The 139672-nt window shown below is 42.4% G+C and overlaps 1 protein-coding gene and 2 pseudogenes across 1 annotated transcript; 1 reads left to right on the top strand and 2 right to left on the bottom strand.

The window, feature by feature from the left end:
- Positions 1-11084: 11084 nt before the first annotated feature.
- Positions 11085-12323, bottom strand: LOC118640732 (annotated as a pseudogene).
- A 9987-nt stretch (positions 12324-22310) lies between these two features.
- LOC118640721 lies at positions 22311-24360 on the bottom strand (annotated as a pseudogene).
- Positions 24361-77690: 53330 nt separating this feature from the next.
- Positions 77691-133576, top strand: ERO1B (endoplasmic reticulum oxidoreductase 1 beta). The gene is made up of 16 exons (XM_036277461.1): positions 77691-77938; positions 89838-89957; positions 98241-98324; positions 106692-106733; positions 109076-109158; positions 110759-110832; positions 115950-116070; positions 116202-116248; positions 119357-119368; positions 121164-121190; positions 123979-124071; positions 124195-124441; positions 125589-125658; positions 128147-128233; positions 129158-129291; positions 133307-133576. Exons 1-16 carry the CDS (start codon positions 77786-77788, stop codon positions 133365-133367), a joined length of 1455 nt encoding a protein of 484 aa, XP_036133354.1. The 5' UTR covers positions 77691-77785; the 3' UTR covers positions 133368-133576.
- Positions 133577-139672: the final 6096 nt, after the last annotated feature.

The raw sequence follows: 139672 nt of genomic DNA, 5'->3' as shown, positions 1-139672 counted from the left end.
AAGTTTTAATTTAAAGGGATTTTATACTGATTACTTACGTGAACACAGACTAGGAACGTTTACTAAGAATATACAGGTTGTGGCAAAAGTAGGTTTACAGTTGTGAGTACCTGAAATAGAGTTCATTCTTGTATTATTTATTATATTCTCTTCCGTATGAACAACTGTAAACCTACTTTTGCCCCACGTGTATTTAAGATTGTTATACTTTAACTAAACCTATCATCAATCTCAAATCTATTATACAAAGGTGATGGACAACTTAAATTTAAAAGAAATCTCTTAAGGGTTTTAAAATAATCTACCTCTGCCTTCAATGCATAAAAATAGAAAGATAGGAATTGGTCTGAAAGAAATAAGTAATAGCTCTTAGTGCATATTTTTAGCAATTCATCAAAAAGGAGCAGCCTCTAGCTAACAACTCAGCTCAAAAATGCAAGAAAGCAGCAAATATCTACATACCCTCTTGGTGACCACGGCCTTGCTGTGTGCCTCTTGCCACTTGTTTGGTGGTCCTGAGGCCCATGGCACTCTCCAGATTGGCTTTATTCTCTGACATGTGCCATGAAAGCAGGACACTCAGAGCAGAGTTCCACTGAGTGTCTAAGGAGAGAAATGCTTTCTGGACGAAGCCTTCCCTGGGAAATTTGTGGGTGGCAGGATAAACCTCCCCTTGGTCTGCCCTCTGATAAGAACGGAAATTTTTTTAAGGGTATTTTTCTCTTAGAATTCATTTTGAGGTCAGGTTTGTGGTTCTTTCTGTATTTCTCTTGAAGATGGAATTATTGCAGAGGTTGGTTATCAGAAATGACCTATCAAGTTGGGTTATCTGGTTAGCAACACGCCCTAAGCAACCTGAGCATTGCTCTAAAGCTGGTTTGCTTTTCAAAGCCCTGAACTATATATTTCTTCTTCCTATCACTCCATTCTTTATTATATCAAATAGAAGATGAGTGACAGAAATGCATCTTAAAGTTAATTTTTTAAAAGGAAGATTGGAGACATATATACTGTTTTTATTCCCTTTCATTCCATTTCGTTGTACCTCTTTTCTTATGAATTATAACCATACCCTAATTACCTTTATTTTTACCATGGGCTGTGTGAACTATAAAGCATAATGCAAATGGAAGATATTGTGGCAACTGACCAAAAGAAAAGTAATTTAACAACAATTCTTATACACTGGAATTCCCAAAGGGTTCTGATACAGTCTACTTGCTGTCACATTATGCCTCTTGCTTTTGCTCCTATTGCTGCCTGGAGTATTTTAAACCACTCTTTAAAATGCACATTTTCAACATTTCCTAATCGTACCTAAATATGAATAAATCTTGGAACCATGTGTTAAATTTCATGCTGCTGTTGCTGCACTGCTCTCTGAGTGACTTCCAGTTTTCCTTTTTCCAAACATGGGAATTGCAGATTTGGTAGTTACAGTGGAAGACATACTGGATTTCACTCATGGTCCTGTTGCCATGAGTTTGTGCTACTTTAGAAAGTACCCAAAATTCCAAATAAGAATTTGCAGGATTGTGAAAATTCAATGAAATATTGTACATATCAAAATATCTAAGCCAGTGCCTGTGACATAGTAGGTACAAATAAACTAGTTACCTTCCTGTGTTCGTTCTTTCATTTGGAATTTAGTCTATTGAGAGAGGCTCCTATCACCTCTGTTACAAGAAACAAACCAGTATTTATTATAGTGTTTGTACATAGAGCATGGATCAGTGGATTGACTGGTAGCATCCATTAACACAGTTTTTAACTCCACCCTGCCCCCCAAGCACCAAACAAAATGTCAAGCCATGGGAAAACCAAAGTGAGAAGTCCTGACTCCCGGGAGTTTATGGCCAAGAGAAATTTGCAAATATTGTTTCACTGTAGCCTAGAGTAATGAAAGTTTAAACCAGGAAGGGTGTGTGTGTGGAAGAAAGGTTGTATGGAAGATGAGTGGCTCAGACTGACTGTTGCCATGGAAGCTCTTAGGTAAACACTGAGAACCTTCATTCATGACAATTTGGCCACAGCCTTGAGTGGGAAGAACTTGTTGGTCTTGTATCTTTCACAAATAGATCATGGCAATTATCAGGAACGTTGTTATCTTCAAATGGAAAAAAACGGCAACTCAAAATATATTTTATTTGATTCATCATGGAATATGTTGTTTTTGTTCATTTTTACACCATTCTGGGTATACTTCAATTTATGTAACTTGAAATAAAGTTACATTATTGAACCGCATACTCCATTAATTTCAAAAGGCACGTACACTGTGCACAAATGAACTCAGCACGTTGGGCTCCCCAGCAGGGTTTGATTTGCAGAGAAGTGGCTAGAGCTACCATGGTCATGGACTACAGGAGGCTCCTTATGAGCTGGAATGGGACAGCACCTCAGGTGAATTTGCTGGATACACCCAGTGGAAGTGTGTAGTGGGGAAGAGGCCCAAGTGAGAGTTAAGCGGTTCACTTGTCTCTTCATCTTTGGCATAGGAGACATATTTTGTTAAATTTTGTCCAGAGTTTGTGAAGGCAATTGTAGTGGATCTCTGTTTTGCCATCTAACATTTTTTTTTTTTTAATCCTCATCCGAGGACATTTTCCCATTTTTCATTCAGATAGAGTGGGAGGAAGAGAGAGAGAAACATCGATGTGAAAGGGACACATCAAGTGGTTGCAACCATGGAGGTATACGTGCCCTTAGCGGGAACTGAACCCTGGTCTCTCTGGACTGCAGGCCGACACTCTAACTGCTGAGCCAAACCGGCCAGGGCGCCATCTAACTTTTCCTAATAACGCCCCAGATTGTTTCTGGAAAACCACCCTTCCCGCACTCAGTCCTTGAGATTCAGTGGTGGCAATATCACCCCTGGCTCCTGACTCCAGGGGTTGGCATGTGACCCAGTACTGGCCTTTCAGGGCATGACTGAATGAGCAAGGAGCCCACGGAGGTGCATGGGACCTTTACCAGGACAGTTAGAAGGTGGGTCTTTAAATAATTAGCCCAAGATCACACAGCTGGTATTTGGTGGAAAAAATGAGCAAGACTGAAACGTTCAGGAGGGTCCACATCATAGAGAGCCTTGACATCCAGACAAAAGCACTGGAAATGATTCTTCAGGCAACAGGAAGCCAGGAAGCTAGGTTTTGAGAAGTGCCATATGAAAATTGATGTTTTTGGAGGATTAGTCTGGCAGCTGTGTGTAGGATAGAACAGAGCAAGGGGAGGACGGAGGCTGAGAGACCATTTAATCTTTACAATACACTGTAATTTATTACAGAGTTCAATTTACATCCTTGTGAGGGAAACACATATTTAAACATGTAAAATGTTCTTTTGTTGCTTTTTTAAGCATTCATTGTTTCCCATGAATGTTTGCTCTGTTGATTTGCATATACATATAACAAGGATATATTCCAAAATGTTAACAGAAAGACTAAAAAAATTAAATAAGTAAAATATTATCACTTTTGTTGCTTTGAATCTTGTTTTGTTTGATGGGGCACAACTTTCTGGTGCATACATTTAGTATGAATCATTCTGGAAGGTTCCTCTACTTCTCACTTATGCAGTCAGTGCCCTTCTAGTGCAGGGGATAAAACCTCTCTTGCCCATTCCTACCAGCTTAGTTTTAATTATTTACCCATTAAGAAGACACTTGGGCTAGCGCTGGACAGGTGGCTCCGTTGGTTAGAACATCATCCTGATATCCTAAGGTTACAGGCTTGATACCCAGTCAGGGCACATACAAGAATCAACCAATGCATGAATAAATAAGTGGAACAACAAATCTCTCTCTCTCTCTCTCTCTCTCAATAAATAAATAAATAAATAAAGACAAGTGGGCTAGAAACCACAGTTTGGGTGCTGTGTTTGGTATCCCACAAAGAGAACAGCATAATATGGACGATTCTCAGGATGATTCTCAGTTGGTGGTGTATTGCTAAAAACACTTAGATGCCATGGGTGGGGAGTGGGAGATGTGGAGGGCAGGAGAGACAGGGAGAAGAGTTGCACTGTGCAGGGAGCACTTTTATTCCAGAAATGGTCCTGAGCCCAGGATCTGCACAGGCAGGTCCTGGTGCCTGACCTCAGCACCATTTCCAGCTGCTTTCTTAGTGAACACCTTCATAGGTAACAATTTATATGTGCTCCAGATTTTGAGAGAAAATCAACTCAAAGAGATGAACTTCATATATTAAAATCTGAAACCCAAGTCACTAAAGTCTTTCTTTTGCTTTTGCTGTTAAAATAAAAGGGCAAATGAGAAGGAGGCCTGGTGTTAGCAGTGACCAAGTAAAAACTGCACAGTCAGCACCAAGAGCTGTTTCCTGTGCTTTGAACCCCCAGGATGTAGAACACAGGCTCAGGCTCATGACTCAGAAGTCTAGAAGATCATCAACCATTAAAAAACAATTCTTATAATATCACTTAAAGATATACTGTGATATATTAAAGATGTATGCAATAAACTAAAACAACCATCAAAATAACACAATATAACACTTATAAAGGTTATACCTAATAAGCCAATAAAGGAGATAAAATGAGGTCAGAAAGGATAGAGCCTGACAATTTCTTAAAAAACTAAGTGTACAAATACTAGATGATCCAGCCATTCCACCCTTAGTTATTCACCCAAGAGCAGTGAAAGCATATTTAAAAGACTTGTATGTGAATGTAGAACCTAAAACTATACAACATACAGAAGAAAACATAGGAGAAATTTTTGTGACTTTGGGTTATGCAAAAATATGTTAGGTTCAACACCAAAATTACAATACCTATAAAAAAATTAAAAATTAGACTTCATACAATTTTAAAACTTTTGCTTTTCTAGAGAAAATATTTGCAAATACTTTTATCTAAAATATAAGAAGAGCTCTCAACCTTAATTATAAGAAAATAAACAAACCAATTAAAATGGATAAAATAGTCAAAGAAAATTACACCAAAGAAGATGGCAAGTAAGCACATGAATACCTGCTCACATCACTAGTCTCTGGGGAAATACTAATTAAAACCATTATGAGATACAACTCAACCCCTGTTAGAATTATTAGCAGCAGTGAAATGGCACCAGGTGTTAGGTGGGTGGAGTCAGACTGGACCTCGGTTCAGCAACCTGGTATTTGAGTTCTGGCTGAGAAAGAATTCAGAACCAAGACTCAAACTGTAAGAGAAAGTTTATTTAGAAAGTCGCAGAGATAGAAGTGAGCCATAGAAGACATGGGCTCAGGAAGCAAGTTACAGAGGCAAAAGAAAGGCCCTTAGAGTGAAGGAGAAAGAGAAAGAGAAAGGCAAGGAACATTGCCTGAGGAAAGCAGGTGGGGAAAGACAGGGTGTGCTCCCTAGAGAGAGTCAAAATGGGTCCTCCATCTTGAGGTCTCAAGGGAAGAACCCAGTAAACTGTTCATCAGCTTTCCAGGTGTGTCCTTTCAGGGTCATGATCTCTACTGAGTGGTTGGCACCAGGGCAGGGGGTCATTAGTCATCACAGCTGGTCCTGATGTCACTTGTCTAGTTTTGTTGTTTTACTGGCCCTGGAGCTGAAACACTGCGGAGGCCTGGAAGTATTTGATGCAGGTCCTGGGGGCTTAATGCTTAAGAGCTGTTCTCCATCTCCCTTGTTGGTTCCCTCTCTAAGAGGGCCTAATCCCCATGACTAGCAACATGCCAGGGGAGGAATGGTCAGGGGAGGGTCCAAACAACATGACAAGCAGTATGAAAGGTCAGGGGCTCTAAACTGCATGAATAGCTATCTGGAATGTCAGGGTGTTATCAGTGGGGAGAGCTCCTCATCCCCACCTGTTGCTGGGGGATGTGGGATTGTTGGGGTGCAAGTGGAACAAGAATTTCTGGAGGCCCCACATGAGGATGAGATACTGTAGAAAGCTTTATCTCTGTGGAATTACATCCCTGAATTTCCAAGATCCCATTTCCCTTGATCCCACCAAGGAAGATGCCCCATTTTGCTTTTAGCAGAGCTAGGATCAAAACCCGTGCCCAGAGTTTCCACTCAACACCTGTTAGAATTATTAGCAGCAGTGAAATGGCACCAGGTGTTAGACGGGTGGAGTCAGACTGGACCTCGGTTCAGCAACCTGGTATTTGAGTTCTGGCTGAGAAAGAATTCAGAACCAAGACTCAAACTGTAAGAGAAAGTTTATTTAGAAAGTCACAGAGACTTTGGAACACAGGTCCAGTCCAGCATCAGGCTAGCTTAGTTTGTGTTCCCAGTTGCAGTGCATCAGTCCATTGTACGTGTGTCTGCAGGGCCACATAGCTATGGAGGGAACACAGGCAGGAACAAAGCCAAAGGAACCAGAGAACCAAGAGCACTGAGAGAGAAAGAGAGAATTCCTTTGTCTAGGGGATTATGTATTCCCACATTTTCACAGGTTTGTAGTGGCACCACCTACTCTGGCCAATGTTTCTAGGATTGACTGGCAGTAAGCACCTTCCTGATGTTACCCTGACTCACTGTGCATGCACCCATCTCCCCTTTTGTCCAGTCCTTCCCCCACTAATCTGCAGAGAATAGGACAGTGGTTGCCTGGGGAGTGTGAAATTGCATCTTCCTGGTGAAGCTGCCCAAATAACATGCCAATAATGTCTGGCCTGCCTTTTCTCCTTTTCTATCATTAATAACTAGCTAATTACAATGGTATCAAGGGGGTCTAAACTGCATGACCAACAATATGCTAGGGAAGGAATGGTAAACCTTGGGATAAGGTCCTTGTTTTCCTAGTTTTGCACATTGCTAGGCATGGGGAAGGGGGCATTCTTTCTGCCCTGGTGACCTTCTGTACCTGGCCTATTGTCCTTGCTCTGTCATGTCTGTCTAACTGCCTACCATAGAATGGCTAAAATTTAAAAGACCATAGCAAGTGTAGCAAGGATGTAAAGGAACTGAAACTCTCTTACCCTGGTTGCAATGTTAAAGGGTATAACCTCTTTGGAAAACCATTTGGCAGTTTCTTAAAAATTCAAATCTACACTTACCACATGATCTTGCTATTCCAAGATATGTCTTTAAAAATGTGTTTTTAAAAAGCACATGTTATACAAAGACTCATATACAAATGTTCACTGCAACTTTATTTGTGATAGTTCCAAACTGGAAACAACCCAAATATCCATCAGAAGGTGAATGGGTAAAAGGTTTCAGTATACCTTTATAATGGAATATGACTCAGCAATAAGAGGAAGGAGCTATTGATCTACATACCAATATGCACAAATCTCAAAATAGTTTTGCTGAGTGAGAGAGGCCAGAAAAAAAGAGAGTACATACTGTATAACTCCATTTAGCTAAACCTATTGAAATGCAAACTAATCTATAGCGACAGACCAATGGGTGCTGAGCTGATGGGGAAAGAAGAATGAGAGCAAAGGGAAGAGTAAACTTGGGGAGATGAGGGATGTGTTCACCACACAGAGCTTGTGGTGTTGATTTCATAGGTGTATACATATGTCAGAACTTAAATAGTACACTTAAATATATGCAGTTGGTTGTATGACAATTATACCTTAGTAAGGCAGTTTTTTAAAGGAATGGATACATGCTAAACTCATAGCAATGTCTGACAATGGCTATCTCTGGACAATGAGGGAAGGGCCAGGGCTGGGAGAAGGTAATGCTTAAAGAGACGTTAGCTGTGTCTTTAATGCTCTAATTTTACTTATGAACGGTTACTTATTTATAGCTTATTTATGATTTTCACAAAAGTGCCTCCCTCATAAAATGTCTTGACCTGCCTGTCGCCCAAAACATTGTTTCAAACTATCATGTTTGCAAAGATTTCCAGACTATACAATGCTCAAATATGAAAGTAATAATTTTTCCCATTTTACGGAATTGTAGTGTACTTAAAATTGATTTGAGACTTTTTTCTATATGATCTACACCATTAGCATTTCACTCCTTTATGTCACACTATTTTGAGCCATTTTAAAATTCAAATAATCTTATACTATTATCAATTATTTCCATCAACCAGGTTTTCATTGGGGAAGGTGGAAGGAACTTTGTGAAGGGAGAAAATAATGAGCAAGGAGAGGGAAGGAACTCAAGAGGGAGGTAGGGGGCGCCAAAGGCACACAAGAGTGAGCAGGGCCTGTGCTGAACAACTTGAAACCAACATGGTAACAGCAGTGATAGAAGAAGAAACTGTACATTTTTGTAAGTTCCACTTGGCACCATTAGCATGGAGAGAAGTTTAATTCCGGTGAAACAAGGGGAAGTTTAAATTTCACATTGCAGAATATAATTTCTCATAGAACAGAAGATAATTGACCTTTCTTTTGTGATCATTAAGAAGTGAATTTTAGCCTGGCTGGTGTAAGCTCAGTGGTTGAGCATCGGACACATGCACCAAGAGGTTGCTGATTTGATTCCGGGTCAGGGCACATGCCCAGGTTGTGGGCCAAATCCCCGTGGGGGGCATGCAGGAGGTAGCCAATTGATATTCTGTCTCATCGATGATTCTATCTCTCCCTCTCCCTTCCTGTCTCTCTAAAATCAATAAAGAAAAAAATTAAAAAAAAACCAAAACCTTGAATTTTAGAAATGCCTACAACTTGTATTTCAACAAACGCTCTCTCAGTGTCAGGGCTAATTATTTCTTTTGTAGAGAAAGAACATTGTGACTAGTTGTCTCAATAGGCAGCTTCCTATGATATTCAGGAAACTCTCATTTCATTAGTTGGAAAGAGGACTAATCCCATCTCTCTTCTCTCCAACCCTCCCTCTCTCCACCAAAGGATTCAATCATTTATGAACACTATAGTCACTTATTTTTTTTTATTAATTAATTAATTTTAAAATCCTCAGCCGAGGATATTTTTCCATTTATCTTCAGATAGAGTCCGAGGGCAGGAGGAGAAGGGGGGGGGGGAGAGAGAGAGAGAGAGATGTGAGAGACACATATCAACGGGTTGCCTTCTACACGACCCTGACCAGGGCCAGGGACCAAGCTGCAACCAAGGTACGTGCCCCTGACTGAAATCGAAGCCGCGACTCTAACCACTGAGCAAAACAGGCCTGGGCCACTTTTTTTTTTTTAATGGAGTTTGGAATTGAGGATTATGGAAGTGAATTTTGGATATAAGAAGAAAATAACCCCAAAGAAGAATTTGTTTAAGTGCATAATGAATAATTTTAAGTAATAAAGTATAAATAAGAAATAAGGAAAAGTGGCAGCACCTAGTGGTTCCATGACAGTAGACAGCTGAAATGCAGTACACTAATGATGATCCTAAAATGACAGCAATACAACAACAAAATAGTTATTTTGCTTTCAAACATGAAAAACTTTATCCTAGCAAGCATGGAAGAATTGGAGTCATCACTCCTTCCTGACAGGTGCTCAGCCAACCGAAAAGTCAACAGCTCTTCTTGGAGCCACCAGAGAAGTACGTCATAGGGCAAACTGCTGCCCTCAAAATTAGAGAGACCAGCAGGTGGATACAGAGAATCACAACTTCCCAGAACAGACACCTCTGTGGGAACCAGTACCAGGGCCGGGAAACCTGAGCTGTAACTGACAAACTGAGGGCTCAGTGTGGACAAGGCTGAGAGAACTCTCCACCCTTCTGAGGTTTACCTCTAGGAGTTTGACCAGGTTCTCACAGGGACTATCAGCAGGGGGAGAGGAAAGGAACGATTTTGAAAGACCCAGAGTGCTGTGTTTTTCTTAACAAGCCCTGCCCTCCAGAGAAACTATTTTACCAGAGCCTAAACTATTGCGGTTTTATCAGAGTCTACCCAACTTGTAGGAAGGAAATGCCCAACTCCAGCTGGCTCTAGCAATCCTGTCCTACCTAAGGCAGAGAGGGGACTGAGAAGCGTTTGTGAGGCTCAGTCCAGAGGCTCTGGCTCACTGAAACAGGAAGACAAAAATCACAGACGTGTAGAAGGCGTCCTCCCCGACACCAGCACTACATCACTGCAGGGGTCTTGCCTGCAGTTCATTTACCCAGGACATCATATTCCACTATCAAGAAGAATTTACAAGGCATAGCAAAAGGTAAATACCACAATTGGTAGAGACAGAACAAGTATCAAAACCAGATATGGCAGGGATGTTGGAATTATGAGACAGGGAATTTATAACAACTATTGATTAATACCCTAAGCGCACTAATGGATACATGGGCAATGTAAATAGAGAGGTGGAAACTCTCAGAAAGAATAACAAAGAAATGCTAGAGATCAAAAACACTGTAACAGAAATGAAGAATGCCTTTGATGGGCTTGTGAGTAGACTAGACACAGCTGAAGAAAGAATCTCTGAGCTGGAGTATGTCATCAGCAACTTCCAAAATGAAAAAGCAAAGACAAAGAAAATGGGTGGGTAGGGGGGCAAACTACCCAAGAACTGTGAGATAACTATGAAAGGTTTAACATATGTGTAAGGGAATATTAGAAGGAGAAGAAATACTGGAAGTGATGGCTGAACCGTGTAAGCCTCAATCACTGGTGCCATCCTGAGTTCATTTCACTGTGGAATTTCCATGACTTAACATCTTCTGTCAGTTTAATTTTCAAGACCCCCAACTGGAAACCCTAGTTGGGTGAAGGAAAGGTTTCTTTGCCCCATAAGTCTGATTAAAGTCAATTACTTATTGGTATGATACAAGAGAAACTTCTGTGCTCCCTCCCACCCCCCAGCCTAACAGCAGCTTTATTAGTGATGCTGGAGTGTTTATAGACCTTACAGTGTATGTGGAATATTCCCCAGGGCTCCAGGGAATGCCTCTGGGTGTCAGGGACCACAGTGTGTAGCATTTACACTGGAATGATACAAATAAAGCGCTGGTGTACAGGTTTTTAGGAAGACAGCTTAACACAGAGACAAATACTGCACACAACACTAGTTCTCAGTGTGAACTGGGTTTTTGACCAAGGAGTAACTTCTAATATTTTTACTTTTTCTTTTTTGATCGTAGAGATGAAGGGAGGGAGGTGGGGGAAGGGGAGAGAGAGAGAGAGAGAGAGAGAGAGAGAGAGAGAGAGGAGAAACATTGATCAGTTGCCTGTGGCACACAGCAACCTGGGATGTGCCCTACAAGGAATCAAACCCTGTGCAGGAGAACACTCCGACTGAGCCACACCAGCCAGGGCAAGGGGGTAACTTCTAAGTGATTAGGTGCTGGGGCTGCTTTGGGTCTAGGGGCAGGAGAAGGAGGTGTCCAGGGCTGAGGCTCTGCCTGGCCCTGTAGTTTGGCCTTCAGCTGCAGGTACCGCCCTTTGCCTTCCTCAAGGTGCTTCTTCTCCACCTGTGTCCTGGGCACTAGCTGGGGCACAGGCAGTGACTTGCCCTCCTGGCTCGGGGACACGAAGGTGAAGAAGGCACTAGCGCCGGTAGGGCTTCACTGAGTTATCATAGGGTTGGTGTCCACCAGGACTTCATGTCCATGGAGGAAATTATTGCTCGTGAAGGTCAGGGCCCAGAGATGGTGATGACACACCCTTTTCTGATCTTGTGGTGAAAGTTAATGGCGTCCACAGATGCTGTGACCACAGGAGTCTTGCCGTGATGTGTGGCCACGATCCCGGTCACCTCCTCCATGAGCTTCATGGTGATACCTCCATACACAAAGCCCTGCAGCGCACAGTCCACCGCACAGGTGGATCAAGGTGGACTGGCTGTAGCCAACCGTGTTCGGCTCTGGGTTCAGGACGGGCTGGACAATGTCCCCATTCCTCCACTTGGTCTCCATGCGCTCCAGTTTCTGGGCCTCCTACCACCTGCGGCCCTCCTCCTCCTGTTCCCGCCCGGAGTACACAACTGGAGGCAGCTCCAGGACCTTGTCTATGTTCTTCAGGACAGCGGCACGTACCACAGGGTGGCCTTACTGATCAGCTTTTTGGTACCTGTGAGGATGTTTTCAGACATCACACTGACCTGGACTTCCACTGAGGGCTTAGAGGTGTAGGTGATCTCTGCGCTGACGTGCGCCACCTGTTCATGGGCGACAAGAAGTCGGTGCGTTCCCCCCCCTCCCCCCCAACCTGGGCGGCTACGCAGCGGTCCCCGTTCTGGCTGTTACAGTGCCAGGTGCTGATGACGGCCCCACCTCCTCAGTCACCTTCAAGATGGTTCTTCCGTGGACGTTGCCCCCCACATTAGCCTCAGCTGGCTGCATGATCCTTCCAAAGACAGAGGGTCCAGACTTGGTTCCAATGGCCCGAACGGAAGTCCAGCATCTCTGCGGTGGTCCCGCGGCTGTCCTGGGCTCCAGACACTCCCGGGCAGCTGCTTGCCCACCTGCCAGCCCACGGAGGCGGAGAGCCCAGGCTAGTAGCTTCATCCGGCTGGGAGGGGCCAGGTGGTTTCTGAGGTCTTTTTTATTCTCCCACCAGAATCAGCAGACAGCTGCAGGCAGTCAGCTGGGATTAGAATGGTAGGATCTAAACTTGAAATGGGTGCGTCGGGGTGGAGGCCTGGAGAGGGCGCACTTGCGCGGGGTCCTGGGCAGCAGGTGAGCAGGGTGCCATGCAGGTAGGGTTGCTGTTTGCACGTGTGGGCCGCGCGGGTGTCGCACTCCTGAGCGCACCCTCTTACTTGGGTCCAAGTAGAATCGGGTGTAATTTGTAAGAACCTGTCGGTGAGCGGCCACAGAAAGACGAAGGCGGCAGAGCCCTGTCCCCTGGAAGTCCGCCCAAATCCGGGCCTCAGGAGCGCTGTGTTTAGGGCCTGTGATCCGAGACGTGGGAGGCGGGGGAGCGACGCCCCCCCCCAATCCCTGCCCGCGCCTCCTGTGTTTTGAGGCTCACGTGGTCCCGTCTCATTGGCTGCGATGGGGGGTGGAGCAGCCTCCGCAGCTGCTGGTCCGGGTTCGCTCCGCCGCGGCCCCGCCTTCCGCGCGGGACCACAATTTCCCCAAGGCCCGGCTTGGGGGCGGGGCCTCGATGTCCGGGCGGACCTGGGGGGCGGGGCGGACCTGGGGGCGGGGCGGACCTGGGGGCGGGGCGGGGCGGGGCCGTGATACAAAGACCTGTGGGCGCTCCGCTTGGCGGCCTCGGGACAGGGCGTCCAGGGGCACTGGCGTCTCGTCACCGCTGGACAGGGTCGGGCCCCCTGACCCCGAGTCCCTCGCCGCTGGCGTGTGCTGAAGTGTCGGCTGGGGAGGCGCAGGCCCCGGGCTGGGTTCGGAAGTTCCAGGTGCTGTCAGGGGAGTCCAGGCGGTGAAACTGGGGCCCAGACCTGAGCTAGGAGCCCGGGCCAAGGATAACTGGGAAGAGCCCACCCCTGGGTGCTTTAATTGTGGCTAAGAAGAGATGAGCAGGAAAGATGACAGCCAAATATACAAGCCGTCTGTGCACCTGGGCCAGCACTTGTAGATCCGTCGTCCATAATTCTTTACCTGTCACAGCTTTTATCGGTTTGTTCCTTGTGTTGCCTTCTTGGAGAATTCCTTGGCTTGGTATTCCAGCTCGCCGGCCTGGTTTCCAGCAGTGTCCAGTCAGCTATCCCAGTCTGTCTGTCTGCCTGCCTGCCTGTCTCTCTCTCACAAAACAAAATCAAATGTAATGATCTTAAATGCAAAAGTAAAAACAAACACAAAACAAAAGAAAATTAATAGAACAGAACAACCCAAAATGTCAAAGCAATTATGAAGAGAACTTTAAGGGTTCTTCTTTAAAACTACAAATCAAAGGTTTTCTTGTTAATAGATAATTGGCAAGACAAGTACTTTCCTGCTGAGTGTTCATATGAAAGCAAAGTTTCAAATAAAAATCCGACTAAAATAGAAAAAAGCTTAGCACTCACGAGAAGGGATGCAAGAAATACAATGCTCAAATGTTTGTGTTATTAAAAACTCAGCTATCTGATGCATTCAAGCTATATTAAATGCATTTGGAAACTGGAGAAATGACTGAATAACAGTATCTGATGTACATGCAATGTGTGGACAGGAACTCATCATGTCAGAGGAGCAACACATCTTCAGGTGCACCTGGGGCTTAGGTCTAACTCAGGAATATATGGAGTTTCCCTGAAACTCTGTTCCCATTGAAGTCTGGGCTTAGGAAACATTTTGTCCTTTTCTAGAGGGCCTGGCCCGGTTGTGGCTCCTCTCCCTGTTGGTAGCCGTGGCCCACTGCCAGGACCACTGGGCAGAACCTGGGACTGAGTGAGCAGGAGGTGGCAATGAGACCTGTTTGGGGAGGCAATTTCATATCACTGAAAGTAGAAATCGCAAAAAAAAAAAAAGAAAGTAGAAATCACTTGAAATGTTGAAGCAGGTGAGAAAATGCACACTCAGCATCTAATATCTTTAATTTTGAAACAAAAACTAAAAGGTCACCCTGGCCGGTTTGGCTCAGCGGTTAGAGCGTCGGCCTGCGGTCCGGAGAGACCCGGGTTCGGTTCCCGCTAGGGGCATGTACTTCGGTTGCAGTTTGTCCCCGGCCCTGGTTGGTCGTGCGGGTGGCAGCCACTCGATGTGTCCCTTCATGTCGATGTTTCTCTCTCTCCCTCCCTTCCTCTCTCTCCCTCCCACTCTATCTGTACAAAAAATGGAAAAATATCCTCGGGTGAGGATAAAAAAAAACAAAACAAAACTAAAAGGTCGTTTGTTTGTTTTTTTAATTCAGTTTATGGAGACACCAAATGCAATGGGTGTTAGACAGTCTTAGAAGTTAAAGCATGCTTCAGTTTCACCACCACCCGGGGGACTGGTCAGTCAATGCAGTCTACTTAGATTTCTGTTTAATATATATTTTAAATGAAATAACTTAAGAAACTTAGAGTTGATCTAACATTGTAGGATTCCAAACATCTGAACATGTTGGTTGCATCTCACTCTATAAAAACCTTTTCACTTCTCATTTAGACTAAGACAAACACTTGTGAAAATTGGCGCAAATGAGTTGTACATTAAAAGTTCAACTTCTTCACTCTGAATTATCTGTTCCTCACAAAAAAAGAATGAGTGAGTTACTTGTGGGACTTATTGGTTTTGAAGGAAACCTGTAAGATTTAGTCCTCGAAGGCAGTAGCCATTCAGACTTGCTATGGCCATCAAGACTTTATTTTTGTTAATCCTCACCCGAGGATATTTTTTCCATTGATTCTTAGAGAGAGTAGAAAGGGTGGGGGAGAGAAACATCAATGTTAGAGAGACACTTCTGTTGGTTGCCTCCTGCATGTACCCTGACTGAGCCAGGGATTGAACCTGCAACCCTTTGGTGTGTGACCACTGAGCCACACGGGCCAGGGCCATCACAACTCTGCATAGTTTGTCATGGTCACAAAACCAAAGTCTTTGCACTGGTTGGTGTTGAAGTCGAGAGTCACTTTTACCTTGCTGACTCCAGCCCATCTCTTCCAGGTTTCTGTTTGTATTTCCAACATCTGTGGTTAATTTTTTTTTTTTCATAACTGCCTGCTGTAATTTCATGATGTGATATTCTTGCTTATCCCTATGATTATTTTAATTACATTGATTTTAACATCCTGATCATTTTTCTAAAGTTCCCTCAGGTGCAAATTCTCTCTTAAGATAAAGAGAAAAAAACATATTAGAGTCGTGTTTTTCATGGTTTGGTTTTCTTGAAACGATTGCGATTGCTAGTTTACGTCCCACTCATTCAGAGTGAGATTCCCTATTTTTTAATCTCTTGCAGGAGAGAGGAGATGAGGAGGAGGAGGCTGCTGTTGGATCTATTATTTTTCTTAAATGAAAGTGGCAAGAGGCAAGATTTGTAGCCTAGTGGCCTCCTGGGGTGCACGCCCTTGTCTCTCCTGAGCCTGATAATCATTAATGTGTTTGCTTGTTTCCCTAACCCAAGCTCCCATACTCTCCACTCACAACCAAAGCTGAGATCTCATTTTCTGTCTCCTGAAAGGGTATATTTTTGTAAAGCTTCCTGTTCTAGTAGCTCAACCAGTAACCTTTCCAGTTTCTCCTGAACCCCTCCCTCCAGGTTTTCAGCCCCTTTCCTCATGTACAAATGGGGATGGTAGGAAAGAGTGACCCAGGAGAACCTTCCCAAAATTTTTTGGTGTCTTTTTTCAGCACTTAAAAGGGAACCAAACATCTTCACTAGGACTCTCAAGGATGAATGAAAAACAATACCAGGAATAACTTTGCTGACATAATATCCATTCTTTCTATTGCATATTAAAAAAGTTTTCAAAATTAGCATTACATTAAACATAAGAATTGTTGGAGGCAATCATTTGAAAATTGATGTTTGTACAATTCATATCTTGGTAGAGAGAGACACTATAAATTCATGCCAGTTATCCATATTCTATTTAAGAACTCTATCTTAGTTCTGTTAAGGAAATGCCATGCATAAAAAAATATATAAAAGGTAAAACTAGAACACTGATTAAGTGCAACTATTAAGTTAACTTCTATCTGTTCCCTGAACCCCTATTGTTAATGGACATCATTTTAAATTTGAATATTTAATGTTTTAATCAATCAAGAAATTTGAGGGCCTCTTGTTTTCAACATTTAAGCACTTCATTGACTGCTGTGATTCTTAGCATTCTTTGGTCAGAAAAATAGGATTATTTTTAGTTTTAGGCAAAAAGTAATTAAATGATTGTGGCATATAAAGGCTTTGCCACCCCTAGGCCATCGTGCTGATTCCCATTTTGAATCATGGCACACACGGGTGGACTCGTGTGTGTGTGCATAACCTGGGCCTCATCCTCAGTCTGGATACCTGTGCACTTGCTCTCATGACAGTAGGCAGGTACCTATGGTCGGAGGTTCTGCTAGACTTAGTGCAGCACAGTACAGAACAGACTTCATCAATTTCAAAATGTAGTTCTGTTGTGGTTTTCATTTTCCCCATGTCTTTCAACAGGTAAGAAAACCTTGCCTGGCCAAACTTGGGTTTTTGACCAATTCATAAAAGATACAATAAAAACTATAAAGAGCTACTTAATTGTCTATTAATAATTAGTATTAGTAATGCTAATAACTAGAAATACGCAATTTTAAACATTGAAGAAGAGATTTATTCAGCTCCACCTTTGCTATGGATCTGTTTGTTTTTTGTGGGTTTTTTTGCATTTATTTTCAGATAGAGCAGGAGGGAGTGAGGGAGGAAGAGAGAGAGAGAAACATTGATGTGAGAGAGACACATCGAGTGGTTGCCACCCACACAACCCCAACCAGGGCTGGGGACAAACTGCAACCGAGGTGCATGCCCTTAGCGGGAACCGAACCCGGGTCTCTCTGGTCTGCGGGCCGACGCTCTAACCGCTGAGCCAGACTGGCCAGGGCGTATCTGTTTGTTTTCTCACAGTCCAGCAGTGGAGCGAGAGCAGAAACACTGCGAGTCTGGACTGGAAGCAGTGAGGTTTCCGTCCACGATGCACTGATATAGTTCACAATACTAAACAGTAACACTCCAAAGGCCTTAGGAGCCACAGTTCTTAATTCTGCATAATTCTCTAATGACTTAAATTCCAGATGCAGTCAATGTAGCCATTTCCTTGTCATATGTAGGCATGATATGGCTTTTAAGTTAAAGCATTGTATATAGGTTCTGAACCTGTAAGTAGTAGACAGGATTTCTTTGTATTAATATGCATGCCCTCTACTTCAGGCAGAACACAGAGCCTTGAACTCAGATCTTCAGTGTCAGCTTCATTTTGTACAAAAATATCAGACCACCTCCATGTCCATTCTTTCATTCAATCGTGCACCCAACAAGCTCTATCTGAAAGCATTTGTTGGGTGCTTGTTAAGTGCCAGGACTTGGGTCAGGTACTGGGGATATCGTTGCGATGAAGGCTAGGTAAAGATGGTTTTCCCATGTTGCACACTGTCTCCAGTTCTTACATCTCAGGACAATTTTGTTTCAGCGAGGGCCATATGCTGCAAACAGTAATTGGGAAAATTATTATCAAGAAAGGAGTTGTGAGCAAAAGGCCAGTAGGTCAGTATCACTGCGTCATCAGTAATAGTACTAATGATTTTCTGTTGTTGTTAATCCTCACTTGAGGATATTTTTCCATTGGTTTTTAGATAGAATGGAAGGGAGGACAGGGGGAGAGAGAGAGAGAGACAGAGAGAGACAGAGAGAGAGACAGAGAGAGAGAGAGAGAGAGAGAGAGAAACATCTATGTGAAAGAGACACATCAATTGGTTGCCTCCTGCACGCGCCCCAACCAGGGCTGGGGATTGAACCTACAATCCAGGTACCTGCCCTTGACCAGGAATTGAACCCGAGACCCTTGGTCTTCTGGCCAGTACTCTAACCATTGAGCCATATAGGCCAGGACTCATGTGTGTTTATCTTATATTCTTCTACTCTTGAAGTAGGTTTGTATAGTTTAAAGAGAACCAGTGTTTCTACTCTCATTTCAGAAGTGAGATTGTAAGACAAAGAAAGGTCCGATTCCTGCCCGAAGTTGCCAACAGCCTAGATATTGTTGGTCAGTTCCAGAATTCAGGTTTGTGGACCTAGAATCTTCTAGCTGGAGAAGAGGGGTGAGTGACATCACTACTCATTGCCCTGTTTACTCCTCTCCCAAGGACCCATCCTTGCTTCAGTAGAAGACCTTCAAGTACCCCCATGAAGATCCAGTAATTTTAAACTCTGTATTTCTTAGGGCCTCTCTTATCTTGTGACCTATGATAGCCTTTTCCAAAAACTAACAGCTGTATGCAAGCCTGGGTGTAGGTTTTATTCCTAGCCATCTGATGTACACTTCCTGGAGTGGGAAAGAAGACACCAAGGGTGACAAGGGTGCCTCATCGCTGAACAGATCACACTCTACTGTACAAGGGTTTGGTAAGGAACCCCCTGCACAGCCCTCACCCCAGGCTTCCACTTCTCTGTAGTTCATCAGGATCGAGAAGCAGCACTGGGTTGAGATTTTATTGCCTTTTTCTTTTACAGATAATAAAGCCACAGTAACAGAACTGTAAAAAAGGTAACATTCTCTAATATTCTGCCAACAGATCAAACTCTTGTTTGGGGTAATGGCTGTTCTCTTTCTAGACCCCATGTGCACATATATGATTTATGTAGTTTTCATTACAGCTTGAATTTGAAAACTGCCTGCTAACTTATACTCTCTTTACTCTTCCATAAGATTCATTGTTAAGCTAACAGCAGAAAAATCAGAGTACATTGCTTTGCACATGAACATTCTCTTGAAATCATTTATAGTATTTAAAGTAATTATAAGGAATTCATTCATTAATAGGAAGTAGAGAGAAGAGAAAATGCTCTCACATTCTCATTCAGACATGGAATTCCTTTTGAGGTCATTCTTATGTGGAAGTAAAACATGAAGGAGAGGAGAGAATAAATGACCGATTTAGAATAGTTCAGAGGTAAATTAGAAAGTGCTTTCTAAATGCCCCTTCTAATCCAATTAAAATTGAAAAGCCAATAGAGGACAATTTTATTTGGTTCAAAATATCTACCCTTGAACTTTTGTTACTATGTAGAAAATTACCCATTTGCACCTAATGATTAGAATTTTTAAAGGAAGCCGTGTATAGAATAGGAGGAATTTTAGCACCAAGTGAGGGCAGGGACTGAGAGACCTGGATGCTGCCTGCACAGTCCAGTGGCAGCTTTCCGAGGTCACACTCTGATTTCGAATGGTCATCCTTTTCCTCAGGGAGGAGGTGACGGTTCAGGGGGATGTGCATATTTGCAGGGACGATGATCAAAGCGGATGATCAAAGCCTCTGGAGGTATGCAGCCTCACTCACTGGTCAGGTGGCTTGTGGCTTCAGGTATTTGCACAATAGACTTTCGTTAAAATCCTCCTCCAGCTACTTACAAACTGTTACTGGACCCTCAGAGGACTTTGCAGCAAGTCCAGTGCTGTTGTGACAAACACAGAACAGGATACTACATAGCATGCAAAGCGTGACGAGTTGACATCAGTAGTCACTTGGCAGTTCCAGTAAGTTGTCCACTAGACTGTAGGGGTGAGAAACGTCTGGAAGGTGAAGCGGTGGGTTATTTTGAAAACTAGGCGAGGGTGGCATTTCCAGATGTAGGAGCGGTGAGCAAAGCATGACAGGTAGGACTGGAATCGTGAACTTTTATTGTTGGCTCGGCAGGAGCAGGGGTGCAAGGTATCTTGGGACTGCACAGAGGTGGGTGGCTGCAGGTAGGTGATGAAGTGATCACTCCAAAAGGGAGCCAGCACTTGGGTTAGGGTGTCAAGAAACCCCCAATGTAACCTTAGCCAGGTAATCGTGTGTGCAGTGTGTGTGTGTGTGTTAATTCTTCATAGATGGAGGTACTGAGTCAGATGGTTACTGATATTCTGTTGAATTCCAACATTCCTAGCTTCCCTGGGTTAAGTCTATAGGACAACTATGAATAGAGAGAGGTGAGACCCCAGAGCAGGGAGCACAGTGCAATTCCTGAAAATCCTGAGAGAACTTATCAGTATGTTGGTCTGCTCAGGCTGACAATAAACTACCCGACTGGGCAGCTCAAACAGCAGACATCTATCTCTGCACAGTGCTGGAGGCTGGAAGTCCAGTCAAGTGCCAGAAGGGTTGGTTTTGGTGAGGCCTCCCCTGGGTTGTAGACAGCTGTGTTTGTGCTGTGTCCTCAGATGGCTTCCTCTCTGTGGGCACTCATCGGGGGAAGGTGGGGAGAGAAGGCTCTGGTGTCTGGTCTCCTTCTTAGGAGGACACCAGTCCCATTGGATGAGGACCCCACCTTGTGACCTCATTTAACCGTTATTACCTCCTTAGAGGCCCACCTCCAGGTAAGTCCCATGCAGGATTAGGACTTCCACATGGGAGTGTGGAGGTCCTCTGCCAACCATTGCTCCCAGCTAGTGGTGATTCAGAACTGACGGTCTAGCAGAGCCTGAAGTACTGCCTGGAATCACGGGCCTGGGGTGGAAATGTGATGCTCGCAAAGCCTGAGACCATGGACATTAAAGCCACTGTCCTGGGAGTTAGGGAATCGGGGTGAGGGGGTGTCTGCTGCAACCCTGATGTGTGACCTCGGCCGTTCCTGAAGCGTCGAAGTTGTACCACCTTGTGATGGTGTCATGTGTCCTGAGCCCCAGAGCTAGTTTGTTTCACCTGTGACTAGATGCAGGTCCTTTGGTTCCCAGTCAGTTAACTGGGCTGCTCATCGCAACAGGTAAGGTGCACGATAGGCACTGGTGAGAAGTGAGGGCCCACTTCCCCTTGGGGAAGGTGGACAAGTTCCGAGAGGGCCAGCCACAAGGGGAAATGCAGCAGTGCGTGGAGGCATGAGGAAGAGTGTGCTGGGGCCAGGCTTTCGGAGGGAGGCAGGGCGCCACCGCGGGTTCCACATCCGTCACGGATTGTGGTCGCTGGAGCAGGGAGTGGAGGGTGATGGAGCAGCTGTCATAGAGGGTGGCTTTGGTGGGCAGTGAGGGTGGGGAATGTCTTGCTACTGTTTTTGATTTTGTGAGTGTGTTTGTGTGAGCGTATGAGAGAGACGGGGGGAAGGGCAGAGAGCGAATGCATTAAATTTTTTTAAAAAACTTAAGACATTTTCATTTTATGTAAGAAATTTCAAAGTAGTACACTGTGATTTATGAACCATGATAATTCTCTTTAAAAATTTTTTTCTTTATTTATTTTAGAGAGAGAGGAAGGGAGAGGGAGAAAGAGATAGAAACATCAATGAGAGAGAACATCGATTTGAACCATGATAATTCCCTTAATGTTCTATGCAACTTAGCTATATAACCTTTTTCCTTATAAGCACTTCAACCAACTTCTCAATAATACATCTTTATAGTTATGAGAGTGTTAATATTTTGAATATTTTCTTTCATTGGAAATGGGCAGAGATACACTAACATTTAATACTCTTTCAGCTTTTCTTTTTAAAAAGAAACAGCGCAAAATATCACTGAGAACTTTTTCCTGCAAAGACAAAAATAATTGTCATAAGAATTTAGTAACTTTTAGAAGAAAAAATGTTTCCTTAAACCATTTTCTTCTGAATTCAAACCAGCAAGTAGAGATGATAAAAATAGTCTGTTTAGGCGGCCCAGCATGCCTCGGCGACACTCAAAACAAGGCCACAACACGCGTGTCCGCAGGGCTGCCCGCGACAGCTCGGCAAGCAGACTCTGTCCTGTGCGCGGTCCTGATGGTGAAGTACTCGAGGCGGTCAAACGTGCCAACTTCAACAATAACACTGGCCAAATATGCCTAAAATGCCCGTTTTATAAACTGATTAAGGTGCGTCTAGCGAAGAACATGACGTCTAAAAATAGCAGGGTGGGTGGGGGGAGGGCGCCTCCCGAGCACGCAGAGTGGGGCTGACCCCGGAGCTCCCGCGCCCACCTCCGCCTACGTCACCACGACTGCTCTCGTCCCCTCTTCTGTGAGGTCACACCACCGGGTCCAGCCTTTGGCGAGTTCTTCAGACGCCAGAGCAACCAACACTTTGCCAAGAAGCGCTTTGTCCTTGGACGGGAAGCCGCCGTGTTCTCGGCGACGTCCAGCGTTTTCCTCCGCACTTCTGGGAACCGGACGCTGGGATGACAGCGCCGACCCAACACGGGGTTCAGTGTTTTCTTCGACACACGTGTTTTTCTCCTTCGCGACCTCCTCCTGTCCGGTAACAAATGCACGCCGGGGTCAGAGCCGTGCTCAGAGACGGCAATGAGATTTCTGCAGTCGTACGCGGCCACCGGCTTCTTGGGTGGTCAGCTGGCTCTGCCCAGGGCAAACTGTCCCGGCGTCGCCCCGTTCTCCAGCTGCCAAGGCCTCCGCCGAAGCTCCCGCGTGGCGATGGGCAGCGATATGTCCGAGGCTACGCTGAGGGTGGGCTCCTTGATGAAGGTGTGGCTGGGGGAGCAGGTGGCACCGGCCTGCCGGGTCGCGAGGCCCCTGAGGACTGGCCTCTGCAGGCTGGGCTCTCTCCTCCAGGACACACTTCCCACTGCCCCTAGTGACTGGAGTGGATGGGACTGGGCTGCTGTCACCAGCGCCGGACGTGAGACTTGACAAATATTTTTCTTCTTTGGAAACTGAGGGTCGCTTTACTTTAGCTGCGTGTTGGTGGTCTGGAGACCTTTTTTGCTTTTCCAGGTGAAGTACCCTGAGGGTGAGCTTCATCTTCACAGTGCTGTTTGGACCTGAATCACTGAGTTGGAATCACTGATTCATGGTCATGTCGCCACTGCTGAGCAGCCCACTGAGAGGGATCTTCAGATTTCCCAGCGAACACTGATGCTGTTCGTCTTTTACCTCGACTTCAAGGTCCTGGTGCTTGGAATTGTGAATGAAGAAAGTTTTCCTCCCACATGTTCATTGGTTTTGTACCAACTCGTGTTTTCCTGGGTCTTGTGGCCAACTGACGTCTGTTTATTGTCCTCCTGGATGGGAGATTTCTTGCTGAATCCAAATACAAGATCAACAAGGAAGACGAAAGGCCATCGTTGGCTTGGTCTTTGTCAGCTCTGATGTCTGTTAGCACCTGGGCCAGGTGGGCAGCATGTGGCATCAGGTGCAGCTTTCCTCTAGGGACCTCGTCCAGGGTGAACCATTCATCTTAAAGGCCTTCCTTTTCCACTTCAGTCAGATCAATCATGAGACTTCCTAGAAAGTCGTCCTTGTCTGGGTCTTCGTCAAAGAGCTCAATCTCTCATTTCTGTCCCGGATGTTCATAGACCAAGGCCTCATACACATCATTTCCACTTTGTACTCGGGCTCTCTTTGATGATCTTGTCTTGGAAAATCTGGTTGCCAACTGGAATAACTCCATAGGGGTCTGACTTTGCCTTAACAAGTCCCTTAAGGTAAGGATCCTCCCCCTGGAGGTCCTGGGCTTCAATAAAGTGTATCCTTAGAACACCCTGTGGTATCAGAAACTGCAACTGGGTTATTTGAACTTCACTGAGAGAGGAATAGTGATTCAATTGGGAAGCACCAGATAGTTTGAAAATTATATCCAAAATGAGAGTATCTGGTAAGCCATTCAATCTAGGGATATCAAAAAGATTAGCTAGTCCTGTCCAGCTAATTTCTAAAAGCAGCTTCCTAAGGAAGAAGATAGACAAGGCTCCCACTAAGGGCATGTCTCCAGTCAGGGGTTCTAGGATTACCCGCATCGTACCATGAATCTGTATGCTTTGCACTCCAGCTCTACAAAAGTATCGCTTGATCTCCAAATCCATCTCACACTTTCCTACAAAGCTAATCTGAAGGTTCAAAATAATTTGCCCTTTGTCCGCATTTTCACTGTACACCTTGACACCGTTGATCCTGAGGGGCTGCTCACCCATGTCACTCTTGTGAAACTAAAGGTGCTAAGGTGGATGTTTGCTCCCCGCACAGCTGGCTCTACGGTTTCCCTAAACAGCTTCTCTGTAAATTGGCATATAAAAGGCCACATATGTTTTACAGTCATATTTAGCCATTCTGCTCTTTCTGTGTCTGTAAAGTGAACCCAGGAGGGCAGGTGGCAGGTGCGCACCCCCAGGAGCACAGTGCGCTCCCAGTCGGTCCTCCAGCAGCACCAGCGTGCAGCACTGTGGCTTGAGGCCGAGGCTCCGCGGGCACCACAGGAGCTGTGCCAGGGCCCGCAGCACCCAGCTGAAGCCCAGGTCCAGGTAGCCGAGCGCCTACACCGGTGGTGGCAGCAGCAGCAGCAGCAGCACCAAGCTGCCAGCCAACTGCGCCAGCAGCCCCAGCAAGTCGCCACTCAGCGGCACAACGGCCTCCTGGCCCGGGCACCAGCATGGCTCATTGCCAGCCGTCCAGCCTGGCTGAAGCACCTCTACTGGGCACCAGCGCCCCTCTGGATTAAATTTTAAACAAAGGAGATAGGTAATGTTTACATGTATTTTTTTTTAATCCTCACAGGAGGATATTTTTTCATTTATCTTCAGATAGAGTGGGAGGGAAGGAAGGAGGGAGAGGGAAAGGGGGAGAGAGAGAGAGAGAGAGAGAGAGAGAGAGAGAGAGAGAGAGATATCGAGATCCATTGGTTCCCTTCTGCACAGACTGACCAGGGCCAGGGACCGAACTGCAACCAAGGTACTTGTATTTGTCCTTGACTGGAATCGAACTCATGACTCTTTGGTCCCCAGGCTGACGCTTTAACCACTGAGCAACCAGCCAGGGCTATGTGTATTTTTGATGAGTTTTTTTTCAGTGTGATTGTAAACGGAGGGCTGCTGCTGGACCCCAGACACAGGTTCTACAGGCTGAAGAGGGAAGTCCAAGGAGATGTCCTTGCAGTGGGAGAAGGAAACACCTCCTCCTTGGTAAGAGCACAGCCCACAGTGCAGCGTGGCTGACATCACTGTGGCCTATTAAACGTGGTTCGGTTTGAATCTCACAGTATGAGTCCTCAAGTGTTGAGTCCTGTGAGCCTCGCTGCAGCCCAGTGTAAGGAACCCCGGCCGCAGGGCCACCCGAAGGCCATGCTGGGAGCACTCCTGCTTCAGAGTCAGCACGCTCACTGGGTGTCCCTCGTAGTGCGGGTCGCAGCTGTCGCCCTGCTCCGTTCCAGGCACTGTGCTCTGACCTGGGCTTACAGTGGTGGGAAAATAGAAATAAAAATAGGTGTAGGAACTGAGCCCTCTGTCCTCTTCCCCTCTGTCTTCTCCAGGCACCTGCAGGGCTGGAGGGGTCTGATTCTGTGGAAGGACCACAGCGTCCCCAGTGAGCTCACAGGCGGCTCTGCCTTGCATGGTGGAAGAGACGGCGTTTCTTCTTCCGCACTGTTGGCAATGCCAAAACTGGGGGGGTCCCCTGATTGCTGGAAGATGGGGAGATTATCTGGCATGGCCAAGTTATTTAAATGAGATGGGAGAGGAGGGAGCAATCCCCAGATCAGGAAAGAAGAGCGGTCCACAGTGGTTCCTCTTCGTGAGTGACAAGCAGATTCCAATAATGTGGTCACTTGGGAGGATGGCGCACATGTCATGTGGAGCGGTCAGGAGTTGAAGGGCAACGCTAACAGCCCAGTTCTGTTAACTGATTTTCTGTAAACAACTAAGGGACTCCTCGTTCTGAGGGAACCCAATGTGAGCAGGGGCAGAGTTATGGGCGCGTTTTCCCAGTCACTGAATTACTGCCTTTTTGTCCTCAGCACAGCACTTCACGCTCTCCAGCCTCGTCAGTACGTTGGTTATAAAAATCAGCTTTCTTCAAACTGACATTTCTCGCTTTGTAACCTCTTTCAGCAGTGCAGACTGCTCCACCCATATCCCAGATTTATCTAATCCTGCTTGTAAAGAGAACTTGAGAGGTTACAGCTCCGTACACATGTAAGAGAAACAGTGGACTCATTTTAGTTACCTGCCAATCCTGATGACTTGCCCAAGAAAGGAGAAAGTAAATATCAGAAATCTTATCACTAAACACAAATTGCAATTTATACCTGAGCAGGATGTTCTTTAGTAAATAAATCATCAGCCTCCGCAGAAGCCGTTCCCACCTTCTCATATCTCTATCATGCCATATAAATATAAGTAGTAACCAGAGCCCAGCTGGCTTACTAATCACAGTTTATCGTACTCCCAGAAGACAAATTTGTGTTACATTTTTATCTCATTACCTTGACACTGACTTAGAGTTGTCCATAAGCTGGTTTCTAACTAAGGAACCACAAACTTTTAATAGAAAAACAATATCCTTGATTGTATTGTGGAAATGTAAGTGCCCAGTGCAATTTTCTTATTTTGTACAATTACTTAAACATCACAGTAAGTAAATCGAGGCCATTGTCAAGCCTCCATCCAGGAGAGTCATTAACTGGAGTAATTTCCCTCGCTCTTCATGACAGCAGTCTCCATGAGTTGGCCACACACCTTTGGCAGCCTTGTGGACTTTTTTTAAAATCCTCACCCCAGGATATTTTTGTTTATCTTTAGATAGAGTGGGAGAGAGGGGGAGAGAGAGAGAGAGAAAGAAACATTGGTGTAAGAGAGACACATTGACCGATTGCCTCCTCCATGACTCCGACCAGGGCCAGGGACCGAACTGTAACAGAGGTGCGTGCCCTTGATGGTAATGAACCTGAGACTCTCTGGTCCGCGGGCTGACACTCTAACTGCTGAGCCAGACCGGCCAGGGCAGAGGCTGGACTTTTTGACAGCTGAACAGCACACCTGTGTTCAAGGCATTGTCAATCTTTACTTCAGAAGACAGTGTCCATTTTGTCACATTTCATGTTACTGTCCTCAGGAAAGTTCCTGACTCAGGAGGTTGCACCCGTTCTCCCAGGAATTTTCAGGAAAACCACCTCCTAAGTGATCACCTGAGATATCGCCAAGATAAAACAAATTCTGAACAATATTCATAATAAGTCTATTAATATTGATAAGGAAAGGATTTTCCCCTTACTATCATAACTCTACACATATATATATCAGGAAAGATAACTGAAAACCAAAACAAAACCGAGTAGCCTCGCAACAGAAAAAAGAACAGACATGAAAATTCAGAGGCGCCCTGGCCGGCGTGGCTCAGTTGGGGGCATCGTCCCCTGCACTGAAAGGTTGCGGTAGGGGGCGTGCTGGAGGCAGCTGGTGGATGTTTCGCTTTCACATAGGTGTTTCTCTCTCCCTCTCCCTTCCTGTCTCTAAAAATAAATAAATGAAAATAATTCAGAGGAGGAGAGCACGATGCTGCGCTGATGCTGGGCTTTTCGAGGGCGGAGTCTTTGCGGGCGCTGCTCCCCCGTGCCAGCAGCCCTCCAAGTGCCCGGCACACAGCCGCTCAACATGAATTTGTTTTGAATGAATTGGTTTGGCTTTTGATAGTGAGGTAGGTAGTTTCTGGTCCTTAGGCAAGGGGTGGAATTTTAAAAATCAGAAGAGCCAGACAGCAGAATAGCTGCTGAACTGTGAAGGATGCACTTCACTGGGGCAGGGGAGGTCTAAATTCATCTCAAACACTATCACTCTATGGCTGTACCCAAAGGTTTTCCTTTGAAAATGTGAAGCACACACATGTGGTCCATAGTGAAGTCTCTCTGTCCATCTACAGAACCACACACACGAAGTCGTCCTGACTGGCCTCAGCCCACTGCCTCCAGGATTCTAAGTGCCCCCCCCCCCCGTCTTCCTGGTGGCGTGACCTCTCCTGTATTCGCTCCCACTCTCATCATTTGTCGATGACTCGCAACGTCTGCAATCTTGGAGTCTCCTCTGCCTGACCTTTGGTCATGCAGAGTCTTTGAAGGCAGTGTGTGTTCTACATGACAGCATATTGCAGTGTGGACGAGCCACATTCCAAGTGGTCAGTAGCTACACGTGGTTACTGGCCACAGCACTTGGATGGTGTAGGGCTCGAAAGCCCACACACGTGTGAGTCACGCTACATCCTGATTTTAATAGTAAGTCAAGCCGTGTAAGTCAATGGTGGAGTCGTGGATGGAGCCCGGTGAGGCTCATTCCAGCACCGCCCTGGCTCTGCTCGAGCGCCCACGCTGGTGGTCATTGTTACTGCTGTTGTTCCATGCGTCTCGCTCACTATGCTCGATGAAAGGATTAGTGAAATGTGTGCGGTCAAAGGTAGGATGGGTCATGACAAAGGGGCAGGTTCCAATGAGTTCTATTTCTGACTAGGCACTGACCTTGGGCTCTGTCCCTTAGTCCAGTTTCAGCAAGAATCCTGCTGAGTCAGTTTGTCAGAAAGTCCCCACCCTTGATATCTGCTCAAATTCCTTATCCCGCACCTTCCACACTGGTCTGTCTTCTGCAATAATCCTGTCCAGTTGGTTTACCTAGAACCCCCGCACCCCGACCCACACCTGGTGTTGCCTCTTTCCAAAAACACACAGCCTTGTGGTTCAGGGGTGGGCCAAGGAGACTTCAGGCATGCCAGGAAACACCATAGGCGGTCATGTAGCCCTAAGATGATCTTAGCGACCTCTGCAAAATGAGGCTATTTTGGTTACTCAAGGAAATGTCCAGAGGGGTGACTGGCTCATTGTTTATGCGCCTCGCAGGCACTTTTCCCTACAGTGGGAATCATCCAGTTAGAAAAGGTGGTACCAGATGTGTCCCTGACGCGAATGCAGTGATCACCAGTTTTGCCCAGGACATAGTCAGGTCAGCCTCAACTTGCTGACAAGGATTATGATGCATGTCACACCTGCCCTAACTTCCTCCTGCCACAGCGGAGACTATGCAGCCATGAATGCATCCTGCTGCACCTGGGGTCATGCCATGTATCACTCAGATAGGTCAGTACAGAACCTTAATGACAACGATGGTTTAGGAGATTCATTCAGCTGCTTGGGTCCAGGACCTTAGGGGGCATGGTGGAGCTCAGGTCGGCCTTGTCCTGCTGTGTGTGTCCTGTCAGTAGTAACTTTAAGTGTTGTGTGACCAAAAATGAATGGATTGGTCAGTCATCAGAGTGCCTCACTTGCAAGAAAATTCCCAAGAAGCCAGCAAGTGCAGAGATGAGGAGTGAGTGTTGTTGGGAGATAGTTCTGCAGGGATCTCTCCATTTCTGCACACCCTGTGAACAGAGGCACTCATGGCCCTGGTTCTAGACTGTCTGTTCAAGGATGGGTATGCAGGAAACACTCCTGAAATATAGGGGGAGTATTTCTTTCCAGAGCAGAGGGCAGGTTTGCTTACTGTCTAGTATAATAAAGATAATATCCCCCCTAGGGAAGGTCAGCCAGGCTTATTCTTCATTATGAAGATTTGTGTCCCTATGCTCAGGGTTCCCCAGCTGTGATGCACGCTTACTGTGTGTGCAGCATCGGCCTGGGCTGCTCCGTGTATACCAACAGGTCACCTGGGGCACGAGAGGAACTGATTGGACATGAACTCATGCTACTTCCTTCACCATGAGCAATAATGTTCTAGTTTTTTGTTTTGTTTTGTTTTTTATCCTCACCCGAGGACATTTTTCCATTTTTTGTACAGATAGAGTGGGAGGAAGAGAGAGGAAGAGAGATAGAGGGAAACATCGATGTGAAAGGGACACATCGAGTGGCTGCTACCCGCACGACCAACCAGGACTGGGGACAAACTGCAACCGAGGTACATGCCCTTAGCGGGAACCGAACCCCAGTCTCTCCGGACCGCAGGTGGACGCTCTAACCGCTGAGCCAAACCGGCCAGGGCAAGTTCTAGTTTTTTATCTAAATGCCTTATATTTTCTGTCAGCATCCATCAAACTATGGCAGGCTAGCTTCTTAGTTTGCAAGTAGAGTAAAATTTCAGACCCGTCACAGTTCTTGATAAAAAGTCAAGTAGGAAGTTGAATGCCCTGGCCGGTTTGGCTCAGTGGTTAGAACATCGACCTGCGGTCCAGAGAGACCTGGGTTTGGTCCCTGCTAAGGGCATGTACCTCGGTTGCAGTTTGTCCCCGGCCCTGGTTGGGTTGTGCGGGAGGCAGCCACTCGATGTGTCCCTTTCATGTCGATGTTTCTCTCTCTCTCTCTTCCTCTCTTTCCCTCCCACTCTATCTGAACAAAAAATGGAAAAATGTCCTTGGGTGAGGATAAAAACAAACAAACAAACAAACGAAAAGTCAAGTAGGCAGTTGAATTTACAAGTGTGGACTTCCCAGGAGTGGTCTCGGAGTGACCTCCCTGATGTAAGGAGCCTGAGCCTGAGAGATGAACAGTTGTCCAAGGTTGTGACAAGGTCGCAGCAGAGCTGAAACCAGAGCCAGGTCCACATGCCAACTGCTTAAACCTGGCAGTGGAGCCAAGCTGCCTGGACTCGACTCTTGACTCTCTCTGCTTCTTCTAGTCCTCTGACCCTGTTTCATAACAATGGAGATCATAAGAGTACCTGCTTTCAAGGGTCATTCTGGGTTTTGAATGTTACAATCCTTGTCATTTACCACCAGGCTTAGCAAGCACACACAAAACGTTTGGTGCTCAAAAAGCTGTTCCCTAACATTGCTTATCAGTGCACTTTGTACTTATTACCACAGGCTCTCTCTCTCTCTTTTTTATCCTCACCCGAGGACATTTTTCCACTTTTTATTCAGACAGAGCAGGAGGGAGAGAAAGGAAGAGAGAGAGAGAAACATCGACATGAAAGGGACACATCAAGTGGCTGCCACCCGCACAACCCAACCAGGGCCGAGGACAAACTGCAACCAAAGTACGTGCCCTTGGCGGGAACCGAACCCAGGTCCCTCTGGTCCCCAGGCCGATGCTCCAACCGCTGAGCCCAACCGGCCAGGGCACCACAAGCTCCTTTGCGGAGAACTGATTACAGCAGCATTGTCCGGAGGAACTTCTAGGCGGAACAGTGAATGCTGTGAGAACCAGCAGCGGGCAGAACAGGTGCTGAGATGCAGGGCAGCGTGGGTGAGGCCCCCGTCAGGCGCTCCCAGGCACTGAAGCCTCCCCAGCCCACCGGGGCAGCCTGCAGCCTGTCAACATCTGATTTGTTGGCTCGGTACTGTGAGGAGGACGTGCCACCAGAACCACAGAGTGCTGCTAGCCAAGAGGGAGGAGAAAGCGTCTGTCGGGAGTCTGGGCCCCACAGGAGTCGGAGGCAGGGCTGAGGGACACAGGGTCAGCTCTGGACTGGGTGCGATTTCTCAAGAACTCCATCAGGACCTGATGCCATCTTAGTCCACAGACTGTGTTGCTTCCGCAAATGACCACAGACCACAGACGGGGTGGCTTCAGCAACGAGCGTTCATGACTCATGGTTCTGGAGGTGAGAAGATGAAGGCCCAGGGGCTGGCAGGGCCGATGCCTGGTCTGCAGGCAACCGTGCCTCCCGGAGCAGAGATCGCAGCTCACTCCCTGGAGGACACTGTGCCCATTCATGAGGCTTCCTCCTCCTGAGCGCATCACCTCCCAAAGACCACCCCTCCTAATGCCTTTACACTGAGGGTCAGGATTTCAACATGTGAATTTCGGGTGACACGAACATTCAGTCCATAACACGGCTGTCCCAAGTACCCCCAGTAATGCATGGGAATAGCAAAGCGGGTCTGGGCGTCGCTGGCAAGGAGGCGGTGGTTCATGGCGGGAGCCCTGGCGTTTCCAGCGGTGACTGGGGATGCCCGTGCCCGCGCCCCGCAGCGGCCTTGCTCTGTGCCGGCGCACCAGCCCGGTTCCCAGCACACTGCCTTTTCTCCTGTCAGGACAAATTGATCCTTCCTTTCCCAGTCCTGGCAGATGTCCTCTTTCAGAGTTGTATGTTGTCCGTCCGATTTGGCATGTTTGTGTTTGCAATCGTGGAAACTGCCCAAGACCCAGGGTCCCAGGTCTCTGAGCTCGGCCTCAGTTGGGATGTCACAGTGGCGGGCGGGGGGGGGGGGCAGCTTGGCCTCAGTTGGGATGTCACAGTGGCGGGGGGGGCAGCTTGGCCTCAGTTGGGATGTCACAGTGGCGGGGGGGGGGGAGCTTGGCCTCATTTGGGATGTCACAGCAGCGGAGGGGGGGCAGCTTGGCCTCAGTCGGGGGTGGGGGGGGTGGGGGGGGTGGGGGGGAGGCGCAGCTGCAGTGTTTCTCAGGCCTGTGCTGCAGCCAAAGGGTTGGCGGACATCCGCTTGTTTATTTGAGAATTTTCATTGCTTATATGTGTGTTTGGAGATTCTGACAGCCTTTAATTGGTCTTCCAGTGAAAACGGTGCAGAAGCTACACCCAGAAGTCACTGGTGAAACGTCTAAGAACTCCCAGTTGGTCTGAGGAGAGAAAGAGAAAAAGGGAGAAGGAATCCACCTCCCTCCCTGTTTTCTGAAAGTGTGGGCCAAAGACTAGGGCTGCAGTTTCGCGGGACAGGCTGGATTTTAGGTGGAAATGTTGGAAACGCCATTCAGGGAAGCCCTCCTGCGCCTCATTTCCTGTGCTCTTCCGAGAGCAACCTTGAGTTTGAGACCTGGGCTTGGGAAGGAGGCAGCTGACCAGGGTCCAGAGGCAGGAGTTGCCACAGACCAGGGGGTGCAAGAGGGCACACTCTCACGGCAGGCTGGCACCCCCTCTGGTGTTGAAGTGCAAGAGGTCTCAGCCCCTGCAGCCCCAGCGGTGTGCAGTGCAGTGCCTCAAACTCAGGCAGAATAAAGGGCTGGGCAGCCAAGACGATTCATGTGGGGGCAGGAGGGAAGGCAGGAAGGGTGACAGCAGCGCACATGGAACAGCTGGAGAAGGTGTCGGGACTTTAGGGCTTGTGCTTCGCGTCTCTTAACTTTTCCTCACGTCTTCCCTCTCTGAGCATCGTGTTGTCAAAGGAGTCCTTGGCTTGATATTCTTGTTCATTGATTTACTTTTGAGCTGTGTCTTTTTGACTAGTTACCCCATGGGGTGAATTCATTAACTTAAAAAACGATTTTTCTCTTGCAAGATCTTTTCTCAACACCTGGCGGGTGCCATTGTCTTGAGGCCTCTAAAAATAGGAATTATAGTCATTTCAGAACCCCCTTCTGCTTTTGTATTTTTAAATTTTATTTATTTATTTATTTATTTATTTGAAATTTTTATTTATTTATTTATTTTTTTGTTACAGATTTTTACCTTTTTACCCCATTGGCACCCCCCCACCCCCCCCTCCACCCTGTCCCCGGCTTAGTGGTCCATGTCCATTGGTCATGCATACATGCATATAAGTTCTGTGGTTTATCTCTTCCCACCCCCCCACCCCCCATCCCCTCTTCTGAGGGATGTCAGACTGTGCCCCACTTCCATGTGTCTGGGTCTACTGTATTCCTCAGACTGTTATGTTCATTATATTCCGTATATAAGTGAGATCATGTGGTATTTGTCCTTCTCTGCTTGGCTTCTTTCACTTAGGATAATACTTTCCAGGTCCCTCCATGTCGTCTCAAAGGATAAGAGATCTTTCTTTCTTACCGCTGCATAGTATTCCATTGTGTATATGTACCACAGCTTTTTGATCCATTCGTCTACTGGTGGACACTTGGGCTGTTTCCAGATCTTAGCTATTGTAAATAGTGCTGCTATGAACATGGGGGTACATATATTCTTCCTGATTGGTGTTTCAGGCTTCCTAGGGTATATTCCCAGCAGTGGGATCACTGGGTCAAATGCAAGTTCAATTTTTAATTTTTTGAGGTAGCACCATATTGTTTTCCATAGCGGCTGCACCAGTCTGCATTCCCACCAGCAGTGTATTAGAGTCCCCTTTTCTCCACACCCTCGCCAACACTTGTTGTTTGATGATTTGTTGATGGCGGCCATTCTGACAGGTGTGAGGTGATACCTCATTGTTGTTTTAATTTGCATCTCTCTGATGATTAGTGATGTTGAGCATTTCTTCATATGTCTCTTGGCCATTTGTATGTCCTGTTTGGAGAGGTGTCTATTCAGCTCCTCTGCCCATTTTTAAATTGGGTTCTTTGTCTTCCTTTTGTGGAGTTGTATGAGCACTCTGTATATATTGGAAATTAACCCCTTATCTGATACATCATTGGCAATGATGTTCTCCCATACAGTGGGTTGCCTTTCCATTTTGATGATTGTTTCTTTTGCTGTGCAGAAGCTTTTTAGTTTGATGTAGTCCCATGTGTTCATTTTCTCCTTTATTTCTGTTGCCTTAGGTGATGTATCAGTGAAAATTCTGCTCCGTATGATGTCCGAAATTTTGTTGCCTACATTTTCTTCTAGAATTTTTATGGATTCACGGGTCACATTTAAGTCTTTTATCCATTTTGAGTTTATTTTTGTGTATGGTGTAAGTTGATGGTCTAGTTTCATTTTTTTGCATGTAGCTGTCCAATTTTCCCAACACCATTTATTAAAGAGGCTGTCTTTACTCCACTGTATGCTCTTGCCACCTTTGTCAAATATTAATTGAGCGTATTGCCTTGGGTCCATTTCTGGGTTTTCAGTTCTGTTCCACTGGTCTATATGCCTGTTCTTGTGCCAGTACCAGGCTGTTTTGGTTACAGTCGCTTTGTAGTATAACCTGATATCTGGTATTGTGATCCCTCCAACTTTGTTCTTCTTTTTCAAGATTGCTGTGGCTATTCGGGGTCTTTTTTGGTTCCATATGAACTTTTGAAGTATTTGTTCTAGTTCTATGAAATATGTCGTTGGTATTTTGATGGGGATTGCATTGAATCTATAGATTGCTTTGGGTAGTATGGACATTTTAATTATGTTAATTCTTCCAATCCATGAACAGGGTATGTGCTTCCACTTCTTTATATCTTCCTCTATTTCTTTTTTCAATGACCTGTAGTTTTCTGCAAATAGGTCCTTTACTTCTTTGGTTAAGTTTATTCCTAGGTATCGTAATTTTTTTGGAGCGATGGTAAATGGGATTGTTTTTTCAGTTTCTCTTTCTGTGAGTTCATCATTGATGTACAAGAATGCCGTCGATTTCTTGACGTTAATTTTGTATCCTGCTACTTTGCCAAATTCATTTATTAAGTCTAATAGATTTTTGATGGAGTCTTTAGGGTTTTCTATGTACAATATCATGTCATCTGCAAATAATGACAGTTTCACTTCCTCCTTTCCAATTTGGATCCCTTTTATTTTTTCTTCCTGTCTGATTGCTGTGGCTAAGACTTCCAGTACAATGTTAAATAAGAGTGGCGAAAGTGGACATCCCTGTCTTGTTCCTGTTCTTAATGGAAATGTTTTTAGTTTCTGTCCATTGAGTATGATGTTGGCTGTAGGTCTTTCATATATGGCCTTTATTATGTTGAGATATGATCCCTCTATTCCTACATTGCTGAGCGTTTTTATCAGAAATGGATGCTGGATTTTGTCGAATGCTTTTTCAGCATCTATTGATATGATCATGTGGTTTTTATTCTTCATTTTGTTTATGTGGTGTATCACGTTTATTGATTTGCGAATATTGTACCAGCCTTGCATCCCTGGAATGAATCCCACTTGGTCGTGGTGAATAATTTTTTTGATGTATTTCTGGATCTGATTTGCTAGTATTTTGTTCAGGATTTTGGCGTCTATGTTCATCAGGGATATTGGCCTGTAGTTTTCTTTCTTCGTAGTGTCTTTTTCTGGTTTTGGAATTAGAATTATGTTGGCCTCATAGAATGTGGTTGGAAGTCTTCCTTCTTCTTGAATTTTTTGAAATAGTTTGAGGAGAATGGGTGTTAGTTCTTTTTTGAATGTTCGGTAAAACTCCCCTGTGAAACCATCTGGGCCTGGGCTTTTGTTTGCTGGGAGAGTCTTGATTACCTCTTCAATTTCCTTAGTTGTTATTGGTCTGTTCAAGTTTTCTATCTCTTCCGGGAATAGTTTTGGGAGACTGTGTGTTTCTAGAAATTTGTCCATTTCGCTGAGATTGTCGAATTTGTTGCCATATAGTTGTTCATAGTAGTTGTTAACGATCTTTTGTATTTCCGTGGTGTTAGTTGTTACTTCTCCTCTTTCATTTCTGATTTTGTGTATTTGGGTTCTATCTCTTTGTTTCTTGGTGAGTCTAGCTAAGGGTCCATCTATCTTGTTTATCTTTTCGAAAAACCAGCTCTTTGTTTCATTGATCCTTTGAATTGTTTTTTTGGTCTCTATGTCATTTATTTCTGCTCTGATCTTTACTATTTCCTTCCTTCTACTTGCTCTGGGGTTTTCTTTTTGTTTGCTTTCTAATTCTTTAAGCTGTGCGGTTAGACAGTCAATTAGAAATTTTTCTTGTTTTTTGAGGTAGGCCTGTAGTGCTATGAACTTCCCTCTCAGAACTGCTTTCGCTGCATCCCATAGATTTTGTGTTGTTGTGTGTTCATTTTCATTGGTTTCCAGGAAGTTTTTAATTTCTTCCTTGATCTCCTCGGTGACCCATTCATTGTTTAATAACATGCTATTTAGCCTCCATGTGTTGAAATGTCTTTGCATGTTCTTGTTGCAATTGATTTCTAGTTTCATGCCATTGTAATCTGAGAAGATGCTTGATATGATTTCAGTCTTCTTGAACTTGTAGAGATTTAGTTTGTGTCCTATCATGTGGTCTATCTTTGAGAATGTTCCATGTGCACTTGAGAAGAATGTGTATTCTGTAGTTTTGGGGTGTAATTCTCTGTAGATATCTATTAAATCCATTTGGTCTAGTGCTTCATTTAGAGTCTCTGTTTCCTTGCTAATTTTTTGCCTAGAGGATCTATCCAGTGCTGTCAACGGGGTGTTGAAGTCCCCTGCTATGATTGTATTGTTGTCGATTTCTCCTTGGAAGTCCTCCAGAAGATTTTTAATATATTTTGGTGCTCCTATATTGGGTGTATATATGTTTATCAAGGTTATATCTTCCTGTTGGATAGATCCTTTCAATATTATGTAGTGGCCATCTTTGTCTCTAGTTATGGTCTTCATTTTGAAATCTATTTTATCAGATATGAGAATTGCTACCCCAGCTTTTTTTTGCTTTCCATTTGCTTGGACAATTTTTTTCCATCCCTTCACTTTCAACCGATGTGAGTCTTTTGTTGAGAGGTGGGTCTCTTGTAAACAACATATAGATGAGTCATGCTTTCTTATCCAATCAGCTACTCTGTGTCTCTTTATGGGAGCATTCAATCCATTTACGTTTAAGGTGATTATTGATATGTACTTATTTATTGCCATTTTTGTTTAGTGTGGTTCTATTTTTCTTCCCATTTCTACTGCTAATTACAGCAGTCCTTTTAACATTTCTTGCAGTGCTGGTTTGGTGCTAATGTATTCCCTTAGCTTTTTTTTGTCTGGGAAGCTCTTTATTTGATCTTCTATTTTGAATGATAGCCTTGCTGGGTAGAGTAGTCTTGGATTCAGATTCTTGTTTTTCATGACTTTGATTACTTCATGCCATTCTCTTCTGGCCTGTAGTGTTTCTTGGGAGAAGTCAGCTGAGAGCCTTATGGGGTTCCCTTTGTAGGTAACCTGTTGCTTATCTCTTGCTGCTTTTAGGATTCTCTCTTTGTCTTTAATTTGTGGCATTTTAATTACTATGTGTCTTGGTGTGGGCCTGTTTGGGTTCTTCTTACTTGGGACTCTCTGTGCTTCTTGAACTTGAATGCCTTCTTCCTTCACCAAATTAGGGAAGTTTTCTCTCACTATTTTTTTGAATATATTCTCTATCCCTTGCTCCTTTTCTTCTTCTTCGGGGACTCCTATGATGCGAATATTATTACGTTTCCAGTTGTCCCATAGTTCTCTTAAGCTGTCTTCCTGTTTTTTAATAGTTTTTTCCTTTTGTTTTTCTGATTGGTTGATTTTTTTCTACCCTGTCTTCTAATTCACTGATCCGGTCCTCAGCTTCCCCTACTCTGCTTTTTAAACCTTCCAATGTGTTTTTCATTTCGGATATGTCATTTTTTATCTCTTCTTGTTGGTTTTTAATTTCCATTTGGCTTATTTTCAGTGTCTCTATGTCCTTACTCATGCTGTTCAGCTTCCTCAAGATCATGGCTCTGAATTCTAGCTCTGTTAACATGCCTAATTGCTCCACATTGATCTCATCTTCGGTGGAGGTGCCTTGCTCTTTCATTTGGCTTCTGTTTCTGTGTTTCACCATTTTAGCTATCACTGTGGGCTTTGGAGCCTGTCAAGTTCTCCCTGTGGGTGTTGGTGTTCTGCTGTTTGTGGCTCCCTCTCCTGTGTTTAGATGAGCGAGGGAGGACCCGCGTTGAACACCACTGTCAAGTCTTACTTTCCTGGTTAAAGTTGCCAGCCCAGGAAACGTACTGTTATCCTCTAGTTTTTTGCCTGGGGGCTAGCAGTCTAGGTTAATTGATCAGTTTTGGGTTGTCAGTTGATTGAAAAACTCCCTCTGGTGCTCAGCCAAGGGGCTTTCAGGAGGGTGGGGCAGATGCTGGTTGTTAGTGAGCCTCAATTAGCACTTCAATGGCCCACAGGGTGGGGTTGGATCTCCGAGGGAGGGGCTGCTGCCTCTCCCCAGAGCCCTGGGAAGGAGCAATGTGGCCACCGTCCTGAGTGGCTGCACTCAGCCAAAGCTCTGAGTGCCCTCCAAACCCCGAGTGTCCCGACACAGTTCCAGTCCAGTCTGCCCTCCCTCCTGCGGAGCCCAAGGTGAGTGGCTGCTGGCTAGTTTCAGCCTCTGTCCCGGCTGCGCTGCGGGGCCGCCTGGGAGTGTGACCTGCGGGCGCCGCTTATAGCTGAGGCCGCTGCCGAGCTGCCGACCGTGCGCTCCCAGCCCCGTCTCGCGCCTTCGCAAGCCTACCGGGATGGAGTCAGGGTCCCTCGTTGTCTGGTCCTCGCAAGCTGCTTTTCTGTTGCTTTTTCCCGTCGATTTGTCTGTGTTATAGTTGTAATTCCAGTTTGGTTCTGGGAGACGGTCTGTGTAGCTCCGTTCACTCCGCCGCCATTTTTCGGTCCCGTAAATTTTATTTATTAATTAATTGTTTTCTTTTATATTTTCTCTGCCTTTTAATTTTTTTTTTGTACGTGCCCCTAGCAGGATCTGAACCCAGGATTCTCTGGTCCACAGGCCAACGCTCTAACTGCTGAGCCAAACTGGCCAGGGCTTTCTCTGCTTTTTAAAAATATATGTTTTTATTGATTTTTCAGAGAGTAAGGAAGGGTGAGAGAGAGAGAAATATTGATGTGAGAGAGAAACATCAATTGGCTGCCCTCTGCACGCCCCCTACTGTGAATCAAGCCCACAACCAGGCATGTGCCCTGACCCGGAATTGAACCAAGACTTCTCAGTCCACGAGATGATACTCAATCCACTGAGCCACATCAGCTGGGCTATATTTTCTCTGCTTTTTAAAAAAGACTATTAATAGATATTGCTGTCTCTCTTTTATGATGTTGGTTTTCCTCAGATATTTGTGATTGTTGGTTTTTAACAAATCTGGCCCTGAATGTCCCTGATAACTGGACATCTTAGTCTCCATACCACTGAGTGTGGTATGGGAGGCACATCTGTTTGGAGGCAGACCCCCGTGATGCTGCCTGGCCCACAGTGAAGCACAAAGCATTCCTGGTGCACTTTCCTCGCTTTTATGCTTGTGGTGATGATACAATCATTTGATGTGTTTGAAAAAATGATTTTTTACTGTCTCTTCTTCATAACAGAGAAGTAAGCAGGCATATATTCTGGGAATGTTAAAGATAAGCTTAAACAATACTAAACATGACTATTTATTTATTTTTTTAATTCTCACCCAAGGATATTTTTCCATTGATTGAGAGAGAGAGAGAGAGGAGAGAGAGAAACATTGACGTGAGAGAGACACATCGATCAGTTGCCTCTCGCATGGACCCGACCAAGGCCAGGGACTGAATCACAATGGAGGTATGTGCCCTTGACCAGGATCAAACCTTTGACTCTGGTCCATGGGCTGATGCTTCAACTGCTGAGACAAACTGGCCAGGGCAACATGACTTTTTTTTTAAGCAGAAGACATCACGCAACACAGATTCTTTGTTTTGTCAAATATAAAGAATTGATTTCTTTTAAATCATCTTTTAGATATAAGAGTAGGCTTCAGAAAATCATATATAATATTTTTTCCTATTTCCAATCTGATATTTAAACTAGCAACGAGAGGGTCATCCATCTTTCTGGGTTTTACTCAAAGCTTTTGTAACACCAACCCTTAAAATAAAACTTTCTGAATACTGATGAAATGCAATTACTAGTCTAAGTCCTATCATGAATCTCTGGATCCACATAAAATTGAAATGTTTTTTAAGTTGAGGTCAGAATTCTTCCGTCTACTTGTACCCCCTTGAGCAGAACTTCTTCAGAGAGATAGCCAAGGGCATGCAGAACTCTCCAAAGCTCAGGTTTGGTCATGTGGAAAAGCACGTGAAGATGGTGTGTAAGGCTCGGACCAGCAGGATTGGAATATTATACTACCGTACTTCAAATGAATTATTTTCTTTTGTACTAGCCCCAGAATTGTGGGCTTATTTCAAGGACAGCCTATGACAAGATTAGACCTCACCAAGATTTTAAAAACATAATTTAAAAAACTTTTATTTTCTTCCAACAAGAGGAAATCCTATAAAACTAGACAAAATATATGAGGCAATAGTTCTCAGGCTCTGTGCAAAATCAACACAGACCACATACCCTGAGCGAAGGGAAACTCAGTTTCCTGGCTCTGTTCACTTTTGTCATTCTTTGCTCTTCTTTTGCTCCTCAGACTCAATAATTTCAAATGGCCTATCTTCATACTTGGCGATTCTTTGTTTTGTGTATTCAAGTCTGCTGTTGAACCCCTTCAGTGAATTTTTTAAATCAGTTATTGTATCTTTCAGCTCCAGAATTTGTTTGCTCCTTAAAAAAATAATTTTCATCTCTTCATTGCTATTCTCATTTTGTTCATATTTTGTCTCTGTTTTCTTTTAACTTTATTTAAAATATGTTTTTATTGATTTTTAGAGAGAGAGAATGGGAGAGGGAGGGAGAGATAAAAAAAAACATCAATGATGGCCCTGGCAGGTTTGGCTCAGCAGTTAGAGCGTCGGCCTGCGGTCCTGAGAGACCCGGGTTCGGTTCCCGCTAAGGGCGCATACCTCGGTTGCAGTTTGTCCCCGGCCCTGGTCGGTCGTGCGGGTGGCAGCCACTCGATGTGTCCCTTGCACATCGATGTTTCTCTCTCTCTCTCTGTTCCCCTCTCTCCCTCCCACTCTACCTGAACAAAAAATAAAAATGGGAAAATGTCCTCGGGTGAGGATTAAAAAAAAAAACCATCATTGATGAGAGAGAAACATCAATCTGCTGCTTGATGCATGCCCCCTCCTGGGGAGCAAGCCTACAACCCGGGCATATGCCCTGACTGGGAATCAAACCATGGACCCCTCTGTATGGGATGACGCTAAACCAACTGAGCCACACTGTCCAGGGCTCTTTCAACTTTCTGGGCATAGTTAAGAAAGTTGCTTTAAAGTTTTTATCTAGAAATGCCTGTGTTTCTGCAGTGGCAGATTCTAGATACTTTTTCATTTGAATGGGCCATTTCTTTCTGTTTCTTTGTATACCTTGTAGTTTTCCTGTTGAAAATTGGGCATTTGAGAAAATGCAGACTGGCTCTGTGCCAGGGAAGGCCTCTACTGGTTAGCAGAGCAAGTTCTGAGCTTTGGGATGAACCCGGTGTGAAAGCTTAGTCATCTCAGGTCTTTTTTTGGGCCATGCATCCTGCCTGTGCCTGTGCTGGCTTTTTAAAAAGTTCACCTATGTATGTAGTTGCTTTTAAATGTCTTGATTTCCCAAAGAGTCTCACCCCAGCTTCTTCTTAGGGCCTTAGACAGTCGATTGCATCCCTTTGCCCTGTATCTCCTGCCCGGCACCCACAGGTCTGCAGTCTCCTGTAGCTTCCTGCGTCGAGGTGCCCGCCACTGCACCCCACAGCTTCCTCTGCCAGAGCTCTGAGCTGTGCCACTGTTCCCCACCTGAAAACGAATATACCTATCTTGATGTCATTTGGTTTTGAAATTTTTAATTTTAGGCAAGGGTAGCTGGGAAGGCTGTCAACAGGATAGGGAGGTTTAGGAGTCCTATGCTAGGGGAAGCCCAAAGAATTGTTGGCAACTTATAGTGATTCTTAAGTGAATGGTTACTGGAAGGCCAGAGGCCAAAAAAATATAGAAGTTGGGCGTAAGAGGGCATTAGCAGTCCACTGGCCCCTGAGCCGCTCTGTGCCGAGATGTGCATAAGGAGTGCTATCTTGCCCTCTAACTGGTTTTGTGACCTTGGTGCCCATAATTCTTGATTTATTAGTTTATGGCAGCCGTATCTAGTTCCCACATCCCTCGACCCTCATCGATTAGTTGGTGTGGCTTCCTCCATGTGAAAGACAGGAGCTTGGCAGCCTTTTTGCCTCGGCAGAGTTCACTGCTGAGGGAGAGCTGTGTCTTCCTTCACCTGCGAGGGTGGCAGAGCGCCCGGTTTCGGGAGGATGGCGTCGTTATCCCCGAGTGGTAGAGGGCAGAAGGTGCCACCGTTAGTTCTGACCTGGACTTTGATTAGAATCCATACCAAACACAGGGCAGGGCTGGATGGAGGCAAGGGTGACAGCGAGGGCTCGAAGGACAAAAGGCTCTCGAGGGCCCTCGTCCTGCAGTACATTGGGGAGTGTTTGCAGCTTATCGAAATTAATGTGCAAAAAGACAAAATATTTTAAACTAATATTTACTTTTAAATTTTAGATAGTTACTGTCGGTGACATGAATATTTCAAGATCACAGCAAATAATGAGCTTTCACAGAATTCCTGTAAACAGATTGTAAGACACTGAAAAGATCCACATGCCGGATGTCAGAAGATGTCAAATTACTAGAAAACACTCAGCAGTTAAGGAGGCTACTATGAGTTTAATGTTAGCATAAAACATGGTTCATATAATCTTGGACTTTTTTTTTTTATCCTCACCTGAGGACTTTTTTTTTTTTTTTTTTTTAATCCTCACCCGAGGACATTTTTCCATTTTTTGTTCAGGTAGAGTGGGAGGGAGAGAGAGGAACAGAGAGAGAGAAACATCGACGTGAAGGGACACATCGAGTGGCTGCCACCCACACAACCGACCAGGGCCGGGGACAAACTGCAACCGAGGTACGTGCCCTTAGCGGGAACCGGGTTTCTAACCGCTGAGCCAAACCGGCCAGGGCTCACCCGAGGACATTTTTTCATTTTTTTTTTTTTTTTTAATCCTCATCCGAGGACATTTTTTCATTTTTTGTACAGAGTGGGAGGGAGAGAGAGAGAAAGAGAGAGAGAGGGAAACATCGATGTGAAAGGGACACACCGAGCGGCTGCCACCCGCACGACCAACCAGGGCCGGGGACAAACTGCAACCAAGGTACATGCCCTTAGCGGGAACCGAACCCCGGTCTCTCCGGACTGCAGGCTGACGCTCTAACCGCTGAGCCAAACCGGCCAGGGCCATTTTTTCATTTTTTTGTTCAGGTAGAGCGGGAGGGAGAGAGAGGAAGAGAGAGAGGGAAACATCGATGTGAAAGGGACACATCGAGTGGCTGCCACCCGCACGACCGACCAGGGCCGGGGACAAACTGCAACCGAGGTACATGCCCTTAGCGGGAACTGAACCCGGGTCTCTCCGGACCGCAGGCCGACGCTCTAACCGCTGAGCCAAACCGGCCAGGGCTAATCTTGGACTTTTAAATGCTGTCTCCTTTTGTACTGTTTGTATTCTGATGAAATCGTTCTTTATAATACGGAGTTTTACTGCATGCTGTCAGCTGTGGGCTCGGGACGGCCGCGATCTAGGAAGGTGCTGAGGACTGGCCCGCCGCTGCGTCACTGCTGCCACATCAGCAGCAGCTCACACTGCTGTCTCGTGCCTTTTGCGCCCATGAAATAATCTTTACTGACTGCTTACTACGTGGAGGCGGCTCTAGGAGCTGTGCTTCTAATGGAACGAGACTGCCATCTTCCATTTAAGGATCCCTAATAAAGCTTGTGCTCATTGGCATTTCTTTTTCTTTTTTTGCTTTTCATGGGCAGTAGATACTGCCACGGAAGCCCTCCTGTTAAAATGAGTGCCATCAAATAACCATTGCTTGCTCTGTGAGCCCACAAAGCTAAGCCCACGTCAATGGACTCAGAGGAGATGGGGTCTGAAACCGTTTCTCATCAGTGTCAGTGAGATCTAAGTGTGGTAGATACCTACTGGATTGTCTGTCGTCCTTGTCCACTGCCAACCCCCAAACCCTGTCCCTTTACAGAACACTATCCAGTCATAACTCAGGTTTGCTGAGGGGGCAGCCGTGTTCGCATCCCACGGCCTTGCCTCAGACCCGGGCTCTGGGACAGAAGCTGACACCTGACTATGCTGAGCTGAGCCATCAGTCTCTTCGCTGAGAATCTGGAACGATGGCCCAAAGACTCCCCTCACTGACGGTGGGTTTCCAGGGGGCGATCGGGCCTGGGCGTGTCTGCGCCCTGCAGAAAAGGTGGGTCTGCAGAGAGGTCAGGGAAACACGTTTGCAGAGGGTGAGGGCGAGGGCGAGGGCGAGGGCGAGAGTGAACCCTGGCAGCCGGGGCCCACTCGGTCTGTCTCCGGAATTAGACACCTCACAGGCCCATTGGCGCTAAGGCAACTTAAGCAAGCAGAACACCAAAGCCCTGAGACAAGATTCATGTATTTCAAAGGAAATACTTCCCTCTTTGTGAAAAGCTGAAGAGAGAACAAAAAGGAAAAGAAGTTGTTTCTCCATCAGTGCTGGTATAATCCAAGCGTCATTGGTGTTGTGGAATTAAACACCTCCTCTACGCTACTCCCTCAGAAGAGGTAACGTGGTCTAAGGGGTGCGATTCAGAGACACTCCACAGGGACGGCCAAGCACACACCTGGGCCCAGACTCCCTGTCAAACCCCAAGTTCACCACCTACTCGGAGCATGACCTTAGGCAAGTCAGCTCTTCCAAGCAAAGGGGACTCTTGGGGTTGCTAGAAGGATTACAAGTTTTCAGTTCACGGAAGTGCTAAGAACAGTGCCTGGCACACAGGAAATGCCAGTGGCTGAGAGCTGCCCTTGCAGTGATTCTGCGTCACTGGGCCCAGAGCGGAGGGTGAGGGGCCGTCTGTCTACACCGCTTCCTCCCCTTTGCCAGACAGCCTGTCCGCGGCCGATGGGCTCTCCGGCAGCCCTGTGGCCGTGGGAACCAGCAATCGGGGAAGTGCCTGAAAACGGGCTCTCCTCACTGCGTCCTCGTCCTGCACTGGCTGTGCGGGAGGCTGTTTGTCCCCGAGCATTACAGGACACTCACTGTAACTGACATATGTATAAAACCATAATATATAGAACTGTATGTAATAACTATCAGAACTACATACAATAATGCATAATTATATATAAAGTTCTATAATGTATATAATGGTATAATCTATATGTGACCATGATACTTTGTTTTCTGTATATATTTTTAAATGGAATAGCATTCTTATTTTATTTTATTTTATTATTATTATTATTATTTTTATCCTCACCCGAGGACATTTTTCCATTTTTTTGTTCAGATAGAGTGGGAGGGAGAGAGAGGAAGAGAGAGAGAGAGAAACATCGACGTGAAAGGGACACATCGAGTGGCTGCCACCCGCACGACCAACCAGGGCCGGGGACAAACTGCAACCGAGGTACGTGCCCTTAGCGGGAACCGAACCCGGGTCTCTCTGTACCGCAGGCCAACGCTCCAACCGCTGAGCCAAACTGGCCAGGGCGGAATAGCATTCTTATTTTAGAAATTCATACTTTAAATATGCTAAAGAGCCAGATAATGGGACTAGACGTCACTATGGATTGTGTTTGATGACTGATGTTCGGCGAGAGCCTGGAAGGAGAGGGGTGACATGACTGTCTTTTCACACTGGGGACATGCATGTCCCAGCATGTGGGTCAGCCTGGGAGTCGCTCCCGTTAGTGGTATTAAGGCGTGGAAATCCTGTTGAGCACCCTGTCGAGGACCAAGTGGAAAGGACTGTTTTGAAGATGTGTAGAACATGCTCTCTGTTGTCTTTTCTTCCAAACCTGAGCACAGGATTGGTGTGTACCATTGGAAATAAAGCTACAATCTTCTTAGGGAGAAGGTGGAAGTCCTTGAAGGGAACTGGAGAATGGAAACCAGTGACCAAGGGTTGTGCAGAGGCAGAGGGACTCTGACCCTGAGTGAGATGGGTGCACAGATGGCCGGGGACAGAGACCTGCCCCCAAGCCTGCACCAGGCTCTTCAGGGGCAACGGGTCTGACCCTTGGAGAAGAGCAGCACAGAGCACCCCCGTGGGATCAATAAACCTGGCTGGGAATGAGCCACAGGAAGAGTTCCAGGCTGGTGCAGAAACCCAGCGATGTGAGGTTTCCAGGGCCTTGGGGTAGATTGACAGGAGGGAGAGACTCAGTCCCAACACAAAATCTCCGTGGACCAGCAGGGCCGTGCAAACAGCTTTTCCCCCCTGCAGTCACCATCTCTGTGACCTTTTTCTGAGCCACTCCCCATGACTGTCATTTTCCACTGTCTAACCGTTCGTGGTGTAGCCCTTGCTGTGACCTCCCTGGGGTCCTGGGTGGAGTGGACTAGAGTGGGGACATTGGTAGGAGTTCACAAAGGGGTGCTAATATGCTGGTTGTCTTACGTTATTCTCTGATGCCCGTTAATCTTCCGAGGTCTGCGCGATAGAAGTTACTGTGTGAAGAAACGCAGCAGGAGGGTGTGCAGGGTTTGCCAGGTTCTTGAGCTTAGCGACTTCTGAACATGTCTAGCACATTGAACTCCAGCCAAACACAGTAAGCTGGTTATTTTAAAAAAGATCTTTTTCTACAAGACATCTCATTATATAAAATCTCAGTTATTAATGATTCTGAATTATTTCACATTTTTCTATGTTGTATGATAAAGAGAAAAAAGTTTTATACTCAAACGTTTCAGGAAGGAAAGGGTCTCTTTCACTTCGGTATGTTTTATTCCTGTTCCTTTTCAAAAGAAAGAGAAATGTCTTCGGAAAAGGCCAGAAAACCTAATGTCAAGCAAAAGTCACTGACATAAGTCACAGACACAAGTCTAAGAAACAAATCTCTGGTATCCCCTCTACAGTACAGAACTGGATGTACCAATATCCAACTGCCTCATTAATATAAATTCATCTTACTGTTAAAAATACGACGTATGTTATTACATTTCATGCCACCTTAGGCTGACATAGACTTGTTCATCGACTGTTTCCTTATTCATTAAAATCACAAGTCAACCGAAACAGTCACGGTCGAATGGCAGTACATACACTAGCATCACAGAAAAACAAACAGTCAGGTTGAGTCACACCATCTCTTATCACTGTAGTGATCTCACAAGGAGCTCTGAAGCCTTGGTTATAAAAAACACCCATAGCCATTTAAAATAGTGCTTCAGAGGAAACCCAGAGCTAACAGGATTCCATGCCTTGGTATCAACATATAGGGTGGTCATTTAGACATTTGGCTCTGATGACCTTTTTGGAAGAAGCTATAATATCCTTTATTAATGAAAGATCACTTTAATCTTACTGCCTGTTAAAGAAATGCCATATTTAAGCCATCTCAAAGACATATTCAAGATATTGGAGAAACAAAATTCACGTTTTACTTCACTAAGTGTTAAAATCACAATAGGTATTTTTCTGAAATAGGCCTGAGAAAGGATATCAAGACAAATGTCTTTGTGGTTTCTGCCCAGAGGTGAATGGATGAGACATATGTACTGGCGAAGTTGCAGAGCAAACCAGTAAGGTTATAGACGACCAACCAACCATCGTAGTCATGAAGCTCGAGTAAGTTATTTAAATTTCTACAACAAATGAATTAAAAATTCTTTTTAAAAAATAATAAAGACACATCTTACAACAAACTTGTAATCCTAGACTCAAGATTAAGGATTAAATTCTAGAGAGAGGGCAAAAAAATATGCACTTAAAAATAGATTATTACTGCCCTGCCAGTGTGGCTCAGTGGTTGAGCATCAACCCATGCACCAAGAGGTCACTGGTTCAATTCCCAGTCAGGACACATGCTCAGGTTGTGGGCCAAATCCCCAGTGGGAGCATGCATAAGGCGGCCAATGGAAGTTTTTTCTCTCCCTCTCTCTAAACAATGTTTGGATCTCCCCCCCACCTCTCTCTCTAAACAATAAAGAAAAAAAGATTATTACAGGAGAATATTGTGTCCTTCATAGAAAAAAATTAGCTGAGGACTCAACTTCATATCGCTCAAAAGCAGAATATGGGCCCTGGCCAGTTTTGCTCAGTGGTTAGAGCAGACCAGAGCGTTCTGGGTTCGGTTCTCACTGAGGGCATGTACCTCGGTTGTAGTTTGTCCCTGGCCCTGGTTGGGGTCGTGTGGGTAGCAGCCACTAGATGTGTCTCTCTCTCTTCATCCCTCCCCCTCTCCCGCTCTATCTGAAGATAAATACAAAAAAAAAAAAAAAAAAAATGTCCTCGGGTAAAGATTAAAAAAAAAGCAGAATATGGTCAGCCCTTCACCCCACTCACTGGTGCTGTTTTCTCTGCGCCGTGATGCTGACTGATGAGTGAGTGTTCTCCAGTCTTCTCCGTTTTCTCGTCCAAGCATGATGACAGGTTCAGTGCTGCTTTCTCAAAGGTGCTTGTGTCATGGCTCCTCTTATCCTTGCGAAGAAATATTACACTAATATTTTTTTTTGCCTGTGGCTTCAAATTTAATAAGGGCAAATTCAAGTATTAAAGGTTTATAATTTTCTCTTTCCAGAAGGGGCACCAATTCTAGGATGGTCATTTGGGATATCCTTTGGGATTAAACAATATCAACGATTAAGTCAACAAATGTTTATTGGCTATTGTGTATAGATACTGTGAAAAATAATCAGGGGGCTATTCGGTGAGAAGAACATCCCAGTCTGCTGGGGCTGTCACACACACACACACACACACACACACACGCGCGTGCGCACATACACGCACGCACGCACTCTTGGAGCAGTACTGGCGAGTGCGAGCGGATGCTGTGCTCTACAGTTGCCACTGGACTTCAAAAGAGAGAGAGATTGCTTGGCCCCTGGTCCAGAAGTCAGCTGTGCCTCAAGGTAAAGGTGCATTTGAGCTGAGCTGGGCTTTGAAGAACTAGAGTTCAAGGATTGGGGTGGGATGGAGGGAAGGGAACAGCAAATGTTGAAGGGGAAGAAAGGGAGATACTTCCAGAGAAAGGATCTGCAATGAATTGGAATATGCTTTAGTAGGCTGGAAGTTAGATTTGAAAATACTTCAAAAATAGCGATCTGCATATTTTCACAATATCCCTTTGCAAAGGTGAAGCATAGCCCTGGCTGGGTGACTTGGTTGGAGTGTCCTCCTGGACACCAAAAAGTTTACAGGTTCAATTACAGGTCAGGGCACATACCCAGGATGCAGATCTGATCCCCAGTCAGGGTGTGGACGGGAGGCAACCAATCAACCAACCTTTCTCTCACACCAGTGTTTCTCTGTCTCTCTCCCTTTCTCTAAAAAAAAATTTTAAAAATAGGTGAGGATTTAAAAAAAGAAAAGGTGGCCCTGGCTGGTGTGGCTCAGTCAGTTGGAGCGTCGTCCTTTGCACCAAAGGGTCGTGGGTTTGATCCCTGGTAGGGTACATGCAGGAGGCTTCATGATTCTCACATCGATGTTTCCCTCTCTCTGTCCTCCCCCCTCCCCCTACTACATTCCTCTTTCTCTAAAATCAATAAAAATATATCTTTGGGTGCGGATTTAAAAAAGGAGAGAAACAGTGAAGCACATATGGTTGATCTCTTGGCCCCATCCAGAGCCATGGAGCAATGTCCTTGGCCATAATGGAGCTGCCCCACCCCCAACCCCTTTTCTGTCTCAGACCTCCAAGCTGAACCGTCCCTATATCCGGTGCTTTGATTCAATGTGCATAAGGATTTATGATCTTCCTCTCACCAACTCTTAAAAAAAATTCCTCGCCTTCAACAACTTTGCAGATTGCAGCCCTGCTTAGAATCTCGTCCCCTAACCCTCCCTGGGTCAATGATCGTTTTAGCTTCAAAAATGTCGCTAACAACTGCTAATTAGAGATTTGCAGTCTCAGACATCAGCCACGATTTTATCAGCCAGGATTGGAACAAAGAGTATCGAAGGCTGCAGAAATAAAATAATCACGTTAAAGAATTCTGGGAAGCATTCCACCATGTCCGCCTGCACACAGACGCCCGCTGCTCCTCTCTGTGGGGGGCGCAGGAGAAGGGGACACTCCCTGGCACTACCCCGTCTGCTGGCCAGGGAGCCGCTTCCCACGAGACGAAGCAGATGGTGCCCCGCTCACTGCCTTGCCACTCATTTGGGACGTGATTTGGGGTGACTTGCTTAATTTCTTATATGTGGGAACCCCATGGGGTGTGGGGAGAGCGAAGTGCGTTCGCACTTGTACAGTCAAGAGAACAGCACGGCAGGTGCGCAGCGCGGCGGCCGAGGTGCGCTGGCCCAGGCCGGTTTCGTCTCGCGGCCTTGGCTCGGTGAAGGCGTGCATACGTGCAGAGTAGGAAGAGGGAAAAGAAAAAACAAGAGTTCACTACTTTATTTCTCATAAATTGGGGGGATATCTGTAGGACTTGGATTTTGAAGGTGTTTTGCCAAGAGGATCATAATTTTGAATCCAGATAAACAAATAGCTGTGGTCTGTATTCAGTATGTTAACTGTAATAGCTGGTTATATTTCCACAGTTTTCTGGGTTAGTTACTGTTAGCTTGGACCTAATGGCATTGTGTTAAATTATATAAATAGATAAGAAATCCTTTGATATGACAGAGCAGTGCTTCTCAGTGTCTGCAGATTTTTATTTTATTTCATTATTTATTATAGTTGACACACTATTATAGTAGTTTTAGGTGTACAATGATGATTAGACATTTATATACCTTATGATGTGATCACCATGATAAGTCTAGTAACCGTCTGTCACTGTAAAGTTATTAAGATATTGTCCCGCCGGTGTGGCTCAGGAGTTGAGTGTCGACCCATGCACCAAGAGGTCGCCAGTTCAGTTCCCAGTCAGGGCACATGCCCAGGTTGTGGGCCCAATCCCCAGTGGGTGGCATGCAGGAGGCGGCCAATAGATGTTCTCTCTCATTGATGTTTCTGTCTCTCTCTCCCTCTCCCTTCCTCTCTCTCTAAAAAATCAATAAAGAAAAAAAGTTATTAAGATATTATCAGCTTTATTCCCTGTGTCGTACATTACATCCCTGTGACCAGAATTTTTACTTAATCTCTGCACCTTTTCACCCATCTCTTCATTGCTCACCTCTGTCAACCATCAGTTTGTTCTCTATCTACAAGTCTGTTTCTCTTTTGTTTTATTTGTTCATTTTTTAAAGATTCCACATATAAGCAAAATCGTGATGTTTTTCTTTCTTTGACTTATTTCACTTAGCATAATACCTTCTAGGTTCATCCATGTTGCAAATGACAAATTTCATTCTTTTTTTTTTTTTTTTTACTGAGTAATATTCCATTTTATATATGTAGCTCATTTTCTTTTTCTTTTTTTATTAAATTTTTTAGGGAGGGGAGAGAGAGAGAGAGAGGGAGAAGCATCGATGTAAGAGAGAAACATTGATCAGTTGCCTCCCACATGTGCCCTGACCAGAGATTGAACCCACCACCTGGGTATGTGCCCTGATTGGGAATTGAACCTGTGACCCTTTGGTGCATGGTACGACACTGTAACCGAGCCACATTGGCAAGGGCTGTCACACATTTTTTTAATCTATTCATCTACCATTGAGCACTTAGGTTACCTCTATATCTTGGTTACTGTAAATAATGCTATAATGAACACAGGGGTACACATGTAACATGTTGTTAATCCTTTTCTATTGATTTTTAGAGAAAGTGGAAGGGAGGGAGGGGGGAGAGAGATAGAGAGAGAGAAACATCAATGTGAGAGAGACACATCAATTGATTGCTTCCTGCACGCAATCTGACAGGGGCTGGGGATCAAACCAGCAATCCAGGTACATGCCTTTGACTGGGAATCAAACCTGTGACCCTATAGTGCAGGGCTGATGCTCCAACCACTGAGGCACATTGGCCAGGGCTAACTTTTTTAATTAGTGTTTTGGGTTTCTTTGGATAAAAAAAACAGACGTGAAATTTGCTCAATTGTATGATAGTTCTATTTTAAAATTTTTTAAGAACCTCTATACTGTTTTCCATAGTGGCTGCACCAATTTGCAATCCCACCAATAGCGCACAAGGGTTCCCTTTTCTCCACACCCTCATCGGCGCTTGTTTGTTGATTTATTGATGGTAAACATTCTGGCAGGTGTGAAGTGACATATTATAGTTTTGATTTGCATTTCCCTAATGATTAGTAAAGTTGAGCATCTTTTCACATGTCTGTTGGCCATCTGTCTGTACTCTTCAGAGAAATGTCTATTCAGGTCCTCTGCCCATTTTTTTAATCAGGTTGTTTGTTTCCTTGGTGTTAATTTGTATGAATTCTTTATAAATTTTGGATATTAATCCTTTATCAGATATCGTCTCCCATTCAGTAAGTTGTCTTTTTGTTTTGTGTTTCCTTTGCTGTGCAAAAGTTTTTCAGTTTGCTATAGAGTGGAACCTCGGTTCTCGAACTTAATGCATTCCGGAAAGCTGTTCGAGAAGCAATTTGTTAAAAACTGAATCATTTTTCCATTTAGAAACAATGTAAGTAGAATTAATCCATTCCAGACCCCCAAATGATTCCATTTTAACCTTTCTTATATACAGTACATATCTAATGTACTGTTTAATCTGTAAACAAACACTTCTTTTTTTAAATGTATCGTACCACCCCCTACTTCTTGAACGAGTCTCCTTCAGCACTGGTTCCAGGAGTGTCCTTCAGGTCAGCATGTAGCATCTTCACTTTTTCACATATCACTGCCTCCAAATGCTGTCACTGGCTGAATGCTTTTCATGTATCCAAATCAACAGTAGTTTCCCCCTCTTCAATTGCCTGTGATACATTGTTTCTTTCACACCAGTAGCAACATTAGCACTCTTGATGACCTCTTTATGCTTTAAACTTGTGCTAATCATTCATTTCCCCAGCAACAAAGGCAAAAAAATGCCCCACAAAAATATTCACACCACAATTTCCTGAGATGTTAACAAGGTGAAGTGAAACTCTAAACTGACTCATACTGGCACATTCTCTCCTTTGTCTGTGGCCTGAGAGATGCTTTTTGTCATGCTGATGAATCAGCATGAAAGTGTTGTCAGGTCCAGAACCAAAGTTAATGGAGACATATTTCTGTGAACAACTTGGTTGAGAACCGAATTGTTCAAGATGGGAGACGTTCGAGAACCAAGGTTTGACTGTAGTCCCATTTGTTTATTTTTGCTTTTGTTACCCTTGCCTGTGGAGACATGTCAAAAAAAAAATTTATATATCTATCTATCTATCTATCTATCTATCTATCTATCTATCTATCTATCTATCTATCTATCTAAGACTGATGTCTGAGTTTACTGCCTATGATTTCTTCTAGGTGTTTTCTGTTTTGAGGTCTTACAGTTAATTTTAAAATTTATTTTTAGTTTCCTTTCATATATGGTGTAATATAGTGGTCCACTTTTTTTCTTTCTTTTTTTTTTTTTTTTTTTGTATGTGTCCAGTTTTCCTAAGACCATTTATTGAAGAGATCATCTTTACCTCATTACAGTATATATTCCTGCCTTCTTTGTCATAGATTAATTGACCATATTGGTGTGGGTTTATTTCTGGGCTCTCTTTTCTGTTTAATTGATCTATGTGTCTATTTTTATGTGAATACCATGCTGTTTTAATTACTATAGCCTTGTAGTATAGTTTGTAATTAGGGAGCATGATACCTCTAGCTTTGATCTTCTTTCTCAATATTGCTTTGGATCTTTTGCTTCTCAATATCAGGGTCTTTTGTGGTTCCATGTAAATTTTAGGATTATTTGTTCTTGTTCTGCAAAAAATGTCATTGGAATTTTTATAGGAATTGCACTGCATCTGTAGATTGCTTTGTGTAGTATGGACATTTTAATGATATTAATTCTTCCTATTCATGAATATGATAGAGCCTTACATTTATTTGTATCTTCTTCAATTTCTTTCATCAATGTCGTAGTTTTTCTTTTCTTTTTTTTTTTTAGTAATCCTCACCTGAGGATATTTTTTCATTTATCTTCAGATAGAGTGGGAGGGTGGGAGGGGGGCGGGGAGAAACATCAATGTGAAAATGACACATCTATTGGTTGCCTCCTGCAGGACCCCGACCAGGGCCAGGGACCAAACTGCAACTGAGGTACATGCCCTTGATTGGAATTGAACCCAAAACTCATTGGTGTGTGGGCTGACGCTCTAACCGCTGAGCTAAACCGGCCAGGGCTGTCATAGTTTTTTTTAGTACAGGTCTTTTACTTCTTTAAATGTATTCCTAGTTTTTCTTTTGATGAATTGTAAATGAGATTGTTTTATTAATTTCTCTTTCTGATAATTTATTATTAGTGTATAGAACACCATTGATTTCTGTATATTGATTTGTATCCTGCAACTTGAATGAATTCATATATTAGTTCTAATAGTTTTTATTGGGTCTTTAGGGTTCTCTAAATATAGTATCATGTCATTTGCTAATAGTGAGAATTTTACTTCTTTCTTTCCAACTTGGATGCCTTTTATTTCTTTTTCTTGTCTGATTACTGTGGCTAAGACTTCTTATACTACTTTGAATAGATGTGGTGGGAGTGGACATCCCTGTCTTGTTCCTGATCTTAGAGGAAAAGTGTTTAGCTTTTCACCATTGAGTGTGATTAGCTGTGGGATTTTCATCTATAGCCTTTATTGTGTTAAGATATGTTCTCTCTATTCCCACTTTATTGAGAGTTTCTATCATGAATGGATGTTATATTTTGCAGACGTGTTATGTTATGAATTGGAATGACATCAAGATAAGAGAGGCAGCACTGGGTCTCTCCAACAGCTGTGACTTCAGGGACTCACACAGCCTAGTGATGCTGAGTGGCAGAGAGCTTTGGGGGACCTAAAAGTAGATGACTGCCCTCTATCTTTCTGATATACTATGGTTAAAGTACTTTGTAAAAATTAAAGGTAAACAAAGACCATGAGTTGCTTCATAAATATTTAAAGAGCAGGAAATAGTTTTCATTGTGTCACATGTGATACAACAAGCACAAGGGTAGAGTGTGTAAGACTTCAAGCTACCTCATGAACTTCTGCTCTCGCTTGTCAGTGGTGTTTCCTCGCTCCTGCTGAAGGAAGAATGATGTGCAGTGCTTCTTATACTATGCAGTATGTGCTCTAAGAGATGCTATACAGGACATAAATCTGTAAGTACTGAGAGAAGCAATATTCCAACTATGGTTTTGATGGTACTGCTGTGTATCTGAATGGACTCTCATTATATGTGGGACTATAGTTCTAGATTTTCCAGAGATCTTTATTCAGCATGGTTTAACTATTGTCCAGAATGAGTTGTAAAGTATGCCTAAAAGTAATCTAGAGTAGGACAGCCTCTGAGAAAGTATTGAATCATAAAAGAATCTCAGACCACATATCCTAATTTGGAGGTTTGCAAATTTTTCTCATGAAGAATTATCATGAAGAAAATTCTCTCTATGAAAGGTTCTGTCTTAATCAGTTATGTATATATGACTTCAAGAGATTTTAAGAAATGGCCCCTAGTAAGTAAGTCAGCTACAAGCTTTCTGCAGACATGACATTTAGAGCATATTAACTATGCAATTCTGGCATTTTGAGTTATCCATTTTTCAAAAGGTTCATTTGAAAAATGAAAACTTAAAAAAAAAACCCTATAGTCTTAAAATGTATATGTTTTATGCTCTGAAGATGGTTTATTCTCAAGTAAGCCCTGCCGAAAGGCCATTCGATAAAATGGATTTTCCGGATGCCTGAAATCCTCACTATTAATACCATTTCCTAAATGGCCTCTAAGGAGATGTTTACATTTTAGCAAGGTCAAGTTAATTTTTAACCTGGAAATCGTCCCTAATCAGCTAAAGTGGGCAGCCTTCAACCAGAAAGGTGCTAGGCCTCTGTTTAAAGGGGCTGATGTCAGGGAAAAGCCTGAAGAGGCTAGAATAGAGGTGTCCACTTCATTGCTATTAGGAGTCCAGGAGGTATGACATTAGTGAAATGAGCTGCTAGTGGGGTCAGGGGGCTGTACGGAAGGGGTACATATGCCCCTTCCAAGGCAGCAGCATCTGCTGAGCTCCAGCTGACGCTTGACATATGGGACTGTTTGTTCTCAGCCACAAATGTGAACTCTTCTTCTTGCTAAATGTTGACAACTAATTACATTAAAAAGAAACCGTTGGGTCAACAATTTGCAGGCCAAACAGGTTACTTCTGTGGCCATATGAGGCCGCAGGGCACTGGTTTGAAACACAATAGAACCTTCCCCAGAGCTGAAGCATCTGGGCACAAATGCCGGTCTCTGTCCTCTGCTCCTGTGGGCTATCTGTGATTGTGCTTTGCACAGGAAGCGTCTTTATGGGCTAGGCCAGCTCGCTCCCTGAACGTGAAGTTCAAAGGCCACTCTCAACTCTCCACATTTCTAGGACAAGCAGAGGCCCCGTCCTTTCCCAGAGTCACTAGTCAATCTTCAAGGTTGAACACAGTCCTGGGGGTGCTGCTGTGACTTGTGCCAGGGGTCTAAGAGCGTTGTCACTGGATTTACACTGTACTCCATGTTCCTCCCCTGCGCTGAGCAGTTCTTGGCTTCCTCAGTGACGGATCTCTGGGAGCACGGAGTGTGAATCAGGCCCGAGAGCCAGGAACTGGTGTTCCTTTGTGGGTGAGGGATCTACTAATGAGCCTGAGCACCGGAGCCTACTGCCTGGCTTACACCCTGACTCCACCACTGACTTCATAACTGAGTTTAACCCATCTGTAAAATGGGGATAATAAATACCTGTCTGTGAGTTTGCTATGAAGATTAAATAAGTTAATACTTAGTGTACCGTCCGGTTTTTGTTGTTATAGGAAAAATGTTATTTTAGAAATATAGGAAACAGGCTCAGAGAAGCCAGTTCACTTGTCTGAAGTCACACTACTTAAAAAAAAGTAGGTGCTGGGATTTGACTTCCAGTCTCTCTAATTCCAAATACAGAGTTCTGGTCTATTTAGCCCACCCTACATTTTCTCATCATGATGTTGGGTTTGTCTGATTAGTGGATTTTAATGATTTGCACTTAACCAGGTCTTGCTGCAAGCCCTGGGTGCACTGGAATTCAGTGTATTCCCTGAGTTGATGGGCGGTACTTCTAGGCAAGTAGCCTTCTAAACGATTAAGTCTGAGTTCGAGGCAGTAAGGGCAGGTTCACAGGCAGAGCTGGTGTGGGTCCTGTAACCCAAAGGGCAGAGGAGGAAAGTCTCCCCAGAAACAGTGGACTCTAGAAAATAGATTTGGCCAAAGGTAGAGAAAACAAAAACCTTATCTCCAGTGCTTGTTTGGGGATGTGGTACATGAATTCAGGTTGAGTAGTGAACTAGGCTGTAAAGACGCCTCCTGAATGACATGGGCTTGCAAAACCAGCGCACACCAGCAGGCTCACTCGGGGTCCTGCCTGCCCGAAACAGCGAGTGTTCATGTCATGGTCAGAATCCTCAGCTCGAAAGCAGTTCAGAAGCAGATAAAGAAAGCTAGACCTGCACAGATGAACAGCATGCACAAGGTCACACAGTGAGGCATGGCAGAATGACAACAAGACCCCAGGGACACATGGTTAGGACTATGGCCCTGGACTCATCATCGGAAGAACCAAGTGTCGCATCGCCTCTTCATCCCTCTGTGACTTTGGGGAGGCATGGACCATTTCTGAGCTTTGGTGTCCTCATTTCAAAACCAGGAGAAAGAGCAGCGCTGGCCTCACCTGGTTGTTCTGAGACGCACCCCTGGAAAGCCCAGTGAGTAGTGATGCTATTGGCTGCACAGTCACATGCCAGCCATTTAGTCCCGAAATGACTCGAATGACTGTTTGATGAAGATTAAATAAGGTAATACTTAGTGTACCAAGTATTTATTGGGCTGATATAGAAAGAAAGGGACTTTCAGACCTTTTCTAGCCCTGCCTCACGGCAGCTCAGAACAGCCAGCAGAAGCTGGGGCAGTCCCACTTGTGGGTTTTACTTGGCCTGCCTGGATGAGGCTTCTCGGGGACAGGCTCACTCAGGGGTCCCGTCTCCATGAAGAGTGGGTGGCAAATAGGCGTTCAGTGGGTAGTTTGTGTGCACAGGTAAATCTGGGCACAATGGGGCTGACACATTGCACCTCCTTTTGGAGGCAAGGAGAGAAGACCCACCAGGAGCAGCCGCGGTGCCTCTCCCTCTGGACTTGCTGCCCTGGGCGCCCGCCCTCTGCGTGCCCAGGTCCTGGGCGCTCGCCCCCAGACAGCTCCTGCTCACTGCAAATCTCCTGCTGTGCTGCCAACCTGGAGACCCTGAGAAAGCTCCAGCTGCACAGCGCATGCCCCCTGCAGGGGGCTGGCTGCGGGAGGAGTGAAGGTGCTGACTTGTCAGCTTTCACTAGGGCTACTGGAAGCTGGAGGAAGGTTTCTTTGACAAATTAAATTTAAGTGATCAAAACACTGACTCTACAGTCTCCTCATCTGAGACTCCTGGGCAGGTGTCTGCCTCCCGGTAGGTTGCACACCCTCCCGCCCCCACCATCTCCTCCCTCCCCAGGAGATCTTGAGTGTCATTGCTAAACTTTAATATTTTTAGAAACTTATTTTATATATAAGGTAACTATATTAACATAAATTTAAATAAAAACTTTAAATGTACTTAAATTCTTGCAAGCATATCAAACTGCTTTCAGTTGTGTATGTTTTCTGTCCAGATCTTATCCAGGTGTGTACAAGTGCCATGTGCCACTTTAAATCATGATTTAATCTTTTTTTTTAAATGTATGCAAATAATAATACCCTTGCTGGTTTAAACACTCAGTTTATTCACTTAAAAGTTTTAGGATTGAGATAAAGGAAGGGAAATCAAAGGCCATTGCTTTGTAATTGAACCATGAACTGAAGAGAAGTCTTTGTAAGAAGTTCCTTCCCCTGTGGGTCAGAGACTGTGGAAGACAGGTGTGCACTGTTCTGTATTTAGACATGGGAAGTTACCTTGAGGTGAGGTTCCATGAGACAGGAGAACAAAGGAAAAATCCTCGGGGAAGAGAGGCAATAGGTGACCCATTAAAAGTGGTCTAAAGTTAATTTTTTGAAAAGGGGAAAGGTTGATTTTGATGCTTCTTACAACACTGATGATCTTATAAAAATGTCAAAAACAGTAGAGCTGTTATTTTCATCAGAATAAATACTTTTGAACATGTGTTGTCTTTTAAGAAATTACCTACGTAGCTCCATGATAGAATATAGCCATTTTAACAGAAAAGGCACGTTTAGCATGAAAGGACACAGGGTCCCCCAATGCTGTCACAGTCCACCTTCGTCACCAGGTTTCCCTCCAGTTTCAGTTGACCATTTGTTCCTTCAAAAACCTTAGAACGGACGGGTCTTAACTCGCCTTGTGCTGACCATTTCACCATATATACAAATAGCCAGTCTTTGTGCTGCACACTTGAAACGGATATAATGGCATGAGTCAATTATACCTCAGTTACAAAAATTATTTTTAAAGAAAAACAGGTTTTATTTATTTATTTATTTTTTTATCCTCACCCGAGGACATTTTTTCCATTTTTTGTTCAGGTAAAGTGGGAGGGAGAGAAAGGAACAGAGAGAGAGAGAGAAACATCGACGTGAAGGGACACATCGAGTGGTTGCCACCCGCACAACCGACCAGGGCCGGGGACAAACTGCAACCAAAGTACGCGCCCTGAGTGGGAACCGAACCCGGGACTCTCCGGTCCATGGGCAATGCTCTAACCGCTGAGCCAAACCGGCCAGGGCTCCCTGGCGACTTTGTCAGTAGCCCTGGCCCCACGCAGGATTCTTCCTCGGTTTTTCCTTCTGAATAGAGACGCACATCTCTTGCGCCATGGTACATTCTCCTCTTGGTCTGTATTTAGAGCAAACTGCAAACGGGCCATGTTCCCGTGATGGACAGCACACAGCGGGATGGGAGCCCCAGTCCCGCACTGAGGATGTCAGCATCCCGGCGTCTGGAGGCCTGTTCACCACCCGTGCCCCGCACTCGCCGCGGTGGGGCGGCTTCGCTGAGCAGGTGTCATCAGCTGCCCACTATCCGGAGAAGGCTCTGGAAACAACCGGTAGGTGCTGGATGGAAAAGCTTTGCTCGCGGCGGCCGAGCCAGACCAGCTTCCATAAGTGTGGGGGTCGGTCCCTGGCGCTCGGGCACCCCCTGGGGCTGCAGCAGAGGGACCATCCCCCACCCAGGACAGGCACAGCAGGGGCTGGCCAGGTGCCACGTGAGGCCCCGGAGCAGAAGGAAGGAGAGGACACCGAGTGTGCAGGGAGAGGACCGCCCACACGGGCGGCCAGTGCAGCACAGGCCTGAGAACGCTCCCTCGGGAAGGAGGTGTTCCAGGCCCGTGAGAGTGGGCTGAGAACTGCACGCGAGAGACTCCTTCCCGGGTGAGCTTTAGTCTCCGTCTCCGCACATCACTTGGAGACATGGTTCCAGTGGACAGTGACCGAAGTCTGCAACGAGCCAGCCCGGCTCCTCATTGCCATTCCGCCGGTCGGGACCGCTGCCAGCAGCGGCAGCCCTCTGGGCGCCCCTTGGTGACAGGTGACGCCCTTACCAGCTGCCTGAGTCTGTGCGCTGGAGCCTGGCAGTGCAACAAGCCAGCCCCTCACTGACATCACGCACGCCTCTCCTTGGCCAAGGGTTAGGCTTGTCTTGGTCTTTGTTCCACTGGGTGGCTGAGCCAGACTGGTGCCCCGGTCCCTTGGCATTAGTAAATATCTTTATGGAAGTCCCATATCTTTATGCAACTCCCCAGCTGTTGCTAGTAAACATGGCCTAGCCATGTGACATGTAACTGATGTCACTGGATGGCGACACAGTGGTCAGGATAATATAAGCAAGTTGACAACGAAAACGTACAAGATGTACCCTGGCCGGTTTGGCTCAGTGGTAGATCGTTGCCGGCAGGCTGATGACTCGTCGCCGAGGCCGGTCAAGGGCACGGGCCTCGGTTGCGGTTTGTCCTGGCCCTGGTCCAAAGTAATTATTTTTCTATCTTTTAGTTCCAAAGATGTTCTTCTTTATCATTTTTTATAAATTTTATAGTTTTGTCTTTCAAATTTAGATATTTAATTCATCCAGAACTCTTTTGTATGGTATTATATATAAATAATTTTTCTTCATCAGTAAACTGTTTTTCCAATAGCATGTAGCCAGCGATCAGGCCTCTCCCCACTGATCTGGGGACTTGCTTCTATGGTCCTGTCAGTTCCCCTCTAGACACTGGTCCATCTCGAAGTTCTCTGTTCTGTTCCACTGGGCAACTTACTTGTTCTTGGCCACTATCACCATTTTAAAATTTATTTAAGTGGCTTCAAAGTTTGTCAATAAATGGTGGGCAAGTTCTTTTTATTCTTCCTTTCTCTCTCTCTCTCTCTCTTTCTTTTACAGATGATTCTCCTTTTCCCCCCATTGACATCCTCCTCCCAATTCCCCCCTCAGCATTGTTGCCCATGTCCATGGTTATGCATACATGCATATAAGTTCTGTGGTTTATCTCTTTCCTCCCCCCTGTCTCTTCTGAGGTTTGTCAGTCTGAACCCTACTTCTATGTCTCTGGGTCTATTTTGTTCATCAGCTTGTTTTGTTTAGTATATTCCACAAATAAGTGAGATCATGTGGTATTTGTCTTTCTCTTATTGGCTTGTTTTATTTAGCATAATACTCTCCAGGTGCCTCCATGTTGTCTCAAAGGATAAGAGATCTTTCTTACAGCTGCATAGTACTCCATTATGTATATGTACCACAGCTTTTTGATCCATTCATCTACTGATGGACACTTGGGCTGTTTCCAGATCTTAGCAATTGTAACTATTGCTGCTATGAACAAGAGGTACATAAATTCTTTCTGATTGGTGTTTCAGGCTTCTTAAGGTATATTCCTAGAAGTGGGATCACTGGGTCAAATGGCAGTTCCATTTTTAATTTTCCGAGTTAACACCATATTGTTTTCCATAGTGGCTGTACCAGTCTGCATTCCCACCAGCGGTGTACTAGGGTCCCCTTTTCTCCACAGCTTCGCCAGCACTTGTTGTTTGATGATTTGTTGATGGCAGCCAGCGCCTTTCCTTTTTAAAGATTGACTTCATTACCTACGGCCCATTTATGTATGTCTGTAAAGTTCAGGACAAATTTACCGAGTTTCTCAAGAAAAATCCAACTGGAATTCTGTTTGGCACAAGATCTAGAGATTAATTTGGAGATAATTGATTTTTTTATCCAAAATTACAGGATATCTTTACTTTTCCCCCCCCTTCTTCGGACCATCTTCTATTTAAGTGCACATCCTTTATTTTATCTCTCTCCTTGCCATGTAATGTTGGTTAGGACCTGGGAACACTGTTGGACGGCGAGGGCATCACTTGTCTTACTTACAATCTTAAAGGGAGCTTAAAGATTTTCCACTGAGTGTAATGTTTGCAGTATTTTTGGTATATAAATTTTATTGAATAAAGGATGTTGGACATTGTGTTCATGAGTGAGACTGGCCTGTCATGTTCCTGGTGTCCTTGTCTGATTTTACTATTAATGTCTTTTAACAATTTTTATTTATTAATATTTAGAGAGAGAGATTGATTTGTTGTTCCACTTATTCATGCATTCATTGTTTGATTCTTGTAGGTGCCCTGACCAGGGATCAAACCACAATCTTGGCTTATTGCGATGATGCTCTAACCAACTGAGCTACCTGGCCAGGACCACTATTAATGTTTTATAGCCTAACAGGATGAATTGAAGACCATTTCTTCTGTCTTTATTTTCTAGAGGATGTTTTATAAGTTTGGAATGATCTGTTCCTTTCGAGTTTGGTAGAACTTGCTTTTAAACTAGCCAAAGGCAGAAGTTTCTCTTTTCTTTAAAAAATGTATATATAATAAAAATAAATATCTATATGTATACATATATGTGGGTGTTTATAAACTGTTACATACACCTAAAAAATAGAAAAGACATAAATGGATATCTTAATTTTCACAAAGTAACTTCACCCATGTAATTACTACATTGATTAAAAAAAAAAATAGAACATTGCCTGATCATTCCGTTCCAATTTATTTGCTATTTTTTGTTTTTTTTTTAACTCCTCAGTAGACATTAATGTTATTTTTTAAAATACATCTAGTGAATTTATATTAGTTTGTATTTACTGATTTCTTTTGTCATCATTATTCTTGCATCTAAGAGTTTGTCTTCTTTTGAAAGTATATTGTTTGAGTTTTTCTAGTATCAGTAAGAGAACATTTTAGTTAATATAAAAATGTCTGCATTTTGCCCCCATTTTTGAAAGATAGGTTTGATGGTACATAATTTCAAGTTGACATTTATTTCTGTCAGACATTGAAGTTGTTTATTCAACTGTCATCTCACATTGTTGCTTTGAGAAGTCAGTGTGTATTTAATTGTCATTCCTTCCGAAGTGATCTGCCTTCTCTCTGTGGTTGCTTTTAAATTGTTTCTTTAACTTTCTGTCCTTCAGTTTCCTTACCAAGTGTCTGTGTGGATTTCCTTTTATTCACTCTGCAACATTCCCTGGGGTTCTTGAATTTGTGGATGGATGGATGTCTTTTAACATTTCTAGGAAATTCTTGCCCATTAGCTACTTGAATATTACCTTTCTTTCATTTTCTCTTTTCTCTCCTCTTGGGATTTTGATTCAGTGTCTGTTGGGCCTCTTCATTTCAGGTTTCATGTCTCTTACCTCTTTTTCATATTCTAGTTTCTATGCTGAAACCTGAGTGATTTCTTCAGAATTATCTTCCTATTAACTAATTCTCTCACCTGACTATAGTTTACATTTTAATCTATCTGTTGAGTTTGAAATATGTATGATTATTTTTTTCACTCTTAAATGTATTTTTTTTTTTTTTTTTTTACATTAACTTTGTCCCTGGCCAGTTTGGCTCAGCGGACCAAAGAGTCCCAGGTTTGCCCTGGCAGGTTTTGCTCAGCGGTTAGAGCGTCGGCCTGCGGTCCAGAGAGACTCAGGTTTGGTTCCCGCTAAGGGCACGTATCTCGATCGCAGTTTGTCCCCGGCCCTGATTGGGTCGTGCGGGTGGCAGCCACTCAATGTGTACCTTTCACGTCGATGTTTCTCTCTCTCCCTCTCACTCCCTCCCACTCTATCTGAACAAAAAAACAAAAATATGTCCTCAGGTGAGGATTAAAAATAAAAAAAGAGTTCCAGGTTCGATTCCAGCCAAGGGCACATACCTCGGGTTGCAGTTCGTCCCCAGCCCTGGACGGGATCGTACAGGGGGCAACCAGTAGATGTAGCCCTCTCACGTTGATGTTTCTCTCTCTTTCCCTCCCACTCTACCTGAAGATAAATAGAAAAATATCCTTGGTGAGGATTAAAAAAAATTTGGTTTTTGCCCTGGCAGGTGTGGTCCAGTTGGTTGGAGCATCTTCCTCTACAACAAAGGGTGGTGGGTTTGATTTCCTGTCGGGGTGCATGTATGGGCGGCAACCAATCAATGATGCTTCTCTCTCTGTCCACCTTCCTTTCTCTCAAATTAAAAAAAAAAAAAAATTAAAAGAAGAACCCACACAGGACCAGCTGGCCCTAGGCAGACCTGCTCAGGGCCAGGTCCCTTTTCTGGTAATAACAGAACTTGAGAAACTGAAATTTCTGTGCCATTCCAGGCTTTTGTTAAGGGCCCTGTGCTGTCCTCTTTCTTATAATCCTTTCCTCGTCATCATCAACAGTATTCAATGAGTTTTGCTGATCGTTACTATAATAGTAACAGCTGACATTAACAGAATCCTTAGGGCTGATACTATGCTATGAATGGGGAAGTCAGGAGTCAATAAGTAGGCACGTCTCTTCTTTTTGACAATCCCACTCTTTCTCATTTAACCTCAGTAGGGGCACTCAAAAATGGTTGCTACAGTCTTCCTATAAAATACTGCCTTACTTGAGAAATCAAAGACTGGCCCTGAATCGAGGTGTAGGAGAAAAGGTATTACTGCAAATATAACATTTTTTTTTTTTATCCTCACCCGAGGACATTTTTCCATTTTTTGTTCAGATAGAGTGGGAGGGGGAGAGAGGAAGAGAGAGTGAGAGAGAAACATCGATGTGAAAGGGACACATCGCACAACCCAGCCACCCGCACAACCCAGCCAGGGCCAGGGACAAAATGCAACCGAGGTACGTGCCCTTAGTGGGAACCAAACACAGGTTTCTCTGGACTGCAGGCCGACGCTCCAACCACTGAGCCAAACTGGCCAGGGCAAAGTATGTGGCTCATCCTTAAAGTGGCTCCTCTCCATGTGGCCCACAAGTGGCCCACACCACTTGACTTGGCAAGGTTTTTTACTTTTTTTTTTTGGTACGTGCCCCTAGCGGGAACTGAACCCTGGACTCTCTGGTCCACAGGCCGATGCTCCAACCGCTGAGCCAAACTGGCCAGGGTGCAAATGTAACATTTTATCATAAATTTTCATGACACCTAAGCACAGTAGATATTTGCTGAGTTGTCTTGGTCAGCCTGCTCCCCAACCCACACTCAAACGTTCTGGCAACTGCCTACTTCACAGTTTAAGTGAAAGCATCATCTTTATACAAATGTGATTCTCGGGTGGGTACCAGGCAAGTCCTGAGAGCTTAGAATTGGGACTAAGAGATTATGTTCCCATTCTAGGAAGAGAGAGAAGGAACGCTTGGAGGAGGGGGCTGCCCTGTGTTTAGCATGTGGACTGATAAGCAGAGGAAGCTGCTGGTAGTGAAAAAGAAAAGCTCACGATCTGAAAAGAGCAGTGAGACGAGAATCTCCGAAACTTCTGCGGACTCGAGTCCCAATCCAGCGCGTCTGCAGCCCGGCGGCCGCCCTGCTCTGCAGTCCCCGGGTCACTCCTGCAGCCTTGCCGCACAGCCCCTTCTGCCTAAACCAGCTCTGGTAGATTTCCAGTAATTTTGCACTAAGACATAAAACTGTAATAGTTGCCCTGGCTGGTGTGGCTCCGTTGGTTCCCATGCACCGAAAGGTTGCCTGTCAGGGCACGTGCCCCGGTGTGGGCTCAATCCCTCGTAGGAGGCGTGCAGAAGGCAGTTGATCCATGTTTCTCTTATTGATGTCTCCTCTCTCTCTAAAAAATCAATAAAAATATTTTAATTGGTTTAGGTAAGTATGACTATGGGCTTTCCAAGAACCATTAGCAGGACCAGTGGTTTTGGCAAAAGTCGCTATGTTTCATGGGTCAATTTGTATGCCTACCAGGTGAGTCCCTATTTTGAAAGAAGCCAGAGAAGTAAAGTAGGGATTGATTCATCATTGATTGGACAACAAATGACAACTTTGAGTTATTTATACTCCTGATGTCGTACTACATTTTATGCCTTAACTTTGAACAGCAGTAGTATCAGTGTCTCAGAGAGGACTCGTCCTCAGTAATCTCCTAATACATGGAGCAGCAGAAAAACCATGTGGGTTCCTTTCATTGTTTGTCTCTGGCACAATTTTTAGCTGTTCTGAACAGGAACCCTGACCTTATCCTCAGCCAGGGCAACTATATTATCCCATCTAGTCATAAGGTTACTTTTGTAATTGAGGATTACTTTATGCATCGTGGGTTAGAAAGTGGTTGGCATAAAGTCTACACTATTATTCATTTATTCAATGGATAGTTATTGAATAGCCACTATGTCAGGTGCTACTCTGTATGCTGAGGACATAGCAGAAGACAAATCAAACTACTATCCTCACCCCATGGAACTTACATTCTAGTGGAAAAAAAAGGGAAGAAGCAAGATAACTATATAGTGTGTTTAGATGGTGACAAGGAGAAAATACAGCCAAAGAAAGAGAGGCAGGTACCGGGCAAGGTGGATTACGGGAAGGCTCACGGAGAAGTGGAATTTCTCGTGACTACCTGAAGAAGGTGGAGGAGCAGACCATGGAAGAGAACAGCAGTTACAAAGGCCCTGGTGGCAGCTGGCTCAGTATGTTTGAAGAACAGCAAGGAGGGAAATATGGCTGAAGGTGAATGAGCCAAGGAGAGTAAATGGAGATGAGGTTAGGGAATGATGGGGTCAGATTACAGAAGGCCTCACAGGTCACTGTGAAAACCTGGGCTTTTATGATGAGCGAGACAGGAGCCATTGAAGAGCTATGAGCAGATGAGTAAAATATTTAATGTATGTTTAACAAGAGGTCTAGGGTTGTTTTGTTGAGAAAAAAAGTAAAGACAGGCGAGGAAAGCAGCAGGAAGATCAGTTAAGAGGCTGTGGCGGTAACAAAGAGGGTGGACATGGTGAGAAGGATCAGATTCTGGGTGTGTTTGAAAGAAACAGCCAGCAGCATTGGATCAGATTGCGGTGGGAGAGAAGGAGAAGAGACAATAAAAGACCAAGGATTTTGGCCTAAATAACCAGGAAAAGAGAATTGCCATTTATTGAGCGGGGAAGATGACAAGAGGAGCCTGTTGGAGCAGCATGCTTGTGTATCAAAGTGAATGTGTCAAGTAGGCAGGTGGACACGTATCTGGAGTCAAATGCAGAGGTCTAGGCTGGAGATATATATGTGAGAGTCACTAACATATGATGGCATTTAAAGTAACTGGAAGAAGTCATCAAGGGAGTGAGAGTAAGTGACAAAACAGAAGAGCATATTTAGAGGTCTGGAGATGAGAAAGAACCAGCAAAGGACCCTGAAGACACTGGGAGGAGAAGAAGGGGAGCAGATTCTGGAAGTTAAGTGAAGAAAGTGTTTCATGAAGAGGGTTATCAGCTGTGCCAAGTGGTGCTTTAGGTCAAGTAAATGACAAGTGAGACTTGACCTTGGGTGTAGCAATACATGCAGAAGTCAGTGGGGAGCTTGAGAAGAGCACTTGATTGGAGTGGGTTCAGGAGAACAGGAGGAGCAGAACTGAGTGCAGCAAATACAGATAACTACGTCAAGGGGTGTTCTGTAAACAGAAGCATAGCAGCCCTGGCCAGTGTTGCTCAGCAGTTAGAGCATCGGCCTGAGGATTGATGAGTCGTGGATTTGGTTCCAGTCAAGGGCATGTACCTGGGTTACAGGTTTGATCCCTGGCTCTGGTTGTGGTTGTGTGGGAAGCAACCAATAGATGTGTCTCTCTCTCACATCGATATTTCTCTCTCTTCCTCCCTCCCTTTCACTCTATCTAAAAATCAATAGAAAAATATTCTCAGGTGAGGATTAAAAAAAAGAGACATGGCAGAGATAGGGTCGAGAAGGTGTTTTTAGATGATCAGAGCCCTGGCTGGTTTGGCTCAGTGGTTAGAGTGTCGGTCCATGGACCAGATAGAAGATCAGAGTAACTAAAACATGTTTTATATATTGATGGAATAAGTCTGTAGAATGGGAAATTGATCATGTAGGAAAGAGGTAAAAGAATTGGTAGAGAATGCCTATAGGTTGGCAAAGGGAATCAGGAGTTGGCACAGGTGTAAGTTGGTGGGTTGATGTGGTAGGGGGAGATCTAGGTCTATATTTTGATATCTATATGCTTTTTGCAAATTAATTAAAATATTTGGTTAACAGACATATTTTAAATATAATAATAGTGGTGACTGACATACTCACTTTGGGATGAAAGGTTATCTTTAAAATCTGAAAAGTGCTGCCTGGCCAGTGTGGCTCAGTGTTTGAGTGTCCACCCATGCACCAAGAGGTCACCGGTTTGATTCCTGGTCAGGGCACATGCTCAGGTTGTGGGCTTGATCCCCAGTGGGGGGCATGCAGGAGGAGGCCAATCGATATTCTCTCATCGATGTTTCTATCTCTCTCTCTCTCTCCCTCTCCCTCTATAAGCAATAAAGAATAAATAAATAAAACCTGAAAAGTGCTAATGTTGCTTCTGTGGATATTGAAAGAAATGTATACAAATACTTCAAGACAGTCTGCTGACCTTTCTTCAAATAGTTCTTTCTGACACCGCTATCTGGAAGTTTTAAAGTGTTTCCTTAATAGAGTAATCAACTCTATTAATATAACTTTACAACAATTAGTCTGCTTCATTAAACATTAGCTATTTGTTAGTTTGGATCTTTGAGTCAGAAAGTTTTTCTTGCTATTTTGTTTCTCAAAGTATACTATATTCCTGCTTCCTAGGCATTATTATATGTAGTCTTGTTACTTCAGAAATTGGTAAAATATGGCTGCCGATTGCTCCATTCACTCAATTTGCCATTTATAGCTTCTTTGCAATTCAAATTATTACTTGTGGGAACACAGGGTAATAGGACATTTGTTGACTTGCTGACACTGACACTCATCCCGAAAGGGGGGAGGGATAATACTTTTTAAATGTTTTAATACATTAGATAAAGATGTTTTGTTGGTTGGTTGAAAAAAGGCTTGGTACAGTTCTCTGCATTTTAGGTGGAGTTACTGAAAGTCAGGATTGAAAAACTCATAAAAATCATCTAGCCCATTCATTCATTTGATGCTCAAACTCTCCTTTACCGTCCCTGCTAAGGGCCATCCACTCTTTGCTTAGCTCCTGTCCAAGAAAGTGGCCACTTCATTTCTCTATGTCACAGAAAATATCTAGCAAGGTCACATTAGTAGGTTTCCATTTTAAATTATTATACATTGTATGTAAATATATGACAGTCAAAAGATTTTTCAGTTGTTACTAAAATAATATTAATCAGAATTATGCTTTTTTCATAGGGATGTGCAGGTGCCATGAGTACCTTGTGCAGCAGGTTGAGGTACAGAGAATCCCAAGCTAATTCCGGTCTAAGCACTGGTCAGTTCCCAGGTGAGGCCACAGAGTGATGTGGGAAGTTGGAGCTCTAGAGTGCTACCCTAAAGCCATCCAAGGAAGGTCACTGTGTCATTTTCTTCCAACCTTGACAGTGCTACAGACTCTCGCCTTGTCTTTGACTTAGCTCAGGGCACCTGGATTGCTGCAATTTCAAAGCTCACCCTTCTGGTTCATAATTTTGGTTGGAAGACTAAGTTGACCATCTTTCATGTTTAATAAGGTAACTGGACACAACTACGCATCATTTTTTATCTCTTGAAAGCATATGCACACAGTGAAGAGAAACCTCAGGTGAATGAATTCAATACTTCATTTTGTTTTAATCTACACGGTTAGAATGAACTTCAGCTAATATGAACTTTTCCATTTGAGACATATACCTTGCCCGGCTGGTGTGGCTCAGTGGTTGAGAGTCGACCCATGCACCAAGAGACATATACCTCAGGGTAGGAAATTTACTAAAAAATAATTTCATTGGGAAGGGAGGGATGAACAGGTGGGGTACAGGACATTTTCAGGGCAGCGAAAATATTCTATATGGTAGTATCATTATGCATTTGTCAAAACCCATAGAATGCACAGCACCAAAAGTGAGCCTTAATGTGAGCGATGAACTTAGGGTGACGACAATGTGCCAGTGTCGTAGCACTGACGTAGCAATGCCCCGTTCTGCTGGGGGACATTGATCACAGGGAGGCTGGCATGTGCAGCGGGTATGTGGGAACTGTATTTTCTGTTCACTTTTGCTGTGAACCTAAAACCACTATAAAAACTAGTCTATTAATGTCTTCACAAAGCTTTTGGATATAAACACAAGTTTTTAAATAAGTACAACTACTAATTTCCAAAATGGTCTTTTTATTAACAAACTTAGAGCAATTTTGAAAAAAATAAATTAGTAAAATTTTACACATGGAAATTATTTTATTTATTTATTTATTTATTTGTTTGTTTGTTTGTTTTTTGTACACATGGCAATTTAAAAACTACAAGGAAGGCATTCTTTTATACATTATTTTGTATAGGCAATATCACTCTAATTAGTCCAGGGATGTCTGTAAAAAGCACCATAGACTGGAAGGATCAATTTTTTTTTTTTTTTTTTATTCTCACCCAAGGACATTTTTACATTTACCTTCGAATAGAGCAGGAAGGAGAGAGGGAGAAAGAGAGAGAGAAACATCAATGTGAGAGAGAGAGCTGCCACCCACACAACCCCACAGGGCCAGGGACAAACTGTAACCAAGGGACATGCCCTTAGTGGGAACCGAACGCAGGACTCTCTGGTCTGCAGGCCGATGCTCTAACCTCTGAGCCAAACTGGCCAGGGCTAGAAGGATCAATTTTTAAGACACTTTTAAAAACAGAACCTGCAAACTGGGGGAAAGATTCTCTCAAGTAATTGTAAAGTAATCTGAAACAACCGAATATTTTCTCTGGATTTTCTGGTTGTTTTATAAACTGGCGGCAAGTGCAGACTGTTGAAACTTGGTAGTATTTTCTAAGAAACAGCAAGTTGATTTATTGTGCAGCAGAACAGAAAGTGAACCCCTGGAATCATGGAAGAAAGGAGAGGCCTCAACAACCTGTTCTATTCTTGGGGGACTAGAAGAGTTCCCCAGAATGGTGTTTAGTGTGGTGGCTGTCCTACTCCTGTGGGGGACTGTGGGCAGTCACCGACAAGGAGAATTGCACTGGGATCCCAATCCTAGGAGGCATTAGGGAAGAGGCCCAACAGTGCCTGGCAGGGAGCATGGGTGTTATGTAACATTCTCAGTGCAAGACGGCCATCCTGCTGAAACAAGGAGAAGACAAGGCCCCAAAGAAAATGAAGAAAATAGCACAGAATGGAAACCAGCAACTGTGTGATTCTCTTATGGCCACAGGGAGTCCGAATCTGAATCAAGATGCCAGCAAGTCAGAGAGAATGCACAGGGGTCGGGATCCTGCTCAGCTGAGACCGCACAACAAACAGCAGATGCCACGGGGGGGCGGGGGCCGGGCGGACAGTAGCAGGGGAGGAAGTGTGGAAAAGACACAGCAGCACAAAGCAACCGCCTGTGTACACACTCTCCTGAACTTCGTTCACTGTGGGTACCGAGTGACAGCAGGAGTCAGTGCCACGCAGGCTTATCTCCAGCAGCCGCTTATGACCACCTGTGACCTTCTCTACCTTTCCCTACCTGCAGTCACCGTGTCCATAACCTCGTCCCTCTCTGCTTCCCGTGAAGTTTGTTTTTCCGTTGCACGAACGTTCTCCAAGCCACCCTCGCTGTGCTGTGCCGGGACCCTGTGTGAGGGACTGGGGCAGAGAGTGGGTCGTCGGACCACCCCAGCGGGCACGGAGTTGCACAGAACCCTGTGACTATGTGAAGTCTTTTGTGTTATAGAAATTAGGAGGGAAGAGGAACTTGGCAGAATTATGATTCCAGTTTTCCCAACTATTTAGATTTAATAGATGTTTCCCTTGATCACATGATATATTAACTTCTAGCATACCACAATATGTTTGTTATACAAAAGAAGGTTTATCCAAACTGCATGTCACTATGTAAACTCTTTTAGAAATAGAAATAAATCTAACTTCCTCAAGTTTATCAGCTTTAGTGTTCTTAACTGAAAATGCCTGAGAGTGTCACAGCTGAGTAAATATTAAAGGACAACACAAATACTTTAGGAAGATAACCAATAACAAGCCACAGGCCAGCTTTAATTACTTTAAATCCCTATTACTTGTCAAAAGAAAAGGGGAAGAACTTTTTTCAGTAAATTCAGAAACCCTACCATCCACCAAAAATTCCCTTTATAACTAAGTTACAAGTAGAAATCCCCTTTTTAGAAAACTGCTGTGGCCCGTGGTTAGCACACCAGGACTATCTATAAAACAGTTGTTTAAACAACAGATTGCCAGCACTCAGCAGGTTCATGAATTACAACTCAGCCTGAAAATTACTGATGTTATTAAATTTCCACCCCATTACCTTGACTTCTATTTAGGACCATTCATCAATGAGTTCCTCCTTCATTAGAAGTCGCAAGTTAACCAAGCCACACACTCACAGCGACACAATACATTCGATGGTATCTTGGAAATGTAAATACTTAGTTCAATTTTGTTGCTTCACAAAGTCTCTGAAGCATTCCAGTAATCTGCTCAAGATGAGTCTCAAGCTTTTGATTCAAAACCATTAGCTATAGACAGTTCAAATTGTGCTTGAGAAAACTCCCCCAAACTCCTGAAGTATTGGGTTTCAGTAACTGGTCTTAACCAGTTCTCTGACAAGAGCGTTACTGGCTCTGTCTTTCTGATAGTCTCCAAAAACACCTCTGGTTAGGGAGCTGAGATCTCCTGCCTTTATGAAAGTCTCCTCTTGCCGCCTAAACCAAGAATGTTTCTGTGCAAAACAGCCCCTTCCCAACTGTCCACAGTGAATGAACGTGCAGGGGTTAATTCTGAGAGAGATGTCTTCTAAGATAAGCTGAGGTCCCAAATAGCATTAACAAACGAACAACAGTCGAGTAAACACACATTTCTTGACTATTCATTGAACTGAATACCCACTAAAGAGAATTTGGTACATACAAGAAGATGGAGTCTTCTGGAACTTTACACTTTGATGTCTGTAACACATGCACATACATGCACACACACGCACACACACACACACAGGGAATGCTGACTCCTAACAGAGAGCAGACTGCTAGTGCTCCGTCCGACTCTGGACGACTCATTGTGGACAAGAGGATGAGGTAGTGAAGCCACCCTGTCAGAGAAGAGGGAGAGATGACCTGGAAAGGTGGGTGGATGGGACAAATCTATGATAAATATAAACCTGTTTTTTTGTGCACGGGGTCAGTGTGACTGCATTCCAAATATGAATAAGATTAACTTTAATGTAAGTACATTTTGACACTATTCATAGGAAGAGCTGGAGCACACTGAAGTGGGCCATGGCTGATTCTGTTTGGCTCCATTAAAAATCACAGGAAAGCCCGGCCGGTGTGGCTCAGTGGTTGAGCATTGACCAATGCACCAGAAGGTCGCCGGTTCGGTTCAATTCCTGGTCAGGGCACGTGCCCAGGTTGTGAGCCTGATGCCCAGTGGGGGGCATGCAGAAGGCGGCCAATCAATGTTCTTTCTCATCGATGTTTCTATCTCTCCCTCTCCCTTCCTCTCTCTCTACAATCAATAAAGAAAAAAAAAAAAAAAAAAAGAATCCCAGGAAATGTAGTCACGCTGGCCCTAGTGGGATTTCCATCCATGCTAAGATCGTTCTTCCAGGTTAGCCCCTTCCTCTAATCTGGCCCACCCAAATCAAGTTTCGTTTATTGTTGCTTGACTTCATAGCTGGCCCTGACCCTTCTCAAATGAATAGATCTGGGAGGCCCATAATTCTTCACTTGGAAAATGTAGCCAATTTTTCTACACCTCAGTTCAGATAGGTTCATCGAACCAGGTGATGTCAGTAGTAATAATCACGCAAACTACGTGAGGCACGCTGCTGCTGTCCCCGGGCTGCCAGCATCCTGATGTGTGCTTTCTGGACACGTCAGGACACCTGTGATGAGTCAGTGAACGTGTGACCAAGAGCTGGGTTAAGAAGAAGTGGGAATGGAGTTCCCGAGGAAACACACGACTTCCTGGCAGGCACACCTGTTGCTGCTGTCCGCCCCTGCTGGTAACAGCTGCAGCAGCGTGCTCACTGTTCATCTGTCCACCTCTTGCTCACCCTGCACTCTTGCTCTCTCCCCTCAAGCTAAGGTCTGTGAGGAATTTGAATTTTGAGGGAAGGGACAAAGGACTAAAAAGAATTGGAATTGATCAGTCCAATGGCAGTGCCCTGAAAAAGACTCCGCTTAATGTCCCAGAATGCTGTCCTGATGCACTGGCCTCTCCCAAGCTGTGAGTGGAGAAATCTTCCTCTCTGCTGTAAGCTATTTCACAGTTTTTTCAGTTGTTATTCTTTTTAAAAGAATTTAACTAGAGGTGATTTTTTGTGGCTTGCAACCAAAGGGGACTAAAGTATACACTTTCCTTCCTCTGTGACTTCCAATCGGCGTTAAGGATGGAAGGTTCAAACTGCACCTGCAGGACGTACGGGGTGACATCACTGATGCCTCACAGTGCCGCTCTCAGTGCAGCTGGGTTTAGGGACAGCAACGGTGAACAGGGAGGCCAGGGTGAGAGGACAAAGAAGGCGGCAGTCTGTTCCCTAAGGCACCATCCCTCACAACACTCATTTTAACAATGCACACTAAAATAGATCCCCACAGATGTCATTATGAATGAATCTGGGTACACGGTATCAGCTGGTAAACACCTGTGATTTCCAATTTCACTCACCAAGAAAAAACTTGTCTCCAGAAGATGTGTGTGTCAGGCTTCTGAGCTGAAAATAAATGTGGGGGGGGAGGGGGAACAGTATCCTTGTTGCTGTTATATCTGGGTTAGGTAACCAAGAAGACAGAAGCTCTCTGCCTGCACTGGAGTTCTGTGCCTGCTGTCCCCTTTCCCCCAGCTGACCACTCTAACCACTCAGTGACAATCTAGAAGGGCTCTACCTACAGGCCACAGATTCTACACTTGATATTACAAGCAGGAGGGGACCTGAGATTAAAGATATGTTAAAGGATCTGAGATTTTATGATAAGAAAATTAATAATCCACTTTTTCTTGACAACATCAGAAAACACCCAGGATATTTTAGAACATAACCCCAGGAAGTATGCATTACCAATAACAGCAAATGCAGTACAGAGACAAGGACTTTTAAGAAAGGCCCACTGGATTTGATGAGAAAAGCTTTAGTAGAGTGATGGGCAGAGACATTTCTAGGAGGGAAGGGAACTGGGAGGATAGAAAATAGAGGTTTGGCAAAGAAAAGAAGAGCAGAGGTGGAAAAGTAGTAGACAGAATCAAGCAGAAATTCTTTTTGTTTTTAAGCTAGGGAAGAGCTAGGCACGTTGGAAGCAGAAGAGCTGCTGAAGAGGACAAAGACTGACAAGCCAGCTTCTGCTCAGCAGGGCCCTGCACCTGGGTTCATGCTCTGTTGTCACTGTCTTGAAATTCTATATATTTTTGGAACCAGGACCCTGCATTTTCATTTTGCACTGAGCCCCATGAATCATGAAAGTGCTCTGAAAAGGATAAAGCACTGTGTGTAGGCTGATTAATGGTTCTTCAGAACCTATGCCTATGCTACTCCATGTGGCAAAAGGGACTTTGCAGAGGTGACTAAATTAGGATTTTGAGATGGGGAGATTATTCTGATTATCTGAGTGGACCCTAAGTAATCACAAAGGTCTTATAAGAGGGAGGCAGGACAGTTAGTTCAGTTAGGTTCAGAAAGAGAAGGCATGTGACAGTGGAAGCAGATGTGACAATGCATGGTCCTGAGCTAAGGAATGCAGGAGTGTCTAGAAGGAAAACAGCCCTGCTGATCCAATTTGGACTTCTGAACTCCAGAAACGTAAGATAATGTGTTTTGTTTTAATTTCGTGGTAATTTGTTATAAAAGCGATGGGTACAAAATACACAGTAAAGATGCTGTATTTCTAGTTCTCTAGGGGTCAAAGGCTATTAATAAAACTAATAGCAGCTATCATTTATTGCACACTTCTCTGTGTCTGTAATCTCATGCCGTCCTGGAACAAATTTAAGGGGGGCACCATGGTATTCACTACAGATGAGGAAACTGAGGCACCCAGCGGTTGGGTAACTTGTCTAGAATCACATAACAAGTGAAACTTCACAGGTGGAAGCTGAACACTGTCTATATCACTCCAAGTTTTTCTGTGCATTTATCCCCATTCTCATATTTCATTACGGACTTTTGGGTTTGTCCCATTCTCCAAGGTGCACTATATTTGTATGTTCAATTTGGGAGTGGGAGTGGGACCGGCAGAGGATGCCATGACATCTGGGGCGTATAAAACGAAAAGAGGGGCCGACGCCACGATGGCTCACTAGGTCCCCCAGTGGAAGAGGCCCCAGGGCCCTAACTGAGACAAAGAAAGCGCCCCTGATTCAAAGTCCAAGCTGCTAACGTACGTGGGTAATGGGAGAACCTGGGGCGCCTGGCAGTGCGGGGTCATAGACAACGACACAGGAGGCCAAGTCCCATTTCCAGGACAACCGCTGGAGGAGGGGCGCCTCTCCTTAACCCCACCTGCGCCTCCCGTGTTTTGGGGCCCGCGTGGTCCAGTCTCATTGGCCGCGGGGCAGCCGAGCTCGGGGGACGAAGCTGCCTCCGCAGCTGTAGATGTCGGTTCGCTCCGCCGCGACTCCGCCTTCCGCGCGGGACCACAATTCCCACAAGGCCCCGCGCTCGGGGCGGGACCGGACGCGGGGGCGGGGCCTGGCGTGGGGCGGGGCCTGGCGAGGGGCGGGGCCGCCGGGGATGTGGTGGGGGCGCGGGGCTGTTCGCCTCACTCGCAGCTGCCGGGCGCGCGGACCTCTGACCCTGGACTCTCGCCGCCGCAGGCAGCAGCCCTCGGGGGTTGTCGCCCGGGCCGCCCATGGTTCTCCGGCCCCGAGGGGCCCTGCCAGCCGTGGTGCGGGGAACGGGCAGCATGAGTCGGGGGGCCCGGCGGGCCGGCGCGGGGCAGGGGGTGGCCGCGGTGCGGCTGCTGGTCACCCTGAGCCTCCTCCTGGGCGTCGTCGAGGCCCAGGTGAGCCGGCGATGGCGGGGTGGCCGGGCGGCCTGAGGGCAGCGGGCGACCTGACAGGCGTCCAGGAAGCGCCGGCGAGCCGCCGCTGCGCGGGGTGGCGACACTCGGGGTGACGGCGGAGAAAGAGGAAGAGGGTGCGGGCCCCGAGGTGTTCGTTCTGAGCCGATTTGTTGAGCCGCTGGGAGTGCGGCGGGAGGGGCGGGAGCGAAAACATCCTCACTGTTTGCCCAACGGGCACAGAAACCCCCTCCCCCCGCCCCCGAGAATTGGAGTTGGGGGTTTAGAAGACCGACCCGCGGCCTTCGGGGACCGAGCGGACCGGGAGGGGGCAGGACTTCACTTCCTGAACTTTGGGACCGAGGGTCTGTCGGCTGTCACCCCGCTCAGGACCCCTGTGTTTTCCCAACTTGTGCAGTCTGCCGAAGTGGCGCCCAGGTGCGGCCACGTGCGAGGCGGGTCGCCTGCGGGTCTCGGCGGGAGCGCAGCGTGTGTTGCAGCCGCCTTCTCAGTGTGCTGGAAAGCGGAGGGTTCGCACCAGATCTTTGCCCTTAAGAGGCACGTTTGCATGTTTGCTTCGGGTTACCCGGTCGAATTTGGATAGGCTGCTGCCAGGTGCTGCTGTTTGTTGCACCTGCCGCAAGTGACAAAGCTGCTGAGAGGAACAAGGCGTCTCAGGTGGCTGGACAGACAGGGGAGATGTGATTGGAAGCAATTAACGCTCTTTGCTAAGAAAAAGTTGAGGTAAATATGAGTATAACCAAGTAAACACGTTTTTCTGACTTTTCTCATGGCCTTATGGTGCCCTGCACTAAATCCCAGAATGCCTGAATATCCTATTTGTGTCCATGTTTGAATATTTTTAAATGAATGATTTGATAAAAATAAAAAGGGACAAACTTTTGGTTTGGGGGAGTATGTTAAAAATGCAGATGCTGTGGCCCCACTGCCAGATGTCCTGAGTTAGTGGCTGTGGATGTGACCCAGGAGCCAGTGTTTTAAACAAGCCTTGCAGGTAACTAGCACAGTTTCCTTTGAACTGACTACCTTTTCAACGCCACTTGGAAACCACTGAAATGTAGATGGTGGAAATCTGGGCATGCCTATCAGACTTACGGAAAACAGACTTTATAGCAAAATTACTTTCTAGTTACTAGCTGGATGCTTGTGTTTGAGTGGAATTTACATTTAGATAGTTTTCTAACATGAGATTTTCTCTCTGGTTTTTTTCTTTTTCTTTTGGTTTTTTCACCTACCACTAATTATGTGTATTAATGCTTCATAATTGCAGCTTTCAATTTTGTTATATCCAAGTGAACCTATGTAATTTTCATTTCATTTTATTACCCAATGAAATTAAAATTTTGTGCATATTCAAAGTGGCATTGTGCCACATGATCCTCAAAAGTGAGTATGTTTGGCTTGTTTCCGGTGGTACTTTCTAATACAGTGTTTGATTATATTTTAGATAGTACTTTAATCTGTAACAAATTTCATTATCCATTCCTTCATTTTATTTGATACGTCTCAGACATGGGGCTCTTGAAGTAACTGAAGTTCAAAGAGCTCACATGTCTGATATCACACTTAAGTCAGTGAACAGGGTGAGCGGAGCCCCAGTGGGCCCCTTTCTGATCTTCACAGTACATCCCGGTGTGCTTGCTTGCTTTGGAGTATAGAAATAAAGCACAGGGAAGCACAGGAAAATGAAAAAGGGAAAACTAAAACAGTTTTTTCACATACTGGATTAGAAGCAAAACAGTAAGGCATAAAAGAAAGTAGATTTTTTTGAAAAATACATCTATTCACAGGAAATTACTGCGATGAATATATTGAATATATCTCCTTGCAAAAAAAAAAAAAAAGCACAAAATTATTAGTGATATAACAAGTTAGTTTTCCTGTAAAGTAGTAGTTTCAGTTGGATACATTTAAAAATCTTTCTACGTGCATGTCTGAGGTGGCATAAAACCCAGAAATACAGTTACCCCCCCACCCCCAAAAAGAAAGCCATAACCTTGGGACTCAAATAATGCTGTTTTAGTCCCTTACCCCAAACCCCAAAGACCTTGAACTTCTACTTTAACAGCTACATGGGGTGGAATGGACAAGACATAAAGCCATGTCTGCCCAGGGAGAGGAAACTAAACCTTGAACTCCAAAGGGTTACATCTTCAATATAAGGGTGAGTGAGAAATGAATCCCACTGGGAGTAAGGGGAAAGGAAAGAAACTTGCCTGGGGAGGGGGGATAAATGCCCTTGAGAATTTGTAACTGGGAGCCACTCTTATACCGGTTTGCAGGCCAAATTCATGCTGCCTGCACTGGGAAAGGGTTCAAGGAGACAATTTAATTTATAGGAGTGCCAGGTTGGTATGCCCCTGCTTACTAGTAAAAGCAGATATCCATCCCCTCTGGAGGAGTTTATTTTCTTTTTTATCCTCACCCGAGGATATTTTTCCATTTTTTGTACAGATAGAGTGTGAGGGAGAGAGAGAGAGAGAGAAACATCGACGTGAAAGGGACACATCGAGTGGCTGCCACCCACACAACCAACCAGGGCTGGGGACAAACTGCAACCAAGGTACATGCCCTTAGCAGGAACCGAACCCGGGTCTCTCCGGACCGCAGGCTGATGTTCTAACCACTGAGCCAAACAGGCCAGGGCTGGAGGAGTTTATTTTCAACCCAGGCTCCAAAAAATCACAAACACACAGGCACCATGAATGAGGTATTAGAAATATAAACTATAAAAGTAGACCTGTAATGACCTAGGTTCTGAAAATATCAGATGTGATATAAAATTGTTTAATGTGTTTAAATAAAAATAGGGAGACTTGGAAGTATAAAAAAGGAACAAGAGATGAAAACAATGAAATAGTTTTAGAAATAAATGAAAAACTCAAGGTGGCTCCTTCTACCTTGTCCTCCAACACTTCCTTCATCCTCACTCTTAGCTTCATACATCACTAGCAAAATTGGAGTAACCAGAGTAACCACTTTTGTGCATCTGCTAGTCTCTGGGCCACCTATTTTGACTTCTGTCAATTACCATAGGTAACTGTTCATACTAAAAGGCCAATTCTCATTTCCCATTTCAAGGACCTGGCTCAAGCAAATCTGTCCTTTCTCTCCTGGATCATCCATCTTTCTTTCTCTAATGGACTATTGCCCTCATCATAAAACATTAACATAAAATGCTGTTAATTCTATTTTGAAGTTGTCTCTTGACCTACCCATTTCTTCTGACTCTGACCCATTTTTCTGTTCCCCTCTATAGAAAAAAACTCAAAAGAGGTACTTTTGTCTCTCGTATTCTGGTCCTCTCTTCAGCCCATTCCAGTCAGAGTATTGCCCTACCACTCCCCCGAAGCTGCTCTTGTCGAGGTCATGAATGTCTTCCTTGCTGAAACCAATAGTTTTTTAAACCTTTGCTTTACGTATCATCAGAATTTTTCTCAGTTTACCGCTCACTCTCTTTGAAATACTTTGTTATTTTGGCTTCCGGATACTATTCTGATTTTCCTCTCATCATGCAGGCCAGTCTGTATCCTTTGCCTGCCCCTGCCCCTGCCCACTAATCATTTGAACCTCTGGGTCCAGATCCTGAACTCTTTCCTCTCTCTATCCTGGTTGTCTCATTTAATCTGGCTTTAAATATCACCTATGTAATTGACTCTCAGAATCTCTAGACCAGGAGTCTCAGCTCTAGATCTGGATATTTAACTACCTTTCCATATCTCCACTTGGATGATTACTAGGTACCTCAAACTTGATGTACCAGGAATCAAATTCCTGATCTTTTCCCTCAAATCTGCTTGTCCCCATCTTCTACCCCCTAAACATGCTGCAGCCACACTGACCTTTCTGTTGTTCCTCAGACATGGCAAGTATGTTCTTACCTCGAGGCCTGGATGCCTAACACAACTTCTCATGTATTCATGTGGTTCACTTGTTCACTTAGATTTCTGATAATCACCTTATCAGACTTACCCACTTACCCGAATTGTTACTTTCCCTGATAATGCAAAATAAAAGCAAAACCCTCCACTTCTTGTTCCTTTTACTGTCTGCTTAAACTCTCCTGTGGTTTCCTGTCTCAGTGTGGTATAAGCAATATATTAGGTCCTTGTCACCTATTCCTGGCACAGAACTCCTGAAACCCTGCAGATTTCATGAGTATTAGGAGTGCCTCTTGTTATTCATACAAGCCCCTTTCAGTTAATGCTAACCTTGTGACTCAGGTGGGGAATCCTAGGTAGCCTCAGGATGAGACCCTCCCTGGAAAGACCACCTGATTAGAGGACTGGACTGGTAAGCCTTGCTCGCCAACCTCTAGGATGGGGGGTGAGGGTGGGGTGCTGGAAATGGAGCTCTAGAAACTCCTAAAACTACGAGGTTTGGGGAGCTTCCAGTTTGGTGAACACAGGCATGGGAGAGGGTGGCTCCAAGACGAGGAAGCTCTGCCTTGTACTTCCAGCACCTGCCCTGTGCCTCTCTTCCATCTGCCTGTTCCTGAGCTGTGTCCTTTACGATAAACCAGTAGGCATTAGTAAAGTGTTTTCCTGAGTTCTGTAGGCCATTCTAGCAAATTATTAAACCTGAGAAGGGAGTCATAGGCAGCCCCGGTTTATAGCCCTCCAGTGCAGGTGGCCTGGGGTTTGAGACTGGTCTTTCTAGTGGGGGAGCCTTGTATGACTGAGCCCTTAATCTGTGGGCTCTGCTCGAACTCCACTTAATACCAGAGTTGAATTTGGCACTCAGTTAGTGTTGGAGAGTTGGTTGGTGTGAGAAAACACTGGACTCAGTAAAAACCAAAATCTTATAATTGTCTCCTAATTCTTTTTTTACATACTATATAGTCTTCCTTTTTGTTCCTCAAAAAACGTTGGGCCAGCTTACTGCCTCAGGGCCTTTACATTTAGTACTCCCATAGCCTGGAATGCTACCCGCCCCCAAAGGATGGCTTGCTCCTTTTCTCACCTTCACATTTTGCCAAAATGTCAGTGAGACCTTCTATAATGTCCCTTTTCAGATAATGGCAGCCCCAGTTCTGTAACACCTGCCTGTCTTTAGTTTTCCTCTATATCACTTGATTACCGTCTGACTGTGTTTTGCTCTGTCATGGTTTTGCCTTTCCTCCTACGAGAATGTATGCCCCCCCACATTCTAATTCTATATTCCCAGCACTTAGAACAGTGCAAGCCTTATGTCAGGCCTTCAGTAAATATGTTGACTGAATAAATAAATGACTGTAAAATAAATTATTCATAATGAAGCCTAGAGAGATATCAGATAGTAAATATTCAAGAGAGTTTAAGAGACATGGAGAATAGAGTGAGAATAGAGTGAGAAGGTCTAATACATCTGGTTGGAATTCCAGAAGGATAAAATAGAATAGAGAAAAAGCAGCATTGAGTCCTGTGTGTTAATATGAAAAAGAACTAAAAAAAACCCACAAAAAACAAATGAACAAAATACACGAACAGACATTTCATATAAGAAATACAAATGTTTTATAAAGCATAAGAACATTGTACCTCGTTGGTACAATAAAAATAGCAGATACCCTTTCATTTTTACTAGATTGGCAAAAAATTAAAGCCTAGATTAATAAATATAGGTGAGGATATGACTCAGTGGTAACTCCCATTCACTGATGGGAGAATTGTAAATTGGTACAACTCTTTTGGAAATAAGCCTGCCATTCTCTAGTAAAACTGAACATGTACTTATGGTAATTCCACTTCTAAGCATATAATCTGGAGAAACTCTTACATATTTATAGGGAGATACATACAAAAATGTTTGTATAGCACTGATCCTTTGCTAAATCTGGAAACAACCTAAATGTAGATTGTATTAGTTTTTTATTGCTGTTGTAACAACCACAAATTTAGTAGATTAAAACAACATAAACATATGGTTTTATAGTTCTCTAGGCCAGAAGTCTGAAAAATCAAGGGTCAGCAAGGCTGCATTTCTTCTGGAGGCTCTAGGGGGGATCCTTCCTTGCCTTTTCCAAGGTTCTGGAGGCTGCTGTATTCCTTGGCTTTGGCCTCTTTCTCCATCTTCAAAGCCAGCAGTGTAGCATCTTCCAGTCTCTTTGTGACTCTGAAACTTCTGTCTCTTAACGATTCAGTATAGGGACTTCCCAGGCAAGATGGCGACATAGGTAAATGCAGTACTCGCCTCCTCCCACAATCACATCAGAAATACAACTAAACTACAAAATAACCATCATTCAAAATCGCCTGAAATCTGGCTAAAAAGAAGTCCTACAACTAGGGAATTAAAGAATAAGCCACATCGAGACTGGTAGGAGAGGCGGAGATGCATTGTGGGCTGGTCCCACATCCATGTGTGGTGGATAAAAATCAGGAGAACTAAGTCAGCTGCAGAGGTCTCCCTGAGGATTGAGCTCCACACCAGGCCTCCCATCCCAGGGTTCCAGTGCCAGGAAGAGAATCCCCATGACTTCTGGCTGTAAAAACCAGTGGGGATTGAGGCTAAGGAAACTGGAGGGCTACTGGAGTCCCAGGTGTTCCTCTTAAAGGGCCTGCACACAGTCTTATTCAAGACTCACTCCCTTTGAACTCCAGCACTGGGGCAGAAGCTCAAAAGGTACCAGAGACACAGGGATAGGAACTGAACTGTCCAACACCAGGGCACGAGCTGGGGGGCAGCTTCTAGAGTGAAGTGCTGGAAAGGGCATGGTTCCTTTGACAAGCCCTCCCCCCTGACAGAGCCTGCAGGTGGGTGCCATACTGAGACTATCAGCATGGCTCACATTGTTAGCCCTACCCTGGTGATTCGTGAGGGCCCACCCACCCAACTTGCAGGCCCACCCACCCAACTTGCAGGCCCACCCAAGCTGTTTTCAGTGGCTTTTCCATACAAATGGCCTGTTTTGGCTCAGGCTTCATACTTTCCTAAAATATCTCAAACAAGCAGCATCTGGTGTCAGTGTGCCCCATACCTCCCATTAAATGGCGCCAGGCCCACCACTAGCAGTAGTCAGCCTTGGTTTGCAACTTGACCTCTTCTGGGCACCTCCAAGTCCGACTCAAGTAGCAGCCATCTGCAGATTGTTTTGTAGCTCATGCTGGGTGACCCTAGGAAGAACATAGGCTGCAGCTGACCTTTGCCTGCATCTCCCAGGAGGCCCCAAAGCAATGCACCCAATGGACAACTTCAGACCATTATGAAGCACCACCCAACCACCTCCACAAGTGACTCAGGGCGTGTTCTCAGCAGGCATCAGAGCCCCGCTGAAGTAAGTCTTGCTCTGTGGGGTGGGCTCCTGCACATTTGATCCTGTATAGTAGTTGGAGGTTGGTAGTTAGTGGTCTTAGCCAGTCCTTGCAAGCTGATGGACCTGGGGGTAAATCCCTCATTGATAGGCCAACAGCAGTCAAGGCTCAATTACAAAAAGGTATACACAGCCCATGTGGGGGGTGCACTTTGAGTGCCCAGTTTGGGTGATTGTGAAGACTATGCCACTGGACCCTATAGAACACCTACTACATTAGGCCACTCTACCAAGCCTGGGAGATGTAGCAGGTCTACCTAATACATTGAAACTAATATAGGGAAGCTGCCAAAATGAGATCAGAAACATATCCCAAATGAAAAAACAGAACAGAACTCCAGAAAAAGGACTAAGCAAAATGGAGACAAGCAATCTACTAGATGCAGAGTTCAAATCACTGGTTATAAGGATGCTCAATGAACTTAGAATCTCAACAACGTGAAAAAGGACCAGTCAGAAATAGAGGATACACTAATTGAAGTGAATATTTTACAGGGAGTCAACAGTAGAGTAGATGAAGCTGAAAATCAAATTAGTGATTTAGAATATAAGAAAGCAAAGAACACCCTATCAGAACAGGAGAAAAATAAATAAATAAATGAGGATAGTCCAGCTGGTGTGGCTCAGTGGTTGAACATTGCATGTACCAGGAGATCGCCAGTTTGATTCCTGGTCAGGGCACATGCCCAGGTTGTGGGCCAGGTACCCAGTGGGGGGCATGCAAGAGGCGGCTAGTCTATGTTCTCTCTCATCGATGTCTCTATCTTTCTGTCTCCTTTCCTCTTTAAAAGCAATAAAAGAAAAACATTTTTTTAAAAAAAGAGGATAGTGTAAGGAATCTCTGGGACTACTTCAAGTATACCAACATTCTCTTTGTGGGGGTGCTGGAAGTTGAAGAGAGAGAGAGCAAGAAATTGAAAACCTATTTGAAAAAAAATAGGGACAGAAAACTTCCCTAACTTGGTGAAGAAAATGGACATAAAAGTCCAGCAAGTACGGAGAGTCTCAAACAAGATGAACCCAAAGAGGCTCACACCAAGACACATCATAATTAAAATGCAAAAGGTTAAAGACAAAAGAGATAATCTTTTTTTTTTTAATCCTCACTTAAGGGTATGTTTAGAGAGAGGAAGGGAGAGAGAAAGAGAGAGAAAAAATGATATGAGAGAGACATCTATCAGTTGTCTCCCATACATGTCCCAACCAGGGATCAAACTTACAACCTAGGTATGTGCCCTGACTGGGGATCGAACCCACAACCTTTTGGTGTATGGGATGATGCTCCAATGAACTGAGCCACTTGGCCAGGGCCAAAGTTACCTACAACGGAGCTCCCATAAGACTGCTGATTTCTCAACAGAAACTTTGAAGGCCAGAAGGTATTGGCACAAAATAGAATATTCTAAGTAATGAAAAGCAAGGCCCTTCAACCAAGATTACTCTATTCAGCAAGGCTATCATTTAGAAAAGGACAGATAAAGAACTTCACAAACAAGAAAAAGCTAAAGGAGTTCATCATTACCAAACCAGTATTATATGAAATGTTAAAGGGTCTTTAAGAAGAAGAAGAAGAAAGATAAAAAATGTGAACAACAAAATGGCAATAAATACATGTCTGAACAATTGAATTAAAAAAAAAATTAAGCAGAACAGAAACAGACTCATAGATACAAAGAACATTTTGACACTTGTCAGATTGGGGGTAGGAGGTGGGTTGGAGATTGGGGGATGGGTGAAAAAGGTGAAGGGATTAAAAGTCCAAACTGGTTGGTACAGAATAGTCATGGGGATGTAAAGTACAGCATAGGGAATATAGTCAATATTCTAATAACTATATAGTGTCAGGATGATCACTTAGTAAGTTATGTAATGTCTAATCACTGGGGTGTACATCTGAAACTACTATAATGTACGTCAACTGTAATTGAAAAATGAAAAAATTCAGTATAATACCATCTTTAACGTAAATATGCAAAATCTCTTTTGTCATGTAAAATAGCAAATTCACAGGTTTTAGGCTTTAAGACATGGACATCTTTGTAGGCCATTCTGCCTACCATATGGGTCAACAATAAAAGAAATAAATTGTGATATTTTTTATATAATACAGCAGGGAAAATATATGTGCTTCTGTTAAACACATCATCTTGGATAGATGTCAGAATATAATGTTAACAAAGAAACACATTGCAGAAGAATCCACACATTATATCTCTTTCATGTTAAAGTTCAAAAACAGAAAAATAAATTTCTAAGTATATTGTTTAGGGATATATCCTATGCAATGAAATTTACAAAGAAAAGAAAAAAATTAACAAAACTAATACTTTTTACTTCTGGGGGAGGGTGATGACTGTAATTAAGGAGGACTCTTTAAAGCAATGGTTCTCAACCTTCCTAATGGCGCGACCCTTTAGTATAGTTCCTCATGCTGTGGTGACCCCCAAACATGAAATTATTTTTGTTGCTACTTCATAACTGTGATTTTGCTACTGTTATGTCTTAGGCAACCCCTGTGAAAGGGTCGTTCGACCCACCAAGGGGTCACGCCCACAGGTTGAGAACTGCTGTTTTAAAGTTTGGTTATACACAGGTTTTTGTCTTAGTAGTAGTAGTTTTTTTGTTGTTAATCCTCACTTGAGGATATTTTTCTATTGATTTTTAGATAGAGTGGAAGGGAGGGAGGGAGAAAAAGAGAGAGAGAAACATCGATGTGAGAAAGACACATTTTTTGGTTGCCTCCTGCACGAACCCAACAGGGGCCTGGGATCAAACCTGCAACCCAGGTATGTGCCCTTGACCGTAGAGCATCAGCCCTCAGACCGAAGAGTCTTAGAATTGAACCTAAGATCCTTCCGTCTGAGGGCTGATGCTCTAACCGCTGAGATAAGCTGGCAAGGACTTAGTAGTAGTTTTTAAGAGTTAGAAATATGTACATGGTAATTTTGTGTATCTTACCCCAGTCTCTACCATAATTAAAATACATTTAAAATAAAACAAAATACAAACAAAAACTTTCTAGGTTTCAAAACATTTTATGCAGAAACTGTGATTTCTTGTAACTTTTTCTTAACTTGCTGACAATTTTGTCATTTCAAAAATGAAACCATACATTATGGAACCTTTAGGATTAGTGTTTTTCACTCAGCATAATTCCCTGGAGCTTTGTCCAAGTCGTGCATGCCAGTCCCATTTTAAAATTTAGCAGAAAAATGTTTTATGGAATTTTTGGACCCTGAACTTACTTTTGTAAATATCAGTTTTTCTTTGATTAACATATACTTCGGGTAGGAATAACAGCATGTGTTTTAAAGTGCAAAAGACTTCGGACTAAGTCTCATTCCTACTTTGGAAAAATGACTTGAACCTTGCTAAGCCTTAATTTCCTTATGTGTAAGATGGGGCTAACGCCTATTTCACTGGGTATTTAGAGAATGAGATAATGTATGTAACGCTCTTAGCATCATGCCTGTCACATAAGTGTTCCTTCAATAAATGGCAGTCTAAAAGAAAGACAGGGTTATTACAGCAATATTATTTCAGTTGGTGACTTCTAGGTTAGTCTTGGAAGCAAGTGCTTTAGCATTCCAACAACTACTTGGATTTTTTATTTTATCCTCACCCGAGCATATGTTTTTATTGATTTTTAGAGATAGAAGAAGAGAGGGAGGGAGGGAGGGAGAGAGAGAGAGAGAAAGAAACGTCAGTTGGTTGCCTCCTGTACATGCCTGGTAAGGGTTCGAACCCACAATGTAGGTATGCGCCCTGACTGGAAATCGAACCTGCAACCTTTTGGTGTATGGGATGATGCTCCGATCAACTGAGCCACCCAGGGTGACTACTTGGATTTAATATATGTTTAGGCAAGGGAAAGAGCATTCAATATCTTTCTTTTTGACCACTAAACAAGAATGTTTAGTTGTTTAGTTCTTCAGAATGGGTATATCTAATTCTTCTGTTGTTTTTTATTGAATTAACCATAGTAAATAGGGACTACTTTGCTATATACCTTAATTAGCAAATACTAGTTATTTTGAATGTATAAATTATCTTTTTAAAATTTTATTACTTATTTTTGTTACAGATGTATCTCCTTTTCCCCCATTGACACCCTCCTCCCCACTCCCATTCCCTCCCCACTTTCACAGTATTGTTGTCTAAGTCCATTGGTTATGCATGTATGCATATAAGTTCTTTGATTTATCTCTTCCCAGCCTCCCCTCCCCTTGCTCTGAGGTTTGTCAGTCTGATCCCTACTTCCATGTCTCTGGGTCTATTTTGTTCATTATATTCCACAAATAAGGGAGATCATGTGATATTAGTCTTTCTCTGATTGGTTTATTTTGCTTAGTATGATACTTTCCAGGTCCTCCATGTCATCTCAAAGGATAAAAGATCTTTCTTTCCTATAGCTGCATAGTATTCTATTGTGTATTTGTACCACAGCTTTTTTATCCCCTATTGACGGACACTTGAGCTGTTTCCAGGTCTTAGTATAAATTATCTTTTTATGTAACACTACAGATTTGTTAATGTTCAAACATCATTTACATATTTACAATTTTATATATGTATATATATTTTTTCTAGGTCATTGGAGTCCTGGATGATTGCTTGTGTGATACTGATAGCATTGATAACTTTAACACCTACAAAATCTTCCCCAAAATTAAAAAATTGCAAGAGCGAGACTACTTTCGTTATTACAAGGTATGGTTATAATTTTTTATTCTATTGGTAACAAAGACTTTTATATAACTGTCTGTATTCCCACAGCCCTGGTCAGTAGTAGGCACTCAGATATTTTAATAAATGAGTGAATATCTCATTTAATTTTATTTTAAATTCTCACCTGAGGACATTTTTCCATTTTTGCTCAGATAGAGTGGAAGGGAGAGAGGAACAGAGAGAATGAGAGAGAAAAACATCGATGTGAAAGGGACACATTGAGTGGTTGCCTCCCGCACGACCCTAACCAGGACCGGGGACGAATCACAACCAAGGTACATGCCCTTGACCAGAATCGAACCTGCGACTCATTGGTCCGTGGGCCGACCTCTATCCGCTGAGCCAAACCAGCCAGAGCTCATTTAATTTTTATACTGACCACTGTCAGGTCAGTGTTAGCCATATTTTACAAATGAAGAAACAATGGTTTAGGTATTCTAGGTAGAAGTTTTATTAAGAAAAGGTGTGGAGCAGCTCACAAAATTGGAAGATAAGCTGAAGCAGCATACTTCAGAAAAGAAAGAACTCAGAATAGGAGCTAATGACTGTTCTCTTTGTGGTGCCCCCTTTCCCCCCATCCGCCCACAATTTTGGATCAAATTCACCATTTCCCCATATATTTTTTATTTATTTATTTATTTTCTAATTCTCACCTGAGGACATTTTTCCATTTTTTGTTCAGATAGAGTGGGAGGGAGAGAGAGGAAGAGAGAGAGAAACATCGACGTGAAAGGTACACATCGAGTGGCTGTCTCCCGCACGACTCAACCAGGGCCAGGGACAAACTGCAACTGAGATACGTGCCCTTAGCGGGAACTGAACCCGGGTCTCTCTGGACCGCAGGCCAACGCTCTAACTGCTGAGCGAAATTGGCCAGGGCATGTCCCCATATTTTTTGCAACACTTTCTATAAGAGGCAGATTCCTGGGAGAAAAGGTTAATTGTCTAGGTAGGGTCATGTGACCCCTTTGACTGAAAGAGGGAAAGACACTTTGACTAACAGTCCTATTTACCAAATATAAAGGAAGTCATTGTTTCTCAAACGGAGATTAGAGGAGATTGCAGAAGAAGGAAAAACGAAAGTTGGACAGGCAAAATTTACAATATGGTCCTTGGCTACCAATATACAATTTGTCCGTATATATGACATTTTAAAAATGTTCTTACCAACATAATGAAATTCCTCCCTGTGTAACCAGAATATACCCATATCTTCTCCCCAAGGACAGGAATGAAATGATCTGGTTAATGTATTAAGCTTCAGGTCTAGGGTATTTAGCTGATATCCACTCCTAGTTCTGTCAACGTATAAATTAAGCAAAAAGGAAATTTAACCAACATACTTTATTAATTTTATGCATACCTATGTATTTATGCAGTAAGGAATCATAGGCAGAAATAACAGCATACCTCTACCAACTGGCTAGTTGGCTGCTGTAGCTAGTAGTTGAAACTTCTCTCTTGTATGATCCATTCGGTTCCTTTATTCACTCGGTTCCTTTATTCACCCGGTTCCTTTATTCACCCGGTATTTATTGAATTATTAATTACTTTGTAGCAGGCTGTATTCTAGGTACTTTGGATACAGTCCTGAATAAGACAGAGACTTTGACCTCATGGAGCTTTTCTTCTGATCAGGGAGACAAACAATAAACAAGTGAACAAATATAATTGTATGTGGTTCTAAGATAAGTGCCATGGAGGAAAATATAGAGAAGTGGGAGATAGAGAGTAATGGGGTTGGGGAATGTCAGTGGCCCTATTTAAAAGCAGGTGGTCAGGAAAGGAAGGTATACATGCTGTGCCATTTCGCAAAGACCTTCCTAATGTGAAAGAGGAAGCAGTGAGAGTATCTGGGAAAAACATTCCAGGGAGGAGATCTAGAACTGCATGCAGGTGGACGGAGTATTTGAGGAATAAGATGTCAACTGGTGTAGCTGGAGGAAAGGGAGGGAGAGGGAGAGTTGGAGAGGCAGATAGGGGCCAGAGGAAAACAATCAGGAGGCCCTATTAAACACATGAGGATGTTGGGATTTATTGTAAGTATGATAGGAGCTACTGGAGAGATTTGTTCAAAGTAGAATGTAATGGTGTGAGACAAGAAGTAGAAACTGGTTAGGAGGCTGCTGCAGCAGTCCAGATGAAAGAGGGTAGGTTTGGGATAGGGTAGTTGAGGCGGAAGAGGAGAAGAATGATCAACTCAGTGTCGTATATAAAAGTAACTCCACCCGGGCCGGTTTGGCTCAGCGGTTAGAGCGTTGGCCTGTGGTCCAGAGAGACCTGGGTTCGGTTCCTGCTAAGGGCACATACCTCGGTTGCAATTTGTTCCTGGCCCTGGTTGGGTTGCGTGGGTGGCAACCACTTGATGTGTCCCTTTCACGTCGATGTTTCTCTCTCTCTCTCTTCCTCTCTCTCCCTCCCACTCTATCTTAACAAAAAACGGGTAAGGATAAAATAAAAAGTAACACCAACAAGCTTGTCTTATGGATTGAACGTGAGGTGTGAGGGAAGAAGCAAAATCAAACATTATACCTAAGTTTTGAGCATATTACCAAAAAATATATCGTGACCAAGTGGATTTTATTCCAAGAATGCAAGGACGAGCTTTCAGGCTTTCAACACACATTCCAGATCTTTAGAATGATGGGTACTTCCTTAACATGATCATTTCAGTCCTTACATTAGTATTGCTAGTATCTTACTTATGGGGAGACACTAAAGGAATTCTCACTTAGATGCTCTCTTTAACGGTTGGAGGTATTAGCCAGTGTAGTCAAACAAGAAAAAACAACTAGAGACAAAAGTTTTTGAAGAATATGTAAAACTTTCTCCACTTATAAATGACAAAGATATACCTAGAAAACTCAAAGGAAATCGTAAAATGAACACAAACAATAAAATATGCGTAGCAGGCTATAAACTTAAGAAAATATCAGTATGTTCATAATTACAAACAGTAACAAATTAGAAAATCTAGTAGAAAAGAAATCCCCATTTACATTAGCAACAAATAAAGACAAACTATATAGGAATAAATATAGAAGAAATGTGTAAAATCTGAAGTGAGAAAGCCCCAAAGCACACCTGACACAAAAATAGGCTTGACCAATGGGCAGGTGTCTTCTGCAGCATAAAGATGTTAATTCTCCCCCAAGTTAATATATCAATTTAATGTGATCCCATTAAACATACCAATAGTTGTTTTTTTCCTGGAGCTGGACAAGTTGTCACAGGTTAATTGCCCTGGGAAGCCAATTCTGAGACAATGATTAGTGTGTGAGAGGTTAATTAGGAACTACTCTTGGAACCAACAAGTTAGGCAAGGAAAAGGGAAGGAGGCAGTCAGGATTGGGAGAGGGAGAAGTAAGGCTGCGATACAGCCTCCCTCCATGGACACCTCAATGACCCATAGGAGAGTTAAGAAGGGTGACCCACCAGAGCTGTCCCCAGTTGAGGGAGGGTCCAGGCCTTTATATTGCCACACCAGTTTTTGGATGATGACCATCACAGGAAGGGGTGGGGGGCCTTGGGCAAAGTGGCTCTTTTCAGTGGAGGTTGGCTGCCTACGATACTTCAGAAATCCTTTATTCCTGAAGGGTGATCTGTGCAGCGTGCTAGAGTGTCTTCCAGAGTCCACTCCTCATACTGCGTGTTCGTTATCTATTGCTACATAAACAATGAGCCTGAAATTGAGCAACGTAAAATAGCAAACTGAGAATGTGGCATTTGAAGAAGACCTAAAGGAAATGAGAAAGGAAGCCATGTGGATAAACAGAGAGCTTTCAGGCAGAGGGAGCAGCAAGGGCAAAGGCCCTGAGGCTATAGGGTGCCTCCTGTTTTTGAGGAACCACAAAGATGCCAGTGAACAAGGGCTGAGAATGGGACCAGACCATGCAGGGCCTTCTTGGACAGTATAGGAACTTGGATTTTGAACTGACCTGATTTTCAGAGGTGTTGTATGTGGAGTGAGAAAGAAAAGATATCAGGATTATGCCAAGATTTTAGCTTGAGGAACTAGAATAAAGTAGTTATTTACAAGATTGCAAAAATTGCTAGAGGGACACAACACAGAAAGAAAACTAAAGGCCAATATCATGAACATAGATGAACATAGATGCCAAAATCCTGAACAAAATACTAGCAAATCGGATCCAGCAATACACCAAAAAAATTATCCACCATGACCAAGTGGGATTCATCCCAGGGATGCAAGGCTGGTACAATATTCGCAAATCAATAAACGTGATACACCACATAAATAAAATGAAGAATAAAAACCACATGATCATATCAATAGATGCCGAAAAAGCCTTTGACAAAATCCAGCATCCATTTCTGATAAAAACGCTCAGCAGTGTGGGAATAGAGGGATCATATCTCGACATAATAAAGGCCATATATGAAAGACCTACAGCCAACATCATACTCAATGGGCAAAAACTAAAAGCATTTCCCTTAAGAACAGGAACAAGGCAAGGATGCCCACTTTCGCCACTCTTATTTAACATAGTACTGGAAGTCTTAGGCACAGCAATCAGACAGGAAGAAAAAATAAAAGGGATCCAAATTGGAAAGGAGGAAGTGAAATTGTCATTATTTGCAGATGACATGACACTATACATAGAAAACCCCAAAGACTCCATCAAAAGTTTACTAGACTTAATAAATGAATTTGGCAAAGTAGCAGGATACAAAATTAACATTAAGAAATCGATGGCAACCTTTTACACCAATGATGAACTCACAGAAAGAGAAACTAAGAAAACAATCCAATTTACCATTGCGGCAAAAAAATTAAGATGCCTAGGAATAAACTTAACCAAAGAAATAAAGGACCTGTTCGCAGAAAACTACAGGTCATTGAAAAAAGAAATAGAGGAAGATATAAAAAAGTGGAAGCACATACCCTGTTCATGGATTGGGAGAATTAACATCATTAAAATGTCCATATTACCCAAAGCAATCTATAGATTCAACGCAATCCCCATCAAAATACCAACAGCATACTTCACAGAATTAGAACAATTATTTCAAAAGTTCATATGGAACCAAAAAAGGCCTCGAATAGCCACAGCAATCTTGAAAAGGAAGAACAAAGTTGGAGGGAACACAATACCAGATTTCAGGTTATACTACAAAGCCACCATAATCAAAACAGCCTGGTACTGGCACAAGAACAGGTATATAGACCAGTGGAACAGAATAGAGAACTCAGAAATGGACCCTAGGCAATATGCTCAATTAATATTTGACAAAGGTGGCAAGAGCATACAGTGGAGTAAGGACAGCCTCTTTAATAAATGGTGCTGGGAAAATTGGACAGCTACTTGCCGAAAAATGAAACTAGACCATCAACTTACACCCTACACCAAAATAAACTCAAAATGGATAAAAGACTTAAATGTAACTCATGAATCCATAAAAATCCTAGAGGAGACTGTGGGCAACAAAATCTCAGACATCATACGCAGCAGAATTTTTACTGACACATCACCTAAGGCAATAGAAACAAAGGAGAAAATGAACACATTGGACTACATTAAACTCAAAAGCTTCTGCACAGCGAAAGATACAATCATCAAAACGGAAAGGCTACCCACTGTATGGGAGAGCATAATTGCCAATGATATATCAGATAAGGGGTTAATTTCCAATACATATAGAGTGCTCATACAACTCCACAAAAGGAAGACAAAGAATCCAATTAAAAAAATGGGCAGAGGAACTAAATAGACACCTCTCCAAACAGGACATACAAATGGCTAAGAGACATATGAAGAAATGTTCATCATCACTAATCATCAGAGAGATGCAGATCAAAACAACAATGAGGTATCACCTCACACCTGTCAGAATGGCCGCCATCAATAAATCATCAAACAACAAGTGTTGGCGAGGATGTGGAGAAAAGGGGACTCTAGTACACTGCTGGTGGGAATGCAGACTGGTGCAGCCACTATGGAAAACAATATGGTGTCACCTCAAAAAATTAAAAATTGGACTTCCATTTGACCCAGTGATCCCACTTCTAGGAATATACCCTAAGAAGCCTGAAACACCAATCAGAAAGAATATATGTACCCCCATGTTTGTAGCAGCACTATTTACAATAGCTAAAATCTGGAAACAGCCCAAGTGTCCATCAGTAGACAAATGGATAAAAAAGCTGTGGTACATATACACAATGGAGTACTATGCAGCTGTAAGAAAGAAAGATCTCTTATCCTTTGAGACTACATGGAGGGACCTGGAAAGTATCATCCTAAGTGAAACAAGCCAAACAGAGAAAGACAAGTTTCATATGATCTCACTTATTTGTGGAATATAATGAACATAACAGTCTGAGGAATGGGGTAGTCCCAGAGACGTGGAAGTGGGGTATAGACTGACAATCCCCTAAAGAGGGGGTGGTGAGGGAGAGATAAACCACAGAACTTATATGTATGTATGCATGAACAGTGGACATGGACAACAAACTGGGGAAAGGGTAGGGAGGGAGGGGGAGGGGGGAATCAGTGGGGGAAAAAGGAGAAACATCTATAACAAATTAATTAATAAAAAATAAAATAAATAAATAAAAAATACAAGATAAACCCTATAAAAAAAAAAAAAGAATTGCTAGAGGGAAGAGCACAGCTTTGGACATGTTAGTAAGTCTGAGGTGTCTCATTCTGTCCTGTGGAAGAAGAGAATGAGGGGAAGGGAGTGAGCCATGGAATGATCTGGAGGAACAGAGAACAGCCTCTGTAATGGTCCTGGGACAGGAAGGAGCACTGTGTGTGCCCAATAGGAAGGCCGGTGTGGCTGGAGGCATGTGGCAGGAGATGAGGTCAGGGGTGTGGGCAGAAGGCCAGGTGACAGAGGACCTGGTGAGCTAGCTGCAGACTTTGGGAATCCACAGGAAGGTTTTGAGTGGGAATCGATAATTATGCTTCAAAGAGATAGTTATGGCTGCTGTGTGAGAATCGAAGGTAGTGGAAGCAGACACTTACAGTAGTCTAGGCAAGAAATGAGTGGTGGCAGTGGAGGCCATGAGGAGAGGATAATGAACTGTTTGAAGGGGATGAAAAAGAAAGGAAACAAGAATTAAAAAACTGTGGTCTGCCCTGGCCAGTTTGGCTCAGTGGTTGAGCGTTGGCCTGCGGACCAGAGAGTCCTGGGTTCAGTTCCCGCTAGGGGCACATACCACACAAACAAACAAACAAACAAACAAACAAAAAAAACTGTAGTCTTTGACTTGGGAGATCCATCTGCAAGTCTTTTTTTTTTGTTTTTAATCCTCACTCGAGGACATTTTTCCAGTTTTTGTTCAGATAGAGTGGGAGGGGGAGAGAGGGAGGGAGAGAGAGAAACATCGACGTGAAAGGGACATATCGAGTGGCTGCCACTCGCATTACCCAACCAGGGCCGGGGACAAATTGCAACCGAGGTACATGCCCTTAACGGGAACTGAACCCAGGTCTCTCCGGACCGCAGGCCAATGCTGTAACCGCTGAGCCAAACCAGCCAGGGCCATCTACAAGTCTTATTGAATTACTGTCTTCCCGTCGTGTTTAGAATATGACATTCCAGAGTTTCTACGATGGTTAAAATGCCCTGCATGACCTGTCCGTTGCCTGTCCCTCCCTCACTCCCTGCCACTCTCCCCCTGCCCCACCCAAAGTCAGTAAATTGGTGGTTTTCTGTTCTTAGCAGCTTCTGAGCTCTGTCACCTTAGCCAAACACGTTTGTTCCTCTGACGTTCATCTGTCCTTAAATATTACTTCCTCTGAGGCCTCTGGCCAGCAGCCAATCATTTTCCATCAGAAAAATCTAGATTCTCCTTGGTAGCACTAACCATAATTTATTATTAAAGAAACATACAAATATCTAATTTTTGTTTCTTCCAGTAGATAGTGAGCCCCAACACATAGTGGGTGCTCAAACATACGTGTTCAGTGATTGTCACTTGAGAGACCTTGGAAGGCTTTGAGGTGTGGTATTTGAAAATGTTTTCCACTTTTTCAGATGAGCCATGCACTCTATTTTATTCCTTTTTTTGAAATGTCAGAGGACTAACAGCATCATTTATTTTTAAAACTTAGTATTACATCTGGACGTCTGGAGAATGTCAGTCATTTTAAGTTCTGAACTCTACAGGTGCCTTGGGACTGGAAGCTTGTCCTCATTCCCCACCATGTCCCTGGTGCTCAGCATGGTGACAGTGAAGAGAGCACTGCAGAACTGTGACCCGTTTGCTCATGTTAATTCATTCTTTCTCTCCAGGTTAATCTGAAGCGACCATGTCCTTTCTGGGCAGAAGATGGCCATTGTTCAATAAAAGACTGTCACGTGGAGCCTTGTCCAGAGGTAACACACTTAAAACCAGAGCCATGTTCTTTTTTTTTTCCCTAATCCTCACCCAAGGATACTTTTCCACTTTTCTTCAGAGAGAGTGGGAGGGAAACAGAGAGAAGGAGACAAAGGGAGAGAGAAACATCCATGCAAGACAGACACATCGACTGGTTGCCTCCTGCACAACCCTGACCAGGGCCAGGGACGAACTGCAACTGAGATACGTGCCCTTGATTGGAATTGAACCCGCGACTCATTGATCCACGGGCTGACACTCCAACCGCTGAGCCAAACTGGCCAGGGACAGAGGCCTGCTTGTTCTTGGATGGGATCTACAGCTGGCTGACTCTTAGTTCATGCTTTCTTGGTTCTGCATCTTGTTTCATAGGCAAAGAAAATGCCACTGAACCTTAATTTTAAAATTGACAGTGGGAATTAAAGTGAATAAAGTGGGAAATTTCAGGCTTGCAATTAGGTCTCCACTTGGTCTTCTTACAATAGAAAAAAGGCTACACTTATTAGTAATGCAATGTTACATTTTCAATTTTGTTTTTTGACATCTAGCACAATTATATTCTTTTTCATTAGTAAATAGTTATTAGCTATATTTTTCTTTTCCTTTTTGCTTTTTTTATCTAACCAGTTAGTCTAGTTTGTTGTCCTTAAAAACATGAAAAAACCATCTGAACGAATATCTTTCTTAATGGGAAACATTTAAAAAATATATAATCATTTTCTTTTAAGAATATAGTGTGTTTTTTGCCCTGGCCGGTTTGGCTCAGTGGTTAGAGCATCGGCCTGCGGTCCGGAGAGACCCGGGTTTGGTTCCCGCTAAGGGCACGTACCTCGGTTGCAGTTTGTCCCCAGCCCTGGTTGGTTGTGCAGGTGGTGACCACTCGATGTGTCCCTTTCACATCGATGTTTCTCTCTCTCTGTGTTCCTCTCTCTCCCTCCCACTATACCTGAACAAAGAATGGAAAAATGTCCTTGGGTGAGGATGATAAAAAAAAAAAAGAATATAGTGTGTTTTTTAAGTTTTTAGTTTGAAATAATTTCAAACCTAGAGAAAAGTTGTAATAGTACAAACAATTCCCATATACTTTTTATTCAGATTCTCTAAATGTTAACATTTATCACATTTGCTTTATTATTCTCTCTATATATATATTTTATTAATTTTATTATATTCTGAACCACTTAGGTATAAGTTACCAATATGATCCTGTACCCCTAAATATTTCAGCATGTATTTCCTTAAAAGCAAAATCATTCTCTTACCTGACCATAACATAATTAACAAAATCAGGGAATTAGCATTAATATAATACAGTCGGCTCTCATTTGTCTCAGTCAATCAGTTGCAGACTCTACTGTGATAAATGACTGTCCGCGAAGTAGGATTCTTTTTTTTTTTTTATCCTCACTCGAGGACATTTTCCCATTTTTTGTTCAGATAGAGTGGGAGGGAGAGAGAGGAAGAGAGAGAGAGAGAGAGAAACATCGATGTGAAGGGACACATCGAGTGGCTGCCACCTGCACGACCAACCAGGGTCGGGGACAAACTGCAACCGAGGTACGTGCCCTTAGCGGGACCGAGCCAAACCGGCCAGGGCGAAGTAGGATTCTTTGTTTATAATATAGTCGTCCCTTGCCACTTCGCGGCTTCACTCTATCGCGGTTTTTTCACATATAGTATGGTATGGTATGGTATTGTATGGTGTATGGTATGGTGTATGGTGTGGTGTGGTGTATGGTATGTGTGGTGTATGGTATTTGAAAAAACCGCAATAGAGTGAAGCCGTGAAAGTCGAAGCATGAAGTGGCGAGGGACGACTGTACAGATATCCATAGATCTAATGATATATTTCCAACTGACTAACAGTGTGCTTTATATATAAAAAAAAGTTTCCAGTCCTAGAGCACATGGAGAACTTGGATGCCATGTCTCTTGAGTCTTCTTTTAATCTGGAGTAGTCCCTGAGGAGTTCTTTATCTTCCAATGTCTTGAATTTTTCCTCCCTTCCTCCCTCCATTCCTACTTGTCTCTCTTCCAGTTTCCCAGGTATTTTATAAAACACCCTTATTTTTTCTTTTTTCTGATATTTTCTAATTACTAGATTTGGGCCATGCCCTCTTGGAAGGTCTGCCATAGAAGTGATGTGTCCTTCTCAAGGTGTCCTATTAGGAGTCACATGATGTCATCTTCACCACTTGATTAAGGTGGTGTTTGCCAAATTTCTTCACTGTAAAGATGTAAAAAAAATTGAGACTGAAAATTTCCCATTTTTCATCATATATTTACCACTATAGTTTTAGTATTCACTATTCATTCTTGCCTGAAATAATTATTTATGTGATGATTGTCAAACAGTGATTTTTCTGACTCCATTTCTTTTTTTTATTAAAAAAATTTTTTTTAAACTTATCTTTATTGTTGAATATATTACAGATGTTCTTCCTTTGTCTCCTATTGATCCCCTCCTCCCCACTGCTGCCCCCCCGTTCTGCTTTTCCCAACATTGTTGTCTGTGTCCATTGGTTATGCATATATGCATATAAGTTCTTTGGTTTATTTCTTCCCACCCTCCACCCCCCTTCCCTTTGAGGTTTGTCAGTCTGACAACCAATTTGTACTTCTTAATCCCTTCACCTTTTCACCCATTCCCCCAAACCCCCTCCCATCTGGCAACCAACAAAATGTTCTCTGTATCTATGAGAATGTTTCTGTTCTGCTTGTTCATTTTGTTTGTAGATTCAATTGTCGATAGATATGTATTTATTGCCATTTTGTTTGTTCATATTTTTGATACTCGTTTTCTTCAAGAAGACCCTTCAACATTTCATATAATAATGGTTTGGTGGTGATGAACTCCTTTAGCTTTTCCTTGTCTGGGAAACTCTTCATATGGCCATTGATTCTAAATCATAGCTTTGCAGGATAGCGTAATCTTGGTTGTAGGTTCTTGCTTTTCATCATTCTGAATATTTCTTGCCACTCCCTTCTGGCCTGCAAAGTTTCTTTTGAGAAATCAGCTGACAGCCTTATGGGAACTCCCTTGTAGGTAACTAACAGCTTTTCTCTTGCTGCATTTAAGATTCTCTGTTTGTCTTGAACCCTTTGTATTTTGATGGTGATGTGTCTTGGTGTGGGCCTCTTGGGGTTCATCTTGTTTGGGACTCTCTGTGCTTCCTGGACTTGTATGTCTGTTTCCTTCACCAAGTTAGGAAAGTTTCCTGTCATTATTGTTTCAAATAGGTTTTCAATTTCTTGTTCTCTCTCTTCTCCTTCTGGCACCCCCAAGATGCGAATGTTGGCACGCTTGAAGTTGTCCCTTACACTACCCTCATTTTTTTGGATTCTTTTTTCTTTTTGCTGTTCTGATTGGGTGTTTTTTGCTTCCTTATATTCCAAATTGATGGTTTGTTTCTTGGCTTTACCTACTCCGCTATTGAATCTCTGTACATTAGTCTTTATTTGAGTTAGTGCCTCCTTCATTTCTGACTGGTCCTTTTTTATGTTCTTAAGGCCCTCACTAAGTTCATTGAGCACCTTTATAAGCAGTGTTTTGAACTCTGCCTGTGTTAGTTTGCTTATCTCCATTTCACTTAGTTCTTTTCCTAGAGTTTTGTTCTGTTCTTTCATTTGGGACCTGTTTCTTTGTCTTTTCATTTTGGCTGCCTCCCTGTGTTTGTTTATATGTATTAGGTAGAGTTGCTATGTCTCCTGGGCTTCCTAGGGTGGCCTATTGTAGTACGTGTCCTGTAGGTCCAGTGGCATAGCCTCCCTGGTCTCCCAGCTGGGCCCTCGAGGTGCACCCCTCTTGTGGACTTTACACCCTTCTGTTGTAATTGAGTCTTGATTGCTGTTGGCACATCAATGAGAGGGTTTTACTCAGGCTGATCAGCTGCAAGGACTGACTTTGCCCACTACCCACAGACCTCTGACTACCTTGGAGGATCAGCTGTGCACAGGCCCACCACACAAAGCAAGACTTACTTCAGCAAGGCTCTGGTACCCACTGAGTCCATTTCTTGAGTGTGTCACTTGTGGATGTGTTTGGGTGGTGGTGCTTCGCAGTGTTCTGAAGCTGTCCAGTGGGTGTGCTGGGTCTGGGGCCAGGTCAGCCACTGCCTGGTGTTCTACTCGGGGCCACCAGGCATAAGCTACAAAGCAGTCTGCAGATGGCTGCTTCTTGTGCTGGGCTTGGAGGTGCCCAGGAAAAGCCAAGTTGTGAACCAAGGCTGGCTGCTTCTAGTGCCAGGCCTGGGGCCACTTAACGAGAGGTATGGGGTTCACTGAGACCCGATGCTTCTTGTTTGAAAGAATTTAGGAAAATCTGAAGCAGGATCCGAGACAGGCCATTTCTTTGGTAAAGCAACTGGCGATAGCTTAGGTGGACCTGAAATTTGGATGGGGCAGGGCCTCAGGGAATCACCAGGGCGGGGCAAACAGTGTGAGCCAGGTTGCTGGAGTCCCAGATATGACTGCTGTCTGCCTGGCCTGTGGGGGAAGGGCTCACCAAAGGAACAGAGGCCTCTGACAGCACGTCTGCCCAGGAAAAAGCTGCCTCTCCAGCCTTCGCCCCAATGCCAAACAGCTCAGTTCTTCCCGTATGTCTCTGGTACCTTTCAAGCTGCCTTCCCCACATTGGAGCCTGGAGAGAGTGAGTCTGATAAGTCTGTGCATGGGCCCTTTAAGAGGAGCTGCCTGGGGCTCCAGCAGCCTCAGTTCCCGCTGGTTTTCCAGCCAGAAGTGATGGGAATTCCCTTCCTGGCACTGGAACCCTGAGCTGGGCGCCTGGTGTAGGATGGGGACCCCTCAGTCTTCAGGGAGGACCTTCCCAGCTGAGGTGTCCCTCATGATTTTTATCTGCCACACGTGGGTGTGGGACCAACTTGTCCGCCTTCGCCCCTTTTACCAGTCTCCATGTGGCTTCTTTAATTTCATAGTTATAGGACTTCCATTAAGCTCGATTTCAGGCGGATTTGAATGATGGTTGTTCTGTAGTTTAGTTGTAACTTTGATGTGGTTGTGGGAGGAGGAGAGACCATGGTTACCTACGCCGCCATCTTGACCAGAAGTCTTGACTCCATTTCTTCTACATTTATTTATTCTACTGTAAGCAAGAAATTTTTCGTCTCCCCTTTATTTTTCTAATTGTATGCTTAAGTCAGTATGAACTTCAATTATTATTTTATTTAATATATTATTAAAATTTTTTTTTTTTTTAGAGAGAGAGAAACATTGATCAGCCGATCCTTTGCACATCCCTCGACTTGGGCTCAAGCCCAAAACCCAGTCGTGTGCCCTGACTGGGAATGGAACCAGCAACCTCTCGATGCACAGGATGATGCTCAGCCAACTGAGCCGCACCATCCAGGGCTATTATTTGGTTTTTATAACAGCTTCATTGAGACATAATTTACGTAGCATAAAATTCACTCTTTCTAAAATGTACAATTCAGTGGTTTTTAGTATATTCACAGAATTGTGCTACCATCACCATTATCTAATTTATAAACATTTATACCACCCCAAAAAGAAACCCCTGCCCATTAACAGTCACTTGCCATTTCCCTGTTCCTCCTCTTGCTGGAAACCACTAATCTACTTTCTGTCTCTATGCTGATTATGAATGTTTCATGTAAATAAAATCATACAATATGTGGTTTTTTGTTACTGGCTCTTTTACTTGGCATAACATTTTCAAGGTTCAACCCATATTTTAGTATTGTTCAGAACTTCCTTCCTATTGCCAAATAATATTCCATTGTATGGATATACCTCATCTTGTTTATTCATCAGTCGATAGATATTTGGGTTGTCTCCACTTTTTGGTTACTAGGAATAATGCTACTATGAACATTCAGGTACAAGTTTTTGTGTATTCATATATTTTCAATTCTCTTAAATGGACACCTTGAAGTGGAATTAATGGATCATATTGTAACTTTATTTAACTGTTTGAGGAACTGCCAAACTGTTTCCAGTATGGCTGTACCATTTTACATTCCTGCCATCAATGTATGATGGTTCCAATTTCTGTACATACTTGTAACATTTGTTATCATCTGTCTTTTTTATATTAGCCATCCTTGTGAATGATATCTCATTTTGGTTTTGATTTACATTTCCCTGATGGCCAATAATGTTAAACATCTTTTCAAATACTTATTGTCCATTTGTATTTTTTTTTTTTTTAGAAATGTCCATTTAAACCTTTGCTCATTTTAAAATTGAGTTACCTTTTTATTGCTGAATTATAAGAGTTATTTGGCTTTATACAGTATGTATTTCTAAATTGTTTTACATTAAAATATTTATAAATTGTTTTACATTAAAGTATTTATTGTCTATCATGGATTAGCCTCCTTAGTCTTAAGTTTCTATTAGGAATAGATGAAAGTGTTTATTTGTATATGAATTCTGAACATAAGAACTATAACTCTTATATGCATTTAAAAATTCCTGTATATTCCCTTTCCAAATTCCATTCTCTTCCTCCTTTCCCCAGAAATAAAAATAAAACCTTTATATTGGTCCTTTGAGTGATGTGAGGATATTTGGATTTCTCTCTCTTTGGGGGAACATTTAGTAGGCATTTCATATTGAACTCAAACTTGTCATGAAACAGAGTTAAATTTTGCAGTCCATAATTTGAAGTCAAATCATGAGGGTCATATAATTTTGTAATTCTTAGATTGCTACATATTGTTTGTGTTAGTGGCAACAACCAGGTTTATTTATGCTTGATTTTAGTTATTAACATTATAATTACTTTTACTTCTTTTTTTGTGATTTTTATGTTATTTATGATGATCATCTGTGCTACACCCATGTTTCTAAATGGCTCAATTAAGATTTGCTGCAGGCGAGTTACTGCATTTAGCATCAAACCTTTTATTTTTATTTATTATTATTATTTTTATCCTCACTCAAGGACACCTTTCCATTTTTTGTTCAGATAGAATGGAAGGGAGAGAGAGAGAGAGAAACATCGACGTGAAAGGGACACATTGAGTGGTTGCCACCCGCATGACCCATCCAGGGTCGGAGACAAACTGCAACTGAGGTACATGCCCTCAGCGGGAACCGAACCCAGGTCTCTCTGGACTGCAGGCTGACACTCTAACCGCTGAACCAAACCAGTCAGGGCTAGCATCAAACCTGTTAAAAAGCTGCTAAGTATGTTAACATACTGTATTGTACTAGTTAGAGGACTTAAATATTTTAAGTTCAGGGTCTTACAACTTCTGTTAGATTTGACTTAAGTTTTATAGCTTTCTCCTGCCGTCTGTTAGAGGTACAAGTAGGAAACACTGATGACAAAATGCTGGCAGCAAGTAACATTTTTTTATCTATATGGTCTTTTTATTGATTAGGAAAAAGACTTACCATCACCATTATTATTTAGTTTTTCAGCCTGACAGGAAAATATCTATTCTGAATATTTATTCGGTTAAAATTATGAAACATGAAAAAATTTCAGCAATTTGTTATTAATTTGATAACCCATAGATTCAAACATCAGAAATCAGTCCCCTGTGATTATCTGCTTTCAGATATGATTTTTGTTTTAAATTATGTTCACTAAGCCAGGTATAGTAATTCATATATTTAAGTCTGAAATGAATTATTGGCTTTGTAGGAAAAAAGTTGAATCTACATGTAGTACTTATATTGGAAAGCTCAAGTTAATCAGATGGGCCAAAGAACTGATTCTTGCCATTTTCATTAATCCAAAATTGCCTAAACTTTAAATGCCAATTTAGAGCAGAAATTAAAATTGAGCATAACATATTTTAAATAATTTAAAAAAAAATTTATTTAGAGAGGAAGGGAGAGAGAGACAGAAACATCGATGAGAGAGTACATTGATTGGCCGCCTCCTGCATACCCCCCACTGGGTGTCTGGCCCACAACCCAGGCGTGTGCCCTGACCAGAAACCGAACCAGCTACCTCCTGGTACATGGGTCCACGCTCAATCACTGAGTCACACCGGCCGGGCATAATTTTGAAATTTTTAAAGCTTCTGTTTCTGTGGTAAGAAAGTTTATGGAAAAAGTGATTTAATTGTTTTACAAACCTAAAAATTATATAAACTATTAAATATTGCATTGAGAGATTAAATTAGAGCTGATTTTGATATTCTGATTTTGCGTGTCATTCAATTTTCTAACATATGATTTACAAGTCTAAATTGATATTGCATTTTACTTTTTACCTCAAAGAGGTAGTATAATTACAGAATTTGAATGAATGTGTATTTTCTCCTCATAGAATAAAATATCTTTTGTATTAGAGCAATAGCATTACTAATTTGTGAAGAAATCTCAAAAAAATGAAGATTGCTTTAAAAATTTTTTGTTGTTCTTTTAAGAGTAAAATTCCAGTCGGAATTAAAGCTGGGAGTTCAAATAAGGTGAGTTGCTCTTTTTGTGTGGGTTAATTCTCACTGGAGGATGTTTTCCCATTGGTATATAGAGAGAGTGGAAGGGAGGGGGGTAGGGGGAGAGAGCGAGAGGAGAGAGAGAAACATCAATGTGAGAGAGACACTTCAATTGGTTGCCTCCCACATGCACCCCGACCAGGGTGGGGATCTTACAGGTATGTGCCCTTGAACCCAAGACCACTGAGCCATACCAGCCAGGGCTGAATTGCTTTTCCTTATCCAATATTTCTGCTTTACGTGGTGAAACTTACCATTTACTGCTTGTCAGGGGTTGCAGAAAAGAGCAATATGGTTGGTTGGGAATGGATACTTTTTGCCTTAAACTCCCTAATTTCTAATTCTTGCAGCAGAGAGGTTGTGTATTCTTACAACTAAAATGATTGAGTTCTGTTTTTGGAAGCTCTGGAAGAAGTACAAAGTGCTACTATAGTGTGGGATGGCCTCCTCAACAGGTGTTTTCATCGTGCCTGTAGCTGGAGTCTCCTGTTTCATCTGGTCAGCCTGTCATACTCAGTATTATGTTGTACAGAGTAAACAAGTATCAAGATATTTTGAGCTTAGTACTTTTAAAGGGAATTCAAATATTTCTTTATTAAAGATTAACTTTTCCTCTTTTGAGCATGCTGTAATCTACTGTGTCATTCACATGGGTTTAGATAACAGTACATTAGTAGTTTTTCACTGTTGCACATACATGAAGGTCCTTGCACCCTCCCTCTCTGCTTCCTGATGATGCATCATTTCTGTTTTCTTCTGGCGTGCTCTCCCTTGTGCAGTCTTTTGTTCATTTTCACTCTCCTTACTTTATTTTTGTATCAGATCTCAAGTAAACAAATAAACAGTATAAAGATAGTTGAAATCCCTTCTGGACTCCTTCCCAACCCCCTTCTGTGTCCTCCCTCCCCAAAGCCAGATACTTTCTGAAGTAGATGTGTACCCTTCTGTGATACTTTTTATTTTTATACTTGAGTATACATGTGTCCACAGTATATATAAATCTTTTCTATGAAATTTAAAAATTTTTAAATACTATATTTTTGTATTTCTTCAGGTTAAAAATATTTTTTCAGTCTGTTTTTACTGAATATTATGCTTTTGAAATTTTGTCTCTTGATATATGTTGATTTAGTTCATTTTAATAGCTGCATGATATATTCAGTTGTATGACTATATCATGACCTGTATTGACAGACATTTCAGTTGTCTTTGGTTTTGTTTTTGTTGTTACAGACAGTGATGCACTAGCATCTTTGTCTTTTGTCACATTGTGCACACATGTAAGTTTCTCTGGGTCTAGAAGTAGAACTAAGATTGCTGGGCCATGGGGTATGCTATCTCAGCATCACAAGATAGTACTAGATAACTTTTGAGAGTGGTTGTACATTGTTTCTGCTTTTAAATGTTGCTCTGGATTTGGTTTCCATAGTAGGACTGCTGGTTCATGGGTTTATGCAATGTTTAAAATTTATTTTTGTTAATCCTCACCTGAGGATATTTCTTCCATTGATTTTTTTTTGGCAGAGTGGAAGAGAGGGTTGAAGTGGGGGAAAGAGAGAGACATTGATTGGTTGCTTCCTGCATGAACCCTTACTGGGGTTGGGATCGAACCTGTGACCCAAATATGTGCCCTTTTTTTTTTTTTTTTTTTTGTGGTACGTGTCCCTAATGGGAACCGAACCCCGGACTCTCTGGTCCGCAGGCCAACGCTCCAACTTCGGTGCATGGGCCAGTTCTCTAACCACTGAGCAACACCAGCCAGGGCAAGGGTTTATGCATTTTTACAGCTTTTTTTTTTTTTTTTTTTTAATCCTCGCTCGAGGACATTTTTCCATTTTTTGTTCAGGTAGAGTGGGAGGGAGAGAGACAGAGACAGAGACAGAGACGTGAAAGGGACACATCAAGTGGATGCCTCCTGCATGACCCCAACCAGGGCCAGGGCTGAATCGCAGCTGAGGTATGTGCCCTTGGCTGGAATCAAACCTGCAGCTCATTGGTCCGTGGGCCAAAGCTCTAACTGCTGAGCCAAACTGGCCAGGGCCATTTTTGCAGCTCTTGATAAATGTTGTCAAACATGAGAGGATTTTCTCTGTTTACATCATCACCAACTTGCTGATTATGTTTTTAATGTCTTTGCTAATTAGGTAGAAATTTGTGACTCATTTTCATTTGTATTTCTTACATATTTCAATAATAGGATTTATCTGTATTTAGTGTGTGTCATCGACAGATTGACTGTTCTGCCAGTTGTGCCTGAAATAAAGAGGAAGGTACTGATTATTACTAAAACTTGTTTGTTATGAACTTCCTTATAGTACTTGAAAGTGGCAAACAATACCAAAGAATTTGAAGATTGTGAACAAGCTAATAAACTGGGAGCAATTAACAGCACACTAAGGTAAGTTTTGTTTTAGTAGCATTAAAAAATATTCTGTTGCTTATATCAGAAATTTTCTGTTTTTCTTGTGATTTTAAAACATTAAATTTTCAGCTAATTTTTTAAAGGAAGAAGTTACTCTTTATCCTAAATTCCAAGATAGCTTTACTTCCTCTTCTTGGCCAATTTGTTCTTAAATTTCTAAATCATCAATAGTGCCTCTATTAAAAAGTAAAAATTTAGAAGATTGCTCAGCAAGCAGAGTTTATGGATCTGTTCTTTCTGATTATTATGGGAAAAGGAACTTGAACCTCTAAGTCTTTTTAAAATAGTAATTCAATTTATCTTTTACATTTTGAATGATAAAAGTTACTGTTAACATAACCATTAAATTTCATAAATTTTTTTTCCTGGTGAGTTTTCCTTTTTTGCTCTAAGTACAAACCTGCTTTTGAGGGCTAACATAAATAATTTGTAAGTCTCAGATTACACATATAAAATGACTGAACAGCCCTGGCCGGTTTGGTTCAGAGGTTAGAGCGTCGGCCTGCGGTCCAGAGAAACCCGGGTTCGGTTCCCACTAAGGGCACGTACCTCGGTTGCAGTTTGTCCCCGGCCCTGGTTGGGTTGTGTGGGTGGCAACCAGTCGATGTGTCTCCCTCACATCGATGTTTCTCTCTCTCTCTCCTCCTCCCACTCTATCTGAACAAACAAAAAAAACAAATGACTGAACATAGGTGGTGAGTGGGGAATGGAATATTACAGAAATTCTTTTTAATTTTCCCGTTTGTTTAGATTTATGTTGATGTACTATAATTGTTATAGACTTAGTAAAGTTAGCAATTTTATTTATCTTATTTTTTGAAGAAAATATTTAATATAGAAAAGTAGAAAGGATAATATAATAAATAGCCATATAATCTCCACTCCAAATTGAGTAAATATTAACATTTCTACCTCTTGCAACTGTTTTTAAGAAAAGAGAAATATCAAAGATATTAAAATCCCCCATGTTCTAGTCCTCAATCCTGTTTTCGTTCCTTCTTTCTTAGAGGTAACTACTGTCATGAATTTGGTGTATATCCAGTCAGTTTTTATTTTTATTACATATATGTATATAGTTTTGTGCATATGGTTTTATTTTTTCTTTATGTAAATGATATAATACTGTACTTAAAATTTGCAACTTTCTTTTTACACCACACATTTTGCTTTCTAGATCGATTCAGGTTAAAACAGAGAGATTTGTCTCATTCTTTTAACTCATGAACAGTTTTCATGATATAAATATACTATATTTTATTTATTTATTCTGCTACTAATAGATATTTAGGTTGTTTCAAATTTTTTACTTCTACAAAAACTGTGCTACCTTGAGCTTCCTTGTTAATTTTTTTTTCTGATGCACACCAAAAGTTAATGTCAATGGAAGTTAATATTAACATCTGTGTTTTTCATATAACTTGTTTTCATCATTCCCTCATGTAACCACTAACTGAATTTGTGAACTAATTAATAAAGAAGTGACCTCAGGTTATCTATTTTTAATTAAACTAGAATACAGTGTTAAAATTTTTAACTCCAAATTTAATCATTTTCTTTTTTATTCCTCCTCCCGTAGTAATCAAAGCAAAGAGGCTTTCATTGACTGGGCAAGATATGATGACTCACAGGATCACTTCTGTGAACTTGATGGTAATAAGATAAACTACTGTAATCAGATTATTTTTACTTTAACCTTTTTGTATGATATGGAAATCTATTAAAATATCAACAGTCATAGCTCAAATGCACTGCATGTTGCTATGTGGATCTGTCATTCATGATTAAGTTTATTGAAGCCTGTGTTCCAAGCCTGTGCTAAATGCCTTAAGTGCATTACTTCTCTTCTTTACAACTGCCTTAAGAAGTGTGTGTCATCTCATGTCTGAGGAAACAGTCTCAGAAAGACTAAGTAACTTGCCCAGGATCACATGGGAGCAAGAACTGAGATAGGATTTTACCCCAGATCCGACTGAGTCCAAAGCCTGTATTCTTTCCATTATGAAGTCTCCTATGGACTTCCAACTCAGGCCACTTAGTTACAGGTTTTGTGAACATATTATAAAAATGTTCACACTGGAATTTGCTGGAGGTCTCAACAAACCTTCCAATATTAGGAAAGACTCTAATTTACTTACCGGAAGCCCTCTTCCCAGGAATCCCCTGGGAAGGTACTAAGACAGGGCGCTGCTCCACAGGAGCTACCTTGCCTCTTAACAGAAGGTGATGGAGGTGACTCAGAATTTGTAATCTATAGGAGACTATTCCCAAGAATTGTGTGCAGTAAGCTTAGGTCACTCCTTAGGCCTCTCTCCTTACCTTTTACCTTAGTATTGTTATATTTTCAGTGGTGGGAAAGTTTGGGGTTCAAGCATACATAGTTGGTACAGACAGCAGACACTCTTCTGAACTCGTAAAGCATCTAGAGTGATCATACTGCTTTCTGAGGGTTTTTAAAGACTCACATGTAAAATTGTGCTTTTAACCCAGGCTAAAAGTAGTGGAGCAGTTTACAGTGAGCTTCTGTGGTGGTCTGGTACATCGAGGAGATACTGAGCGATGCAGTGTTAGTGCCGTGGTTCATAGTGTTTCAGCAGGGACATTTTAAAGAAATCTGAGCAAAGTTTCTTTGGTTTATCTGGATATACTAATGGCAATTAACAAAATACCCCTATAATAATATACAGAATTGGCAAAAGGTTCATTGAAGCAATCCACTGAACCTAGGTTAAATACACACATCACTGCTTACTCTCATTTGCCCTTTGGTTGGCATTCTAATTATATTTTCGTGTTTAGCACTTATAGTCACTAATGTCCACCTTCTCATTCTACTTATTTGACCAACATAAAAATTTTTCACTAGTGCTTATTTAACAGGTTTTCAGATAAAAAAAATCATTACTTATAGTAAATAATATGAATATATGTTTCTCTTATAGGTAGTTAATAAAAAATACTACTCAGAGATCACTTGCTATGATTAAGTGATGTGCTCATTACCTGTCATCAATATAAATAGTGTTAACTAATTTTTTAACATTAGCTTCTTATATAATAGTAACTTTTATATTTTATGTAGTTCTTAAACATAAAACTATACTACTAGTTGGATTACCACTATTCTGAGTAGTGATGTTCATGTGCGTCCCGATGGCTTATACCTATGATTTAAAAAAACACTGTCAGAGTAGTTTAGAGCTGTTGTTTAGTTATTTCACTTATCTAAAATCGTTGAATTAAAACAAATTCTAAAGAATTCACCCCAGTTTTTTGGAACATATCCATACAGCCCTGATCTCTGCATATTGTTCTGTAGTTATATGAAAGGAGGATGATCCCTGTAGATCAAATAGGAGGTTTTTTAATAATTTAGCAGTTTAAGGTAAGCTGTCTCTGCCCCTCTCTATTGTGTGTGTGTGTGTGTGTGTGTGTGTAATTGTCTTTATGCATGACTTGCTTCTTCCTTTGCTTCAGGTTTCTGCTCAAATGCCACCTCATCAAAACCTGCTGTCACCCCTTGTAAAAAATAAGTAACCACTGTCGCGCTCTCTTTGCAGTGTGGCTTGCTAACCCAGAGAACTGCCTGGGAGCGCCTGGCATGTTACCTAGTTGACCTGTTCATGTCTCTCTGCTCCATCCAGATTGTGTACCCTCGGGGCAAGCGCCTAGCCTTCTGGTTCACTGCTGTATCCCCAGTGCCTAGGACAGTGGCTGGACATGGTCCATGTGCAATAAATATTTGCTGAGTGAAGTAGTTGGCTTGTAAATAACCTACATAGTGTGATAGATTTTTTTTTACATTTATATTTTCCCTTAAAACATGTTCATTAATAAATGAACAACACTGTAGTTTTTATATCAGGCTGTGCATCAAAACTATGTGGGCGCTTCATAAACCATAGGCTGTCCTGAGTAAGTCATGCTTCAGCAGGGATAAAGTTGGTGATGGGGGGCTGTAGGCTCAATCCTGAGTCTGTATCTCAGTATTTCTGATCTGGGCCCATAGCAAAAAGCCTGTACACTACACTGGCATATGCTACCATTGTTTTAAGAGATCTTGAGTTAGGAGGCAGGAAGGAGTGTGCAGCATCCTGGACAATGCAGTGTAGCCTCATAACTCTGATAGTAAATTAGGACAATGACAAGAAAATTCAGTTGGGGAAAAGTATACTGGAGAGGGAAAAACATGGTTCAAGTTGACAAATTCTCAGAATTCTGTATTTTATTACAGTGGAAATTCTTTGAATATTTGGGTAATGGTTTTTAACATGATCAGCTAAAACAGCTTTGTCAAAGAAGACACAGTAGGGATCCAAAGAGAACTAACTGAATGATTGATACAGCTGTAATAATGGAAAGAAGTTAGAAAGTTTAGTTCGGTCATGCTGAGGGTGGCCCAGGGTAAGGATGGGCACCAGCCCTGGTGTGTTTATAGGGGCTTTGTCAGTATAGATCAGGGGCAGACAAACTGTCTTTCTATGGGTGGACAGATAGTCAATATTTTCGGCTTTGTAGACCATAGGTCTCTGTTTTCAACTCTGCCATAGTACGGTGGAAGCAGCACGGAAGCAAATGACATGACTTATTCTCATAAAACTTCCTCTGTGGAAATACTCAGCAGCCAGACTTGGTCCACAAGTTAGCAAAACCCACCTATGTCATGATTTGAAAAAGTATTACAAGTTTTAAACAACTTTTGATTGAATTAAGGGAATACATGTTAAGAACGTTGAGAAAGTAAGTTTTACTTAAGATAATTAAAAATTGATATAATTGATTTTCTGCTCCTTTAAAGTATATTTTAGATCCTTATACTTTAATATCGGAATCTGTAGTTTTTCTCTTTTGGTTGTTTTTGTTGGGCAAGAAGGTTGATACTAGTCCAGTCTGTACATTCATAGATGTCCCTACATGTGTGTGGGCTTATGCTCACCCACACACATTCTTCATACATGTGTACATACATACTTATATCAGTAAATATGTATGTTTAATAATATTTGTAAAACATACATAATTGGATTAGTTTTGCAAATGAATTTGCTCAAGAACAGCTCAAAGAAATTAAAAATATATAACAAAAGCTAGTGAATTGGTAAACTTTTGTTGGAATTTTACTATATATAAAAGCCATATTTTTATTAACTTCATAATTTGAATCTTTGTTTTTAAATTAAGATTTTTAAAAATTATATTTAGGTTTTAAGTCTTGAATTAAGTTATGAACCTTGAGCAGTTTCTGTTGGTACATCTGTAAATTAACTGTTTTGGGTGCTTTGTAGAATGGGATATCTGTATACTGTTAGGGTTAGAAATAGAGCCACTATTCTCCAAAATCAGGTTTCCATTGCCTTTAAGTTTGATAAAACTCACTTAGTAATGATAACTTGTAATTATCTCTGTACTCTTCCTGTATCATGAAAGTGCCAGGTAGTTCTTGGAAGGCATGGGTCAGGTGCCGTTTGCCCCTTATGATTATGGGTAATCTCAGTCTCTGGTCATTGAGTGGCCAATGAATGCTGGCTGACAGGAAAGTATACTATCAGGTAATGAAAAGAAAAGGGACCATATTTGGCCACTATTTTAAGTCAGGTGTCTACATACTATTGATTTAATGTTATGACACCAAAAGATGGGAAGCATATAAATAAAGGAATACATCAGTGCCAACATATATAGCACTTCAGCTTGTATGTATTATGGTCATACATCTGTGAGCATAATCATTATAATTTTTCTACAGGTGTGAAAGCATGTGTTTCCCTTCCTACCAGAATGTGAGCCTCAATAATAAAGACCATTTTTCGTTATCTTTTGTGGCCCCCGGCGATCTCTATTAAAATGTCCAGCCTTGACCCGTTTGGCTGAACAGTTAAGAGTGCCGACCCAAAGACTTTGATTCCCAGTCAAGAGCATGTACCTGGGTAACAGATTCAATCCCTGCCCCGTTTGGGCATGTGTTGGAGGCAACCAATTGATGTATTTCTCTCACATCAATGTTTCTCCGCCCCCCCTCTTCTACTCTATCTAAAAGTCAGTGGAAAAATATCCTTGGGTAAGGATTAAAAAAAAAAAAAGAAATATCCAAATAGTGGAGATCTAGTAAATTCTCATTTAGGTTTAACATAAAAAATGTTTATTTAATTTTAAATGTCTTAACAAGTTCCTGAAATTGTGCCTGCTGTATTGGTTTGAGAGGGGGAAAAGCACTTCAATATATAAACACTGGTAAAAAATAAATTAGTGACGTTTTTAAAAAATTAGACCATCGTGTAAGTCTAGGAATGGTCAAATTTGAATCACAAAATTATTGAGCCATCTACTTCAGAAGTCAAAAGTAGAGAGCAGCAGGATCTCTATTTTTATATAATATATGCTAACAAAATAAATATTTCCAAGTATGTGTTTAGATAGGTATATACTTAGAGAAGAAATTGAATAAAATATTCAAACAAATGAAGATTCTGCTAGGTCTTTTCAATCTTCATGGTTAAACTAATGACACAGTGAATGCCTCCCAACAAGGTGAGGAACCTGCATGACTTCAGAGGAAAGGAAGGAGTTGTTTTCCCTCTTTCAAGGGCAGGTTACTACAAATCCAAGGTCAAGTACAGTCACAAATGTCCTCACCACTCTGCGGGTTCAGTTGGAGATTACTTGAAAACTGTAGCATTTCTATAGTCTTCTGGTAGTCCTGTTTGCTTTGTGATGCTATATTTGAGATATATTGTTAAATAGGGATGGTTTATGAATTTTTTCTTATTTAGATGAGAGGTCTCCAGCTGCCCAGTATGTAGACCTGTTGCTGAACCCAGAGCGTTATACTGGCTACAAAGGGCCATCTGCATGGAGAGTGTGGAACAGCATCTATGAAGAAAACTGTTTCAAGTAACTAGAGGGGAAGGGGAGGGATGTCTGGGCAGAAGGAAGGGGGAGGAAGGAGAGAGTCTGTTGGAACAAATTACATAACAAAAAAATCACTTTATGTTTGGGTTTTGTGTGGTTTTTCTTTTTTTCAGGCCTCGCTCTGTTTATCGTCCTTTAAATCCTCTGGCACCGAGCCGAGGTGGGTTTTTAAATCAATTTTCATACTTTTAGAGATTGTTTATGAAATGTCTTTATAACTAAACTTAATTTGAGAAAGTTTTCAACTGTTTTATATTTTGGTTAATTTGAATGATCAAAAAGTAGATTAGCCCTGGCCAGTTTGCTCAGTGGTTAGAGCGTCAGCCTGCGGTCCCGAGAGACCCAGGTTCGGTTCCCGCTAAGGGCGTGTACTTTGGTTGCAGTTGTCCCCGGCCCTGGTTGGTCGTGTGGGTGGCAGCCACTCGATGTGTCCCTTTCATGTCGATGTTTCTCTCTTTCTCTGTTCCTCTCTCTCCCTCCCACTCTACCTGAGCAAAAAATGGAAAAATGTCCTCGAGTGAGGATAAAAAAAAAAAAAAAAAGTAGATTAAATGCTCATTGTTAAGTCTTAAGATTTCTACATGTTTTTTTGAGCACCTGGTATATACCAAGCCCTAACCTAGGAGCTTTATAAAATTAGTTAGAATATATGAGTAATACATATTATATATACATATACGTATACATACATACATACATACATACATATATATACACATAATGGCAGTTTCCTGGGGAGCTCTTTAAAACCCAGAAGCCCAGGCCCCATCCCATGCCAATTAAGTTTGAATGTCTGGGATTATTAGACCCAGGTGTTGGTATTGTTTTACTTTCCAGATGACTCCAGTATGCAGCCAAGTTTGAGAACCAATGGCTGAATGTGTGCTTCTCAAACTTTGTGTGCGTACAAATCACTGAGGAGCCTTGTTAAAATACAGGTTCTGATTCTGTAGGTCTTGGGTAAGGCCCAGGATTGTCATAAGCTCCCAGGTGATGTCCATGGTGCTGACCCAGGCACCACACTTTGAGTCATAGGGTGTAGGGCAGTTTCGGGAAGTTGGGTCGCCTGCAGCGCCACTCTGAACCTACACTGTCCCAGAAGGTAGCCACTTGCCACATTGGGTTACTGAGCACGTGAAATGTAGCTAGCACAAAACTAAATTTTACTTTTTATTTAAATGTAGTTTGTTTAAACTTAAAAACTGAAGCAGTGTGAAATATTTGTGCCATTAAACAGAACTTTATTGTTTTGGTAAGACGGCGTAAACTCTTGTTGTATTGTAGTGCGTGCATACCATCTGCTTTTTAAAATGTGGACATTAGAAAGTATTTCATTAGAAATTTTTACTGGAAAATATTTTAAACTACATATGTACACTGTATTTCTGTGGGACAGCATTGCTGTATATAGTGGGAAGTTGCTTAGTGTAAAACTTGGGGTACATCCTTAATCCTTTCAAAGAGGAGCCAGTCCCTGGGAGCAACTGTGTAATTGATTTGCCACTCCATTCTTTTCTTCAGACCGGGATTGATTTAAGAACTTGAATTTCCTGGTCTAAGTTTATATCTTTATGTATTTCTGAGAACCAAAGAGACTTAGAAAGGTTGAATGGTGGACTGCTCTATAATAGTAGCAAATGTTCCCCAAATTCATTCTCATGCTGCCTGGAGAAGGGCACTGGATTGTGGAAAAGGCACACATGGCTTCTTACCCTTTGTCTCTTCTCATAATGTCTCTATTTCCAACTTAAATATTTTTATTACACAAGATTTTATGAAAATTACAACAATATATAATGCTCCCCTACCCCTACCTGCCTCCACCCTGTTTCACAGGACAGTTTGGAAGGTGTTCTTCCAGGCCTTTCATGTGATTGCTTGCTTTTGTTTTTAAGGATTGGAATTTTAAAAAGTTTTTAAATTGAAATGTAATTGATGTATAACTATATTAGTTTCACGTGTACAACATAATGATTTGCTACTTGTATCTATTGTGAAATGATCATAGTAAGTCTAGTTAGCATCCATTACCTCGTGGTTACAAATTTGTTTTTCTTGTGATGAGAACTTTTAAGATCTACTCTCTTAGCAACTTTCAGTCTATAATACAGTATTATTAACTATAGTCACCATGTAGTATATTGCATCCCCAGGACTGATTTTATTTTATAACTAAACTGTGCCTTTTGACCCCCTTCAGCCATTTCTCTCCCTGCCTGCCTAGCCTCTGTTGGCTACCCATCTGTTCTCTGTATCTCAGAGTTTGGTGTTTTGGCTTGCTTTTGTTTCTAGATTCCACATATAACTGAGACCATAGTGTACTTATCTTTCTCTGTCTGACATTTCACTTGGCATAATGCTCTCAAAGTTCATCCATGTTGTCCCAAATAGCAAGATTTCATTCTTTTTTGATGGCTGAATAATATGATCACTTACTTTTAAAGCAGAATATATAATTGTTTATTTAATAAAACCATCAAGTCCTAAGAAATACTTCACTTTCATATTATGATAAATCAGAGTCATGAGACTGCTGGAGAGATGAGGAGGGAAGGAGTGTCTTTTTCTATAGAAAAAGACAGGAAGGAAAGAGGAGAAAAGAAGGAAAAAGAAATATGAAAGAGGAAGACAGAGACTAGGTAAGGGAGCAGGTGCGCTCCATGAAGTAATGAGATCGCTCTTGCTGGGCTGTTTGTTGCTGTCTCCATTGAAAGTGTAACGCTGACTGGCAGCTCCAATACTGTGAACTGTTCCTTCCACACGGTTCCTGAGCCACGACACTGGCTTTTACAGCTAGCTCTCCAACAGCTCTTGAACAACAGAACTTTTTACAAAAGTGAAATGCAGTGAGAGTTTCACTAATTACAGCTCAGGAAGTATTTTTATATGTATATGCCGAGCAGCAGTAAGTAATTTAAGACAAAAGTATTCCAGCATGAAAACAATAGTGTTCAGAAAGGGTCCTGTACATGATCAAAGCAGTGACTTGTACATTTGTTAGTTAATTGTTGAAACTAGTGGTCTTTATGACTATTTTTAGTTGCTTTCTAATATTGTTTATTATATAAAACATGAAAATCTTCTACTTTTTGGCCTATATTCTTAATAAAATTCTCATTTGCAGGATAATTACACAATGACCACAGTTCATGGTATAATTAATACTTTAACATACAGTAAGGTATAATCCCGTATTAAAATTGATAGTATTAGAATCTGAACTGTGTAATACATTTTCTAAAATCTTGTCTATTATTTTTTCTTTCAGGAGAAGATGATGGTGAGTTAAACTCTTGTGTTTTTGTCTCAAGTAGAGGAAATGTTTTTAATGATCAAAATTTGGTTTTTCCTTTATATCAAAAGAAAATATTTTTTCAGAAAATAGCTACCAATGGATGGTAACAAAAAAAAAATGAGTATTTTAAAATAATACAAACTTATCCTATGTTAAAAAAAGTATAAAGATAATTTTCCCTAAATGTTTAGTAGAGCAACTACGATCACATTCCAACTTCTCCATTTTATAGTTATTATAATATACTTGAATATATTCTGAAGAAACAAGTTAGGATAGTTTGACCAGATAATGTGTCTTGTGACTTATGTATTTTCTTATTGACTTTGAAATTTACAACCTCATTTACCATTGTAGTACTTAATCTGATGAGTAATTCTGATTTATCAGCTGTGGGTTACTCCAGGCTACTGAATGACTATTGATCATAAGATGCCCTCAAACTGCCAAAATACTTATTTCAAATGAATAATAATTTTAAATCTCCGTTCAAAGGCACTATGATGTGCAGGATAGAAAGATGTATACATGTGATACCTTCCCTCTAGGAGTAGACAGTATATAGCAGGAAGGATAAGCTCTATACATATGATAAAGAAATACTACACATGCATAGTACAAACAGTTGGTGATACACTCTTTAGAGTTGGAGAAATTGTATCCCACTGGAGTGATCTGGGAAAGTTTAAGCCTATAGAATTGGATAGTATGTGCTATTTGGAGGGAATAGCATGGACCAAGGAGTTGAGAAAGGAATAATCAAGTTTGTTTGGGGAGACCCTGTGAGTAGTAGGAAGACTTTATATAGGGGTAAATTAGGAAGATGCATAGAGGCCCGATTATTGAGAACCTTGTAGACTTCCCTGTTAGCAGTTGGGGTTTTTTTAATGAAAAGAGGAGATGATGATGAATGATCCTTAGTAAGAAGATGTAGATGAATGAATCTATAGGAAGATGTTGGAGTTTTGTAAAGTGTGTAGACTCTCAGGAGGGACAATAATTTTCCACCATCTAATTTATCTCCTAGATTCCTGCTCAGCTAATCTGTGTTGAGTTTTTTTTTTCTTTATTAAAAATAAATAAATAAATAAGGATAGGTAACTTCGGAAGTGTATTATTAACTCAGTCTTTATTGACTGCCATTTTGTTTTTCAGTGAACAACAGTGCTGGTCTAGAAATAGTTCTTTCAGCATTAGTATTCAGATAAACAGGCACTCTGTGTTTTAGTCATTAGCCTTTCTGAAGAACATCTTGAAAATTAAAGGGTTTAAAAATATCCCTTGAAATTTAGTAATCTTAGATAATTGAGCAAATATGCCTAACCTTACTGAATCAGGAGGAATAGAATAATAAATAGATTTTCCTATTAATTATAGTTTACTGTTTTTTTCTAGAATTTAAAAAGAGTGCTATAGTTATCATCAAAAGCAAATTTAAGATCGTTAAGGTCTTCCCCCATACCTATGGATGTTTAAGCCTTCTAGTGAATAAGATTTATATAACATTTTGACTGAAATGTTTTCTCAAAAACTGTACCAGTCAAAATATCATTTATAAGAACATTCTCCCAATACTTAAATTATTTTTTGAGGCTTTTTTTTCTAGACCCATGTGCCTATTTTTCTACTTCACATGGAACAGTAGGCATTTCTAGACATATTCCTTAATATGTCATAAAATATTTTATAGACTTAATTTATTCTAATACATAAATGAGTATTTAAAATATTTAAACCTAGTTCTGTTTATGTGTGTGTGTGTTTTTTGTTTTTTTTTAAGGAGAATCATTCTACACATGGCTAGAAGGTAAGCTGTCTGCATTTTATTTTATTTTTATTCATTATATTTTTATCCTCACCCGAGGACATTTTTTGCATTTATTTTCAGTTAGAGTGGGAGTAGAAGAGAGAGGAAGAGAGAGAGAAACATCGATGTGAGAGAGACACATCGACTGGCTGCCACCCACACGACCCCAACCTGGGCTAGGGACAAACTGCAACCGAGATACATGCCTTTAGTGGAAACCAAACCCGGGACTCTCTGGCCTGTGGGCTAACACTCTAACCACTGAGCCAAAGTGGCCAGGGCAGCTGTCTGCATTTTAAATTTATAGGGTCTTGTAAGAAATGTATTAATTTATTTAATATATTTTAGTAAGTTTTAGGATTCATTGCCCAGGCAACTAATTTTGACAGTGTTTGAAAGAAAACATATTTTAGGTTATTATGTTTTGGGATGCAATTATTTAAAAATTTTGAGACCCAAACCCAGCATTATAGAACTATACAGGGCAGATATTGTCTCCAGGTTCCCTCTTCCAGCCTCTGCCTATGGTGCCCTTCCAGACCACGGTTCTGAAGGCCGTTGGACAGACCCCTGGTTTACAGCAGAGGTGTTCATTTTGGAAGGAAGTGCCTTTTTATATATGAAGTTGAGGGAAGATAAATGTGAAATCAGAAGGTTTTAGACATGTTTACACCCGTCAGTATAGTCTAAACTTGTCTAGTTAAAGGATAAAGCAGTATAGATCCCAATATACTAGATACTTTTGCATTCTTATATTTTCTAATATTGAAAATACTAGAAATATAAAATGTTATTAATGGAAAACTAAAACATTCTAGGATTGTAACACCTGGATATATTATACTTTTAAAAATTTTACCAAATTGCCATTAATTTATGAAACCAAAAGTTAAAATATATTAATGAAAGATAAGCAATTTGAATGATATGGAAAACTGATATTTCATAGCCATAACGTGATAGGAACCCTACAGAGTTAAACTAAGTAGTTAATTCTATTTTATCTTTATCTTTAATGAACTATGTACATATATTGTCTATTGTTAAGGTGACCGTTATTAATGTGCAAATACTCTAGGAATTAAATTGATAAATGGCCTGTGTGGAAGAAGATGTTTAGCTCTGTTTAATTAGTTTTTGTCTAAAGATACAGATTGTGAAAAGTAATTTTTAGGTTACAAGAGGTGGTCAGAGATTCTGAATATTGATAATGGAGGATGAGAATGACATTTATGGGCAATATGGGATTCTAGGGTATACTATATCAACCACTCTTGTAGGATCCATCTGGTGGGAATTTCTGAGTGTTGATACGTGGTTGCAGAGAGCACTCCTATTTAAAGACAACTGACACACATTTTCTGAGATTCAGTTTCCTCATCTGGGGCACGAAAGTGGCAGTAGCCCTCTAACCATGAGCATAGATCATGCCTGTGAAACGTCCTTTAAAAACCACTGAGCAATGTCCACATGCCAATAACACAGCAAATCTCGCCCTTTTTTGAAAGGAAATTATATTAGTGTCCTGTAATCAATCCAATTACTGAAAATGAATATGAATGAAATTAAAACCAAAAAAAAGGAAAACCATTTTCGAAATAGGGTAGTGAATGTGCTCTGTATTGTTAGTAGAAGTTGGTGAAATTTGTCTTTTTACTTAAGCATGTGTCTCTGAAGGCATCTGCTCAGGTCTTAGCAGACTGCTAGCAGGAGAGCTCTCCAGAGTTGCCTAAGTGTGTGGTGTGTGTCTTGCTGGTGTATCTTTTACATTTACCATTTTGCTTGAAGTTACCTGATTATCACGTTTAAGGAAGTATACTTCTACTATTCCCTCCTCACTTAACCCCCACCCCCACTCGGTAAGAGCCTTTGTGGGCTTTGCAAATTAGAATTGCCTCGTAGGTTTTCAGTCTCATTTTTGGGCCCACACATCTTCACAAACTTGGCTTTGCCTGTTCTCCCTTCTCTAGTCTTCAGACATTTTCCTGGATGTTAGCACTGCTTACAGAGCTGGGTGAGAAGGAAAAGAAAGTGAACTTCAAATCTGTTCATTTTGCTTCCTGATAATAGACTCAATTACAAGTCTTACTAGAGGAGAAACTAGTACCTAATATTTTGTCATATTAGTTCAGATAGTATCCCTTGTTATCATAAACATTCCAAATTGGCCATATACTTTTAGCTGGGAGCTACAAAATAAAAATTTTTAAATATATTTTTATTGATTTTTTTTGTTTTTTTAGAGCGGGAGAGAAATATTAGCTGCCTTCTGCATGCCCCCTACTGGGGATGGAGCCCGAAACCCAGGCCCTGGCCAGGAATCAGACCAGTGACCTCTTGGTGCATGGGATGAAGCTCAATCAGCTGAGCCACACTAGTCAGGGCTAAAAAATAGAATATAATTTCTACATTTGGTCTCCATCCATGACAGTGGGAATATTCTAGCAAAAATTCTGAATGAAGGAATGAGATCTCAAAAGAATTATTTTTTCCTATTAGAAGCTACTTCCTTCAGGGCCATCTATGGTAGAACATGGAGTGAATTGAAGACCTAAAAGATCTTGAAAAGATGCAGAGTAAGCCACCCACATACTCTGACATTTTAAAAATCCCTCTGCACAGAAATGTGGTTACTGCTTAGTTTCCACTGTGAAGCTGATTTAGTTATTTCATATTATTCCTTGATTTATTCATAATGTCCTTGAATCTTTACATTAAAAATAAGCTTGTGTACTGAATCTTCTGTATTTCTGTTTTCTAAATTGATGTGATATATTTTTCTGAATAGGTTTATGTCTGGAGAAAAGAGTCTTCTATAAGCTTATATCGGGACTTCATGCTAGTATCAATTTACATCTATGTGCAAATTATCTTTTGGAAGGTAATCAGGTTTTTATGTAGAAGTTTGCCTTTTATTCGTGTAAAAATTGTTGGGGGGAAATACATATTCTCTATTTTAAAATCTTATCTATTATGTATATCATGTATTTCTCTTTCTCTTTAGAAACCTGGGGTAAACCTAGCTGGGGACCTAATATAAAAGAATTTAAACGCCGCTTTGACCCTGTGGAAACCAAGGGAGAAGGTCCAAGGAGGTTAAAGAATCTGTACTTCTTATACTTAATTGAGCTGCGAGCTTTATCAAAGGTGGCCCCATATTTTGAGCGCTCAATTGTCGATCTTTACACTGGAAATGGGGAAGATGATGCCGACACAAAAACTCTCCTGCTGAACATCTTCCAAGACACAAAGTAAGAATGGAATCAGTGCTCTGAAACTCCGCTGTGTCTGAATGAGGTAGTGCTGGAAATACCACAAAATTGGCTTCTAGAAGTGAACTTGAAAAAGGGATAGAACTGAGAAGAGAATGGTCAATAGAACAGCAGTATTTGGAATTTGTTCTAAAAATGTCAACTGAAAATCATTTATAACGCAGCATTGCACTTTCACACTTGAGAATTGGCTATATTTTCAAATATAACTTTAAATTTTATGCTACTTTAATGTTCTTTTTACCAATTTTGTGTTCTTTCTGTTGCTATTTAAGTTTAGATGATATCATGCTAGCATATCAGGAGAAACCTAAGGGAACATTCATTACCTTCTAGAGTATAAGTTTTAAAAAATGCCGGGTCTAAAACTTGAGTTTACTGGTTGTTAAAATGAGCATGGAGGAATGTTGGATTAAGAAGTGCTGAAAGTAGCTCTGGCCGGTTTGGCTCAGTGGTTGGAGCGTTGGCCCTCAAAACAAAGAGTGGCAGGTTCGATTTTGGTCAAGGGCATGTACCCCGGTTGCGGTTCGGTCCTGGTCCTGGTCGGGGTCATGGGGGAGGCAGCCAATTGATCTGTCACTCTCATATCGATGTTTCTCTCTCACCCCCTCCCTATTTCACTCTATCTGAAGATGAATGGAAAAAAATATCCTCTGGTGAGGATGAAAAAAAAGAAGTGCTGAAAGTAAATTATGCATTAACTTTAAAAGATGCTTAAAAATATTATGAAAGTAACGTACATTTTTCACATAAATTGTTTTTACATTTTATATTTTTATCATATAATTTCTTTAAAACATTACAAGTTTATACATTATAAAGCTATCTATCTTTATTTTGCTTTAGTCTTTTTTTCTGGTACATGCCCCTAGCGGGAGCCGAACCCAAGACTCTCTGGTCCGCAGGCCAACACTCCAGCAGCTGAGCCAAACTGGCCAGGGCTCACTATAGTCTTTTATTGAATCATTTATATGTGAACTGTTTGCCACATACCTATGTTACTAAACCTTACCTATGAGTAAATTGTGAATTTTAAATATTTGTAGGGATAAAAAGTTCTACCAGAGCTGTAATACATAGTACTTGAATTTTTTGTCTGCAACTTACAATATTTTCATTTCATTAGGTCCTTTCCCATGCACTTTGATGAGAAATCCATGTTTGCAGGCGACAAAAAGGGGGCCAAATCGTTAAAGGTAAAAAGTTCTTGATCGGGGGATAGGGTGGGGAGCAGTTTTAATCCTGTTCACCTGACTCTTCTTTCCCAGTTCCCCTTGTGGAAGCTGGTCTGTCTGATACAACAAGCCCCTTGCCCCACTGCCTTCTCAGTTCCTTTCTCCTTGGACCAACTGCTTCGAGAGTCCTTAGCCATTACTGTGTCTGAGTATGGCACCTTCGTAAATGTCATTAAAGGATATTATTCTGAGAATTTTCTTACTTTAAAATCACATTGTGTATTGTTGTTTTGATGCATCTTTCAAAAAATCATGAGCTATAATGCACTTTGAAGGCGATAAATAGTATATTTTTCTAAAGTTTATTTTATGGGATATGACAGTTTATGAAGCTCTTATGTTTGTGTCCTTATGGACTAACATAAAAGGCAAAAATTACCTGTTCACCTGTGATATCAGAAGGAGAATCTATTTTAGGGACATTGTGTAGCTGCATGTGAGGAGGTCTTTGTTTTTTGTTTTCCTTTGCTTACAGTAAGTACATTAAGGAATACATTGCACCCTTAAAATGTTATAAAAGTATTTGAAATTGGCTGGCAAATAGTCTTCTAGTGCAACTCCATAACCTCTTATGTGCAAATTCAAAATCCAGAAAGCTTTAAAAACTGAAACATGTTTCTTGTGTTTGGTGCAAATTAGTTAGCAAAAGCTGACCTGAACCGATGTAAGAATATGTATAGTCTTTTAAAAAAAATTCTGCTTCGTGTAAATATTCTTACATGTTTGTGTAAATATTCTAATAGAAGCATTAATGTATTTGCTTCCAGGGTGTTGCCACACACTCTGCTGGAATGTTTCATAATAAATAGCGTATGTGCCCTGGCCAGTTTGGCTCAGCGGTTTAAGCATCGGCCTGCGGTCCGGAGAGACCCGGGTTCGGTTCCTGCTAAGGGCACGTACTTTGGTTGCAGTTTGTCCCCGGCCCTGGTTGGTCGTGCGGGTGGCAGCCACTTGATGTGTCCCTTCACGTCGATGTTTCTCTCTTTCTCTCTCCCTTCCTCTCTCTCCCTCCCACTCTATCTGTACAAAAAATGGAAAAATATCCTCGGGTGAGGATAAAAAAATAAAATTAAATAAATAAATAAATAGCGTATGTGCTGTGTTACTAAAGTCTGAAAGATTCTGGATTCTGAACCACATTTGTCCCTAAGATATTTTAGATGTGAATCTAATACATGAACTAATAAATTACCATTGAGTGGTTCTCCATTGTAAGAACTTTTTGGTATTTCTGAAATGAAATGATTTAGCCACACTCTATTTTAGTTTTGGAAGTTTGTTTAGTTTTATGGTTGTTTTAGAGGTATATTGCTGTTATAGTATTTAATATAATGTTAATTCATTTTTGTAATGCTTCCTATTTCCTAAGTAGTTACACAAATATTATACTTTTGATCTTCTGAATGCCCTTGTGTAATAACAGAACGACCATAATTATGTATCTTTTTGTAGGTGAGGAAGGTGAGGCTGAGAAAAGGCTGAGGTACAGCCAGCTTTCAGCTACAAAATGCTGGCAGTTTTGTTTGCTGTGTTTCAAGGACTTGTAAAGTAGAACTTAGGTCCATTTTTCCACCTGCTCCAAAGAACATGAATTGCATGAGAATGGAGAGCAAAGGAGTTTGGGTGTTCTAGTTACATTGTCTTTCTTTTGGCCAAGGTACTGGTTCCTTGGGGCTCGTGGTGGCCAGAGTTTTCAGACTACTGTCTCCAGCTTCATGTAATAAAATGTTCACCTCGGAACAGTAAAATGATTTTTATTTCCAAGTTTGCCATGGAAAAAGATAAGGAAACTTTTCTTGTTACCCTCAGGTAACATGAGACTGCCCTGAGTCATAGAAGCATGCACAGGTGCTCACAGGCAGGAGTCTCCCTGCGTGGGAATCTCTTACAGCAAAACTCCAGGGCTCTTCCCTGAGAAGCTGCCCTAGTGGATGTGGACTGTGCGATACCTCCCGCCCCCATTCAGCTGTGATCACCATGCTGGTGCAGGGCCCGTCATGAACAGCGTGGTATTAAGCAGAGAGGTGGAGATTAGCATTGTTCTGGGATGAGCTTTCTGATTTCCACTAACACACAGCAATATGTCGGAAATAAGTGGAACAGAATGTAGCTATATTTACCACTGGTTATATGCACAAACTAAACGAGGTAGCTGTGAAGTTCCTTAAAAGTACAAACGGTGTATTATTTATTTTCATGTCCCCATAGTGCATATTGGTGCTTTGCATGAGTTGCCCCTCAGTGAAGTTTATTGATTTGACATGTGGAATGAATTTTTTAAATTTTCACTAATGGTTTTATGCTATACAGTTTTAAATAATTTTATTTTTCTTTGTTGAAAAACAACTCATTTATTAATAAACTTCAAAATTTTTATTTCTTATAATTCAGACAAATGCAGTTTCTATTTAAATGTCTAATTAGAATGCAATTATTCTCTGCATGTTAGGAGGAATTCCGGTTACATTTCAAGAATATCTCTCGTATAATGGACTGTGTTGGATGTGACAAATGCAGGTTGTGGGGGAAATTACAGGTTTGTGTGTTGCCTTCTATTTTGAAACTATTATTAACCTTAAATTTTCCTACTGAGGAGTTGAAACTCTTTATTAAAATGCCCTCATTGTTCATTGAATTAGAGACCCAAAGTGTGGTTTTTCTGTATTATTGATGAAAAAGTTAATATTAAACTCTGTGGGTTATATGTTTATGTTTGAGGATGTTTTTCCTATTAGTCAATGTTAATGATTTTAGTTTTAGTGTGTCTGTTTCTATTGATACAACCTGAGATTCATTTCTGAACTTGATGGTTATAAATAGAATATATTAGTATTTTTATACCTACATAAAGGGTAAAATATAATGATATAAAAAGACTTACAAAATTTTGGTCACTGAATGTGGTTCCATGATGGGAAGAAGGCCACCTAGTCACAAAGTAGGCAGGTTTGGCCAAGCAGGCTCATTTCCCTATATAGTCTGTATGAAAAGGATTGAGATTTTGTGTTTTTCTACAAAGATGATAAGTCAGAAAATCAGGAGACAGAATTATTTTAATGGAGGCTACACAGAAATCAGATATTTTTCTTTTTCTCTAATGCTAATAAGAAATTATTAAGTGTAGGTATCACTGATAATTTTTAAATTTTGAGTTGACAGGGGCTGTAAAGAATGCTTTCAGGATTACGTTGAACATTGTAATCCTACTGTGATGTTTTCTAGGTTAATAAAAGGCATTTTAGTAGTTTGGAATAGTATGATAATGTGTTAAGCTGTTCAGCTCAGATAAATTTATCATGTGCCTATCTGTGAGGAAGGAGAAACTGTATTTTGCATAGTTTAATAAGATGGTGAAGTTCAGTTCATATGCATTTCCTGACTCATCCCAGTAACTGAGTATTCCTTTAAACCTGTATAGAAGTTATAATATGAATTGATTGTAAGTTTCTCTCTTCTTTAGACTCAGGGTTTAGGAACTGCTCTGAAGATACTGTTCTCTGAAAAAGAAATCCAGAAGCTTCCAGAGAACAGCCCATCAAAAGGCTTCCAGCTCACTCGACAAGAAATAGTTGCCCTTTTAAATGCTTTCGGGAGGTAAGGACTGACTGATTTCTCTGCTGTTTTCAGCCAACCACAGAGGTCATCTTTGCTACGGTAGTTTGCTTTGCAAAGAGAACATTTTTATCATATATTATCATACCTGTACTCACAAGCCAGTTTCTCTACAGCTCACAGCATTTCTGTGTTTGCCAGTGTTTCCCAGTTTGCCTTCTCAACTGTATGGGGAAGATATTCTCCCCTAATATTGTCCTCCTTAGCTGACCATACTTGTTTGAGAACAGTAGCAGGTACCGAGAACTTGGTTGGGAGGTGATGAAAGAGTGAGAAAATCACTGAATTGCTCTTCTTCTTTTTTTTTAATCCTCACCAGAGGATATGCTTATTGATTTTTAGAAAGAGGGGAAGGGGTATGTGTGTAGAGAGAGACAGAGACACAGACATTGATTGGTTGTCTTCTGTACGTGCCCCTACCAGGGATCAAACTTGAAAGGTTCGGTCTATGGGACAACATTCCAACCAACTGAGCCACACCAGCTAAGGGCTGCTCTTATTTCTAAAACTCATAAGGCATTTTTCTTTTGCTCATTCTTACCCCACTTTTTCTGTATATAGATATATATTTTGCTTTTTGTTTGTACCACAGATAGTTTCAAAATTAACTTGAATTTGCCTACAGAGATATGTGTAATATCAACCAACTGAGGAACACAGACAGAAGGAATAGAGAGAAAAATTCTGAGTTAAAAAGAGGCAGTTAAATGAAAAATAAGTTGTCCCTTCTCCGTCTTAATAGCAAAGATTTCACCTTGTTGCCTCCCTGTATTTAAAGATGACTGTGTAAGCAGAGGTTTCATACAAGATGGTTATAGAATGTTCATCGGTAATTGGTATTTCCTGAAAAATTCAGTCCTGTAGTAAGATAAAACAGGATAAACTGAATTGCAGTTAAATTACTTAAATGCAATTTAAATTGTTTAAGATGCAACTTAAATGAAAAATATTTTAAACAATTTAAACATTTTAAATGCAAATAAAGTTAACTTGAGAAAGAAGCAGATGTTAACTTCCTCATAATTTCTGAGTCTTGAAGAACTGCCACCTTCCTGTTGTAGTTCTACTTGAGAGCCTGGTATTACTTCTGTTGTCCTCTAGAGGGCGCTGGACACAGCCAGGGCTGCTATGGTCCTTGAGCCTGGCCCTGCTCAGGCAAATCACTTCCCTCTTCCAGCTGTCTGCTTGTTCTGCAGAATGAGGTGGACACAAACCTCTCAGAGTTCACATGAAGACAAAACAAGATTTTAAATGATAGTACCTCTTAAACCACAAGATGCTGCCTGAATCCGGTGGCAGTGCGGGTGGTGGTGAGGGTGATTCACAACACCACTGGGTGGTGAGTGCTCTTATTTTTTTTCCTGACTAGACGAGACGAGACAGGAGAAACCTGCCTTCTCTGAGGGGTGATGCTCCCTCTCCCTCCCCAGGGAAAAACAAATAGTGGTTAGCCATTCTCCTTTTATATCCAGTTGAGTTTTATTGTTTCCTTCACATAGAGTCTATACATTTCTTTCTTCTCCCTTAGTGAATGTTATAGTTTTTCTTAATGATTAATGGGATCTGTTAACTTCATTATATGTTCCACCTAATTATCACACCATTTAAATAATAAATGATTTGGGCAATACTGATCCACAAAATTATTCTTTTTTTTGTTTTTTTTGTTTTTGTTTTTGTTTTTCATCCTCACCTGAGGACATTTTTCCATTTTTTGTACAGATAGAGTGGGAGGGAGAGAGAGGGAGAGAGGGGGGGGGGAGAGAGAGAGAGAGAGACATCGATGTGAAAGGGACACATCGAGTGGCTGCCACCCGCACGACCAACCAGGGCCGGGGACAAACTGCAACCGAGGTACGTGCCCTTAGCGGGAACCGAACCCGGGTCTCTCCGACCGCAGGCCGACGCTCTAACCGCTGAGCCAAACCGGCCAGGGCACACAAAATTATTCTTAACTTTGGGGAGTTTATGCATTAGTCTTTCTAAAGTGAACTGGTAGTTTCCTCTGTCAGACGACCTGTGTAATACAGTTAATACCTGTTTAATACTCGTTAGGGCGCCCAGCGCAGCACTGCTTTCTCGTGATGCCGGTGGGCGGAGGCATACAACGAGATTGTCTGGTTCTGGCTCTGAATCCTGGAAATGGGGTTTCTTTATCTCGAATACTCTGCAAGCATCTTTTCTATACTGACAGCCATTTTTGATAATTTCATCACTTATATCAAATGGTTTATTTTCCAGGGAACAGACAGATATGACATTAATATACCTGTAGTACATTACAGTATATTTTAGCACCCTCTAAAAGGATAAAGCAGTAGTAGGTAGACACAGTCTACTGTGTGAGTATCTTAGAATAATAATGGAGAGCCTGGAAGATATCTCCTGGGAGGTCTGAATGCATCTCCACGGAGCCTGTGCTATAGTGCTGGGCAGTTTGTGCTTCAGGGAAAAGGACACACCTGTAGTTAACTGGTCCAATGACCTTTGGGTTCTCTGATCCTCTGTGTCTAAATCACACGCAGAGAGTGGTTTTACATTCTGAGCACATCTGCTCTTTACTAAGCTCTTTTTTTTGTTGTTGTTCAGATAGAGTGGGAGGGGGAGAGAGAGAGAGAAACATCGACATGAAAGGGACACATCGAGTGGCTGCCACCCACACAACCCAACCAGGGCCGGGGACAAACTGCAACCGAGGTACATGCCCTTAGTGGGAATTGAACCCGGGTCTCTCCAGACCGCAGGCCAATGCTCTAACTGCTGAGCCAAACCAGCCAGGGCTAAGCTCTTTTCTTTAGTTAGGCAGGCCTCGGTGTCTGTACTGCATCTTCATATATATTTTGGTAGGTCTATTTTTCCTAACAGCTACTTTATTAAGGTACAGCATATGATTTTGTACATTTATTTTGTTTAATAATCATATTCTCTTGTTTCCTAATAATTAAAAACTGTTTTACTCCTTTAATATTGATGATTAGAGTAAGAATTCATTTTCTATTATCCCGCAACTTGTCAGAGTATAAAGAAAATGATTTTGAGACAATAGAGAGCCTAGATTTTTTTGAGTGGCCATATGGTCTTGGATCTGATCAACTGGTTAGAACGCACCTGCTATTTCGGTGACCCTGGGCAAATTACTTGATCTATTTGAGCCTCAGCTTTTCTAGATGTAAAGTCAGGGTTAATTTTATCCACCTTGTAGGATTTTTTTTTTTTTTTAAACAGTTAATGAGATAATGTGTGTGACATGCTCACGACATTGCCTGGCATATCCTAAGTTTTTGGTATAAGAAAAATTATCATTTATTAAGTCCTTAGAGTAAAGAAAGGAGCTGAATACTGCATAATATTTTCCTAAGTTATAGAAAGAAAACATTAGATTTTTATTGTATCCACTCTGAATTGTACATAAGGATAATTGAGCTTATAGAATTGTTTTGTGACTCCCATTCCAGAGTTTTACTGCTAAACCAGGGTCCAGAAGTATTTTGTTCATTCATTCATTCATTCTTGATTGAACATCACAAACATGGGATTCAGTAGTAGACAATATAAACAGAATCTTTACCCTTACAGACTGTGGAGCTACCAGTGTAAAACAAATTAGTATGTTTGGGAGCAAAAAGAAAGGAGCGGATATTCGGAGAGAAATGTGCAAAATGAAATTTGTAGACTAAATGTAAATGTTTTGAGGTTATTTATTGTAATGAATTATTCATATCACTCTTCCCATAATTAATCTATTGATAGTAAGAGGTAACTGGCTTCCTTGGCCCCGTCTAAACCAAGACTAAAGAACCACAGCTCTGTGTTGCATTAATCTTTAATAAGTAATTATAGATATTTATTTTAAAGTAGAAGATTCAATGTTCAATATTGAATGCATTCTTTTATTTTGGATTTTACTTTCAAATTATAGCCCATACACAATATCAATCATTTGAAATATGTGCATATCATATTAGCTGTGCTAATGTGCTTTTTTTCTGTCCTATAGGCTTTCTACAAGTATAAGAGAATTACAGAATTTTAAAGTCTTATTACAACACAGTAGGTAATAAAGGCTTTTATATGTCTAATTAGAGACATAAAGTGACTGTGTGAGGACTTTTACTCTTGGACATTCAACAAAAGGAGACTGATCTTCAAAGACTTCAAGAATTCTGAACTCTTAAAGAGAAAATTAAAATGTTCACTTGAATATTTATGATTCGTAATAGACTGTCAATTAGAGGTATTTATAAATGAAGTATATACTTTTAAAACATGTAAGTTATGCTATTTCTGTATTTAATTTCATGTTTCCATTTGTTGAATATTCTGCTGTTCTGTTTTAGAATTGATTTTGTTCTTATTCTATTCTGTTTATTTCCATTTGTCAAACTTAAATGACTATGTCTCCATCCTGGTAACACTGTTAACAGTCTGTGGAAGAGGAGAGCTAGGGAACATATGTCGTGTAGGGCCGGTCTCGGTATGGACATTTATCAGTGACTTTAAATGTGCTTAGCCTTGCCTAGCTCCCTGCCACCGTCTCGGATGTGGAAGTGTCATGTGATGAGTGGCCTTGTAAGTGTATAGTTTCAGAAGTTACTTAATCCCCAGGACTTCATCTTCAGTTTCATTGTTTTTTATTTAAATTTTTAGTTGCTGTTGTAGTTTTGTTTTGGTCTAAAGGACCTGCTTCAGTAAAGGTGAGGAAGTACGGTCCCCTGTGCCACCAAGCCAGATTACCTGCGTGTAGAGGGCTAGCTCAGTATAAGGCTCTTTACTTAGAACCTAGATATCGGTTTCTTTTGATTTTGTTCCTTTGTTTCTACTTCAGTTGTAGAAATTTTCATTTACTCTAAAAAAAAATTGCGTAAATACTTACTAGTATTGATAAAATTTGAATGGAATTTTATGGATTTATAATGCCAATTTTAAAACATTATATGCACAAAATTTACTATTTTAAATTAATGATTTTATTTTAGGACACAATCTATGCAATCCTGTGAGTCTGATTTTCTTTGGTAGAATATTTAAGCAGGTAGATTAGTTCAAGCCTCTTAAGCTCCCCTCTCCCTGCTTTTTCTCTGGAGTTCACTGTATATAAATGTACTTTGCGTGATTTGTACCAACAGATGGCTCGTGAGTCCTAACAGTCATCTTCTAAACCTGGGGTTTAAATATCCTTAATATTTAAAATAATGATTTTTTAAAAAGATGTCAGTAGTTAACGTGGTTACTTTGGAAGGTCGCATTTGTGTGGAAGTAATGTGGGTACAAACTGGTTTTTCTTAGACTCTGCAGTCTCTCATGAAGTAAATAAGTGCTCTTAAACCGTCTTCTCCTGCCAAAGTCTGAACTGTGTTCACCGATTTAGTGGCATATTTTAAATTGTATGTAGTTGGCTCACCCCTCTTTTAAAAATATGTAGTCACCCTTGGAGGGAGAGATGTGGCTGGAGGGAGTAAGGACTCACTAGCTCTTTTCATGCCCAATTTCCAACCTTCACAGAGCCGGGTCTTGTTGATGGCTGTGGCCGGAGCCTGTTCCTCGCCTTCCTTCCGTCTCAGGGATGGGGGCGGGGGGGTCGGCTTGTCCAGAAGTAATAAGTAATATTGCTGGTGAATCAATAATTATTATTCCTAGTGTTCATTCAGAGTTTAAGAAAATGTGAAAGTTTTGCACTTTGTCTATTTTTACTATAAGTTTAAAAATCTTTTTGGTAATGTGACTTCTCCATTCCCTCTGTTAAAGATAAAGCCTATTATTTAAACTCGATTTACTACAGAAAATCCTTGGTCATTTCCGTTTATTGCTCTTTTTCTTTACTTTGATTTGTTTCAAGCTTAAGGGAAAAATGTACATTAGAGTGAGTTCTAGGAAATTCAAAAGTCTAGTTAGGGTAAAAAGTTCTTTTCAAAGTTGAAACAAATTTTTTCACTACCGAGAAAATAAACACAAGTATATTTAAGCTGAAATGTATTTGATTCACTTATTTTGCTACAAGTTAAATTGTGGGGGCAGCCTACATTTTTGTGTCTGTGTGTATTTCTTAAGTGATTGTGTATATTGTAAGAATCTTTGTGAGCCTGGTGATGTTTTATGGTTCATGTGATATAAACCATAAATTCGCATACCTTTTATTTTTCCAATTCACATACCTTTTGCTGTGTAGCAATACTAGAGTGTTGATTGCTTTGTGAAAATGCTTGGCGTTCTTTTATCTCATCACCTGATTTGAAACTCCAGCACTTGATAATATAATGACAAATTATTGCACCAGCTGATGAAGTAATGAAAATGAAGAGAAAGAAAAGATCTCTTCCTTCAATGGTATGAGTTTATTTTTTTTTCGTAAGTGGCATCGATATAAGTTAGAAATACGACATATTAAAATTGGTAAAATTTGATTGTTTCTCCTGTGTTGATTCTTAGACTATGAGGAGGATCAGACAGAACAGTAATAATTTTCACAGTTCTGAAATTTGATAAGTCACACGTTTTGATGTTTTAACATTGAATTACTCAACATTTGTAATCATACAGAGTATTGAACACCCTGCCATGTTTTCCAACTTCACCCAGGTGCCACTGTATGTAAGAACAGCTGTTTTGACCTTCAGCAGCATTGCCTTCAGCTGGAAATGGGACAGTTTGCTGTGACCCTCAAGCAGTTTGCGAACCAAAGTACCTGCAGAAACCGTAGCCAGTCACCCAAATAGACTGGGTGCAGGTACCACGGCGATGACTTGGTGAAACAACACCACACAGACAACACACGTTTATGTGTGCTCTATTTTAAGTGGCAGCTACAGGTACACCTGTGATTGCAAGAATTGCAAGTAATGTGCTGTCGTACCCAGCCTATAGTAAAAAATATGACAAAGTAAATGTTTCTGCCACCTTTCTTTCTTGTTACTTCCCCCCTTTGTTTGAGAGGAGGATTTGATTCAGTTTGTGGAGAAGGGAGAAAATCTGAAGTAGTTTGGGGTCGTTCCTTCCGGTGGGGACCCGGGACGGCAGCCCCTGGCAGCTACGGCCGGCTTTGTGTGCATGGCTCCATCCCTGCAGCGCACAGCAGGTCGGGCGCTCCTACAAGTAAGGAGCTGAGGCACGGGAGGCCAGGTCGCTTGTCCACCGTCAGAATTCCAGGTTGTGGGCCTAGAATTTCAAACCAGGAAGTCTGAGTCCAGTGTCTCCGCTCAGAACGTGCTGTGTCTGTGTGATTTTATAAGTTGGTTCATTACTATTCCACTAAAAACTCGGGACTTTTGGTATCTTTTGAATTGAGTCATAAGGCTTTTTAAATATACTTATTTTATTTAATTTTTGACTAGGAATTACATTCACATGGTTAAAAAACCAAAAATGGAAAAGCTCTACAGTGGAATGTCTTCTCTGTATCCATAACCCCCCCCCCCCCCAAATAACCTCTGGTCTTGGCTTCGCAGGTCCCCATCCACACTGAGGCCATCCAGACTCGTCTGGGCACCGAGAGCGCCTCACGCACGTCTGTGTCCACTGACCTTCCTTGGCAGCCCTCCGCTGTCGCTGGGTGGCTTTCTCTTCGTTTTTGTTTTGTTTTGTTTTAAGTGACTGCTTGGTATTCCATTATATGAACATGCAGTCATTTAACCAGTCCCTATTAACAAGCATTTCAACACAAAGTCTCCAGACCTTGTGTTGATGTAATTTCACACACATAATTATGCAGCTGTAGAATTGGGGGGTAAAAGACCATATGCATTTGTAAGTTTGAGAGATTTTAGAACATTGCCCTCGATGGGGCAATCACATACCCGCCTGTAATTCAGACAACGCCCGCTTACCCACCGCCTCACAACATGGATGTTAAACTCCATATCTGCCATTGTGATAGATGCAAACATACATGCCAGTGTTTTTTTGTTTGTATTTTTATTACAAGTAAATTTGACTACATTTGATGTTAGAGCTATTTGTATTTCCTTTGTGTTCCTGTCTTTTGCCATTTTGATGCTGCCTTGTTGGCCTTCCTGTAGATTTCCAGGAGTGCTGTGTTGGTCGGGACGGTGACCCTTTCACTGTCAGGAGCTGCAGAGTCGTTTTCAGTGTGTTGTCTGCCTTCTGACTTTGCTTATGGTGGCCTTGCCACGCGAGCTTTTGTTTTTATGGAGTCTATCAGTATTTTAGTGGTTTCTGGACTTGGAGTCATATTTAGAATGCCTTCTTCATTCTACAGCAATAATTTTCCAATATTTTTTCTAGAACTGTTATGGAATTTTTCTTTAATCTAACTTTTTATTCCTTTGGAGTATAAGTGTGGATGAACCTAATTTTCCTAGATGATGACTCCCAGCCATGCCAGCACAGCCACTGCAGTCTGTCTTGCCCTCACTAGTGCACGGAGCTGGTTCGGCGTACCGGCTCACCGGCCTGTGCGCTCTGCACCAGCTCCACTGGTTCGTTATTCCGGCTCTGCGTTTAGGATCTGCTTCCTTGACCCTCATTGTCACCCCCAGCCCCTACGCCCCCTTAAAAATATGTTTTTCTTCAGCTGTTTTTGTTTATTCCATATGAGCTTTAAAAATTCTTTAACATAGTAGATCATGGTAAAGATCTACTTTTTACTGACTGTTGTATTGTGTCAGTATCCTATTTACCAGTGCCCAAACAGGTGAGGGCGAAGAGGCAGGGCGCACCCTGGCCGGTGTGCTCAGTGGGTAGAGCGTCAGCCTGCACACCAAAGGGTCATAGGTTTAATTCCCACTCAGGAGGCACGTACCTGGGTTATGGCTCACTCCACGCCCCAGTCGGGGCACATGCTGGAGGCAACCTATCGATATGTCTCTCACATCGATGTTTCTCCCTCTCCCCGTTTCCTTCCTCCCCTCCATTCTGTTTAAAAAAAAAAAAAAAAATCAATGGAAAAAATATCCTCCAGTGAGGATGAACGAGAGAGAGAGAGAGAGAGAGAGGGAGAGAGGGAGAGAGGGAGAGAGGGAGAGGTTGTCATGCTGTTTTGACAGAATTTCATCTCACGGCTTTTATATAAGACTCAGCTTCTAAGACTAATTTGAAAACTATACATAGAACCCTTACTTCCTTTTTTATCCCATCATGAATTCTTTGTCCAAAAGTTGGACATCTGTCAAAGATTCGTAAGAAAACACGGAGGGGACCCTAAAAGAGGAGTACACCTGTGAAGTCAGCACGCCTGGGTCAAAGCACAAGTGCGAGAAGTTACCTTACAGACGCTGTCCCCGGGAGAGCGGGGCTGACTGTCCATCGCTGTTCTAGGGACGAGTGTCCCGGCCAGCGGAAGCTTAGGGCTCTGCAGCCTGACTGGGTTATGTGCAGACATACATGCACCCAGAGAGGAGTCTACCCGTCGAGGAGCTGACATGGACACTGGGGGAGAGGCCCTCCATGTGGATGGGTCTTACTGGCCGTGTGACAATGCCATCAGGCTGTCACAGATTGCTTAGTTGTCCACCTAATGCCTGGCCAGGGCAGAATGAGCATTCACCTTGCTGTCTGTTTCCACGTGGATTTCCTTCACAGAACACACCCCAAATGGGTAAGTGTTCTGTTTGTTCCCTTTGACAGGTTTTTAATCTGCGAGTCTGAAGCCCAGACCATGGGCCAGTGACTTCACCAAGGGCACAGCACAAGACTGCTCACTGACACAAACTGGATGGCCCTGGTAAAGCAGTGTGCTTACCCTACATGTACCCCTTCATACCTCAGTGCCCTTCAGGGCACCATGACTCGGAACTGCAGACAGACGGAAACTGTCGCGGGGTAACTGTTCATGGGAACTGATGCTCAGGCCAAGGAGAAACAGGTCACAGCACTCGCTGAAGGAAGCAGGCATCTGAGGCAGAACACTGTCCTGGCGGGAGAGTCTCGTGTTCTGATGGCAGGCACTTTGGAGGCTACCGAATTCACGGTGGCAAGTGTGGTTAATTTCCAGAAAGAGAGAGGATTAGTCCCAGCGCAGGTCAAGGAACAGAGGTAAGGAATCCAGCTTCAGATCTGTTTCTTGGGCTCTGAACCCCCGACTTAAGGACCTGGGCAGCAAGTCTCAGAACTCCACACTGATGACCTTTCAGTGCCCAGGCCAGAGGAGCTGGACGACAGCTATGGGAAATGAAGTCACTAGCAGACTTCAAGGTATTTTGACCCTTTGGTGCAAGGGCTCTTCACATATCCCAGCTAAGGGCCAAGAGGAGGGTCAACAGTGTTGCCGGGTTTACAGACCCCCAGACACGTAACAAGTACCGAGCTCAGTGTCCATTATGCAATGGGCACTTAGTGGGCACGGACCGAATCCCACTCCCTTATCCTCACTGTCCCTTTCTAAAGAAATGTTTCCTCACTTTATAATCAA

The sequence above is a fragment of the Molossus molossus genome, unplaced genomic scaffold (assembly GCF_014108415.1).
Source record: "Molossus molossus isolate mMolMol1 unplaced genomic scaffold, mMolMol1.p scaffold_m16_p_23, whole genome shotgun sequence".
Lineage (NCBI taxonomy): Eukaryota > Metazoa > Chordata > Mammalia > Chiroptera > Molossidae > Molossus > Molossus molossus.
The sequence above is the reverse complement of the archived record's forward strand: the minus strand, read 5'-3'. Positions and strand labels throughout refer to the sequence as shown.

Bases quoted from the DNA above. Each gene is read 5' to 3' on its own strand.
- ERO1B (XM_036277461.1), top strand. From the start codon at position 77,786: ATGGTTCTCCGGCCCCGAGGGGCCCTGCCAGCCGTGGTGCGGGGAACG. The intron at 89,958-98,240 runs GTATGGTTATAA...CTTTCTCTCCAG, and splicing joins ACTACTTTCGTTATTACAAG to GTTAATCTGAAGCGACCATG. The intron at 109,159-110,758 runs GTAAGTTTTGTT...CTCCTCCCGTAG, and splicing joins GCAATTAACAGCACACTAAG to TAATCAAAGCAAAGAGGCTT.